Raw genomic sequence first — 124,436 nt, forward strand, 5'->3', positions numbered from 1 at the left:
GCTTAACGCATTGTAAGCCACCCTGAGTCTCCGGAGAAGGGCGGCATATAAATCAAATTTTTTTTAAAAAAGTGAATAGCTAGCTCTTCAGGTAAAATCATCCTTTGCTGAGAGAATAATAACCACAGACTTGGAGCTGATTTTATTTTTGGCAAGGTTTCCTAACTTCAAGACTAAGTAATAGTAAAATGAGAATTTCAGTAAAAATAATCTGGTTAATGAAAAAACCCACATTATATTCTAATTAAATTTAAAAACTAATTAGAAGATAATGTGAGCTTTTTCATTATACAGTTTTTAATATAGATCTCTTCCATGCCTATATTGTATTAACATTCAAGAAGCATCAGGGAGTATTTCCTTTATGAGGATAGAAGCATATCTGAAAAGTGGAATCATTGCTGGTCCCCAAGATGATCATTGTAGCATGGCTGCTATAGCCTCATTCACATGGAACCAATCAAATTCTGCAGAGTACCATTGTTTCAGACAGTAGCCAAAAAAACCACACAACACAATGTTCTTCTCTACAATAAACTAAAATGCCTTTTCCCCAAGAAAAAATAATTTCTTCATGAATTATGATTATTCACAGCACCTTTCAAGAGTTTACATGCATGATGAAACAATAGTAAATGAATATACAGTAAATTATATTGGGAATCAAAAAGCCCAAACATTTAGCATCCTTTCTACAAGGCCGGTTATGGCAATGATGCTGTATTTTGGTGTGTATGAAGGGAAGAGTCCAGCTGAGCAGGCTTCTGTCAGCTACTTTCTTCCATTTTGTTTCATAGAGCTTTCCACTTGGGGGAAAAACAAAACCACAAAGAAAATGATTTTGTCATGCAAAATTTAATCCGTATACTGCATAAAGTATACAGATTACATTCATAAAGACGAATGTAACATTAAGCTGCTGGGGCATGATCCATAGTCAATGGCGCGCTGTATGAATGCCATTCTCTCTGTTAGACTGCCTCTCTCATAAACAGGAAGAGGCGAGAATGTATGAGGCATTAAATTAATTAATATATATATGTAGGTCTTTGCATTGCTCCTGGAAGCACGAAGCCGAGAACACCAGCCTGAAGATGACGAATGAGACTTCGTCGAAACGTCGCCAAGACACTTCCAATTTTACGTGGGAGAAGACCCGAATAACCAAAGACCTACATACAAACACCCGCGAAAACCTGAGAAAACAAATATATATATATATATATATATATATATATATATATATATATATATATATATATATATATATATATATATATATATATATATATATATATATATATATATATATATATATATTTGTTTATATGTATATATATACACACACACACACACACACACACACACACTATGTATTTGCTTTCTTCTCTTATCGTAAGTTTTTGTATGTATTTTTCTTCAACCGGGTATTTTCCTACGTAAACCAAGTTTCTCAAATTGCAGGCTTAGCTCAGTGAAATCACATCCACTACTCTAGGCTTCTTCAGACAGCAAGCATGCATTTTGCTGCTTACTGGGAGACTAATATAGATCTATTTCGGACTGATCCTCTCCTATCCCCTTCTCTCCTTCAGGCTGGCCCCACAGAAATGTCTCCTATCCTATCCCCTCCTATCCTATCCCCTTCCCTCAGGCTTTCTAGCCCCTTCTCTCCATGAGGCTTGCCCCACAGAAGCCTGTCCTATGCTATCCCATTCTCTCCAGAGTTATTTTCAAGTTGGGAGGGGGAGTAGAATGTCTAACTAATTAGCATCAGAGCGTGTTATAATAATATAGGAAATACTAATGCTCTGATGGTCATTTCAAAAATTCCTTTCTCTATATTTACATATATATAAAAACACATAAAGGTAGTTCTTGATTTATGTGTACAATTGAGCCCAGAATTTATGTTGCCAAATCAGAGATTTGTTAAATGAGTTTTGCCCCATTTTACAACTATTCTTGTCCCATTTGTTAAGTGAATCACTGCAGTTGTTAAATTACCATATTTTTAGGATGCACCTTTTCCCCCAAAAAAAGAGGGTGAAAATCTGGGTGCGTCTTTTACTCCGAATGTAGCCACACCCAGCCTCTCAAATGGAGGTTTCAGAGGCTGAAAAAGCCTCAGAAACGTAGGTTCAGAAAAAAAGCCTCTGAAAGGAAGTTTCAGAAGCTTTTTTTTCCTGAAGCTCTCTTTTGGAGGCTTTCAGAGGCAGAAAAAAAAGTTTTTTCTGAAACAGAGTTTTAGAAGTTTCAGAGGCTGAAAAAAAAGCAAGGCACAGAGCTCACAACCAATGAACCTGTTGCTAAAATTAACCTCTGGGAACAGCTGATTGGGGGCATTCTGGGATAGTCACTAAATGAATTGTTGTAAGTCGAGGACTACCTGTACAAGTTTTGATTGATCACAGAAAGAAAGGTGCTATGTAAAGTGAGTGAATGCGCAACAGGAACCTGACAAAACAACACTACGGCAGTATTCTGAAGAGTTGATTTTCTGCAAAAGCAGTAATATCCATTTTTTTACTCCCTGTAAAATAATACATTGAGATGCTTATTCTACCTATAAACGTAAGAACACAGAAGAATTGTTACCCTAATCAAAACTATTTTCACAACAAGCAGTACCAAGGAAAAAAAAATAAGGCTGCGCTTAAGGACAAAGGTCACTCTTGTTTTGCAATCGCTCCACTTCTGAAATTACTTTGTATACAGGAGGGGAATTTAATCTGTTTTCTCCATTGGTGCTAATATTAGAGGTAACCACTAACAGTATGTTTCTAAAGATCACAATACTTCTTGTAATTAATAGAAAGAAGGTATTTTGGATTTAGAGCATGTATCCCCATAAAATACTTTCTTAACATCACTGAGTTCTCATATCCTGTTAGCTAAATCAACACCATTGTGCTTACCCTGTTTCCTCCAAAATAAGACATCTTCTGATAATAAGCCCAATCAGGCTTTTGAGCGCATGGCAATAAGGCCAAGTGCTTATTTCAGGGTTCAAAAAAATATAAGACAGGATCTTATTTTGGGGGAAACAGGGTATATGCATAAGTGATTTAGGTTGGTGATCTACACTGATTGATAAAGACTGCTCTCTGTATCTGGCTAGCCATCATGAGGGTCATTTTGCTGTTTGTATCTATTCCTATAGATTGCTGGACTGTCAAAAATAATTTAACTCAAAAGGTCCTAACCCAAAAGTTGATCGATTGTCTAGGTAACAGCTCTGAAAGGAGGTATTCTTGGTACATCCTGCTAGTTGAACGAAGTGTTCAAACATAGCAACCATAGCTGTATCTTTCACTTTTGAAATGTCAGTCAATGACAACTGATATGACAAACAATCTCCTTCCCTTAACTTCTCAATAAACTTTGTAATGACAATTGGATACCTATTCAAAAGCAGCCTCTGATAGCTAAAGCAAACAATTTAACTAAATTTACACGTTGCATTTGTACCTCTCTTGCTTCTAAAAGTCCAGGAGGTAAGAAACAAAGACTACTGTATTGTCTTGAAAGAAAGGATGCATAAAGGATGCATATGCTCAGGCTTATGTACCTGGTAGCACACAATGAACAGATTCATCCAGTCAAAGAAAAAATACTTTTGAGTGGCACAGGGCCAGAGGACTGGTGGAGGTCAAATGTTTTTTCTCTATTCAACAGTAAAAACAGGACAAAGGCAGACCCAAGTAACTATAGATTAGTCAGTTTGACATCAGTACTAAGTGAAACTCTGGAACAAATTATTTAACTCTGTTGTGTGTCTGGTAAGTCGTGTTCTAAGGTTACAGTATTTATTAGATTCAATACATCTATTTCATTGGCTACTGCTAATATGTATGGCCAAGCAGTAAATTGTTGTTGATATAAATTTCTTAAGAAGACATTTAAAAAGCTGGCTTGTCATTAAAGAAACCCCCAAATGATCATTTCTTGGTCTGGAACCCTCCTTGACAATCATACTGACAGTTTATGACAGTTATTTCCTTATAAAGGTAATCCTTGCCTTACAACCACAATTGAATCCAAAGTTTCTTTTGCTAAGCAAGACAGTTGTTAAGTGAGTTGTTCCATTTTACAGCCTTTCTTTCCACAGTTGTTAAGTGAACCATTGCAGTTGTTAAGTTAGTAACATGGTTGTTAAGTGAATCTGGCTTCCCCATTGACTTTGTTTATCGGAGGGTCACAAAAGGGGATCACATGATCCTGGGACACTGCAACTATTAAATATGAGTCAGTCGTCAAGTGCCTGAATTTTGATCATGTGATTACGGGGATGCTGCAATAGTCATAATTGTGAAAAACGGTCATAAGCCATTTTTTTCAGTGCTGTTGTAGCTTTCAACAGTCACTAAATGACCTATTGTAAGTCGAGGATTGCCTGAATATGATTTACTACTCTGGATGTAAAATTAAATGCTTTCATCTCTTACAGTCTATTTCTGCACATGTAAAATCAACCTGCTCTCCTTTTTAATAGAGTGACCAGCATAGCTGGCCTTGGGAATACTATGTTCATAATGTATTTTTGCTTCATCAAAGCATTCGACTAAATTGTTCATGAGATCACAGCACAGAATATGGCAAAATGTGGGCTACGGATTACACTGTGTTAGTGGAATATTGTGAGAGTTGGTTTTGTCTAACACCATTATGTAAACCATGCACAGCTTAGGCTTCTTGTTTATCAGAAAAGAAGACCTATGTCCTTTCTGGGGTATGTGTGTTTGTGTACCTACACATACACACCAGTGGTGGGTTGCCCCCGGTTCACACCAGTTCTATAGAACCGGTAGTAAAACCAGCGGGAGGCTCCGCCCACTGACCCTGACATCATCAAAATGCTTCTGCGCACAGCCCCGTTGCGAACCGGTAGTAAAGGTAAGTAGAATCCACCCCTGATACACACATATGTATATATCCATATATGTATCTATACATTTATGGATATATATATACATATATATCTATCTAGCAACCTAAAGCTAAGGAGAAATTTCCTGACAGTTAGAACAATTAACCAGTGGAATGACTTGCCTTCAGAAGTTGTGGGTGCTCCAACACTGAAAGTTTTTAAGAAGAGATTGGACAACCATTTGTCTGAAATGGTATAGGATCTCCTGCCTGACTAGGGGGTTGGATTAGAAGACCTCCAAGGTCCCTACCAATTCTCTTATTCTGTTATCTTAATAAAATGTTAACTTGGGAAGTTTTCTGCTTGGAAGAAAGCTCTTTCTCTTCAGGCAGCTATTAAATGTTTGACAATCAAAGAGGTAGTGGAACAATCATACCCAACAAATGCATGTCAATGGCTTCAAGTCAAGTGGGAGGGATAAATTGATTGACATGTCATGGGCTCCATTCTATCCCTGTGCTTTTCAAGATATTTATAAATGATTTCAGAAGCTTCAAAGACAGGAGAGCTACACTTTTGAAGACACAATCAAGATTCAGATCTTGATTTGAAGATCTCAACAATCTAGAACAACAGACAACCCCCCACCCCAGCAAGATCGATTTAGTCATGAACAAAAAGAAAATTCTCTATTTAGGATCTAGGTGGATTGATGGAATATAAACAGGACTCAAACAATATTATAATGCAGCTGCAAAAAAAAAAAGCAAATTGCATCCACAAATATATAGGGACATGATCAAGGAAAGCAATTGTTTATGTCTGTTCTGCATTGGTCAGACATTAACTAGAATATAGTGGCCGCACCTGGGTACCACATTTTAGGAAATGCACCGATAAATGCACTGGGTAGGTCATGTTCATTGTAAAGCATATAGAGCAGGGGTGTCAAGCTTGCAGCATCATGTTGTTGTCACGTGATGTATCACAACTTTTTCCCCCTTCGCTAAACTGGGGGTGGGCGTGGCCAGCGTATGACGCATCTGGCCCATGGGCCATGAGTTTGACACTCCTGATATAGAGGGACTGACTGACTACATGATATGACAGGCTAGGTCCGTGATGGCGAACCAATGGCACACGTGCCAGAAGTGGCACGCAGCGCTCTCACTGATGGGACGCGAGCTGTCGCCCCAGTTCAGCTCCACTGTGCATGCGAGCGAGCCTCCCGCCAGCCAGCTGGTCTTTGGGTCTCTGCCATGCATGCGTGTGGGGGTTGTGCATGCAGGGGGTGCGCGCCCATGCACAGGGTGTGTGTGGGGCGGGCGCGCATTGCATTTTTGGAGTTCGGGCGCATGCTTTGGGTACTCAGTCCGGAAAAGGTTAGCCATCACTGGGCTAGGAAGTGCAAGCTTCCAAAGTTTCATCTTCCTTTGTGTTTCTTAACATAATTCTCTGCCAGGCCTCTACGTGTAATTCCTTCTATATTCCTTGGAGGAGACCTTGTAGGCAGGGGTGGGTTCTAACCGGCTTTACTACCGGTTCTCTTTGTGCGCGTGCTTCATGTGCAATCGCCATGCGCATGCTCGGTTTGCTCGCCTGCGCGCCAAACTTGCGCTTTGCGCAAGCGCGTTGCTAATCTGCCCATCTGAGGTGCGGCAATCCTCTCTGCCACACCTCTCAGCTGGGCGAAAAAAAAAAGAAATATAAGGTCGGCATAATGCCGGGGCGGGCGGGAGGGCCCAGCTTCCGAAGACAGAGAACTAGTTCGGTGACATCATATCGTCACCACTACCGGCTCTCGCGAACCGGGCCGAACTGGGAGGAACCCACCACTGCTTGTAGGTCATCTAGTTCAAGCCCCCACCCAAGCAGGAGACCCTACACCATTTCTGACAGATAGAAGTCCAGTTTCTTCTTGAAAGCTTCCAGTGATGAAGCTCCCACAACTTCTGAAGGCAACTTCTGTTCCATTGATTGATTGCTGTCACTGTCAGAAAATTTCTCCTTATTTCCAGGTTGAATCGCTCCTTGTTCAGGTTCCATGAATTCCATGAATATTACAAAGAAAGGCTGGAGCACTGAGCAGAATGTTGTTTTTCATCTTCTAAGAGTGAATTGGGTTTGCTCCAACAATCTCACAAAGTCTGGTTATCTTGTATATTTACATACATACCAAGACCATCAAGTGCAAATGTTAAGAGGCTGCCACATTTTATTTTTATTTATTTTATTTTATTTGCTACTGTTTTACACATGATTGTCAACTTTCCTGGGCCTCCAACCTTCAACAACTCTATATCTTTTCTTCCCCACTCTGTTCTCATTTCTTGGAGAAAAGAAAGCATTTAAAAAAAAATTCAGGCCCAGGTTGTTCAACTGTAGAGGCAATAGGTACATGCTCTTTAAACTATATAGCCTCATCTCCTGTATCAAGCCTTGGTGGTGCAGCGGACTAAGTGCTGTTAAGTGCTAGCACTTAGCTGCCAGCTGCCTGCAATTAGTGCAAGTTCAAATCTCACCAGGCTCAAGGTTGACTCAGCCTTCCATCCTTTCGAGGTAGGTAAATTGAGGACCTGGATTATGGGGGCAATAAGCCAGTTTTGTATAGAACAACACCACTTCGGGGGGGCCTTGAAAGCCTTAATAAGCAGGTATATACATAAAAGTATGCAGGCTATTGCTATAATGCATTGTAAGCCGCCCTGAGTCTATGGAGAAGGGCGGCATATAAATTGGACTAATAAATAAATAAGTAAAAAGTAAATAAATAAATAAATAAATAAGCAAGCTGATACATAGTTTTGCACACTCAATTTCCATCACTTGTTTTTTCCCCTCTAACTAACCAGAAGATTCCTTGCCTTAATCTTCTTTTATATTAATTTTAAGCTCTTGGAAAGCTGGGGGAGGGAATATTGTGCTTGTACTTTGCAAAGTGTTGTGTATATAGATGGTATTTATAAAATAATTGTCAAACTTGATCATACTGGATTACTGTAATCTGCTGCATGGACTACTATAATGTGTTCGAATGGGGCTGACTCTGAAGAGTATCTGGAAGCTTCAACTGGTACAGAATTCAGTGGCACAGGCAGTTATTGTATGCCCCTGGAACAGCACATATTACATCTCTGCCCCATGAACTATATTGGTTACCAGTTTCCTTCTGGATGCAATCTAAGGTGCTGCTTTTGACCTTTAATACTCATCATGGCAAGGACAGTGTTATATTTCTTCCCAATTATATCTGCTCATCCCATCAGATCTGGGCAGAAGTGATATGTTACAAATTTCATTTGCTAAGGAGTTACATCTGGTTGGACCCAGGAGACAGGGTATTTCTATTATGGCACCTGTCCTTTATCCTTAGTTGAATGCTAACTTTCCTTAACTCCCCCTCAAAATGTGGTTTTGTCATCAGACTTGGGGGGGTCTCAAGGAAATAGTGAGGTAATGAGACGGCTCCATTGTCTGTAAGATCTGATACTCTCATCTTACCTTTTTAACTAAATATTATTGTTTTAATTGTTGATTGAATTTTATATTGCTGTTTTATAGGGATTTTTACTGTATGCTACCCAGAGACATATTCGGCAAGATGGGCAGCTATATACATATGATAGCTAGCTAGATGATGGCTAGTTTATCTAAATAGCTAGATAGCTGGATGGATAGCTGAATGGATGGATGGATGGATGGATGGATATAGACAGATAGATAGATAGATAGATAGATAGATAGATAGATAGATAGATAGATGATAGACAGATAATAAATTTTCCTATCAAGACAAGAAAACCCAGTTGTGCTGTTGCCAAGGAAACCAAATAATTATGTCTGTGTAGTCATCAGGACTTGAGTACAACACAATGGCATTCTTAGATATTATAATATGAATATTCCCCCCAGATACTCTGCCAGACTCAGCAAAAGATGTGTTAATTCTCTCATTAAAATATCAAATGTTATTATTCCTGACCTGACATCAGCTGAATAAGGTTCTCTAAATATTTCCACTTTTGACAGATCAATCTCTCATGCCTACTCTTTTTAAGTAGAATATCAATGTTGAAGGGAGTTAGTGTAAAAGTTCTGAGTGAATAAAAAATAATGAGTTGAATTGAACTAATAATTGAATTAATTCAATTCAATTGAGTTACCTTGTTCTGCAATTCTAAAATATGTTTTAAAAATATTTCTCCATAAAATAAAATATATTAAAAAGCTAAGCATTTCCTTTCTCCTATTTTCCATGTTTTTCTAGGTGTATTTATGTACACATGTCTGTTCTTTATAGATAAAATGCCCCAGGGACACCATACAAGCCAATTGTTAAAACAATATAGCCAATTGTTAAAAGTTATAATCTGATGCTTTCAAGAAATCCCCATGAGGCTTCTATTTACCACAGTGGCAAGGTGATGGTAGTGGCAAGGTGATGGTAGATCTGCAGTTCTTCATTAGGGCATCTTCTTCTCCTAACTGGGCCAAAGCTGTTGTTTCTTAAGCAGCATTTACAAGAAGAAAATATACTTCCTTGTTCAAGGATAAAAGAAAACACTGAAAAATGGATCCTTAGTGATGACACATGATGGGTTCATGCCATCTAAAAGCGGAGACGACACCTTGACTCAAAACACCTCTTATCAAACATGTAGAAATCCATTAAAAAGTGGCCTGGAATAGGAAGTGGGGAAAAAATTACTAGTGTTTTAAATAAATCTGCACCAGGCTACCATTTGAGATAATGCTTTGAAGTAATCTGCCAATGAGGTACAGGATTAATCCAAGGATTTACTAAGAAGGACAGAAAGAGAGAGGGGGGGGAGGGAGTGAGGGGGGGGAGGGAGAGGGAAAGGGAGAGGGAAGCAATCAAATAATAATTTCCCGCTTTCATTTGCCATGACTAAGCCCTTGAGAAGCATTGATTGGCAGTGAGAGTAATAATGTTATATATATATTAACAGAATTTCCATGGCAAGGAGACACCCCCCCCCATAGAAATGGTAGTGTTTACAAAACTAGGCAAAGATAATTATAACTGTTGTCCCTAGCATTTAGTATTGTAGTTAAAGCTTGTGCAAGAGGTAATGTCAATAAGGCAGTATTATACTTCTATGAGGAAGACAAAACTGTTCCTGTAATGCAATACGATACAGGAGAGTAGCAACTAGGTAAGAATGGGCAGTTGGCTGCCTTCTATCTGCTGACCTAGAGGATGTAATTTTTTTAAAAAAATACATTCAATAGTTGAATATATAACATACTTCCTTACAGGGTGTTGCAGGTTAAAGGAAAGATGGCAAAAGTTTCCTTGCCGTGAAGCTCAATTCCTGCCAATTCCATTAATCCCAGCTAGGGAATTCTGGAAATTGAAGACCATACATCTTCAAGCTTCCAAGGCTGAGAAACACTGCCATAGATACGTCCACATTCTGTAGCTTGCTTGGCAACAATATGTTTATCATTGTCTTCCTCCAAGATTGTTTTCTAACTTCCCAGTCTTGTTTACCACTCTGGTATTTTCTAAAGTTTCTCCCATCCAAGTAGTAAGCAGGCTTGATACTAATTAGCTTTCAGAGCCAGTTAGCATCTACCATCTGCTGAGAATTTAATACTTTTAAGTTAGATTGACATTTGGTTGTGGATTTTTTTTTAAAGTATTCATTTATTAAAGATAGTTTGTTACTGTTTCAGTCTATTGATTTAATATGAATACTGAGGAGGGAGCAGCCTCTTTTACACAATCCATTCAGTTGTGTCTGACTCTTGGCGATTTTATGGGCCCAGGTCTCTCCACATCTTCTGATCTTGCATTACTTCTTTGAATTTTTCTATGCTCCGACTGGTGTCAACTTTCATATAATATAGTTTTTATTAATTTATAATGTGACATACAAAGAGAATACAAAAGTAAATATTAGGGAAATTAGGGAAGGAAAAAGGGAAGTAGATAGTGAGGGAAAGTAAGGGGCGGGAAATGCAATGACTTCCAACTCCTTTGGTGCAGTAAAATAAGGCATTAACATCTACCCTCAACTTTTTACTTTTTCATAATATAAAGTAGCCATTTCTATAACAATTTATAACACTCTCCGTTTATAACACTTTCTTACAAATTCAAATCAAGTCTTTGTTTCATCAGTTACAGGAAGCACTACATTCATTGCATTACAAGAAAGGAATAAAATGTTTTTTTTCCAAAAAAAATATTTTATACACAAACAAACACACTATACATAATCAGTTGTTCAGTACGTCATCTAGGTGTTTCTTCAGTGACTTCTTCTTCTTATTGCTCCTCCTATCTTCATCCCTTCTTAATATTTTCCAGGAATAAAATGTTTACCGTATTTTTCGGAGTGTAAGACACATTTCCCACCCCCTAAAAGTGGGTGAAAATTTTGGTGCATCTTATAGAACAGTGGTCCCCAACCTTTTTATCGCCGCAGCCCGCTGAGCGTGTGCAGGGGTGGGGGCACGGCCCAGGAGCTTTTGCGCACGGCCCATTGCGCACGGCCCAGGAGCTTTTGCACACGGCCCAGGAGCCTTTGTGCTGCAGTGTTCATGTCCCCCGGCCGCTGCGCGGCCCGGTGCCAGGTACTCCACGGCCCGGCACCGGTCCGCGGACCGGGGGTTGGGGACCACTGTTATAGAATATAGGCCTGTTTTGGCATCCCGAACCCTCCGCATGTTGTGTTTTTGCCCTTCCCGGCCCCCAGAAGCACTCTACAGTGCTCCGCACGTCCCATTTTCACCAAAAAGGGCCCCTTTTTGCCAAAAATAGGCCCGTTTTTGGGCTCCCGAACCCTCTGTGAGTCACATTTTCACTGTCCCCAGCCCCAGAAGCACTCTGCAGGCCAAAAACAGGCCGATTTTTGGCAAAAAAGGGACATACGGAGCACTGCAGAATGCTTCTGGGGGCTGGGGAGGGTGAAAATGCGACACAAGGAGGCCAAAAACTTTTTTTTCTTGTTTTCTTCCTGTAAATCTAGGTGCGTCTAATAGTCCAGTGCGTCTTATAATCTGAAAAATACGGTAATCATTCTGTGTTCTAAATAAAAAATAAAGGGGAGGAGGAAAAATGTTTTCCCAGAGTGAAAAAGGTTTTGGAAGAACCTGGACTGCAAGGAAGCTAAATATGATAAATGGTAGAGGTAGTTCTTTTCATTTTCCAGCCTTCTGTAATTCAGAATGCACGGTGTATATATGCAGCTAGTAGTAATATTCCTAATCTGATGCTTTCCAGATGTGTTGGAACTACAATTCCCAGAAAACCCAGCCATGCCTTCCTGAAAGCATCCAGTTAATGAAGGCCATCTTTAACTATGGTATCTGTCCCAAGGTTTTGCAATGTGTTTCATGATTGTGACAAGCCACATCCAATACTATTGCATGTTTCAGCCAAATCCTAGAAAAGCTAATTTGAATGAACAGATGTGATAACTGCCTTCTCTTAGAAGTGTGCCTGTCCTTCTTTGCAATAGCAAGGGTTTTATACTGTTAAGAACAGAAAACGTGCCCTATTTTGCCATATAAGGGTAAGGATACAATGCTTAGTGTGATCTTCATGACTTGGGCTGTTATATAAATTGTTTAAATAATAAATTTGGTTTCAGTTAGAATACAAAGACAGAGTCTTTTCTAGACAAGTATGAATTGAGATTGGCATTATAGGTGAACAAACACAGCCTTATTTAAGTCATGGCATCCTGAAAATCCTGCTTGGTAAGGTTTTTCTTATAAAAAATACATCCAAACATCTAATCAATAAGGTGTCTCTAAATTGAATACAGCACTTAACAGTGAAATAAGGAAGTTCTGGCTAAAATTATTTTTCTAAAAATATAATTTTCTGGAATCAGAATTCTAATATCTATAGAGTGTGTGGTAGTTCAGCTTTTTAAAGTAAAATGAATTGCCTAACATTTGAAAATACAGTACGGTAAATCCTCATATTGTCAGGCTTTAATTCCTTAGATACGATCTTTCTCCAGTTAAGCTTCACAAATGTTATTTCTACCATATCTGCAACTACTGTGTAATCATTAAAAAAGAAGCACACGGAAGTACTATAAAATTTCTGCAGGTCATTTCCTGGAATTTCTAAAAGTTAGTGGAGCATAGAAATCCCCTTATCATAGAAATATAAAAATAGAAAACTGACAGCAGTAAAAGACCTAGTCACTGGTTCATCAAATCTGCCCCTGAGCAAGCATTCATGTTTAGTTTTGTGAGCAAACACTCTGAGTATCTTGAATGCTGATGGGGAAAAGTACAGCCAGGGACAGCTTATGAAAAGGAATATATAACTGCCAGTTTTATTTTTCCCAGTAAAACTTCTACTTTTACAAACTTCAGAGCAGCTGCTCAGATGTTCATTCTGATCACCATGGAATCATCATATTAACTGTAGGAAATTTTTGCTACTATAATTGGACTCAGCAGCATTATTTAAACGTAAAGTTGACCCATTTAGCTTTTGCCAAGAACATAGTCCCCATAATGGAGCAACTACTGAGGCTGACCAAAGCCAGTATAAAATGCTCTAGCATGAAAATTGAGTTCCCTACTTATCACAGCAGAAGTCATCCCAAAAGGATATTCCAGATCCATCTTCAGAAGATGGCAGTCTGCTGGGCTTCAATTGGCCTGCTTTAGGATTGCTCCTCCCATTGTCCCTGCATCTCCAGTACTGCCTCTCCATCGCTGGTCTTGCTATGGCTAAGTGCAACCTCTCCCCCTCCCCCCCTCATTGTAGTTTGGTAGGGGATGGAAGACCAGCCAGTGGTCTATCAGGGGGTTGATGTTTCCATCAATACTGAACTCATTTTTATCCCCCAGGACTCACCTGAATTTGCAAATAATATTCTCTGTAGGCTTCTCACTTATTTAGAATTTTGGGAGGTATAGCTAGATGTAATTTTTTTCAGTGAAATTCCAGCTGCTTGCTTGACCTTTGATTCCCAGAAAAGAAATTATCCTTACTGAATAGTAATGTACTGTTTGTATTTTTTTTAAAAAGTCAGGTAGCAGAGTTGGTTGGTATGGAGATCATTTTCCCTTCGAGGAATGCTTTTTGGAGAACTAGTTGCTTCCTGAAAATAACCTTAACTACTGATCTTGTTGCTAAGAGCAGTGGTATCTCTTTCAACATGCTTTCTTCCCATCCCAGGAACTGGAAGAAAGCACATTACCACAGACATGAGGTTGAGTTCACTGTAACACAGTTTCATTCACCCCACACAACTTTTTATAATGATTCACACATTGCACTAAGCTACAATATAATCTGGCTAACCTTTTTGCTGTCACGTGCCAAAAGTGGGGAGAATGCGGGGTTTCACATGCCACTTGAATTATGGGAGCAGGGCGCATACGTGCGCAACCCCCCCTTGTGCTCCCCCCACTTTTGGCAAGCGATGGCACGGTGGGCCCGGTAGGCCCATTTTTCATCCTCCCCAGGCTCCAGAGGCTTTCTTGGAGCCTGGGGAGGGCGAAAATGGTCTTCCCCCGCCGGAGATTCTCTAAAGGCCAGAAATGGCCCATTTCCTGACTTCCGGTGAGCCCAGAAGGCCCGAAAATCAACTGGCCAGCGCGTGCATGCATGCTGGAGCTGAGTTAGGGCAACGCTCACATACCCACTGATATGGCTCCACATGCCACCTGTGGCATGCATGCCATAGGTTCGCTATCATGAATCTAGGTGGTTTAGCAGTTCCCATAAACACAGCCAATAAACTTCTTAAACAAACAACGAGCTTGAATGTTGTGTGGATGAGACATTAGCAAGTAAAACTGGCCAGTCAAATGTACTGTAATAGATATATTCCTGTCAGGATGCATCAGATTGTTTATCTTCCTAAAACACCAGCTAGTGGCCAAATAGAGTTCACAAAAGACAGTAGGAGGAATTCCTGTTAAAGGGGGAATTCCAGATAAACAACATTGCCAGCTAGCAGTGTGACCAAACTATCTCCAAATATGAGATGATGAGTAGAAGTCATTACCTTAATTATAAGAATTTGCCTGCTGTAGGCAGACCATAAAAGCCTGGAGGACATAAAGAGAGCCACTTTCAGGATATCAGCTTGATTTTGTAACAGGAAGTGAATGAAAATACATCAACTGTTACTAAAATTAGTCAATTGGACTGAGTACGTCAGGTATTGTGAAATACAATTTATGTGTAGAGGGCAAAGTAATCAAAAGACATGTCAACCTCCTGGTTGGCTGTATCTACATATGCTTGCATTTTTAAAAAAGCTTTGTTTCTCCATGAACTGGAAGCCAGAAATTCTCAAGGCTAGATGAAGCAGAGTACAAGGCTATTGATGATTCACAAGTTGTCCTAGCAACAGATCTTGTGTGACCTCTCTATTTTACTCAGGTTTGCAAGCAACACTTTCCAAAAACTGAGATTCTTTTGGGAGCAATAGTCCTCATTGTCAGAGTTGTATTTTCCTACCATGCACACCATAGCAAGAATGATTACAAGTATGAAATCAAGATAGAAAATAATAAAAAGTTTTGAAGATAACTAATAACTTACTGTATCTAGATGTTACTGTAGGTCTGTGTATGTGTGTTTGTGTGAAAAAAGGTTACCAGATTCTGTTCTAAGTCATGGTCTCATTATGGCGTAGGTACAAGAGGATATGCATGATCAATTAATTCATAAAACATCTTTGGTATATGTTATAATCTGTTCTGAGAGAGACTTTTTGAAGACTTTATCACTGAACCCAGGATGAAATGAGCTTATCGCAATTTAATGAGAACAGTAAGTTCTCATCCCCACAGGGAAATACTATTTTAAAAGCCAAAATAAACATTTTAAAATGTTTGAAGATAATGTTTTTGTTCAATATTTCCCTGATAAGAGGTTTAGAACAGCTGAGGCATTATGGTCATGCATTTATATATGTTTTACTTCATGTTTCACAATGATTCAAAGTATACCAATGAGAATACCATAAAAATTTCCATATTCCATTGACTCACCTCAATTTCGCTGTAAGTGAAGATTATGATTAAGAAATCATATTTACAGTGTTCTCCACTGGCAATCTCTAGTTGAGTTAGACCATCATGCCCATCTCAGATGTCTGAAGGCAGTGGGGTCTTCTGGAGAGACAAGGATAATCAGGCTGAAGAAAATGGCATTGGGGTATTGTGATACAAGCCACAGCTTTTTTTTAATCATGATGTTGCACCAGGGGTGAAATGCTCCCGGTTTGGACCGGCTTGGGCGAGTAGGTAGCGATGGCGGCGGGCAGTTCAGAGAACCGGTAGCAAAAATCCATGCCCCTGCCCCCCATGCCCAGCTGAGCCACGTGATCATCAGAGGCTTTTTTTCTTTTAAATGCCTCTGACGATCCCAGCTGAGTTGCCTGATCATCAGAGGGTAACCCTCTGACGATCAGGCAACTCAGCTGGGATCATCAGAGCTTTTTGAAAGCATTTTTTACATGGTTTTACATGTAAAAAATGGTTTTAAAAGTAAAAAAAAAATTGGCCATGCCCACCCAGTCACATTAACCCCCCCCACCAAGCCACGCCCACAGAACCGGTAGTAACAAATTTTAGATTTCACCACTGTGTTGCACACATGCACCAAATGGAGACTGCTTTCCTTAAGCTGATGAAAGCAGGGGAGCCTGTAGATGGTGCTGTTTGGAGGGTACCAGACGGGTAGGTCTACTAAATCTGATCTGCAAAAATCTTGATGACCACAAGATGGCAGCAGGAAATAGGGAGAAATCAATATGCAGCTCCATCTTGTGGTCATCCAGATATTTCCTGACTTGATACAATAGGCCTACAAAATGTGCAGAACATCTTAAATCTTTGTTATTGCTTTCCTTCTTTAAATGCCAGGAGGGAAAAGTAGCTCTAGTGGATACTAATATCCATTGCACTAGTCCAAGGACAAACCACTCAGAAGTTTACCTCTGAAGTGTTACCTCTTGCTTCACTGATTCTGAAACAACAGAGAGTAAAAGGTCCTTTAAGAAAAAAAAATTGTCTTGTAAAGAAAGACATGGGTAAGTCATGGCACTTCCAGGTGTTCCTTTCTCTGACGGCACAGCCCTATTCCTGTTTATTCTAGCCCCTTTGGTTAATGAAGTTTATACAAAAAGCACCTTGAGAAAACTAAGGTAATTAATACACCCTAACACACCTGCTAGTTCAATTCCTTCTTTTTTCTTCACCTGAGTTCCTGGTTCGTCAAAGCCGCTAAACCAGAGCTTGCAACCTGTGAGTCAAGAGTCAAAAAAGAGGAGGGTTGGGCCAAAAATGCAAACACAACCTGCACAGTCATCTCTCGTCTTCTTCAACTACTTCCAAATATTATGCATTCAAGTCAAATGTTACTTTGGAAGCCCAGATACCTACTATACCTATGCAGCCATGGTGAGAAATTGAGAGTTGGCAATCTGTACAAGGGCCTCTAATAAGTGGAGCCTCTGAGGCGTGCTGGCAGGCCTATCTGCAACAGTCCATAAAGCTTGTGCATTGACATGAGTGCAGGCATGAGCTACAGCAAGCAGAAGTTTGGAAACAATAAATGATGTATGGTCAGATAATATATTTAAGTGCACCAATTGCTTCATTTTAATATTACTTCATTTGTAAAAAAAAAAAAAAAAAAAAGCTTTAAAAAGACCTATTATAACATTACAAAATTCAACACTTCTGTATGCTTGATACTTGCCCCTATTCTCGGTAAAGTAACTATGTTTATTTCATGTTATGAAAGTTAGTTCCAGTGTAACAATGTGCACGTGTAAGATTAAAAAGTCATATATTGTGTGAAGCCATAATAAAGGTTTCTCATGTATCATCCCAACCATGAAGGTTTGTGAATGATAGTTTACGGTTTAGTTAGTATATTATTCATGGCTTATTCAGCAGGCTATAGTTTAGCAAATCAGTACGACAGCTTTCTTATGCAAGCACACCATGAATAACTTTCCATTAAAGTGATTGCAGTGAAATGGGTTCATTTTGTCTTTGTCACAAAATGATCATTATTCATTTACTAAATTGTTAATTTCAGTTTACAGCCTTGTACTTTTTGGACTAACCTTTGGCAGATCACTCTGTTCTGTCTCAGTTATAATTCTGTAAAACAGCACTATTTGACATGTTTGCAGTTTGATTACTGATTTTATAACTTGTACACTACTGTTTTATTTGCTATTTTAACTGGAATAAGTTTTAAAGTCATTGATGAAGCTTTTGAGAGGTGCTTTGTTTTGCTGTTATAGGAACAAGTCAGTTAAGTTTTAACTATGTTCAGATTGAATACATAATTGAACTTTAATTAAGTTCGGATACAATATTAAAAAGATCTCAGAGGTTTTGAATGTGAATTATCTTTGGAATTTGATTTGCAAATTGCAGAAACCTCCACAAAATATTCCCATTAAATCTCTTGAAAGCCCTACTAAACTTTATTTATAAAAACAGAAAAACCATCTCACTTGTATTAAGAATCCACATAAGGCTTATTAGCTGCTTTGGGTTTATTATTAAATAAGAAAAAGTTACTAATTAAAAGAGCATGGTTGTAAATTGCAAGGACAACAGACGCAGTAGTACTTAAAAAAAAAAACCTCTCAGTCGATCCAGATGAATTCAGTTGATGCCCAGCAGTAAAGTTGTGATTCAGAGAATATGCATGGAGGATTTATATGAACAAAATCTAAACTTGGTAACTTGAATAAATTCTGCATCCTTTCAATTCTTGATTAGGAAGAACCGGATATTATTAGATCACTGAATTCTCCTTTCCTCTTGCTTAGGAAAGTCAGCTCCACTTCCTTAAGTGGCTGGGTTTCCCCCAGAGAGTGGTGTCCATGGCATGGAACCAGGAGGAGAGGTCAAAAGAGGCAAGATATGAAGGTGGGGTCAACATCTTTTTATTATTGGTTCGATTTATATGCCGCCCTTCTCCGGAGACTCAGGGCGGCTTACAATGCATTAAGCAATAGCCTTCATACTTTTGTATATACCTGCTTAGTAGGGCTTTCGCCCCCCCCCCAAGCGGTGTTCTTTTTTATACAAAGTCAGCTTATTGTCCCCACAATCCAGGTCCTCATTTTACCTACTTCGGAAGGATGGAAGGCTGAGTCAACCTTGAGCCTGGTGAGATTTGAACTCGCAGTAATTGCAGGCAGGTGGCAGCTAAGTGCTACTTAACAGCACTTAGTCTGCTGCGACACCAAGGCTCCTTTTGTATCTATGAATAGGGCAGTGTTTAAATCACGATGCTGTGTTCCACAGATGCCATAATAAATGAAAATGCTGATTGTTTATTTTGGAATATTTCTTCTGTTCAATCATATCTGATTCTTGAGACTACCTGGACAAGTCCATGCTGGTTTTTTTGAACAAATTTCTCAGTAGTAGTTTGCCATTGCCACCTTCCTAGGAAGAAGAGCGAATGACTGGCCCTGGCTTCATGCCCAAGACCTGACTAGAACTCATACACTCCCAGTTTCTAATCTAACCTTGCTATACCAAACAGGTTCTCATAGTTTGGATTTAGCATAGTACATTAATGCTTGTCACTGAACCTAGGCAACTATGGTTTATTTAACAAAATATGGTTAAGATGATGGCTTTATCTCTATGAGAACACAGTCATTATTTGACTATTGCCATATAATTTTTATTTCTTTATTGCCAATTAAGATTAGGGATGTCAGTTATGAATCAATACTTGTCAGTTTTTCTCAGTTCCTCATTTTATGTATACTTGCAAGTTATTTATTGAACTTAATAACTTCATATTAAAATGTATTTGTTCCACGTTTCTCCACACAGCTAATTTTTGGGGTTGAATAACATGGTTTTATCTAAATGTGACTATTCAGTTGCATTTTCACAATCAAAATCCTGCTCTTTTATACACATGTGAAAGGTCTGGAGCCGCTTTGACTTTTTCTAGTCCTGTCCTTGATTATGCCATTTTTACTGTAGTGAAAGAGGCCTATCCTCCTACTGTATTGTTCAGTTTAATCATCTCGGCCATCCCAGTCTTCATTTTTTTAATTAGTTCTATATGTCTTCATAACAATCTTGTCAATGATTAGGTTATATCAGGGGTCGGCACCCTTAAACACTCAAAGAGCCACAAAGGTCCAAACCAGAAGCCCCCATCAATTCTGGAGTCGACCGGAAGTCCAGCTCCCCCATCACAGTCTCTTCCTAGCACGGCATCTTTTTTCCTCTGCCAATTGGAAGTCCATTCTCCCACCATAGAGACTCCTCCTAGCACGGCATCCTTTTTCCTCTACCTGTCCTAACTGAAAGCCCTATCAAGTGTGGAACTGAGCAGCAACAGGGAGCCAGAGCAGAAGGATGAAAGAGGCACATACGGCTCCAGAGCCATGGGTTGCTGACCCCTGGGTTATATGAACATGATTATCCCAAACTGAATGTCTTATTGATCTATTGTCCCAGTCCTGAACCATTCTTCCAGCCCAGTGTTTCTTAATTTCAGAGCCTTTAAGATGTGCGGCCTTTGGCTCCCAGAATTCCCCAGTCAGCCATGCTGGCTGGGGAATCCTGGGAGTTGGTCCACACATTTTAAAGGCTCTGAGACTGAGAAACACTGCTTTAAGCACTTCAGCATGAATTGTAATGTAGCATTTCTACAAATGCAATAGAGATTAAATTATTTAATCAGATTAAAATTTCCCAGTAACAATTGGAAAAATGAAAAACTAGGAATTTGGTATAAGGATAGTGACAAAGGTTCTTACTTTATACAGTGTAAAATGTTTTTCCACTAAATAAGGATGGGAATGAAGCCCAAATATGTTAAGCATACTGTATTACACCTTATTTTATATTAAATAGGTTCCTTTAAAAACACTGATGAACTTCCTCACAAAATAAAGAATATAAATCTTAGTATTAATCAGACAATCTTTTCAACATGCATTGATATACAATACACAGGGCAACTATGGAGAAAAACAATATGGATATTTGCAATTTCACAATACCGAGGTTCCATTTTCACCAATGACTTGACCATATCTCACTTATGAAAGGTGAACATGACCCCATAGTCTTCTTCTGTAATCTATAACGTGATTCTAGCCATGGATAATGTATTTACACTGGCCCAAGGATTGAAGCAACACAACAATCTTGTATTTTGTGTACATTCCAGGCTTGGTTGCTTAGGTAGCTGCTATTCATTTCTCCAGCTTACTATCATATTTCTAAGCTAGAAGTGGTAGATATAAGAGTCTCAACCAGCTTTGAACGCTAACCTATTGTGCAATGTTTCTTTAAGCTATTCAGAAAAAATAACACACACACCACAGAAATCAACTATTTAGACCTTTGGATTATTCCAGCAGCATTTAAAAATATATGATTCTTTGAGTATGTATAAAAAAAAGTAATGCTATTAGTTATATCAGAGTGTGGGAGGTAAGAGGTTTTGGTATGGAAAGGCAAATATAATTTGAGAGACTTAATCGAAACCTGGTGGAATGATTTACATGACTGGAGTATATCACCTGAAAGCTATAATTTGTTCAAAAGGAACAGAAGCAGAAGAAAGGAAGGAGCAGTTGCACTATTTGTGAAAAATGTCCACTCGACCAGCTTAACAGAGCATCTGAATTAAAATAAGGAGAAACAAATAAACAAATTGTTAGTGGTTGTCTATTATTGCCTGCCCGTACAAGAAAAAATGTGGATGAATGCTTTCTGAAGCACAGAAGCATGAAAATTTAATGTCAGAAGACTTCAATTCCTCTTATATCTTTGGGGAGTTCAGCCAAGTATAGGACGTCAGAGTCAGGTGATAGAAAAAGGCACAAGTAGATCGGTTAGCCTTGACTCGATACTTATCAACAGGAAGATGCAATGTCATTATGAACTGTATGAGGAAGTGAACCTGAGAAAAAATAGCCACCTAACCCCAAAGCCCCAGATTTTACTATACTTAGAGCACTGATAACTGGCACCATGTGGCAGGGAAATAGAATAGAATAGAATTCTTTATTGGCCAAGTGTGATTGGACACACAAGGAATTTGTCTTGGTGCATTCGCTCTCGGAGTACATAAAAGAAAAGATACATTCATCAAGAATCATAAGGTACAACACTTAACGATAGTCATAGGCAAATAGTCAATATAAATCTTAAGGATACCAGCAACAAGGTTACAGTCATACAGTCATAAATGGGAGGAGATGGGTGATAGGAACGATGAGAAGATTAATAGCAATGCAGACTTAGTAACTAATTTGACAGTGTTGAGGGAATTATTTGTTTAGCAGAGTGGCATTCGGGAAAAAACTGTTCTTGTGTCTAGTTGTTCTGGTGTGCAGTGCTCTATAGCGTCGTTTTGAAGTAGGAATTGAAACAGTTTACGTCCAGGATGCGAGGGGTCTGTAAATATTTTCACAGCCCTCTAATAGGAAAAAGAGCTATGGATAAGTGGAAATTCCTAAAGGAGGAGATTTTAAAAGGACACTTGCAAATCACCCCAATAAGGCAGGGATGGGAAACCATTGCCCCTTTACAACCTACGGACTTCAAATCCGTAGGTTGTAAAGAGGCTGGCTCAGGATTTCTGGGAGTTGAAGTCCATAGTCATAAAGGGACCATAGTTGCCCAGCCCTGCAATAAGGGAAGGGAATAAAGGACAGCAGAAGTTTTTTGGACACACAAAAAAACGTAGTGATAAGGAAATATAAAAGAATGTGCACAATGCAGGAAATGGAAAGAGGCTGCAGTTCAAGGGTTGTCAAAGAGTGTCAAGATGATGGTTGTAATGGTACAATTGAACTTCTATTTTTTTTTAATGTGCAGTACACAGCAGGCAGAGCTTCCATCACACTGTTATACAACCACCATCTTGGCTGTTTTGACTACGCCCCTGCCACACTACAAAGGAAGAGTAGCACCAGCCTAGAACTGTAGAGCTACTATCAAAGGAGGGAAACCTAACTCTAACAACTGGGTCTTCTTTAGTTTTGTTTAAAAGAAGAAGAATCAATACACCAACTGCTCAATTAAGACTGTAAAATGATAACAAATAAAGCATAGTTATGCAAGATGAAAGGCAGGAAAGAGGACAGAAAGACGTGCAGGAAATACCTCTTTGATTTAAATGAATTGAACTCTTCAGATTCAGATGAATTGTATTTCAAGGTACTGGAGGAACTAACTGATGGTCGGGCAAACTGAGTTATGGCCTAGCAGTATGCAATTGTTGCAAAAAAAGGGGGGGGCATGTGCACCAACAGAAATCTAGAAAGTCAGTGAAAAGCCAGATTTGGAAAATAGCAAATTTTGTCCCTATCTTCAACAGAGAGAAAAAGGAAGATCCTACAAGCCAATCAGTCTAACCTCGCATTTACTATTTAGAGTAGGGTGAGGCACTATGGCCTTTTTATGACCTGTGGACTTCAGCTCCCAGAATTCCTGAGCCAGCATGGGATGGGAAACCATTGCCCTTTACAACCTACGGACTTCAAATCTGTAGGTTGTAAAGGGGCTGGCTCAGGAATTCTGGGAGTTGAAGTCCACAGGTCATAAAGGGGCCATATTTCCCCACCTCTGATCTAGAGAGAAAATGGGATCCCTTTAATTGGGAATGTTCACAAGGAGGCCACGCCCCTTCAGTCTGACTTGCTTTAATTTAGATTCCTAAACTCAGCAGGAACTGGACTCGAGAGCCTTAAAAGAATCCTGCCAACTTTCTGATTATATGATTCATGGTTGTACAACAATGCTATCTTTTACAGAAAAATGTACTTTGCTGCCTATCAGAGTCCAGGAAAGGTAGTGCAATTAGTCACTATTTACACTGGAAAAAGAAAAGAACCTTTCTTTTAAAAAAAATAATCAGGCCTGGTAAAATGATTTGCATTTAATCTATTTATTATTCCATCATGACCTTGTGGATAAAGCTTCCAAAACACACTGAACTCAGCAATATTTCAGTTCAAATAATTTAAATAAGATATTTCAATTGCAAATAGAACCTACTTTTTATAACACTAGAGTCACTGGAAACTAAACTTGTTCATATGGCAAGCAGATCCTTTAGAAACATTGCATTATGGTAAATGATGTTGAAGAAACATGTTCAAAAAGGCCTTTTTCAAATAAAATCTTAACACTATCATGTGGTCATTAAAATTTCCCAATGTAAGAGCCAATATCTATTTAGTGATAAACCTCACAGTAAAATCTGGATACCCCTGCTAAAATACTTATTTGCAATTGGTAATTATCAAAGTTAAATATATTATTATGAGTTCCCCTTTAGCCTCAGAAATAGGGTCTGTGGCCCTTTCAAAACCTTAGATCCCCTACAGGCTTGCTGTCCAATTTCATGGATAATCTTTCTGAAGATGAGGATTACCTAATATGTGGTACGTATCCTATTACCTACATTAAGTTGAATCAAATTTAGCTTTATACTTTGTTTTAACATTCTTAACAGTCATTCTGTCTTTTCTGAGAATCCTCTCCCCATATCCCATCTTTTTTCTACAAACAAATCTTAAAGTTTCACCAACCAGTAAAAGTATATTAAGAGTTACCAAAGCTAACATGTTTTAACCTTGATCTTGTAGTTCATTAGTCTGTAGTTTCTGACTGTTGCATTTAAGTAAATTCCGCATTTATGTTAACACCAAACACAAACCATCTGAGTCATTTCCATCAAATATTCCAGATGGCAACTAATAGATTAGATTACACTGCTGTGTTCCACCGGGGGAGAATTAAGGATTACAGAACACTCCTCATTCACTCTGCAAAAAAAAGTCAACTAATAGGAATTACAAGCATTGTACCTTTATCGTATTTAATATGGTAACAACCATCTTATCCAGACATCAACTGTGCCCTTGCCTGTTCTGACATAATGCCATTAATTTACAAGCTGTTGTATTCCTACTTATCTCTTTCACCTGCTAGTGCTATTGACTTTTCATATCCATTTGCATAGGTTACAGTTTAATGCTACAGTGCTGGGAATGAATATGTAATAGGAAAATATTAGTAAAAGGATATCCTTTTCCTACTGCTACTACTACCGTATGAAGCTGAGGGATGTACAGAGTGAGTTGCCTAATCTAACTAAATTGCCTTAGATTAGGCAACACAGAATGAAATTTATTGAATTTCAGTGAAACCAATAAGGACAGATCAAAGGAAGCACTTTTTTACACGGAGGGTATTTAACATGCAAAATATGTTGTCGTGGCTCTACAGATAACCATCAGTTTCAGCTTTCAAAGGAAAGTAACAAATTCATGGAGGTTATAAGGCATAACGGTTCATGGACAATGGCTATAAGGCATGATGATTTCATATTACCTCCCTTATTACAGACAGACTGCTTCTCTGACTCAATTGCTTATGGATAGAAGTGGGAAGTATGCTTATGCCCAATGAATTATTTTAATATGGACAAATGCTTTCATGTTGTGCATTCATTTCACTATGCAGTTCTATGACTCTTCGAGGATCATGGTTACTTTTGGTCTATAGTAGCTTACAACTGACCAAGAGTCAAAGGAACATTTAAATGTTTCTTTGAAAGGTACATAAAAGCACCTGGGTTTGCATCATGTCTCAACTAAGATTTTGTTTTTCTGCCAAATCAGATAATCTGCTAGATTGTTGTGCCCTTTATGGTGGAAAAGTCCAGAATATTGCTTGAAACCACAAAGACTGAAGTGTTATTTAAAATATTCAGAACCCTATGAAGATCTAATCTTTATTCCCTCCATTTTAATACAATTTTGTTTTTTAATATTTTCTGCCATGTAGAATGGGAGGAAGCTTTGGAACTGCATTAGAAGGGAGTATGTATATATTTTAAGAGATATGAAATATCATAGGTCAGTCAATGCTATAAGAAAGCATCCACTTTGACAAATACGCCAAATCAACTCATGCACAAATGGACATATACTGTTCATTACTTTAATACAATAAAACATGTAATGCATTTTCTCTTCAGACTTTTATTTAATGGAAATGGACTTTTCAACAATATGTGGCATGCAAAGCCGCTAATGACATTATTTGTTCAGTGTTGCTGGCAATTCTATGCTGCCAATTCAAACTAGGCTTTTTTTTTTTAAATTTGATTTATATGCTGCCCTTCTGTGGAGACTCAGGGAGCTTACAATGCTTCTATCTTTCAGGTTTTAAAGGATATCCGTGTTTGAAACAGAACAGAACAGAATAGAATAGAATAGAATTTTTATTGGCCAAGTGTGATTGGACACACAAGGAATCTGTCTTGGTGCATATGCTCTCAGTGTACATAAAAGATACGTTCATCAAGAATCATAAGGTACAACACTTAATGATAGTCATAGGTACAAATAAGCAATCAGGAAACAATATCAATATAAATCGTAAGGATACCAGCAACAAGGTTATAGTCATACAGTCATAAGTGGGAGGAGATGGGTGATGGGAACGATGAGAAAATTAATAATAGTGCAGACTTAGTGAATAGTTTGACAGTGTTGAGGGAATTATTTGTTTAGCAGAGTGATGGCGTTTGGGAAAAAACTGTTCTTGTGTCTAGTTATTCTGGTGTGCAGTGCTCTATAGTGTCATTTTGAGGGTAGGAGTTGAAACAGTTTACGTCCAGGATGTGAGGGGTCTGTAAATATTTTCACAACCCTCTTTTTGATTTGTGCAGTATACAGGTCCTCAATGGAAGGCAGGTTGGTAGCAATTGTTTTTTCTGCAGCTCTAATTATCCTCTGAAGTCTGTTTCTGCCTTGATGTGTTGCAGAACCAAACCAGACAGTTACAGAGGTGCAGATGACAGACTCAATAATTCCACTGTAGAACTGTATCAGCAGCTCCTTGGGCAGTTTGAGTTTTCTGAGTTGGCGCAGAAAGAATATTCTTTGTTGTGCTTTTTTGATGAACTTTTTGATGTTAGCTGTCCATTTTAGATCTTCCGATATGGTAGAACCTAGAAATTTGAAGGTCTCTACTATTGATACTGTGTTGTCTAGTATTGTGAGAGGTGGAAGTATGGAAGGGTTTCTCCTAAAGTCTACTACCATTTCTACAGTTTTGAGTGTGTTCAGTTCCAGATTGTTCCGGTCGCACCACGAGGCTAGTTGTTCAACCTCCCGTCTGTATGCGGATTCATCATTGTCTCAAATGAGACCGACCACTGTTGTGTCATGCAAACTTCAGTAGTTTTAACAGATGGATCATTAGGGTTGCAGTCATTGGTATACAGAGAGAAGTGGGGAGAGCACACAGCCTTGGGGGGGGGGACTGTGCTAATTGTACAGGTATTTAAAGTGTTTGAAATAGCTTGTTTTAATGTACCTGATTGGGCAACAGGGTTTTGAATGGAACAATATGCTTTTGCCAAGTTACTATAGTAGATGCATGTGTGGAGTTTAGTGGAATAAATTTATACAACACTAAAAGGAACACACCTTTTCAGTTATTAATGTTCATCATGCCCCTTTCTAGGAGTTGCCCTTCAACTGAGCAGGCACATAGCACTTTATTTGTTCTTTGTCTCTTACCTGGAAGAAGTGATAGGGAGTGAGATCATTCACCTTATGTGTCCACAGCCTGATATATTTTTGATTCAGCTCAGCTCATTTATATTTCCAAGGGGCTAAAATGCATTAGTGCTTAAAAGCAGCTTGCTCCTTTGAAGCTTATGAAGAGCTGGGGACCTCTAGTGGTTCTATATAATAGTTCTTTTATTTGGCACTACAAAGCAAGGTGAAATGTCTGGCAGGGGGAAAGATGAAAAAACATAGGGGCAGGCAAGCCCACCTTGAATAAAGTTATTGATGTTATGTACCTGATTGGACTAAGTGTAGGCAGCCCTTGGCTTATGATCTCAATTGCGCCCCAAATTTCTGTGGCTAATGGAGATAGTTAAGTAAATTTGCTGCATTTTACGATCTTTCTTGCCACAGCTGTTAAATGAATCACTGCAGTTTTAGTAACATGGTTGCTAAGTGAATCTAGCTTTCCCATTTGACTTTGCTTGTCAGGTTGCAAAAGGTGATCCCATGACCCCTGCAATCATCATAAATGTGAGTCCGTTGCCAAGCATTTGAATTTTGATCACATGACAATGGGGCTGCTGCAACGGTCATTAAGTGTGAGAAACTATTTAAAAAAATAAGTCATTTTTTTTCAGTGCTGTTCTAACTTTATGGTCACTAAAAGAACTGCTGTAAGTCGAGGACTACCTGTACAAGTTTTGATTGATCACAGAAAGAACGGTGCTATGTAGAGTGAGCCAACGCACAACAGGAATCTGACAAAATAACACTACAGCAGTATTCTGAAGAGTTGGTTTCCTGCAAAAGCAGTAATATCCATTTTTTTTTACTCTCTGTAAAATAATATGATGAGATGCTTATTCTACCTGTACTGTTTGCAGATGATCAATTTTGAAAACTCCTGTAAATCTAGGACAGAATTTGTTATTTGTGTCTTTTAAGGACCTGAGAAGATAAGTGGAGAACACAACACTTTCGTCAAAGTTGCTCAGGATGAAATGATAATCTATGCCACACCTTCTAAAAAAGGACAGCCTTTATTTGCAGGAAAAGACATCACCATGCATAGAGATGTAAAAGACAGGAGATGCAACAATTCTTTTTTGCATCTTTATTTTTGGAAAACACAGGCACATGAGATACCAAAAAGCAGCCAGCCCAGTTTCTCTCAACCTCTCTTCCCTCCCTGACTGCATGCAAGACGAGATGCCTGCCCACAAACCAGAAGCACTCAGGCTACAAATACTTTGCTTAAGTTGGACAACAGAAAGGGGGAAATAAAGGAGAGAGGGAGAGAGAAACAGAAAGGGAGAGGGGGAAGGAGGTAGAGAGAGAGAGAGAAATTAACAATAGAAAAAAGGGTAGCAAGAGTAAATCTAGCCCAGATGGAATCTATTCAGAGGACTATAACACCAGTTTTGATGTTGCAAGTATGGAGTGAAGCATAATTGTATGCAGAATGGGGGAAGATTGGACCTGATAAGCAGCTTAGGCCACAAGATCTTATACAAAATGACAGACAATCCAGCAATATCTGAATATATCCCATTGTTTCAGGCATGCCTGAAAACTGCTAGGTGTTTTGCAATAGTTCAAATTTAAACAAAATCTCAAAAAGGACAATCATTTGGTTATTTCACTCTCTCCATACACACCTCAATTGTTTTAAGGAGCTAATAGTTATTGCCTTGTAGACTACAAGTAATTTCATTTACTTTTATATTATTCCGTCTTTAAGAGTGGCTAGCCAGAATGAGTGTATAAGCACAAGGAAATAGGAGAGAAAATTCAATTGCCATTTTCTGCATAGTGTAGTCTGTAAAGAATGGCACTAGACATATCAGATCCCCTAGATTTATTTGTTGTTTGATGAGGACAAAAATCTCATTTTAACCAAGGAGATGAATACTGCTCTTTTTTCTCCAAACCCTACGTTGATATAACAGAAGCATCAGATGTAAACATCTTCAGGGAATTTTATATTTTTGGTAAGAAAAAGAACAATTCTAAGATTTTTTAAAAACGATTAGATGAAAGGAAAATAAAATCAGTATAAACATTCATGCCATTTTCTTCCCCTGCTGTCAACTGTTTCTTCTTGGCTATACATTACTTAGAAGGGGCAAATATTTTTCTTTAATACAAGTAGATCTTCTAGATCTAATCACTCTAGTCAACTGCCTTTTGATGAATGAAGTGCAAGGCATTTATGGATCTCTAGACTTTTGCCTTTACCTTCATGGCTGAACTGGCCTTGAGAAGAATTATCATCTCTAGCATTTTATTGCCCCCCCAAAAAACATATCAAAAACTATTTAATAAAGTTCTCATAAATGTTGCATCAAAGTAACCTTCCTTTCCATAGCATTTCATCACTGTCAGGTATTCCTACACTTGGCTAGACAGGGCAAAAGTTGGACCTGATAAAACAATATGGTTGTGTCTTAACAAAGTAACCTTGAATCACTGTATAGAAAATGCAGTTCTGAAAGAGATGGACCTTGGAAGTGTAAGGGCCTCCACCACTCCAGTTGAAGTATTATATAAAGTGAGCAGGGTTTCCAGATTTGCAAGAATGGCCTTTCTACTATGAAATTGCAATAGAAGGAAGTGGCATGTGCTCTTCTCTACCAAGGATTTAAGGGATTTAAGGGACAACGGAAATTAGAGCTGTGAAGGTAGGGAGAACACAACACATTAAGGATTAGCACAGACCAGAAGTCTGTTCCTGAATCTCACCTCCCCCAAATGTAGCCTAGTCCTTCTTTCAAAATCAAGTATTTTGAAGACCCTAATAATAAATCCGAATTTACATCTACAAATAGAAGAGGGCCATGCATTGATTGACATTCACTTGGTAACAAATTTATTAAATCTCTTTCTGCTCCTGCCCCCCGAAAATAGCCTTTAGGACTGTTCCTGATATGGAGTCTCTATCCCCAGTATTAAGGGTTGAACCACCATATAAATCAAGGAACTGATTGTTTTTATCAGTCCCAGTGGCCAAATAAATAAGGGGGAAAAAATCACAGCATACTTCCTAAAAGGTGTAAATTCAAGTTGTTGACTCCTCAGCCCCAAATGTAGAAGTTACTCCCCATTAACAGAACCAGCTTTGAGAGACTACACGAGCCCAAAAAGGAAGTTATATGCCAAGTTCCACAGAATGATCTAAGTGCTTGTGGCTCCAGAATGAGAGCTATTTCATACCCCTGCATTTGCACAGAACATTTTGTTTTTCTGATGCACATTTGCATACTTAAAACACACCAAGCAACATCCTTGTCAGGAATCTTAGTAAGTTATGTCTCTTCTGTGTTTCTTTAGAAAAAGCCATTTCTCCTTCACATAACAGGGCAGGAAATGAAGTCAAGGCAGAGCAAAAGCAGCACTGTTGTACTCTCACACTGGAGTTCACATTCATCTTACAAATGGAAAACCATCATCCACCAAGAATGATAGGGCAAAGAGGACCACAATTTTTGTCAGCAGAAATCCTCGCATGAACTATTCCTTTGCCAATGAAAACTGTAGGGATGCAGCAGACAATGACCTTTGCAAATATATTTAGGACAGTGTTAGGTCATATGTTCCATTTGAGGTCTCATTCAAGCACAGAAACCCTTGGGCTCTAGAATAAGTAGGAGCCTGAGTTTCAAGGATAACCATGCATTGGTTAACTAATCAAAACAAGAAGTTTTCAAGCTGCCTTATGGATAGGAAAAGGTATTTGCTGTTTAACTCATACTGGTATTGCACAGGTTTGAGGACAGTGAGGAAAAAGAGAAAAACAGAGGTAACTCAACAAAATGAAGGAAAGGTGGCCTCAAACTAGAATCTACTTGTTCTCTTGAGGGGAATGCTCATTTCCTTTTCCCTTAATCTATTCATAGTGTGAATATACTGAAAGTCACATTTGAGACCTAAAACCTTCCCTCTTCTCCATAAGGCACAGGTGTCATGTCAGCGCTGGAAAAGAGCCTAATTTGGAACGCTGACATCAGGATATCCAAGAGGAAACCATGATTTGCTTTATCCCTGAATTGCTTCTTCCTCTGTCTCCCCACACCCTTTCACCTCTGATTATCTACCTAGCAGAGTCCTGAGTTGCCCTTTCTTAGGACTTAGTCTCAAAACCTTCCTCGGTGCATACAAGTCCCTTTGGGTTTTTCTTTGGGGGCAAAATACTTCAGTACCTGCACCTCACATTTAACAGGAAGGGACATGGGTTATATCGCAGGAGAGAGAGTAAGTGGAGTTGTCATTAGTGGTAGAAAGACCTATGATGGCTGGCTACTTCTGGGTTTGGTTTTCAGAAACCTACAGACCAGCCTCACTCGGAAGTAAGATTTAATTTGACTCATTTACTACTTCTGTACCCTGATATACTGGTAAACACTAAAGCTTCCCAGGCCAGCACGTGCTCGCTCAAGGCACTTTTCTTCTTTACTGATGCTTAGCTCTTCCTGCAGGCATTTTATGGAAGTGACCAAACCATCTAGCCTGTATCTTTTCAGATATTTCAACCAAGACCAACTGCCTTAGCTGAATCCAAGCATATCCCCTGGGAACTTAGAACCCATTGCTTTGAAAGGGACCACCTTTCAATGCCATCTCTGCCCAATGGGAGGAGAGGATGAGAGAGGAAAAAAGGGAATTCTGAGCCCGAGTGACCAGGACATTCAGTACACAGTAAATACATGCAGTTCTTTTGCAGCTTGCATCCTTTGATCACAAAGCCAAGGCCACAAACCTCTTCTTTGTGCACATGTGAACCACTGGCCATAAAGTCACTAGCCAGGCAGTGGTATGTGGGTTTAAGGTATGGCCCATAAGCTTTCCAGGAACAATTCCCGTCATTATTACTCACCTCAAAAACCAGCAAAAATATAAAGCAAGAAAACAGCCTTCAGAAGGTGGCTGACCACTGCAGCAAACTAATAAATTAAAAAAAAATTATATATCCTCAGGTAACAATGTAGAAAGAGCTTCTAAAGGGATTCAATCCCTTTCAAACAGCTCCCTCAGGCCCAACCCCAATTTGGGGAAATAGTGGCCCACAATTAGTAAAGCATCAATATTAAAAATGAGACAACTGCATTGTTTCAGTGGCTTAGAAAAATATTAAAGACGCCTGTTCTTCCAAGGCAATTTATCCACTCTCAGCAGCAGCCTGAGGATGAGGGATGGAGAGAGCTCCCTTTGGCTTGTCCTACTTCTCAAAACTTCCAGAGAAAAGCCAGTTCCAGAGAGCTCTAACTGTTCCTCTTCCCTCCTATTCTGCAGGCTATGAAGGCAATATGGTCAACTTTCCATGATCTGCTTCATGTTTGCTCTGCTCCTGCTGCCTCATCCTTGGCTGGGGGTTCCATGTAGATTGGGGTCACTGAAGAAGGTTTTTTGAATCTAGGGGGGAAAAAAATTGGTCTCGAATTACCAGTACAGAAAAGGAGATGGAAAATATTCAACAGGATGAATAACAAAATATATAAAACTGTCTTGAGGGGCAAAGTATTACAGAGTTTTCTAATCTGGTGCTTTCTAGAAGCACCAAGTCTCAACTTTAGAATTCTAAGGTATCAGTCAATGACTGAGGTCAGGGAAAATGCAAGCTGAATAAAGTGGACTGCAATATATCCATCTAACCTAGTGCTGTCTGATTTGTACCAGTCTTCCATAATATCCAACTAAAGTATCCAGTGTTTTTACATGAAAACTGAATTTGGAATATTTTGTATGTCCAAAATGTAGGGCATCTTTAGCTTTTGCCTCATCCCGCTTATCTTTTTATAGTTGCTCTATTCTATTCTCTATTACGATCCACTGAAAAGCAAGAGTGCAAAATTTATGTTGGCCCAAGGTTCACATCTGGCTTTTAAACAATATAGCACTTAGACTTATGTTCCACTTCATAGTGCTTTACAGCCCTCTCTAAGTGGTTTACAGAGTCAGCATATTGCCCCCAACAATCTGGATCCTTGTTTTACCAACCTTGGAAGGATGGAAAGCTGAGTCAACCTTGAGCCGTTGAAGACTGGGCACTGCTTTCCAAAAACTAACTTGGACAACAGTTGATTTTATGAAATGTACATGTAAATGTAATTAAAAATTATTTTAATATGATTGCTGTCCAGTTGTGAATTTAACAGTTTCTTCCTTCCGCATGTTAAAAACTGCAATTTAAGAATAACTTCTGAAAGCCTCTGGAACTACACCCAAGGATTACAAGGGGGTAGTCCCATTAGTGCTTCTTGCTCTAAAGTTCTACACAATGTCCATTTCATTAAAGAATTAAATAAGGACCAACTTGCAGCAGAGCTAAGCAATGGATAGAAGCTAATTACCCATAACAGGAGATGTCTCCATGACTCCCTTTGGGAAAAAAAATCATTTGATCTGACATTTTGCTTAAGAACATCATGTATAAAAGAGAAAGTGCCTAGCCAAATAATCTGGCGATAAGAGTCGGAGGGGAAAAAGAAAAGTTTCATACAACAATTAAGTCTAAGTTGACCCACAAGATGACTTACGAATATGGAGAGGCAGGGACTCCTACAACCAAGAAGTGATTTTTTTTCCTAAAGAGCCGCCATAGTCCTTTATGATTCCCCCGGACATCCAGATCCCAAATGTGGAGGCACTAAAAGAACAAGTTATAAGTGTCTGACAGCAAGACTGAATGAATCATGTGACTAAAGATTCAAAATCTAAACCAGTTGAGTGTTTCTAAGCAGCTTTCAGTGCTGGCTTATAATATGGTACGGCCTAAATTTGAGCAGGAATTCCTTTTCAACTTTATCATAGGCTAGGCAAGAAGTAAAGGTGGAAATTAAACAGGCTTTAATGGTGGGTTTTCTTTTTTTTTATCCTGTTATCTTTTTACCAGTTATTAAACCAAGTATTCCTACAAAATGAATTGGATTTGTACATGGCAACAGCTACTAGAATATTCTATACTTTTTAATGGAAAGTACAAATAATTCCTTCTGTAAAAGAATGGTAAATTAAGTTATGGGTGTATGAATCAATGTTAAAACTAATTTTTTTTTTTAAATAGATCTGATAGAGAATATAACTGAATGCAGGAGCTATTATTAGATTATAACTTTGTAAACAGATTTGTACAACATCTCAAGTTTATTTGCTCCTAACATAAACTTTTAACATTTACGGTAGCTTTTTTCCCTTTTTTTATGGTTTTCTAAAGTCATTAAAATTTCCAAGGCAGACAGAAGTTATTGCTTTTTAATTAGCTTATAATGTATAAGTTAAATCATGCTGTCTAAAGCGGGTAATGACTATATAACAATATGACATATTGATTTATTTTAACACTTTTTTCAACTTTCACATCGATATAAGATATTTTAATAAGTAGGTTGTCTGTCTGTCTGAAAAATACCTTGGCAAGCTGAGTCCAAGTTGTGAAATCTGCCTCCTGCTCCATCTTTATGTACATCACGTAGGTTTTTCCTTCAGTGTCTGGGACAAAAGAATCCTCACAAGGATTTTTGCTATGATCCAGAACTTCAGCCTCACTGAAGAAATGGGTGAAAATAAGATCAGAGAGGGCAAGCAGACAGGAAAGTCCATAATATGAAGCAAATGCCACATTAAAGATACAAAACAGGAACATGCAATCCAAAAAATATTAATTGGCTTTGAGAGATAATAAAATTCCTTTCTTATTTCAAAATCAAAATATTTTTAATGGGTATGCTAGTTGCCAAATTAGCCATAATGCTCTTCTGAATTCACCTTTCAGGCATTTGCCAGCATTTCATAATTCCAGTCCCAACATTTTGCACACTAGATCAGGCCATATAAAACATCCACCTCTCTATCAGTTTCAGTGATCCATTGTTTAACACATAAGGTACCTGAGCAGACGATGAACTTCAATTTCATATGCATCTTTCTTTAAACTATACAATAGAAAGAGAAATAAAAAGTCAGAACTGAAATAGAATTGCTTTACACTCTATAAAGCAGGGGTGTCAAACTCAATTTCATTGAGGGCCGCATCAGGGTTGTGTTTGACCTCGGGTGGGGGGAGGCATGGCCAGCCCAACATCACTCTTTTGGGGGGCACTTGTGCTCTGCCAGCGAAAATAGGCTCTCAAGCTCTATTTTCTGATGCGACGGCTTCCTGCAACCCTCTGTCAGCAAAAATAGAGCTCAGGAGGCTCACCCATGACTCTTGCGAGCTCTGTTTTCGGCTGCAATGGTCTCCTGCAATCCTCTGCCAGCGAAAATGCAGCTCTGTTTTCGCTGGCAGAGGCACCATGGGCTGGTTCTTTGCTGTTTCCAGGGCGGCCCTGTGGGCCGGAACTAAGCACATCAGGAAGTTTGACACCCCTGCTTTAAAGGGGTAGGATATTTTGCATACTGTAAGTCTGTCACTAAAAATGGTGGCAAAAATGGCTGATTTGCAGCAGTGCATTTTCTTCTCCCATTTCCACATACCTTCCTCTGAAAATAAGCAGTGAAATCTTAGTGGGGGGTGGGGAAGAGGAGGACTGCTCTTATTTCCATCCTTAACTTCCTGCCGATCCTCAAAACATGGTCTAAAAATATGTTGGCAAACATCAGCCATTTTGCTGCTGAAGTTCTACCAAATGATTTGTTGCCCAGAGGCCTCAACATTTGCTCCCACTTTCAAAAAAAACCCTCAGAAACAAAAGGAAATGCCAGAATCTTCTGGCGTTGGTATGTGTATGTTTGTGCTTACACAGAGCTCAAATAATAATAATCGAGGGAATGGCAGATAATGACTGCAGAGATAAACAAGCCCAGTAAATGCTGCAGCTACTAAGGCAGGCACTGTTAATCGCAAATCTTCCACCCCATTCTTTTTTGTAAAGGCATTTTATAGTCATGCAGCTATTGCTCAAATATGATATACAATTTGAAGTGCTATTTATTTATTTCTTTGTTTGTTTGTTTGTTTTAATGTACACTCAAGTTTTCCATGACAAAATGTTTTCCCCCCTGCAAATAATACACACGGAAGTCTCTATTAAACCATTAACCAGCTGCACCAAACTAATTATTCTTATATTTCTGCTCTTCTATTTTTATTCCATTCTTTCTTCTTGTTCCTTGTGCTCATGAAGTGATATGAAACATTTATAGATGCATATTTGTTTGAACCAAACGAGAAGCTGCCAAGAGTCAATCACTGAATTATAATTTTTACAAGTCTACTTTGGTTGGACATTAGTAAATAGTCCCAGTCCCTCCATTAGTCCAAATCCTTGCTCTCTGAAAATGGTAAGGGAATTTAATTTCTGTCCTGACAGGGTTTCCTGTCAAGAGTATTATATTAGGGTTGATCTTTACTTGCTCATGTTCCTCAAGTTCTCTAGTATGGCTACATTCATATTATTATTTATTTATTTATTTGTTTGTTTGTTTGTTTGTTTGTTTGTTTATTTATTGTTTTTCATATTTCTATGCTGCCCACTCTGAGGACTCTGGGAGGCTTACACCAAAGACAGTATACTAAATAGCATATTGCCCCCAACAATCTGGGTCCTCATTTTACCCACCTCGGAAGGATGGAAGGCTGAGTCAACCTTGAGCCGGTGAGATTTGATCCGCTGATCTGCTGAACTAGCAGTCAGCAGAAGTAGCTGCAGTACTGCACTCTAACCACTGCACCACCTCGGCTCAGGCAACTCATATTAGTGAGTTGCCTACACAAGAAAGCTTATGGTTAAGTCAGAAGGTGTCCATGTTAGCTTGTTCTCCATATTCTCTACGTACTGAACTTACCTCTCCACATTCTTAAGCTGTACATTGGGGACTGTGTTGAACTTGTGCTTTTTGAAATAGGCTTCCTGGGAAAATATGAATGAAAAAAAAAAGGTGGTTTCAAGTATCATTTACCCTAGCCTTCCACTTTTTCCTCCAAAGTACAGCAGGGAGAGCACCATGGATACTGCTGCTGCATACAAAGATTTGCAAGGAAAATATTTTCCATCATATCCGAAGAAGAACAACTGCAGCTAAACCATCTCATTTGTTTCATAGATAAGGCAGCAATCACTGGGGAGAGCTGTACTTAGTGAACAAATTGCTGAGTTTTGCTTATCAATGTTTGAATAAAAGGACAAATTGCAAACATTGGGATTAGGGAATAAAGCAACTGAAGATGATATTGATTGCTTTCTTGGGTCAGTTAGTCTAGTCTTCTATTCTATTACCTAAAACAGTTACTCGATTTTTTCTGAGTGCTCACAAGCAAGCGGGCTTCTTCCATCCCACAAGATGAAATCTACTTTGCCCATCCAGAGAAATTTCATTTACTTATAATGGCCTTTGAATACTAATATGGGAGACTAGCGTAGACTATTTAAAAAAAACCACCTTCTCCTCCTTCCAAAATTATGCTGCCATTAGTAGACATTGTCTGAAAGGCAAGGAAGCACTTGAAACTGAACAATCTAACTGTGCTTCTTCTCCAATTGAATCCGCTCAACACCTACACAGGCTATTTTGTGAATAAATAAGGGTATGAGGAGGAGCTACTATTTCTGTATTTGAGTTTAGCAGGGTCACTCACATGGAAGTAGCCATTCATGTTGAGGCCAACAATGCCAAAGTGATACGAACGGGACACGTCTGGGATGAGGCATTCACGGCCTTTCCGCTGTTCTGGCATGCGCATCCACATGTCCCAGTCCCAAAGCTGAGAGAAGAAAGCAGGCAAAATACAACACGGAGAAGAAGCTTTTCTCGGAGAGCAACTTATTTTGCTGCAGCCACCATAAGCATTTTGTACTGCATTAAAACCCCCTTGAAGATAACTCAACCCAAGTTTCAGATGTAGGCTCTTATTTCTCAATTTTGAAAATGGAATGTATCCTGGCACTAATGCTCAAGAGATTTCCGTTCCAACGCATACTTTATATGTAAGCATAAAATCTGGACGAAATGGGAATACTTTTTGTTGTGTTTGATTTCAGTTATTTTCTTTGGCATTAAAAGTCGGGCCATTTTAGAATCCCTGACTAATGTAATTATATAGCATTAGTTTAGGCATTTGCTGGTCATATAATGGTCCTTGATTTTAAAAAAAATAGTCTGGATATTATAGAGTTGGAAAATGGCAAGTCAATGCCTTTTCTTTCTTTTCCCCCTTTTCTTTCCCTCACTTTTCTCTTTCTCTTTCCCTTCCCTATTTTTCCTATTATTTACTTTTGCATTTTTTTGTATGCTACATTATAAACTAATAAAAACTAATAAATGGGAGAAAATGGCAAGTCGCTGAGCTTATTGAAAAAAACCTAAATGCTTCAAAAATGCATTTCCCCTTTTTTCTAATGCTTTCGTTGTTCTTGTATGTTCCACATTTTTTTTAAACACCTGCATGTGATATTTAGATTGCATGAACAGTTGGGAATGATGTGAAGTTGTTAGAAAATACATAAGCATGCATGACCAAATGTTATTTAAGTATGTTAATTGTTAGATCTGTATTAAGCATTCTCAATTGCTTTGCCAAGGCCAATAAGGAAAATGACTTCTAAGCAGATGGTAGATAGAGGCACAGCAACAGCTTGCCAATGCTTGCCTTTATGAAGAGTTTCTTTAGAAGAAGAAACTAAATCTGCCTTTCTCAGCCTAGGTCCTTCAAATCTGTTCCCTCTGAGCATAGTGGTTGGAAATGATTAGAAGTGGAATTCAATGTATTTGAAAGACATCAGATTAGAAGAGGCCAGTACATTAGTTCACTATTATTATTAAAGCAGCAGGTCTTTTAAATAGCTATCATGAAGTCAGTTACTTTAATAGCAATAGCAATAGTACTTAGACTGATATACCACTTCACAATGCTTTTACAGCCCTCTCTAAGCAGTTTACAGAATCAGCATATTGCCCCCCAACAATCTAGGTCCTCATTTTATCCACCTCGGAAGGATGGAAGGCTTCCTTTTATTCTGTTCTACTGAAACCTTGATGCACCAACTTCTGAAATTTTTCTGATGATTTGAGGGACAATTCATGATTGCTTAAATCTTAAAGCTACATTTATGTGTATAAGCATAAAAAAATAAAAATAAAGCCTTTCCAAATAATAAGTTTCCCCAATTATGGAAGCTTTTCAACTGCAGTGTTGGAGCAGGTTTCCTGAACCTGGGTTGCACTTTAGATACAGTATATGGATTTCATCTTCTAGAATTTCTCAGCCAACATGGTCTTTAGTAATAATGCTGAGTTTACAGAGATATTTCTGTTGGGCATTCTACAGAAAAATATGATAAAAAGACTGCATATTTGATTCTGCATATATTAACGGCAACTAGAATCGTATTTTTGCAACAACGGAAAAGTGATGAGATCCTGTCTGAGGAGAATGTAATTAAAAAAATATTAGATTGTGCAGAAATGGATAGATTAACACTTGCTATTAAGGATAAAGAAGAAACTGAATATTTTTTGATAAGGGACACATTTTATCAATGGCTAGATAACAGAAACAGAAGTTGGAAAGGAGGAGATATAAAGGGAGGTAATGGTATAGAGGAGAGTCATTAAAGATGATGTTAAATGTTAAGCATTAAGATTAGTATATTATAATTTTATTATATTATTAATATGATGGTGATGACTAAATATAATGAAGATGTATAAATATGACTATTTAAACATAATTGTACCCAGAATACACACTGTTGGATGAAAATTGAGTGTTATAGAAATAAAACAAATAAAACTAATTCTGAGTTTACTTATTTGGAAATTGCAAAGGTCAGAAAGAGTATGCTAGAGGGCCCCATAATCCCAATTATGAAAGAAAAGCTACCATTAACTCATTATGAATACCAGAGGATAGTAATGCAAAACTGGCCATCAACCTAACACACACACACACACACACACACACACACACACACACACACACAGTCTTATTCAGTAAGGAAAAACAACCTGTGAAAACAGACTGACCTTCTCTGGTGTTGGCCACTTGGGCTCCAATTCATCCTTATAGAGAGTCTTTCTTAGCACCCAGCCCAGGCCTGGCATGGTCTCTACACGATACAGAAGTGAAGGGTCCTCAGCAGTATGTTCGTATCCCTAATTAACAAAAGAGAAAGATTTAGGAAATCTTCCCCAGCAGCAAACTTATCACACAGTCCTTCATCCAAGTTTGGGGGAATGATGTGAAATGTGATAAGAGGGAGCACCAGGGTAACAGATAACTAACCTGATCATTCCAAGCAGAGATGCAATACAAGCTGTCATCTTCTTCCAGCAAATAGATAGACTGGCTTAGAAAGCTAAGAAAATGAAGAAGAATTTCAAAGAACAAGCCGACACTGATTTGATTTATGAAAGCAATGCTGTGAATTGCTTAAGATTGAAGCATTCTTTTAAAAAGGAGATTGCTTGGAACAAAGGCACTAGTGAAGCACTAGCGAAACTAATGACATGAATGAGTTACATGAGCTAAATATGTTCTCACTTTGAGTATAAGAATTGGAAAATGGGATACTGAACAAGCTTCAAACATATGCAGATATTTTGTATAAGCTCTAAAGACTCATTTTGTGTTAAAATGCTAATTCATACTTCTCAGTGAAAATACTTTTTCTGAGTCAGCTTACATACTGTGATCTAAGTTATCTTTCCTGACCATCAGAATTTCTTCTGATGGACTTGATGGAGGAACTCTCATCCTACAGTATCTCCCTTGCAATGGAGTTATACTTTCATTGTCAATGAATGGCAATATATTCATCTAAAACTTGCCAGCCACACTGACAGAAGAAGTATCAGGACCCAGCCGCAATTCTTTGCTGGCAAAACAAAATAAGACCAAGGTAGAAAATGAATTCAATTAATACCTGAAGAAATCAATGGAAATGTCCAAGTCTTCTTCCAATACCACAGCAAACTTTGCATCCTACAAAACAATCAGGATATAAGGGAACCTACAGTGTTTCAAATTTATATACACATTTTCACTCAGTGTAAGAATTTCTGGAAAGCTGACAACTTAGCAATGTATTATCTTCACCAGAATATAAGAACATTCCTTTTTCAGTAACAACCAAATCATCAAAACCTGTATTTCTAAAAACCATGGCATTATGAATATTTGCCCATCATGTTATGTTTACGTAAAACAGCAACTGCAACTTCCAGGTTTGCGTTAGGTACTTATTACTATAACTCCTTTAATTAATTAAAACTAACTCTCAGTAGTTACATAGAAGAGCATATTCCAAAGCAGAATTTTCCTAAATGAATAGTCCTCTCTAGACTGGCAAAAATAGAAGAGCTGACATACCGGGTGCAAGTTGAATGTTGCAGTCAAACTGGCCTTGTAGTGCTATATGGGGACAAAAGAAGGAGTAAGAATGGGGGCATTTCTCGAAATCTGTTTATTCTTATAAATGTGGTAATACTAATAGAGTCATTACTGAAAAGCTACTTTTTAAAACATTCAGACCAACCATCTTCAACTCTTGGCTTCGTTTGTGCCTCAAAGCAAGATTGACACATACCCTGCATTTCTAACCATACAAAGCTGACAAATTCAAGCCCAGAATGCCAATGGAGAGCCAAGGCTTGTGCTTGAGCTCATCCACCACAAATCAGTCTGGAGGATAACAAGTACAGAATAGTATTTCTAATGGAGTTAATGGTTTAATGGAAGCAGCAGTCTAGGCAATGAAATGAAATGAGCCACTCACCTGAGCGACTCTTGCATTTTTAATGCTGATGGGCGTGTGCTGGATTCCCTTCAGGCCAAATAATTCAACTACATCCATTGGCTCCTGGAAAAGAAGGAAATGTGTGTGGTAAATAAGGTTTTCTGAACTGTGCTCATTCATTTTCATCTTCCAGGTTGGATACAAATCATCTTCTATTTTGGAGATTTCTGGGATTGAACCGATTTTTTCTAGAATAGGGGTAAACAACCTGTGTCCTCTAGCTTTTTCATTATAGTCCTCAGTGGGTTCTGAAACTATTAATGATTAATAATTTATCACTATTTTGAGGCAGGAGATACCTGAAGTAAAAGCTGTACACAGTTCTTAATTTTGTATTAGTATTCTGCCCACTGTGATCCCCAGATTTTCAAAATGTATTGCATTCTGTTTCTGACCTACAGGTGACACATATCTTAGAACTTCACCTTTCAGATCCTCAAACCAAGATGCATAACTTCATGTAACTAATGAAAATTACTGTCTGCTTCTACAAAAATAAGAATTACCATTCCTATAATGTTCCTTATCTTTTTTAAATGGTACATTAGCATTTTTATTATAGACATAATATGTTTTTATAATATGCTTCTTCAATGCCAAACACTGAAGGCTCTTTATTTGCCCACGGAATACAAGTTGTTCATTTTGTTCAGAGAAAAACAGAAGTAGATCAGAATATATATATAGTCTATTTGCATTTTATTAAGTAGTTACATCCCAGTTTCAAAGAGGGTAGATTATGTTATAGGGATAGCCAATGGCAGATATTGGTCTAAACGAAGTGCCTGAAATAGTCTTTGAAAAAAGGGTATGACTCATAACTTTGTTTCACTGTAAATACAATTTACAATTAAATATCTCAGTAGTTAGATGGTGTCAACCTTATTATAGATCTGATCAATTGCTGAGGGATCTAGTTAAGAATGATTTCTGAAGTCTACAAGGATCCCAAGGCTTCGTATCTAGAAGTTTCTCATCTATAAAAAAATAATCCATTTATTTTCTCATACATGCATAAGCATAAAACCGAATGATTCAGTGCCTTAAAGACTTGCTTTCATCCTGCCCTTCTGTAGCCAGGTGACACAGTTGCTATGGCAACAAAACAACTCTGTAAAGGAGTATCTACCATGTGAATAGAGGTATTCCTTTTCAGGAAGGAAAACAGCTCTGCTGTAGGGACCAACAAACCTAAGTCTGAGTTGAACCATACCACTTAGTAAATACTACTACTGCCCCCAGAACAAATTTCATGACAGAACACAAAAAAAAGTAGTAGTATTAGTAATACAACACACAGAAGAAACAAAATCTCCTCAGTGTTTTTAGCCAAAATATATTTGCAACGCTCAGATAAAGATGCCTCTCCTAAAGTTCCCATATTACACAGTGCTAGTCACCTACAGGCTCTACGTTCATCTTGAGAGCCTTTTCAAAAGTTCTCAGTGAAGTGCATTCTTTCATAAAGAGAATATAGTAGGGGAACAACTTTAATTTGAATTTGTTCTGGCCTAATTCTTTGATGTAAAGAACATCACCCAAAAGGCCACCCCAAGTGCTGTAACTTGACCCCCCCCCAAAGTTACACACTTCCAAAGTAGAAGTAGATCCACTCTTCCTGATGACTTACCTCATAATATCCATCAATAAAAACTGTTATCATTTGAGGATTGACCCCTTGTGCTGATAGAAGAGACCGCAGCATCCTAAACAGAAAAGGGTTAATATATTTGCTGTGATTCCCAGAAAGCTTTTTAATATATTCCTAGAATATATATCTAATACTAGATTAACACTTTAGTATTAGTGATATAAACTTGACTAACCTTTGTTCATGTTAATCTCAAATTATGTATTGTATGCCACTCAAGAGTTGACTGTTTAGAATATAAATTGTTGACAAATAAACAAAGGATGAGATTTGCAGGATCTCAGATTTACACTTTTGTTCTATTATAGATGAACTCTTCCAGCTGATTCTGGATTGTGACAACTTTTCCCTTCCTTGCAGGATAGAAGACTTTGTTTGTTTAGAGCATGGGTGTCAAACTTGAAGCATCATGTTGCCGTCATGTGACGTATCGTGACGGTTCCCCACTTCGCGGAGCAGGGGTGGGCGTGGCCTGCACGTGACGCATCCGGCCCTCAGCCTGCCAGTTTGACACCCGTGGTTTAGAGGGACAAAATCAAGAAAACTTGACCACATCATTTGGGAACTGGAGATTATATTTCAACAGACACTAGGCAGGCAAAAAATATGAATTCTCCACTTGATGTTGCATAGAAGTTACTTTGTCCCTACTAACTGTCTCTCACCTGTACAGGTAGTTCGGTCTGTTCCCTGCAATGACAGCAACAGGTACATCAAAAACTTTGTTGTCTCTTAGCTAAAAAAAGGAACACCAGAAACAGACATTTAAAATAGACTGTCAACACCTCTTTCCCCCCATTTCACCCTTTATTTTTGTCTGTTCTATACTTGAACATTTAAGGCTGTGTTTCTCAACATTGGCAACCTGAGGATCTGTGGTCTTCAACTCCCAGAATGGATGGCTGGGGAAATCAGGGAAATGAGATCTATGCATCTTTAAGTTACCAAGATTGAGACTACAGGCAATTTTTCCTTGCCTGTAGTCTCAAGACTTAGATTATGAACTCAAACCAATACTGTCTGACCACTACCAGAATTAGGATGGTATAAATAGATTTAAAGTGTACTACTTATATGTTGCAGAATTCAGAAAAGATTCCCAGTAGTATTTATATTTGTCTGATGTATCTCACATGAAATAGGCAGTTGGCAAAGAAAGAAGGAGATTGGAAATAAAGTAAAAGTCAGAAAAGGTTAAAAAAAAAAAAGGTAAGGCATGAAGGACAAATACAACAATCATATGAACATAAAAGATCATTTAAAAAAAATCTGACTCCCAACTACACAGTCTGGTAAACTTTATTGCCAGATAGAACATCCTTCCTATCTATCTATCTATCTATCTATCTATCTATCTATCTATCTATCTATCTATCTATCTATCTATCTATCATCGTCTGTCTGTCTGTCTGTCTGTCTGTCTGTCTGTCTGTCTATCTCACATTAATCATTTGATAGGTCAGTAAAATCTATGTAATTAGATAGAAATTTTGTTTCTAGAACGAGTTGGTGAAGAAGGGCCATTATTGTACTTACTGGATCAGGATTGAACTCTATAGGTGTAGGATCTTTACAGCTGCAGACACTTCCATAACCTTCCACTTTGCTGCAAAAACGCTTTCGCCGCCGATTCAACTCAGTATCTGGCCAATGGCATTCTGCCTCTGTGGAATACATCATCATGAGATATAAGAGAGTTTTGAAATAGAAAACCGTTTATCAATTTATGTTCTGCTACAGGCAGCTCAGAACATTGTTAGGATGTTTCAATCTATGATACCCATAAGCAACAAAACATCACTAATGATCAAAATTCTGAGAGTGAAAATTCAAAACATTTCTATGACAAATAATGCCTGGCTGCCAAGCAGAAAATGATTTTTTTTAAAAAAAAAATCCTCTCTTTTGAATATGGAATAAAAAAATAAGATCTTGTCTTCACGGATGCTTTTAATTTCATTGGATTTGCTTCAAGAGAAACCAGAGAGAACAGCACTGTAAATCAGAATATTAGAGCTGCCAATTTCTGAACCTATCCCTAATCCAGCCTATCATTTTGGGTTTCAGAAGAAAATCAGGATGAGAAAAGCTAAAACAACATACAGATAGTCCTTGACTTACAACCATATTTGGGATCAAGACAACTGTCACTAAGTCAGATGATTGTTAAATGAATCATGCCTGATTTATTTATTTATTTATTTTGCTGCAGTTGTTAAGCAAATCCATCTCCCCCCCATGGACTTTGCTTGTCAGAAGCTGGCTGAGAAGTTGGTGTATGGTGACCTTGGAAGGTTCTAACCATTATAAATAGGTATCTGTTGCCAAGCTCCCAAGGGTCAGGACTGATCCCAAGTCTCTTTTTTAGGGCCATTGTAATTTTGAAATGGTTGCTAAGCAAATGTTTGTAAATTGAGGATCACTTGTATTACACTGAGTAGGAAGTCAATCTATCCTTGGCTCAGATCTCCTATACTTGTGTCACACAAAATACTTGACAATTTTTATCCCACTTCAGTAGAAACTTTACTAGTTTTAGTCTTCTTCCTCAATTCTTTATCTCAGCCAGGTTCTCGATTGCCTAGCTTTAAAGCTGTTTCAAGAGTAGTCTCTACTACTCCTTCTTGGGAATGAATATCATACCTTCCACAGAGGTTAATTGGACTTCTGTTTTCAGTAAGACTGGCTCTCCCCATGAGGAGAGCAGTGCAGACTTGGCATGCTTCTCGCCATAGACTTCACCTACAGAGAACACAACACATTATGGGCAATAGGCAGCCAATAACCATTCACTACTTTGGCTTGTCCACTATTAGATCCCTGATGCAGCAATCAATCTTACTTTTTCACTAGGCTCCTTTGGATATTTTTTATAGTGCAAAAGAAAGATTAACAAAATATCCCTCTATGGCACTCAGAGTAGGAGGAGATAAAGACACCCTCCACTGTTGTAGAAGAGAGAAAATTGGTTTGGATATGAAACATTGCAGCTGCCTATGCCCACTCCCCCATACTATTAACAGAAAAAGTCCTCAGTTTCTCATGCTCCGATTTAATGGGGCTGAGAAGTTCCAATATCATGAATATACGAAAAACAAGAAGCTAGAGCAGCACCAAATATTTGGCTTGGTTAATATTATACTTCTCCTTGAAAAAGTTACAACCCATCAGGAGCCCTCTCCTGCGTCCCTTTCTCCCCTGGAGATTTTTGCCCCTGCTCAGTTCTGACCTCCTTTTTTCCCCACAAATGTCCACATGTCTCGCCAGCTGAGGGAAGCTGCAATCTGGCTCCCTAAACTCTTCAGAAGATTCTTGGCTGTGTCTTTAAGGTGGAAGGAGCCCTCATCCTGAAAAGGAAGAAATCCCACAATATTAATACAGATACATGGTTTATATCTCCTTTAAGCATAAAGAAACATTTGATGCTGCCTCGGTTCTTTTAAGCTAAAGCTCCATTAAAAAAAACAACAAAAAAACCTGGTAATAATAATAATAATAATAATAATAATAATAATAATAATAATAATAATAATAATTTTATTTCTATACCGCCCTTCTCCCGAAGGACTCAGGGCAGTGTACAGCCTATTTAAAAACACAGACAAAACAACAATGTAAAATTTAAAATAATTAAATAAATTGGCTCAGATTTAAAACCCCAAAAAATTTAAATACCCCAATTTAAAACTATTGTATTGATAGTCCGGCCTGGCGGAACAACAGGGTCTTCAGTGCACAGCGAAACACCCAGAGGTCGGAGATCTTACGAATTTCCGGGGGCAGTTCGTTCCACAGGGCTGGGGCTCCCACAGATAAGTAAGTGTCAAAGTAAGTGTCAGACCTGGAAGCCATCTTTTCACCTTTGAGCCTTCAGGCCTGCCACAAATTCTACCATGGGAAAATGGGAGCGGGGATTGTATGGAGTGAAAATGATATGTAGTCAAAATAACATTCTATCTAGAAAGTCAAGGTGGTTGTGCCTGCAGCTGTGCTGAGAAGAATGAGGAGGTATCTTCTGTTCTGGAGGGTACCCGATTGGTTCGTGTGATGGACATGTGGGTGAAGGGCAAGGACTTGAACTTTCTTTTGGGTGAGGAAAACCCAGAAGCTCTCAGATTCGGGTTTTCCCAGATGTGCCAATATGACATCTCTAATAAAAATTAGCTTTGAGGAAATTCAAGCCTCAAAGTTTGATTTCATTAGGGGTGTTACTTGGAAAACTGACAGTAAGTCTTGGGTTTTTTTTTTTGCTTTTCTAGTGTGTCGTCAGTGGTGGGTTGCTCCCGGTTCGGTCTGGTTCTTGCGAACCAGTAGTAATGCCGGTAGGAGGCTCCGCCCACCCGGCCGGACATCATCACTGACAATCTGCACACGTGCAGAAGCGTGTGCTCCGGTTGCAAACCGGTAGCGGAGGTAAGTAGGACCCACCCGTGTGTCATATAATTTAAAATTAAATACATACAAAATTACAAGATTAAATTTTCAAATACAATCCATAAAATTAATGTTTAACAGTAGCGCAATCCCCTTTTCTTCTCTATCGAAGTATTTCTAGTTTCATTAGATTATCTTCAAGTGAAACTAGAAGTTTAATTTCTGTTAAATGTCAGTTATTTGAAAGAAAGAAAAAAACATTTACAACACCAATTTCAACTTACCTTAATTGTGAAAATAAGGATGCGACCCTTGGCCACCATGTTGAGGAACAGAACCATGGCCTCATCTTCATGGGGAGAATATGTGTCAAAAACTCGCTTTGCCATCACATGGCCCTACAAAACAATCCAAAATTGTGTTAGATCACTTCTTCTCAAATTGTGACCTTCCAAATAGGTTGGGACCGCAACTCTTTTTTTGGGAACTGCAGTTGAGACATTGATGTACAACAGATTTTGTTTAAATACAAGGACAAACTTCCTGATTTGCACAACAATGTAATAGTCTACTTACAGAAGTTGTGGACTTTCTATTGATGGAGATTTTTAAGAAGAGACTGAGCAGCCACCTGTCATGGATGGTTTAATCGGCTTTCCTGATAATTGCAAAGGTTAGGACTAGATGATCCTTATCAGAGGTGGGTTTCAGCAGGTTCTGACCAGTTCTGGAGAACCGGTAGCAGAAATTTTGAGTAGTTCGGAAAACCAGTAGTAAAAATTCTGACTGGCCCCGCCCCCATCTATTCTCTGCCTCCCAAGTCCCAGCTAATCAGGAGGAAATGGGGATTTTGCAGTAACCTTCCCCTGGAGTGGGGTGGGGATGGAGATTGTACAGTATCCTTCCCCTGCCATGCCCACCAAGCCATGCCAAGCCCACCAAGCCACACCCACAGAACCGGTAGTAAAAAATTTTGAAACCCATCACTAATCCTTATGGCCCCCTCCAACTTTTTAAAAATTCTATGTCTGAACAGAGGAAATATTTTAAAAACGTCTGGCAGTTTTTTCCAGATTAATCCCATTAAGGAATACTTAATCCCATTAAGGAATACTGTAACTCCCCATTACAACATTGTATCCTATCATATATTATTCCAATTCATTTTCTTAAAGAAAAGTGATAGGAACATCTGTCACATTCAGGGAGCTGTGGAGAGCTCAATGCCAGGTGAGATCACTGGCTGTAAAAGCAACACTTCCCAGCCACACATTTTACAGGCTTATGGAGAAAGAGGGGAAGTTGGCATATAGAAATTCCTTCCCCAGTAAAGGAGCTTACTGGAAATACAGAATGGTGAGCACCTTTTTACCATAGCCAGTTGGGGAGTGCAGTCATCCATGGTAAGCTCACTGAATTGGGTGAAGTCTTGTGTAATTCAGGGAAGATAGCATACAGGTAGTCCTTGACTTATGACCATAACAGACCCTGCAATTACAGTCTTACGTCATGCCAGTCATTAAGTGGGTCAAATCTGATTTTATGACTTTTACAGTGGTTGTTAAATGAACCAATGTCCTAAATCATGGTCATGTGAATGCAGGCCACTGTAAAAAGCCATAAATGCAGGCCAGTTGCCAAATGTCCAAAATGTGGTCACAGGATGGCAGGGAGGCAGAATCCAAATCATAAGTACCTTTTTTTTTGGGGGGGGGGTTCCCATTATAACTTCAAATGGTTTCTAAATAAATGGTTGTAAGTCAAGGATTACCTTTATTACCAAGTGTTCCTTTTACACTTAGCTTTAGTTTTGGGGAACATAGGCTGGGCATAATTCTAGAGGTCTAGAAACTTGCTGAAATCTTCAGTGGAGTTTAAAAGACTTTTCTACAACTCTGACCAAAAAAATCTACTCCAAAATACAGCTTTTGGGGACTTCAGTGATAGGTGAAGAATAGTTTTGTGGAAATATAAGAAACTCCACATTGTCTTTTTGTCAGGAAAAAGAAGCATATTGAACATATTTATGTTCTTCATCACTTACTGTGGCCTGATTTAACACAATGACATGGATGCCTCTGCCTTGTTCCCGGGCTTCGTCTTCTAAAACCTGTACAGTCACAAAAGCAATTGTCATCAAACTATCCTTTTCACACCTCTTACCCTTATCAGTCCTCCCCCGTTTCTTGTACATCATTTTCTTCCAGAAATTTTCTACAGTGATGTTTTGTAACCCAGAATCCCTCTGAACTAGCTTTTGCAACTTAGTTGTGCTCTTTATTCAGAACATAATCCAGCATGTTGGAAAGAGTTATAGTCAGTTTTATACTAATAATTTGGAAGGTGAGATGTAAAAGCATTATAAGGTGAAAGCAACTCATGAAATTGTTTCATGATATGCATATGTATATAAGTGGGTATGCAGACACATAGGGAAAATACACTATACCTTTCCCGTATTCCTTGCAAAACCACTATTCTTGTAAATTGTAAATAGAAAATGTGCTCAATTTCTATTAATGAGCAGACTGCTCTTTAAAAAAAATAATTGTTTTGTTCTTTCACCATGAATACATCCACTTAGAAATTTTATTAAAAAATAAAAGGCCATTCAGAGACACACAAAATGAGTATCGTATATTCATATTTTAAAATTACTAAATATACTTGCTGGCCTAATAGGACACAATAAAACTGAAAGCCAGAATACACACACACACACGGTCAAATAATGCAGGAAGAGACTGTCCAATTCAAGAAGCACTGTGCTCTCCTTCATAGTAAACCATGTGAGAATTTATTACTGTCATGATTCTTGCATTTACAGCTGCAGTGCAGATTCTCACCGTGGTCCCATCAACTGCAACATAAACCTTGGATCGACTGGAATAGACCTCAATGTCCAGAACTTTTCTGCTATTGATAGGCCGCCGAGGGATCTCTAGCTTCTGCAAACTTTCATCTAGGAAATGAGACAGCACCATATTTCAGATTCTTATGGACATACGTTTAATGCTTTTATCCTGTAGTAATCTCTCCATAAATTATGATCATTCTGAAAGGCCTTCTGTATGCAGATGGCCCTCAGTTAGCAACTACCTCTGACAGTGACCATTCACTGTTATGACAGTAATGAAAAAATAACTTTGTGACCATTTCTCACATTTACGACCTTCTCGGGTTTATAAAACAAAGGAAAGCTGAAATAAGATTGTAAGCATAGTTGGGATGTCACTTAGTGACTGCTTTGCTTAAAAACCAAACTGCCAGTCCCAAATGTGATTGCCAAATGAGGACTAGCTTTTATACCAAGAGGTATGGTGAGGTTAATTCATGAAAGCACAGATAGAACATTTGATGTGGAAGCATGTAGAATTATCTCCCAAAGGACATCATGTTATCTATATAAAAAACAAACTAACATTTTCCTTCCATTTAGCTTTTAACAGCCTGCAGCATTAAAGACTTCAACTGAGTATTACTTGATTTTAAAATTCTAGTTGTAATGATTACCTAGTTAAACTACTTTTAGTTTTAGACTAGTCAGTTTTCATTTGTAAATACAAGAAATCCAGTTCTTCCAGTTCTCTTTCCCTTTGACACAATTTTTTTGACAGAAGTCAGAATATAAACCATGGCCTACTTGCTTAATTTTACCTGAAAATGTTTAAGATCTGGAAGGTATCACCAGTCCATTGTTACATATATTTCCTGAAGAAATAGTGTCTTTCTCTTTCTAAACTATCAAAAACTATTTTGTGAGCAAAACTATCAAAAATTTAGACCATGTTCAACGCTGCTATAACTAGGAATATGGGATGGGATTCACTGGTCAGTAATGTTGCGTGGAAAATTCCATTCTCCAATCACAGAACAGTCTACATTTCCTAGAACATTCCATTTCTCCCAGAAAGTGACTATAAATCACCCAGTGCATTCTAATACCACCATCTAATCACATTTCCTGCTCACCATAATCCTGAGCTGATTCTTCTTCTTCACTAGCTGCTCTTCTAGTGTCCAAGATCAACTTTATGTTCACAATAACAGTTACCAGCAAGAAAAGGACTGCCCCCATCTGTAAGACAAAAGTCTCCTTTATTAGATTAGGAAAAAATAGATTTGGAAAACCTGATGCTTAAAATGCCTACATGATGAAAACATAGATTTTTATGCTAGACATAACAGGAAGGACACTGCACTGGAAAAGTGAATGACAAGAGTTTTTGGACTTCTTTGTCGAACTCTCCCATTGTTCTTTTGGGATGAAATTTAGTTCCTGCTTCCACTTACCCCTATTTTCTTCTTTTTAAAAAATGTCTCATTTTGTGTATTGGCAGACTTTTTTATCCTTGTGTATCATGTACTTCCCTTATTGGTGGTAGACTTTAGGAGAAACCCTCCCGTACTGCCACCTCTTACAATACTAGACAACACAGTATCAACAGTAGAGACCTTCAAATTTCTAGGTTCTATCATATTGCAAGACCAAAAATGGATACCTAACATCAAAAACGCCATCAAAAAGAACAGCAAAGAATGTTCTTTCTGTGCCAACTCAGGAAGCTCAAAGGAGCTGCTGATCCAGTTCTACAGAGGAATTATTGAGTCTGTCATCTGCACCTCCAAAACTGCCTGGTTTGGCTCTGCAACCAAACCAGACAGACACAGACTTCAAAGGATAATTAGAACTGCAGAAAAAACAATTACTACCAACCTGCCTTCCATTGAGGACCTGTATACTACACGAGTCAAAAAGGGCTGTGAAAATATTTACAGATGCATTCTGGACATAAATTGTTTCAACTCCTTCCCTCAAAACGACACTATAGAGCACTGCATACCAAGACAACTAGACACAAGAACAGCTTTTTCCCAAACGCCATCACTCTGCTAAACAAATAATTCCCTCAAGCTGTCAAAGTATTCACTAAGGCTGCATTACTATTACTATTCGTCTTCTCACCGTTCCTATCACCCATCTTCTCCCACTTATGATGGCATGACTATAACTTTGTTGCTTGTATCCTTACGATTTATATTGATATTGTTTCCTGAGTGCTTATTTGTACCCTATGACTATCATTAAGTGTTGCACCTTATGATTCTTGACAAATGTATCTTGTCTTTTTATATTCACTGAGAGCATATGCACCAAAGACAAATTCCTTGTGTGTCCAATCACACTTGGCCAATAAAGAATGCTATGCTATGCTATTCTATGCTATTCTATGCTATTCTATGCTATTCTATGCTATTCTATGCTATTCTATGCTATTCTATTCTATTCTATTCTATTCTAGGATGAAATAGTGGAAAATATTCAGTGTCCTGCACGTTATATCCAGATTTCTACAGTAAGTAGCCAGTTGTTTATTCCTTAAAACCAAATGTTGACTTTTGGTGATAGAAATAAATTTTTGGATTAAGCGTCACATGACATAAATATGGAATGTTTTCGGTCATTTATTAATGGAAATAAATAACTGACACACGGCTCTAAGTGGACTGTCACAATAATAGTTGTGACAATGGCAGGTCATGTCATACATTCATCTGTGTTTAGTATCACCCTTAAAATACAACAATTAAAATATAAACCTGACCTCCCCCACCATGCTTTTAGATGACCCTGAGACCTTGGCATCTGAATGCTTATAGAACAGCTCCCAGTATTGCCATCCCACATGGTCTTTGCTGTCTGAAGAACTCTATAATTTATACCACGACAGGTTCAAAAAGGCTGCCTTCCCTGACAAACTATGAACAGATTTTAGGGTAGTGAAAAAAAGCTACTTGATAGGAATATGGAGTCGCAGCATAGGTGCAAAGTGCAGTAAGATTTTCTTAGGGGAGAATCCACAATATACTATCCATGAAACAAAAGGCTGTGTAATATGAAGGCACAGTCTCAGAGAAGAGTGCTGTCTGTACAAAATGAGTATCATTTATACTACTTTCTATCTCAGAGAAAACCCCAAATTAAAGCTCACTGAATTTTATCTATAAAATCAGAATGCCTTTTATTGTTCAGTCTATTCTCATGCTTGTTCTCTTTCATGACAACAGCCCTAAAAGTAGAGCAACGGTCCTTAGCTTTCGTGGACCGACTTTAAATCTTGAGAATGTAACATGTGGTTGCCAGGATGACAAACTGACAAGTCTAGAAGAAAAGTATCTTGCTGAAGAGCATAAACACAAATAAAGGCAGAGTCTGAGCATCAAACATAATTTTTATTTTATGTTATAGCACTGATGGCTCTTATACAGTAATTGTGCACTACTTGCCAAATGACCAGCATTAGAAAGTCTCTATAATTGCAGCAAAATTTTGTCCCATCACTATGACAATTAGAAGCTTTTGTTTTCCCCAAGTGGCTGTACTGAACAGATTTTCATTGGATGCTATGTCATATATTTTTTAACTTCCCTGTGTTTCTGTCTGTACCCTTGGATTCCACATCAATAATCTTAGGATTTAATCATTAATATTTATCTGTGGGTCAGGATTCACATTACATCTAAAATATATTATAGCTGGAAATCAGAAAGATTTAGAGACATCTGGCGTATTTCAAATATTATCTTCGAGACCGCCTTCTACCACATAGCTCCCAGCGACCAGAAAGATCCCGCAGACTTGGTCTCCTCCGGGTCCCGTCAGCTAAACAATGCCGGCTGGCGGGCCCACGGGGGAGGGCCTTCTCTGTGGCTGTCCCAGCTCTCTGGAACCAGTTACCTCCTGAGGTCCGGACCACCCCCACCCTATTGGCCTTCCGAAAAGTGGTGAAGACCTGGCTTTTCCGGCAGGCCTGGGGCCATTGATCTCACTGTTGCGATCTCGCGAGATCTGGCCATGAATGATGTGAATGAGTTTTAATGTTTTAATTTTTTAAATGTTTTTATAATGGTTTTTCTTTTAAATGCATTGTAAGCCATCCTGTGTCTTCAGAGAGGGGCAGCATATAAATTGAATTGATAATAATGAATTAATAATAATAAATAGTTTAATAAATGGGGATTAAAGTCAGCTTGGACATCTCTAAAGGAACGAGAACATTGAAGCTGAGAATCCAACCAGAGGGCAGACACCTGCTAGTGAAATCTCTTCAGATCAAAAAGCGATTGTGAGATAAACCCATCTGTACTCCAGACAGTGCTCCTCAGGAGTGAACTGCATGAACAAAAGTTTTTGAAATCAGTTCCTGAGTCGAGCAGCTAGGAGTTGCGGTATTCCATCTTCACTCACAACTGCACTGCAGTCTATATGGACATTAAATCCAGCCACGCTCAATTCTTAGCTGCTTTTGAATGTAATTAATCTATAGGTAGAGTTTTCCTTTGCAGCAACAACACCCCCCCACAAAGTTAGTGTAACTTTTTTTTCTATATTACAAAAATAAAAAAGACTAAGATTCAGAGATTCAGGAAATGTTGGCACAAAATTTAACCAACAAATGATTTAAGAAATTTTTAAAAAAATGGACAAAGGGGACAGAAACTTTTATTTTTACTATGCTTATTTTTGATGAAAAAATGCTTTTGTATAAACTTGAATTAAGGTAGCCAAACGCATTAGATCTTCATGGGAATGCTTTCCATTTTAAGGTTAAAAATAAGACAAAGATGTTAATAAAAATATGAAGATACAAGATCAAATAAAATTTACAAATAAAATTGGCTTCAAAACTGAGAAATAAAGCATTTGGGCATTACATTGAAAAAATATGAATTTTTTCTTCATTCTATTACAATATTTTTCCCAACAAGATATTCTAAAATCATTTAACTATATATCCTACAATTCATATGCTTACATATGTTCAAATTTTCTTAATTTCCTACTGTACACAAAATCTCTCCACAAGAAACCAATTTCTCCTGTACTTAATTTATCTCAATAGGAAAAGAATGTCACTCTTACTCTCATTATATGGTAACAAAGTCCTATGTGCAGAATATGTCACATTTGTACAACATATTGTATGGTACTATAATGATTAAGCCTCTGGTGATGAAGGTACAAAGAGTATATAGGTTTCTATGGGAACCTGAACTTGAAGAGTCCTGTCTACATGTAGCTAAGGTGTCAGGATCTCCCACAGCACTGACAGCTCTGTATTAAATTTGCTATTTTAAGACACTGAGATCCAGACAAGATATTGCAATACATTTGTCATACCTTCCTGATAGCTGCACTGTCAGTCTCTAGAATGTAGTAGGATAAATTTATCCCCTTTTTGTAGGAAGATAAAATGTCTAAGAAATCCATTATTAGTCACAAATCATCAGCGGTAAATCCAAAACAGAATTGCGAACTGTGTTTCAGAAAGCCATTTTCTATCCCGTGTTCTCCTACAAATGTTTAATGACTTGGACTTTGAAGGCCCAGAGCGGTCTACGTAAGGAAAAATTGATTTGGTTATATAATAGGTGAAGGTGTAAGAGTTTTATAGATGGCACTTAGATCCCAAAAAGTTAGCCAGTATGTATCCCAGTTTACAGTCCACATGCTGGAGATGTAAATGTGATGACGCAACGTATTATCATATATGGTGGACTTGTAAAAAAATTAAGGCATTTCAGATCATTTTTGGGGTCCTCAGGTGAATACATTTGTTTCATCTGGAATTACTGGCATGGAACTACTGCAACCTACTTAGCATCACAGGAAAAATGGCTATTAGTCCAGTGGCTTTTGATCATGGCAATCACAACTACCACGGAGCTGGAAGTTTGCCAACTTCATGTGTGCATTTATCTCGAAGTATCAACATATGAATCACATGCACATTAGAATGTATTTTTGGACGGAAGGAGGGAAGGAAGGAAGGAAGGAAGGAAAGGAATATTTTTTTTACTTTATAAAACCTTAGCCTTTCCTTGAAAAATCATAGCCCTTCCTGATAAATCTGCTCACTAAGATAACCAATGGTTTATGCACATTACTTTAAAAAACAACAACAAACCCAAACCAGACAGTAGCAGAAATAGCTCCAATGATTTACTGTATGTCAATGAAGGTCCACCACCAGGATTTCAACTGGATAAATCAATTAATGAAGGCTTTAATTGTTCTTAGTGGTTAAATTATGAACTGCTGCTATTCCCGCAGCCAGTACTACAACTCTGAAGTACTTGTATATAACCTGACAAAAATGAGATAATCAAGTTATATGGTCGCCTGCTTGAGGAGGGGATTGGACCATAACAGTGCCCTCCCCCCCAACCTTTTGGGCACCAGGGACCAGTTCCATGGAGAAAGGTTTTCCACAGACCGGAAGTGGGTGTGGATTTGCATACTGCCCAGGGATGGGTTCTAAATTTTTTTTACTACAGGTTTTGTGGGTGTGGCTTATTTTGTGGGCGTGGCTTGATGGTCATGTGACAATTATTTAAGATTTAGCAGAGGTACTGGTCTACCAGGCTTTTAACTGCTTGCAGAGCTGTACCGATCTACCCATTTATTTTTTGCAGGCACTGGTCTTGTTGCAGCAAACTTCTAACCAATTCAGGACACAAGACCACGAAGGGTTGGAGAACAGAGGTTTATTTGCGCAAAGGTTCAGAGCATTAGCATGTCAAATTCTGAACCCCGGGCTACGCCCAAGGTGTGTCTTTTATACATTTTGCAACCCCAGCCTTTCCTGAGGCGTTACTCTTATTTTAGCTTTAACACAGCAAAACACAAAAAGGAGACGTGTATATAATTGGTTATCTTGCTATATTTCCATATACTGGTATTATCTTACACCATCTGTTACTTTCGGTGGACACTTCTTGTAATATGTTCCATTACCGTAACTATCTAGTATATAGGTCATTAAGCACATCATTGCAGTTAGCAAGTTCCTTGTACTTTCCTAAAGCTTGCAACATATAAGCAACATAACTTCTGCTAATTCAGTTAATATTTTTATGGTATTTTTCCACCCTGCCTCAGTCTACCTATTTATTTTTGCAGGCACTGATCTACTCATGTATTTTTGCAGGCACTGGTCTACTCATTTGTTTTCTTTTAACACTGATCAGTTGTAGCGCGGCCCTTTGAAGCCCTGCAGCAAGAGTTTAAACAGTTTTTTTCCCTCTAGCCATCAGCTGGGACTCAGGAGGCAGCAATAGATTGGGGGTGGGGCCAAATAAAAGGTAAGAATAACGTGGGGGGTGGGGGGGCGCGGGGGTGGGAGGCACGGGGGGGGCCAGAACCGGTTCAGTGACGTCATATCGTCACCGCTACTGGCTCGGGAGAACCTGTTGTGACCCTGACTCCCGAGCCTGTCCTAACAGAGGAAGAGGACTCAGAAGGCGATGGGGAGGAACTGACAAGGCCTCCCTCTCCAGGACCCTCCTTTCTGGCAATGCCTCAGGTTCCATCCGAAGGCCAGGAGGAACAGCCTGGAATGTGCCAGGAGAAAGGCATATCGGAGCACCAATTGATAGGGAGCGAGGATGATGAATCCTGGCTTGATCCCAGGCAACGTCGGAGGGACAAGCATGCGCAGCAACGGAAGAGGCGTGGGAGGACCAGAGATTGAGCTGAGTCACGGAGCCATACCCACCAGGAATAAAAGTGGGTGGGATTGCTCTTCAGGCTTTGTGATGGACAAAGTTAAACCCTGGTGGCTCAGCAGACTGATAGCATTGTGATTAACACCAGCTGTCTGCAATTACTGTAAATTCGAATCTTATCAGGCTCAAGGTTGACTCAGCCTTCCATCCTTTCTAAGGTAGGTAAATTGAGGACCCAGTTTGTGGGGGCAATAAGCTGACTTTGTATAAATATACAAAAGTATGAAGGCTATTGCTTAACGCATTGTAAGCCGCCCTGAGTCTCCGGAGAAGGGCGGCATATAAATCAAATAAAAGGAAAAAAAGTCACATCGTGATCTCTGAAATTCGGCTTGGATATATTTTGTACTGAACATTGACTAAATTCTTGTCTCGTGGATAATTTGTTGCTCCTTGAACGGACTGAAGATAAGTCCTCTTTACGGGACTCCCGCTTTATGGGAGTGAAAACGGTCTTGGCAGGCATTCGGCAGTTTGCTGCCAAAACCTTGGTCTGCCAAGAATTCTAATCTGTTTACCTAATAAAATATTGGCAGGCATGCTTGGTATTACGTTTGCCTGTGTGAGGAAGGGGGACAGAACAGAACCGGGCCGAACCGGGAGGAACCCACCACTGATACTGCCTGCATCCCATGGATGAGGTTTGCTTATTTGCGCAGACCACCAGCCACGGACCAGTGTCAGACCATGGACCAGGGGTTGGGGACCCCAGGACTAGAAGAATTCCAAGGTCCCTTCCAACTCTGTTACTCCATTATATGAATCTGCTTAAATGAACTAATTATCGTCCATATCCAATGGCATGGAACTTTCTGCAAGCATTAATAGGGTCCTCAGCAGGAACTTTTGCTCATCCTATTCCTTGCCAGCAAAAGTACCTGGGTACCAAGTTGCTTTGCAAAAAGGAAAAAAACAAAAAACACCTTAGGTTATGCCTGGCTTCCAATCTCCTTTCATATAATTAACAGAGTTGGAAGGGACCTTGGAGGTCATCTAATCCAATCCCCTGCTCATGCAGAAGACCTATACTAGGGATTTGAACCGCTGATCGACAAGTCAGTATCTTAGCCACTGAGCCACCTAGCCAGGATAACCTGGCATATGCAGCACAACCTTAATCATCATTTCTGAATAAGGCATAATTGGCTTGATTACACATACTACAATACAATGTTTGCATTACAATCTGTAAGAGACCCATTCAACTGTTTGGTTAAAACCAGAAAAGCAATGCACATGAGTTTTAGATCTATCAATATACACAGATAAATAGCATGTGAAAGTGAAGGCAAAGAAAACTCTATGTTCAAACAGACAATAGACTGGATACATTGTAGTATCAGTGAGTTTCAATGAATCTACAAAAATGTTCAGCTTAGCTGCTGCTAGGAAGCTTCTGTGAAGCACAGATATCCTCTTAAGGCAACCTTACTTGTTCTGGATTTAAAATACTAGCCCATCGTCCCTAATATAGGACTACTATTCTGAAAATGCTGGTGGAGAATTTACAGTCCAGAGCATTTAGAAATCATCATTACTAAAACAGGATTTGTAGCAAGTGGGATACAAATTAATATGTTACAAAAGGACCTGCATTTCCCCTGAAGTGAGGTTGGCCCTAATCCTTTTGGTCTTCTGGAAAGGCCTCAAAACATGGTTGTTGTTTTTTCATCAGGCTGGGAATTTTCTGGTACCAGGGAGCCCATGTGTAAACTGAACCATGCAGAACATTCTGATTCTAACCTTCTTGTGATCTTCTTCTTGCGTTTAATTATATAAGTATTTTGAGTGGTTTTATTATATGTTCTAATTCTTGATTTTTATTGTACTCTGCCCAGTCATCTTGTATAGATTTCTGTTCCTGTGTAAGGTCTGACCCACTCCTTCCTTTTTAAAACATGCAGTCCATACTATCAAAAAAAGGATACAATTTATGAATTGTAATTATCAGATGTATCAGTCTGGAAATGGTTTAAAAACCCTTCATTACATATTTTTTTAAATATTTAATGGAAAGTGCATGCAATTTTTCTTTAGGCAGAAAAATAAACTAAACAGAAAAAAAGTAGGCAAATGTCCAAAAGAAACATGTTCAGATTATATGACCTTGTCTGATACATTAAAAAGATACAAATGTTTTAATGTTCCATGCTGAGTAATTCTTACTGAAACTTGAGCTTTCATAGCCTGTACTCTTGCCTGAAGAACAGCTTGAATTATAATAGATCTGCTAGCTTGCAAAATCCTACACCATCCTGTCTTTCCAAAGTGGTGTGTCCATTTGTGTAAATATGCTCTTGAGGCTATATAAAGAATATCATCTCCACGTGATTCCATTTCAAGGATTACTGTTCCTTAAACACTATAATCCAGAAGTATACAAAGCCAAGATCTTTGCTAATCGTCTTATCAGATATAATGTTCCCCATTACCAAAGTATCTAAACAGAAGGGCGATGAGTAGGGCTTCTTCTCACCTGACACACTCTTCTGAGTGCCCTCTGATTTGTCAACTTGTACTTCCAGGCCAGGTACCAGCTGCGTTTCTTCCACGGCTTGGGTTGTGCGTTAGGCTTCCATTCATCCATCACAGCAGGGCAAAAGGGACAGCAGTAGATAACATGAGGTAACTCTCACCATCTGCTCTTCTCTAGTTGAATTCTTCAAGTTAAACCTGGCAGGACAAAGTAAAGAAATAAAATGAAAGGAAGAGCTGGTCATATTTAGGTTCAAATGTCTGAGAGAATGTCACTATGTTTTGCTGTTTTTTTTTAAACCCCAAGTTTGCACAAATATTTCATTAACATAATTTATTCTGGGCAGTACACTTGAAAGTTTGCAGAATGTAACGGTGTGACAAGGACAGACCGGAAGAAATGACAATGACTTCTCTGTCAGGGAAAACTAAAAGAAGAATGAGGACTGTTGAACATGGAGTCAAGCAAAGAACCTTGAGTTTTATGCCACATTTCCCCCCAAAAAACATAGTTACTATATTCATATTGTGTAATCCCCGCCCAGAAAACGTATTTTTCAGGTTAACAGAACCTTCTGTAGATGTTGGCGACAATCAGAAAACGGGAGGGGGTGGCAAGATCTTAGCGGCATCCAGAAAATTTTGTAGTAATAATAATAATAATAATAATAATAATAATAATAATAATTATTATTATTATTATTATTATTATTATTTTATTTCTATACTGCCCTTCTCCCGAAGGACTCAGGGCGGTGTACAGCCAATTTAAAAACACAAGACACAACAATAATTAAAAATTAAAATAATTAAATAGATTTGGCCGATTTAAAACCCCAAAAATTAAAATACCCCAATTTAAAATTATTATATTGACAGCCCTGCCTGGCGGAACAACAGGGTCTTCAGTGCGCAGCGGAACACCCAGAGGTCGGAGATCTTACGTATTTCCGGGGGCAGTTCATTCCACAGGGTTGGGGCTCCCACAGAGAAGGCCCTCCCCCTGGGTGTCGCCAGCCGACATAACTTGGCTGATGGCACCCTGAGGAGACCCTCTCTGTGGGAACGGACTGGTCGGTGGGAGGCTATTGGTGGCAGAAGACGGTCTCGAAGGTATCCGGGTCCTGTGCCATGGAGCGCTTTAAAGGTCCCATTTCCACTCTCAGAAAGATTAAAAGAAAAATCTGAACATGCTAGAAATGGCATGGGGGCTGATCTAAGTTTGCAATGCTTGTTAAAGAACCAGATCTGTCTGGTTCTGAATTTCCCATATAGAAGCATCCTGCCAACACTGCTAAGAAAGAGAGTTCTTCTATGAATTGCCTTCTGATCCAGAGCTCTATAGAGCTCTACAGATCTCTAGATCACACAGCAAAGTGATAAATATTATAGATTTTTTTTTCATCTTTTAGAATCAGCATCTGTGATAAGGCTTCATCGCCCTAAGGAGATTTTCTAGAGGTTTTTTTTTTTAAAAAAAATAAAAAAATAGCTTCTTCCTCAATCTGCCATCGTCTACCATATTCTGGACTTCAAATCCCATGGAGCTCTTTCGTGACTGGTCCCATTCATCGACATGCCAGCCAAACATTCTACGAATTTATAGGGGCAACACATGTACAAACCATCCGTTTTTATAACATTTTTCAACCCTTCCCACAAATTACCCCAACCCCAAAGGAACTCTTATATCAAGAGTTACATTCATCAAGGAAACGGGGATGCCGCCTGGAGCTTTCGAATAAAAGGCGGAGGAGGAGCGTTCAGCAAAACAAAAAACAAGCAGAAATCCCCACGCCGAAGAGGAGGGAGAGAGAGAGAAGAAAGACAGCCTTGGCTACCAAAGAAAGGAGCCGGCCATCCTACAATTGTCTCAAAACAAACCCCACACGTGGGCCGGACGATCTCTTTTCTCCTATCACCCCGCCCGTTTAATAAACGAGACGGATTTGGAAGCGCCTTAAAATTAACAAGACGGAGGAACCGGTTCCCCCCAGAAAACAAACGGAAGGGAGTGGATGATGGTGATGATGCAAAATGAATCGTCAGTGTCTGGGAAAGGACAACCCCCCCCCCCATTCCCGCTTTCTCCAAGCGAAACCCTTTGATTTTTACACCCCACTCACCGGCGCTGAGCCCCGCCAGGCCAGCCGCGGAGCTTTCTCCATAGCCCGGCGCCGCGCACTCTAGAACTCCAGCCGCCCCCTGCAAGAGCGCGGGTGGAAACACACCTTTTCACACTGAAAAGCTGAAATGAAGGCGCCGCTCCGCTTCCGGCGCGGGATATAAGGTTAGAAGCTCGGGTCTTAAAAGGAGACGGCTCAAAAGCAAGGCTACTGGCCAGGTTGGGGTAGACGGGGGCGGAAAGGCGGAGCGGCCGGAGAGGAGGCGAGGCCTCTCTTGCTTTTCAATTCAGGTCGGGCGGCGGCAGCGGCAGCAGCAAAAACCAGCCGCAAGAAAAAGAGCGCAACCTGTGATTGGGTATCTCGGTTGTCAATTCAAGTTGGGGCCCCGCCTTTTGAAAGAGGGCGCGGGGGGGAGGGAAGACTCCATCCAGCAGTCTCGCTCTATGTCTGTCTGTGAGGTGGCAGCTCGTTCCTGGGTTCCCCTTCCCCGGCGTTGTGGAGAGCAGACCCGCATTGGGCTTGAAGGAGACGAGGGGGTGAGAAGAACTGCCTCTCTCCCCCCCCCGGACTTGGCTTGCATTGAAGTCGAAATTTCCCCCAGTGTAGATTTGTGTAGATTTCCCTCCAGTTTGGAGGGAAAGGTTGGCAGGTGCAGGTACACGCGCGGTCTCTCGCTCGCTTACGCAGGAATTTTCTCCTAGACACCGCCGTCTGGAATCCCCTGGGTTTGAAGAGGATTTGAAGCAGGCGGATTTCGGGGACTTCCGTCCGTCAGGCTTATACTTCGTGTGAAGCTTTCATGTGGCTGGATCGGGGTCTGGGACGGAATGCTAAGTGTGAGGTTTATAGATCAGGGGTCTCCAACCTTGGTAACTTTAAGCCTGGAGGACTTCAACTCCCAGAATTGAACTCCCAGCAAAGCTGGCTGGGGAATTCTGGGAGTTGAAGTCCTCCAGGCTTAAAGTCCTCCAGGCTTAAAGTGGCCAAGGTTCGAGACCCCTGTTTTAGATCATCTTTTATGCCTTGGTGTTATAAAGGATCCCAAGCAGGGGTGGGTTCTACTTACCTTTACTGATCGCGCATGCGCAGATAGACGATGACGACATCCAGGGTGGTGGGCGGGGCCTCCCACCGGTTTTACAACTGGTTCTTGCGAACCAGTCCGAACCAGGGTCAACCCACCATTGGTCCCAAGCTGGTATTGCTTGTACAACGAACATGATTCTGCCAAGACACTTAGTATTGTACAGGTAGTCCTCGACCTACGACCACAAATGAGTCCACAATTTCTGTCGTTAAGTGAGACATTGGTTAAGCGAGTTTTTGCCCATTTTAACAACCTTTCTTGCCACAGTTGTTAAGTGAATCACTGCAGTTGTTAAGTTAGCAACCTGGCTTTGCCAGAAGGTCACAAAAGGAGATCATGTGACCTTGAGACACTGCAACCATCACAAATGTGAACCAGTTGCCAAATGTCTGAATTTTGATCACATGACCATGAGGATGCTGCAAAGGTCATAACTGCGAAAAACGGTCAAGTCACATTTTTCAGTGCCATTGTAACTTTGATCAGTCACTAAATGAACGTTTGTAAGTCAAGGTCCACCTGTAGATGAAGCCATGCATTAATTCCTTGATTTTAAATTATTAAAACTATAAAAGGGTGTCCTCCTTTGCCTCCATCTCAGATTAATATGACCTGACCCAAATCCTCCCTACAATGGTGTGAGCCCTTAAAGCAGTGGTTCTCAACCTTCCTAATGCCACGACCCTTTAATACAGTTCCTCATGTTGTGGTGACCCCCAACCAGGGGTGGGTTCTAAATTTTTTTATTACCGGTTCTGTGGGCGTGGCTTATTTTGTGGGCATGGCTTGGAGGTCATGTGACTGGGTGGGCGTGGCTAGCTGGTCATGTGACCGGGTAGCCATGGCTATGTGTATAGGGACTACTCAGAGGGCTGAAAAAAGTCATTTCTGACAGGTCCTCGCACTTTTGACTGGTCCTCACACTTATGACCATCCTCACGTTTATGCCCATGCAGCATTCTTAACAACCATGTCACTCATTTCACAACTGCTTCTCTTCACCATGGTGACAAGATAGGGCAAAAACGTAAAATGTGAGGACAGTCGTAAGTTCAAGGACTGGTCAAAAGTGCGAGGACCAGTCAAAAATAACTTCTTCAGCCCTCTGAGTAGTCCATATGCACAAAAGGACTACCCAGAGGGCTGAAAAAAGTGATTTCTGACAGGTCCTCGCACTTTTGACCGGTCTTCGCACTTATGACTGGTCATTATTTATGCCCATTGTAGCATTCTTAACAATGTGTCACTCATTTCACAACTGCTTCTCTTCACCATGGTGACAAGATAGGGCAAAAACATAAAATGTGAGGACAGTCGTAAGTTCGAAGACTGGTCAAAAGTGCGAGGACCAGTCAGAAATAACTTTTTCAGCCCTCTGAGTAGTCCATATGCATAAAAGGATACAGCAATAGAGAGGGATGAAGGAAGGGAAGGGAAATTAGAGTAGGAGTGAGGGTAAGAGAGGGAGGAAGAGAGGAGGAGAAGGAGAAAGGAAGAGGAAGTAGGGAGGAGAAGAAGAGGGGGAGGAAGAGAAAGTAAGAAGGAAAGAAAAGAAAGAGGTGGTAGGTTTGAGGAGAAAGATTGCTGTACCATAAAAAAGATGAAAGGGAAGAAAGCCAACCCCAAACAAATATAAAGATATTAAGATAAAGAATGAATTGTTACACTTTAAAGAATAAAAAAGAACAAATATGAATAAATAACAATAATTAAAAACACACATACAAACATACAATGTATTTTCTTTGAACAGAGTGTTTGGCCGGTTCACAAATTTAAACAGTGTTTAGTCATTTCAATTAAATTTACAATTTCTTTATTTCCTTTTTGCCATATTTATTTCTCATCTATTTTTGTAAAAAACCAATATTACCCTTCATCCTCATCTCTAATCTTAATCAAATTCAATTTTTCCCTTCTATTCTATATTATACCCCTTCCCATTGTCATCTATTTTTATATCCATCCTCACATTGGTTAATTATGTAATATTACAGTTGTTTAATATAAATTCAACATTTTAATATAAATCAATTAGTTATATAACTACCTTTTTTGTATATTAATCAATATGAACATGAATATTCCAATTATTTCCATGCAATCCAATTTCTTACAAATCAATTAATTATATTTACCAATAATAATAAACCAAATAATTTCCCCCATATATTCCTCCAAACCACAACTTAACCATTTCTGCTTTCAACACAATATACAATTAATAGTATCTCAATTATTACAACTCCCTAGTTAAATAGAGCTTTTTTTCTTTTGTGTTTTAAAATCTCCTCTTTTTCCCTAAATTTCCCGTTGTTTGCACCTACCTTTTTTGGTGAGGAAAAAGAAAAGAAATCTGCCTGCCTAATTTTCCAAGTTGCAGCAACAGCAAAGCAGTTTCAGTTTCGTTTTTAAGCATAGATAGGGGGGAAAAAATCAGCACTCTTTCCAAGCAAGCAGCAGAGCCCTGAGCAAAACAGCTGAGAGCAAATCAGCTGGGAGTCGGGAGCCGATTTAAGCAAGGGCTAATTAGCCTATGCTGAAGCTCCACGGGCCAATAAAATTACAAAAAAACACCGAACCATTTGTTAAATTGCTGGCTCCCCCGCCCCTCGCCCACCACTATTTATTGGCAATAAATAGTGGTGCGGAGGGGCGGGGCAAGCCAGCAATTTAACAAACGGTTCGGCTGCACCACTGGCTATAGGGCAGCCCTTTGAAGCCCCACGGCAAAAATTTAAACAGTTTTTTTTCCTCTAGCCATCGGAGGCAGCAATAGATTGGGAGTGGGTGGGATAAACGAATGGCCGGCGATCCAACAGAGCAGAGAGTGAGGGTGAGTGAAGGCGGGGGGGGAGAGGGCTTTGGCGACCCCTGTGAAATGGCCGTTCGACCCCCAAAGGGGTCATGGCCCCCAGGTTGAGAACCACTGCCTTAAAGAAATGTGAGAACTGAGCCAATGGTGAAATCTAAAATTTGTTACCGGTTCTGTGGGCATGGCTTGGTGGGGTGGGGGGTGGGGGAGTAATGTGACTGGGTGGGCGTGGCTAATTTTTTTTTTTTACTTTTAAAACCATTTTTTCTACAACCTCTTTAGCGAAGAGGTTGTAAAAAAATGCTTTCAAAAGGCTCTGACCATCCCAGCTGAGTTGCCCGATCGGCAGAGGCTTTTTAAAAAAACCTCTGCAGATCAGGCAACTCAGCTTGGATCGTCAGAGGCATTTAAAAGAAAAAAAGGTTTTTTTTCTTTTAAAAGCCTTTGACGATCCCTGCTGAGCCGTGCGATCAGAGGCTTTTTTTTTTTTTACTTTTAAAAGCATTTTTTGGCTGAAGAGGTTGTAGAAAAAATGCTTTTAAAAGTAAAAAAAAAAAGCCTCTGATGATTGTGCGACTCAGCTGGGCATGAGGGGGGGCAGGGATTTTTGCTACCGGTTCTCCGAACCACCCGCCTCCATCGCTACCGGATCGGGTGATCCGGTTTGAACCGGGAGCATTTCACCTCTGAACTTACCAGTAGAATAATTTGTAGGGGAATATTTGTAGCTCAGGGTTCAACTATGGGGTCCTTGGTGCTCTCTAAGCTTGATTGTTTTCTTGCAGACTTTTCATTACCAAACTAGGTAATATTGGTACATTAATCACACCTAGTTTGGTAATGGAACATCTGCAAGAAAACATCCAAGCTCAGAGAACATGAAGGACCCCACATTGAGCTAAATCATGGATAAGCCAACAGGCACACAAAGGAGGATGTCTTATATTACATCATCACTAGTTCCAGGGTATATCACCTGCTATCACCGACAGCAGATTTCTGCACCAGTTTATTGCTTATTCTTTTAAGCAAGGACCAAAATCTTCAACCAGCCTAACCAATAGCTACAGGTTGGGAAACAGTTTGATAAATAAATAAATGCTGGCTGCTACATGTCACATAATGTTAAATAATTGACTGCTGCTGTATATTAGCAATCAGATAGTGTCAAATTTTGACAGCTATATGTCAGATAGGATCAGGGTTCTATAGCCTCCCAGTTGTCAGGGACTTTCAAAAGTTGACTGATAGTGGCAGGGCTGAATACAATATTTTAGCTGGAGTGCACATAAATATCGTTGCATTCAACAATTATTTGGACAATATTTATGATCATTGATGTTGATTTACTTTGCTCTCTAATTCTGTACGATAAAGGAGATAAATTCTGAATAGTTAACATGAAACCTGGTAATTTCTTGTTCTTTAGATACAGATTAATAGAGTTGGAAGGGACCTTGTACCCCCCGCTCAAGCAGGAGACCCTACACCATTTCTGACAAATGGCAGTCCAGTCTCTTGAAAGCTTCTGAAACTCCCACAACTTCTGAAGGCAAGCTGTTCCATTTGGTTGATTGTTCTCACTGTCAGAAAATTTCTCCTTACTTCTACCCTGTTTCCCCCAAAATAAGACATCCCCTGAATATAAGCCCAATCAAGCTTTTGAATGCATGGCAATAAGGCCAAGCGCTTATTTCAGGTTTCAAAAAAATATAAGACAGGGTCTTATTTTCGGGGAAACAAGGTAGGTTGAATCAGCTCCTTGATCAGCTTCCATCCATTATTCCTTGTTTGGCCTTCGGGTGTCTTGGATAGCTTGACCCCATCCTCTCTGTGGCAGCCCCTCAAATACTGGAACACTGCTATCATGTCTCCCCTGGTCCTTCTCTTCACTAGCCTAGCCATACTATTCATCGTATGTTTTAGCCTCCAGTCCCCTAATCATCTTGGTTGCTCTTTATTCCTTGTTATTTTTTGAAACTTCTCAGATATATTGCATGGACATATACTACTCACCTTTAGCTAACTGATCACTACTGGTAGATGTGCCCTTAATGAATCTGTGTAATTTTTTAAACAAATACTTTATTTCTCCTGAACTTGGGCTAATAGACCTAGTCCTAGGCTGAAGATGTTACATACAGCTAACCTAGGATGCAAAAATCTAGATGATCAGGAGATGACAGCAAAGACATGTGGAAAACTCTGTTTCCTGCCATTAAGTTGTCATCCAGATGCTTGCAATCCAGTTTTGATAACCCTGCCTGAACTCAGGATATGTTTAATTAGGTAGATCACTGTAGTTGCTTACTTTAATATTACGGGGAAATGGGGAAAATATTTAGTTCATAAATTTTTATAGGGCCTCTTTGGTGTTGCAGGCAGGTAAACCAAAAGTATATTTAAGCATTTTCCCAATGGCCTCGGGAGACAAGGAATTGCATACAGGAGAGAGTGAACAGGCTGCTGCAAGAGAGATAAATTACTCCATTTGCCCTTTTGCCTGGTTCAAGTCAAGAAAATTGCTAGTGGAAATTCCTCTCCTTTGTTTCCAGCATAGAAGTGTACCCCAAGTGCTGCTGGAAGAGTTCACTCATTCTTGCCCACTGTAGCAACTAATGTGCTTTTGAAGGCTGGTAGCACACCCATAGTCAATTCATTTACAAGGCTGTAGCACTTGTAGAGCAGGGGTTTCCAACCTTGGCAAATTTAAGCCTGGAGGACTTCAACTTCCAGAATTCACCAGCCAAGGTTGGAGACCCCTGTTGTAGAGAGTCTGCACCTAAAAACAGAGATGGGCAAAAGTGGTGCTTTGGAGCAGTGGCCACAACTCTGCCTCTGTTCCATAGGTTGAATCATTTTGTAATAAAAGTAGATTGGCTATTTGATGCAGAAGAAATTTTGCACCACTAAGTGGCAGCATAATGGCACAGCTAAACAGAATCAGGGTGATTTAGTTCATGGGAAAATATTTTACTAAACACAGTCTCACCCACACAGTTCTGTGCTTCCTTAGGATTTCTTTTAGATGTGGAGATTGAATTTTTTTAACTCCTTAAGTTTGTGTTTAGACACAGTCCCAGTCAACATAAGTAGTATTTCAAATTGAATAAGTTGATGTGATGTTAAGGTATGATGGAAGGCTGAGCATCCTGAAGATTATTTACATAATTTAAATGTCATATTTAGAAACAGCCAGGGCATTTTTCCAGAGAAGGTTGATTGCTAATCAGAGATGGTGATGGGTGAAATTTTCCCAGAGAGTCTGATTTGATATCACTTCATTATCAGGCAGAGACCTTTTCATGGGCTCTCAAATTCTCTGTTTATGTTTTGTTTAAAACTGTTGGATGATTTGTACTTCTCTTAATATTGATGTTTTCGCTTTAATCTGCTTTATTGTAATTGCCATACATTGCAAGCCATTCTGGGAACTTTAAAGGGCAGGAAGGATATTCAAATAAATCAGTAAAATAAATCCATTTATTTGATTATTTAAATAATTAATTTTAATTAATTAGCTTTGACTTCACAATGTTGACATCAGTGTTCAAATTAATCATTCCATTAAGATGTTGTGATTAGCTACTGGATAATTTTACTGCTTGCTCTTTTATTGCTCTTGGTGGATTTTCTGTAAGGTTCTTAAAAATGCAGCTTTCTAGCTAACAGACTACTCAAAATGAATTTTGATCTAATTAATACAATAATATTGTATTAAGATCAGTTGGTTCTTTCTTTTCAATCGGACATATTGTTGCAATGGAGTTATATATAGTAAATGTCTATTTAGAGGTGAGTTTCATTTGGTTTTGTTCTGAATGACCATAAGTCAGTGAATGCAGGACTATAACCATAGACCAAATGCTAAATACCCCGTTCCAGTGGTGGGTTGCCCCCAGTTCAGACCAGTTCGCAAGAACTGGTAGTAAAACTGGCAGGAGGCCCCGCCTCCGTCCCGGATGTTGTCATCAGCGATCTGCGCACCAGTAGAAAGGTAAATAGAACCCACCCCTGCCCCATTCCATTTTCATATTGTTTCACAGATGGGCCATTTCACTATTTGTTGGTGATGACTACAATATACTTCATCTCTTAAGAGCAGCAAGACTCATCCAGAGTAGGCATTTTGGACTTCAACACTATTCTTATAGACAGAATCATCTGAGGACTATAAGAAGAAACTCCTACCAATTTGGTCAGTCTAGCTCAGTATCGCTATCAGTTCTTCCAAGTTTCCAGAGAAGCTTTCTCAGATAATAAACTGCCTTCTTGTGAGTTGGCCAAAATAATGTTTAAAAGTTCCTTTTTTCCCTAGATATCTAGTAGTATTGAAGGAATAACGGATTTCTGCATTTTTCTATCTCTGATTTAGTCCATTATAGTCTACACATATTACATGTTTCCAGTCTTACTAGGAGATGTTGAGGAAAATCCTGCCTATTCTTTGTCTACAAATAAAATCTACCTTACTGAGCTATGCTGATTAGCGGTATCAGGATTTTTTCTACGTTAGGCTTATTGTATCTAGGCTGCAAAACCTCATCTAGTGCTGGTCAGGATTTTTGCAGCATCTTACATTTGATAAAATAAGATTATTCTAAGGGCAAAGCATGGACACTTTTTCAGTTGCCTATGTGTGTCTCAGATAATTTGAATTGCAGAGGATAGTAGCCGTTACTCATTACCTTCCTTAGGGAATCCTCCAGATTTCCTCCTCTAAATTACTTTTCGGGACAGGAGACAGCTTGTCATCTTTCATCTGATGCACCTTCCATTCTTAGTTGAGTAAATGCCAAGTAGGGTCAAAACGCAGCTGCAGCTGTCTAGGCTGAAGTTCTTTCTTCTACGCCAGTAAGAAACTTAACAGGGCAGTCTGGATCTCCTCTGTCATTGATCATGGATGGTGTTTTACGTGTTGCTTTGTTGTTGCTGCTGCTGTTGTTCTGAAGGGATGGATTGGAACTTCATTGGGAGTAGACTGACAATTAAATGGCTGATTGCGTGCATTTCCTTGTAAGTTCTGGCTAAATTCATTGTCCACGCAGGCAGGCGGGTAGCTCTGTGGTTCAGGAACTACTAATTCCTAGCCATTCAGATTTGCATGACTGTCAGCTACAAAGTGGGAGAAACAAAGAAAAGACCTCACTTTTTTAAAAGTATAAACCAGAATGGCCAGATTATTATAAATTAATAATCTCATTCTGCATTTTATTTTTATAGGTTGGATATATTATATTGGATATGTTACATCATCCTTTTTCAATTGGTACTTTCCAGATATGTTTTTAAACTCTTTGAATGTTTATTTCTTATTCCCTTCTGTTCTTTGCATAACATCACTTATTCTGAGAGGAAATCTCATGCTGGATGCACATCAGTGGTGGGTTCCTCCCGGTTTGGTCCGGTTCGGCCGAGCCGGTAGCGGTGACGATATGACATCACCGAACCGGTTCTCCCCCCCGCCCTCCCACCCACTCCCACCCACGTTATTCTTACCTTTTATTTGGTCCCACCCCCAATCTATTGCTGCCTCCTGAGTCCCAGCTGATGACTAGAGGGAAAAAAACTGTTTAAATTCTTGCCGCAGGGCTTCAAAGGGCCGTCCTACAGCTGATCAGTGTTAAAAGCAAACAAATGAGTCGGGTCGTAAGTGCGAGGACTGGTTGTAAGTGCGAGGACCTTCCAGAAATGACTCTGACCAGCTAGCCATGCCCATCTAGTCACATGACCCCCAAGCCACACCCACAAAATAAGCCACACCCACAGAACCGGTAGTAAAAAAAATTAGAACCCACCCCTGGTGCACATGTATAAGTATGTATGATAAGATATGATTACACAGGCAGCTTCTGTGCTATTATGTTCTACTCCAATTAAGCATTTGGAAAAACTGAAGACTGCCCATCCTGTGTTTCCTGCCCTTGTCCCTTTAAGAATTCCAAAGGGCAGGAGTATTTCAGGCTATGCAAAATCACAAGGTCACCTTGTAGTAGGCTCATGTGCTGCGAACAGTTTTTTTTCTTTTTTTGACAAATCTCCAAATGAAAGCCAGTTTGGTATTATGGTTAAGGCACCACACTAGAAACAGGAGACCATGAGTTCCAGTTTCACTTTAGGCACAAAGCCTAAGGATGACCTTGAGCCAGTCGTTCTCTGTCAGCCCTAGTAAGCAGGCAATGCAAGCCACTTCTGAAAATTCTTGCCAAAAAATCCTGCAGGGTTCAGTCCAGACAGTTGCCACTGATTGAAAGGTATGTGTGTGGGTGTGTGCATGCACACACACACACAGTGTTTCCAAAGATATGGTGCATAAATACCATGAAAGAAAGTAATTTACTGCAACACCACAAAACTTGCAACCCAAGAGGAACTTTGGTATGATAAGAGCCAGTGTGGTATTGTGGGTAAACTGTTGAACTTCTAATCTGCCCCTGGACATGGAAGTTCATTGGGATTCTGGACTAGTCATTCTCTAGTCAACCCAATGTTCCACACAGATTTGCTGTTGTGTGGAAGAATAGGAGGAGGAAACACTAGCATATTGCCTTGAGCTCCTGTACAAATAAAATAACAGTTGATATTATTTTCCCTTTCCACCATTGCTTCTTGACCTTCACTGTATACTTATTGCTCTCAAATGGAAGTGGATATAGCCACTGACAGAAATTTTTCTTCACTCAGATCTTCAGAATAGTATCTCTGTCATGACTGGATCCTAATAATAATAATCCTATGCCCCTTTGATCCCATAAATCACCTTCTTTTGTAGTTAGACTACTGTGTCTAGAGTGGGAACTGTTGGTGTTCCTTATTTTTCACACTTTCAGATTGCAGCAACTCCAGAGAATATGGTCTATCTGGTCTGTAGCAAAAGTATTTGATTACTATTTGACCAGTTTAAGACAGTCTGTCTGGTAAACATCCACTTCTTATGTTTCTAGAGTTACACATTTGAACAGTAATTATATTATACTACAAGGCTTTACATATCTTCCCCAGAATAAACTCCAATTGGACTTACTAAATATTGATTTCTTTAATTGATTTATATGGTTTCACATCTTGTAAATGTGTCTTTAGGCAGCTAACAATACCTTGAAATCAATTTTAAAATATTAACAAAGGTAAGCACCTACAGTGGTCCTGAGGGTAAAAGCCAAACAAAACTATTTACAAAACTTTCTCAAGGGGTCATCTAATCTCCCAATCCCTGGGCCCCGGAGCATAGCCATGTTTTAAATGCTTTACAAAAAAGCTGGCAGAGTTGGGGGCCAATCCAATTTCATGGGGGGGGGTGTTCCAGATATGTTCCAAATATGCAACTTAATACAATTTACCTATTCCTTAAATTATTCACCTGCCTACCTACCATTGGAATTCTGGTAGATGAACAAACAAATGAAAAATACAAAAATCAATTAAAAGCAGCAGGTAAAGGCACTATTAGAAATACCTTACCCAAACTCTGTAAATTTAATAGAACTTAAGGCAAAATACATACTGGTACATCCTCTAAAAAATCCTGATGACCCATTGCAGAGTGTTTCCTTGATAACATTTTGCTGAAAGTTCTTTCATTTCCAAATATGAAATGGATCTTCCAGCTCCCTATATGATGAAATTATCTTTTATTTGATTCTAAATTGGCTTGTTCACCAGTTTTCTCAGTAGTAGCTTTCCCTGTAGTTAACTTGCCTATGTTAATCATTGAACCACAATTTTCTGCATCTCCATAAATTAACTACACTGTCTAGGAGTACACAGAAAAGTAATCTGATGAGTGACAGGCCAATTTACTTCAGTGTGTTGTGGGAAAGCATGTACTGAGAGTTCAGCAAAATATATGTATTTTTAAGTAGAAATAAATATGTATTATCATATGTACTTACAAATTGCAGTTCTGCTTGCATCTGTTTCAAAATGCTAGCCATCGTGAATAACTCTTAGAGTTCTATTTCTTTCTCCTGGTTCAAATAAATGTATTTTCTTACTTTCTCCCTGCAATTGGAGGTGTATTTATTTTTACTACGTTCACATTTGTGTCTTTCACACATGTTGGGATTGTAACTGCCAGCCTTCCAAGCTGACATGCTGACCTGTATTCTGTGTATGTCAGGAAAATACCAAATTGGGAGAGGTGAATTAGGAAGTGTGCAAGGTATATACGGTAGATCAGAGAGCTAAGGATCAGAACTGTGGAGAGCTCCTGTGGAAGCAAGATTTGGGGTTAGGTGGGATGCTAGGAAGAACTATTGTTGCCTCAATCATTTGAAATTGAAATTCTTCAGAGATGATGGATGAATCCCATATTCCTAGACTGGAGCTATTTGGTATGTAAAACTGTACTACATAGTAATTCAGTTCTCAACCTCAGCAACTTTAATAGAATTCCCCAGGCAGCATGCTGGCTAGGGAATTCTATGAGTTTCAGTTCACATCACTTAAAGTTGCTGAGGTTGAGAAACAGTGTAGTAATGAGTTTTGACATGGTTGAAATGTCTTCTGCAGCATTATGGGAATGCAGGCCAAGCAAGAGGGAGGATGGTCTCTATGACCAGAGGTAGTTCAGAGGAAGAATATTTTGAGCCCGAGGACTCAGAACAGGAAGACATCCTTGGCTGGGTTAGTAAATTGTGCTTAGTCCTGAACTATTTAACTGTGACATACTGAGTAATCGTCAGTTATTGGATTCATACAATACCTTGGTCCAGAAATCATAAAATGTCTAGTGTAATTATCTCATATTTACAAATAGGAAAATTGTAGTCTAGTGATAGTCACAGAAACATCTGCAAAGAAGCATTTTGAGTTGTGAGCCCACTTCACCTCTTGTGATGTAATTTTATTTTTAGCTAGTCTCTTAATGATGTGAATGATATGCTTGGAATCAATAAGCACAATTCTTCTTAGCTTTTAAATCCAACAATGAAAGAAGAGCTTTATCTATTGAACTTCAGTCAGCTATAGTTCAAACATAAGAACTTCTCCAAACAGTGTTGTGATCTAGGCTTCCTAAGTCATTAAAACACACGAGTAGTCCCAAAAACCTCTTTTATTGCAACAGCTGTGAATTACGTTCCAATTAGTTGCAAAAAGTCCTTCGGGAGAAGTCCTTCCGGATAATCATCAACCTTTATCTCCCTTGACACGCTGCCAAAGACCTACTTGGCAAAGCCATGCGGAGTCCAGAATCAAACAGAGATGCTGACTGGGAACAGAATTAACAACATTGCTTTCCTGCAAAGGGCCCACTTGCCTTTGCTTCTCTTTTAAGGCTTATGGGAGGGGCCAATCATCTCCAAGCCTTACTTCCGAGTCATCTCTTTAGTTTTAACTGTTCTTGCCTTCTGGCAGCTCTGTGCATGCGTGCATGAGGAACAGGCTCCTCCTATTCCTCTGCCTCTCTGATGTCCAACTCTGGAGGCTCTGGAGTCTGCACATAACTCCCAGATGGCCCTGACCTCATCTCTACCTCTGATGCAGAGCCCTCGTCCGAGCCTTCCCCAGACTCCAGGACTGGCCCATGTTCCTCCCCAGCCTCCTCACTGTCCAATTCCACTGCCAGCTCCGCAGGCTGCTGGCGGACTGCAACAAACAGTGGATAAAGGGATATTGTAATAATAAGGACCGTGAATCCTCAATTAGTTTGATATCTTTGCTTAGTGATCATAATTGGGATTGGAAACTCCATCGCTAAGCAAAGTCGGTAAGCAAAGCATCACATAATGATGACCAATTTATAACCTCACTGTAGACTGTAGGTCATTAAAATCAACTTGCAATTTTACTGCAGTCTTCTTCATTGACTCTACTTGACAGAAGCTGGTTCTGAAGTGTGGGAATCACATGGCCACAGGATGCTACAACATCATAAATGGCCACCATTTGAGAAGTGCCTGAAGATGATCACATGAGCCCAGGGATTCTGTGATTGTCATAAATATGAGGACTGGTTGTGAAGTTACTTTTTAAGCACCATCATGACTTCAGTCACTAAACAGGGCAATCATTAAACAACATCCACCTGTATCTAAAATGCTTATATGCATAGGATGATACTAACTGCAGCTAAGGAAAGTTTATTCCAAGGCCACCTAAGGCATTAAGTAAATTTGATTTTTAGAAAAGAACACATTTACATGTCCATACCAAGGTCACTTAAAAACTTCTGGATTAACACAGAGACTTTCCATTGCTGTAACTAAATGCCTTATTTATTCTAGAGTCATCAGAAAGATTCCTTATGCCTGGTCAAATTCTTTGCATGCTAATATAAATTTATATTTCACTCTTCATCCATGGATTCAAACTGATACATATACAATTTTCTTCAGATCACCCTGCCCCAGCCATGGTAGGAACAAGCTCGGCTAATACAATGATGGTTATGTGTGTGTATATGTTTTGAATAGAAGTGCAGTCTTAGCCATAGTCCTTTAGGGCAATACATCTACTGCATCTTATTCACCTATTTTGTAAATAAAAGCAATATTTAAGATATTTTATATAGTTTTAAAAACATTTTATAAACTAGATATTTCACATACAGATAGTCCTTGACTTATGACCCAATCGAGCCCAAAATTTATGTTGCTAAGTGAGACATTTGTTAAGTGAGTTTTGCCCCATTTTATGACCTTCCTAGTCACAATTGTTAAGTGGATCACGGCAGTTAAGTTAGTAACACGGTTGTTCGGTGAATCTGGCTTCCCCATTGACTTTGCTTCTTAGAAGTTCGCAAAAGCTGTTCACATGACCCCAGGACACTGCAACTGTCATAAATATGAACAAGAATTTCGATCACATGACCATGGGGGGGATGCTGCAAAAGTCGTTAGTATGAAAAATGGTCATAAGCCACTTTTTTCAGTGCCCCTGTAACTTTGAACGGTCATGAAATGAACTGTTGTAAGTCAAGGACTATCTGTGTATTTGTTGCAGGTCAACCTGAACAACTTGACGTGCTCCTTTCTTGGCTGCTGACCGTATGGTATATATTCCCTTTCATACACTGTATGTTGAATGTCATGAAAATCATTAGGTTTTATTCACGGTGATGGTCATTTTATATACAAATACCTGAGTGGTGAAATCCAATTTTTTTTACTACCGGTTCTGTGGGCGTGGCTTGGTGGGCATGGCAGGGGAAAGATACTGCAAAATTCTCATTCCCTCCCCACTCTGGGGCCAGCCAGAGGTGGTGTTTGCTGGTTCTCTGAACTACTCAAAATTTCCACTATCAGTTCTCCAGAACCTGTTGGATTTTATCCCTGAAATGCCTTGAGTTCCAAAAAGTGGCATAAAATACAATAATAAAAGATAAGGCAGATGTAGGTCAAAGGAGGAAAGAGACATGGGAAGGTAAAGCCTGTAAAATTAAACTAATGAATCTAGTGGTGAATTCCAAATTTTTTTACTACCGGTTCTGTGGGCATGGCTTGGTGGGCATGGCTTGGTGGGCATGGCAGGGGAAGGATACTGCAAAATCTCCATTCCCACCCCACTTCAGGGGAAGGATACTGCAAAATCTCCATTCCCATCCCACTTCAGGAGAAGGATACTGCAAAATCCCCATTCCCTCCCCACTCGGGGGCCAGCCAGAAGTGGTATTTGCCAGTTCTCTGAACTACTCAAAATTTCCGCTACCGGTTTTCCAGAACCTGCTGGATTTCACCCCTGAATGAGTCTAAACTTCGAAATCTGGCAAGGCTGGATTCCATTTGCGGGTGTTTGTTGATTGCGCCTGCTCTCCATTCAGGAAATAAGGTAAGGCGGAATGTGCTTCTCCGAGGGGCATTACGGTAGCTGAGCTCCCGTCTCGGCGGCTAGCTCCTCCGCATTGTGTTTCCTATCCCGGGCAGGTAGGGGAGGCTGGGAAGAGGAGCCGCGTCGTTGGGGGCCTTGGGGGGGTGGGAGGCAGCCCCTCTAGGGAAGAAGAAGAAGAAGAAGGCAGGCGGACTTTGCTGTTTGCTGCTGCAATCCCGGGACGGGGCAGATCTCGCCTGGCGACCTGGCGCTGCTCCCTCAGCTCCCTGGAACTTTTGCCAGGCATTGGCGCTGCCTGCTCGGATGACGCGGCCAACTCATCCCGGGTTGAATCCCGGCCGCTTCCAGCACCCCTAGAAGGAAGGAGGAACCCAAGGACGGCGACGGGGAGGAAGGAAAGGTCCGGGTTACACCCGGCAAAAAGCACCGCTGGAAGGGGAGAAGCCCCGCTTGTGATGAGGAGCCCGCAGGGAGACTTCGGAGCCGAGAGATCGGCCGAGGCCCTCGGAGAGGCTCCGATTTATAAGGGTGCTGCCTGCGGAACTCCCGCCCACACGCCCCGAGCTTCTGGGAGGGACTCTCTGCCAGGCCGAGCCTTCAGCTCAAAAGCCCAGCTGGAAGGTTGGGGAAAGGAGCGCCCGCTTCCAGCTGCCGAGACAGATCCAGCCTCTCGCTTTACCGCCCCTTTCCCGGGAGATGGAGGTTCCGGGCAGCGGCGCTGAGCTCCCCCTGCCTCCGGACCTGAAGGATTTGGAGATGAAACTCGGGCAGAAACCTCCGGACGGGCTGATCCGATGGCTGCGGGGGGACCCCACGGCTCACCTGCTTCGGAACAGCCCGAACCGGGGGCCGCGCCACGGGCTGGGGGAGAAGATCAAGGCTCTGAAGCTGGAACTGGTGAGTCACGAGAAAAAACCCCTCCACACTCTTTCCGCGCGGAAATATAGGATGCCCCCTTTGCACCCCCCTTTCCCCCCCCCCTTTTTTTTGTTGCTTCTGGAAGGGAGAAAAGGCAAAGATCTCCCTCCTCATTCATTCCCCTTTGCTTTCCATTCCAAACAGCGCCGTGGCCTTCCTGTGCTAGGAACAGCTGATTTGGCATAAAGAATCCCTCACTATGAATGGGTGGATTTTGGCTTCTGTTAGACAAGTAGGTCCTTTGAGTTTTCTTTCCCAATCTACCACAAATGCCTTGCTTTTTAGATGAAGCAAACTGAGCCCCATTGGCTGGGCGACAGATTTTTGTTGTTGAGTGAATTTGGGATTTTCCTCCAGACACCTTCCCCTGATGGGCCCTGCTGAACCTGATCATTAATGCCCAGCCTGGAGCCTTTAGCTCTGCTCTCTTGTCTTTTACTTGTCGGTTCCCAGAACAAACTTCTCAGTCCAGTTTGCCTACCTTTCTATAGGCTAGCAATTTATTGGATGCCTCCCTATTTCCCAGTTCCTAATCCCAAACACTGCCTCTCCATCCCCATCTGATGGTGGGCAACTCTAACAAACATTTGTCCCATTTGTTTCAGCTCAGCTTCCTTTCCAGCATTCAAAATCAAATTAATCATCAGATTTTGGATATGACAGGCACTTCCACTCTTGGCTGGAAATGAAGAATTCTTCAGTGCTAGATGCTTGCTCTATGATGTTATTGATTACTTATGTTAGTATAGCTTTAAAAGTTCACTCTGTTCTCTAGTCTCAATCTATACTGTTTAATGCTTAATCCATTATATATCTGATTGTGAGGCTACCATTTCCCAGCCCAGCCCACTTCAAATACCAGATTGAAATTGAAATATGTGGTGCCCAATTTCAGATGCTAGAGACATTTGACCAAGTCTGGTTTCAAAGTTAAGAAGGTGTGTCTCTGAAAATCTGCACAGTTCTAGTGATGCAGTTGGCTTTTCAATGGGATTCTGCAAAATATCCCATTGAAGTAATAAGGGATCAGATCTTCTCTTCAGTTTAATGGGCACCTACGCGTGCACAGACATATGCACATGCAAATACACACAAACAAAGTATTACATACTTGGTGTTCTTGATTAGCCCAATTCAAATAAAAGCATGAAAATGGATCGACTGGACCTAAGGAACATTCAGTTTGCTTGAAGTAATTATAAAATGATTTTAGCATGTCCAGCTTGAATTTATTTGGCACCTGGAACTAAACGGGCACTAGGTAAGATCCAATCCAGTTCAATTCTAGGTAGCTTCATGCCTGCATCCATATCTTGTCCTTTAAGATTTTTTCCTCAGTTGTAAAACAACTCTGAATATGGAAATAGTTTGTTATTCTGTTTGAGATTTTTTAAACTTCTCAGGTTAGTCTATTGCCCTGATTGCCTTTCATCTGAGTACTAATCAAGTCCAAACCTGCTTAACTGTTTTGAGGATCAGCTAAGCAGGGTAGCAGCTCAAGTTATTATGATGATGATTGTTTTTAATCATGCAAATTGCATCATGGCAGATTTATTATAATTGAACCTTAGGGCAAGGGAGATTCAAATAGGAGAATGTATACATTTCTTAGAGCCAGTTTGGTGTAGTGGTTGAGGCATCAAGTTAGAAATCTTGAGGTTATGAGTTCTAGTCCATCATTAGGCAGACAATGGCAAACCACTTCTGGTAATCCTTGGCAAGAAAACTTCAAGGACTTGTCCAGGGTGGCTCCAAGAATTGGTCATGGAAAGGGAAAAAAAATACATTTATTAATTTGTTTTATTACCAGCCACAGTCAAATGATTCTCAGAGGCTTACAGGTTCATCTATTACATACAAATATCCATAATATAACATTATTAGCAAACATTAACTTTGAAAAAATGCATCTGTAGTAAAATAATTTTTAAAAATAATAGCCACAAAACAGTTATACACGTTTCTCTTTTTTATTTTCATTTCACTGCTTCTACTTTTAACATGTAAGCCATCCAGAGGTGTTTGGAAGTTGAGCAAGCTCTAAATCCAATGAAATCAATAATTTAAATAACTTTGCAGTGTGTCATCCAAGTGTGATTTACATTGCAGCCCATTTATATGAGAGTAAATCCCTCTGAACTTGGATTTATTTATTTCTGAGTCAATATATACAGGATCGTGTTGTTAATCTATTGAGATATCCATAAAAATGGAAAATATTAATTTAGGAACCAAATATCCCAATCAGCATTGTAATAAGCAGCTGGGCCTCAACACTAATCGAATCCCCATTTTTAAAACGATCTTTCATATGAAACTTGGCATTTAAGTATTACTTTTCCATCTCAACACAAAATAGAGAATGAGAGAAAATGATTTTGTCCCAAGATTGTTTCTCCAGGCAGAAAACAGAATGCAATGTAACAGGCCTCCCTTCTCCACATACAAGGCTGGCTGTTTGCCTGAGGGAGACATCTGCTCCCCAGCATGAAAATACTCATAAGTTTTCTTAGCAAGAGAGTGTTGTTTTGATTTTTCAAACTGAGGGTATTTTCATCCATCATACAATTTGTTTCCATCACGAACTTCTTCATTTACGAGGATGCTGAGAAACGTGGAAGGAAAACAGTTGGGATGGATTAAGTTACAGGCTGCACTGCCATAAATGGCTGATTTAGGAGATTGATTTTCACGTGGTGAATCAGACTGTTTTCACTGTTTGCATGTACATGCAAAAACAGAACCACATGTCCTAGGATTGCCAGCAGAGCAAGTCTAACTTGATTGCCTCCAATTACTTGATCTGGCGCAAAGTTCTATGTCCATCTTGGAGCCAAGCAGGTAGTCCTCAACTTACAACAGTTCATTTAGCAACCGTTTAAAGTTACAACATCACTGAAAAAAGAGACATGGCCGTTTTTCAACTTAAAACCGTTGCAGCATCCCTGTGGTCACATGATCAAAATTTGGATGCTTGCCAACGGACTCATATTTATGACGGTTGTGGTATCCAGGGGTGATGGGATCACCTTTTGCGACCTTCTGACAAGCAAAGTCAATGGGGAAACCAGTTTCACTTAACAACCGTGTTACTAATTTACCAACTGCAGTGATTTACTTAACAACTGTGGCAAGAAAAGTCATAAAATGAGTCAAAGTTCACTTAACAAATATTTTCACTTAGCAACACTTATTGGGCTTTCACTTATTGGGCTCAGTTGAGATTTGGGCTCAATTATAATTGAGAATTATAATTCTCAATCTGAGAATTATATCTTAATTATAAATCCAGGAAAGGTAGTTTTATTACTGGATATTGTCGTCAAAATGATTTAGGCAAAAGTAGCATTGAACTGCTCCTTCCTGGGAAGGCCTTTATTTCCTGGGAGGTCGCTTTCCTACTGAGGCTGGTACAGTTAATTCTCCCTGACCCTCTGGCTTTCAAAAGGTGCCTTCTTAACCAAGATGTAAAGGAGAAGAATTAAGAAAAACTCCTACTTCCCGCTCCAGCCAGTGTGAGCTGGCCATGCATGCTTTTTCCAAAGTTTGTGCCCCTGATGTGCTAGAATAGAGTGTGAGCTCTCTAAATGCCAGCCAGCATGGCCAACAGATAAAATGTCAAAATGTAACTTGAGGTGAGGGTAATTCATCCTGTTGGATATCACTTTGCAGCAACTGATACAGAGAAGTATGTGTAATGTGTTTTGAAGTTCTTCTTATCTGGTTTGGGACACTTGCTCCATGCCTCAGCACGTAGTTGTTCCTGCTAATCTGGTCTGTACTTGGAAGTCCAGTTATTATTTGGGAAATATCAGAGCTTCAGGCTAGACTGGGAAGCTGAAAAACACCCTTGAAGGAAACATTGGCACACCATTTCCATATTGTTTCCAAGACAATTTCATGGATGAACATTACTCAAAGATTGTATCTTTTTTCTGAGTAAAAATGTCCTAGAAAATATATTCAGTGAAATACACGAGGAAGCTTTTCTGAGGGTGGCATCTAGATTTCAAAATCCCTTTCTGAAAGCTTTTTGAAAGTTCGTGAAACAGATCTTTATCTTTGGTGGGAATACATTTGATCTGGATTGAAAATTGTTGCATCGTTTCATTTAATGTTTAACTTTCTCTATGCTTTTAATTGGCATTTTCTTTTGGTTGTATTCTGTAATTTTCTGCTGCTCTTCTGAATCGTTTATTATCAAAGTAAATTTAATTCACTGGTTTGGTGTTTTGTTTGTTAGCTACCTACTGGTTTACATGCTTTAAATGCAATGTTATGTGATGAAACTAAATAAACACAGAGTAAAGTACTAGGATTATAATTCTTAAGTGACTAAAAGAACTATTTGTAACTTAAGCAAGCCTGGGCTAGAAGAAAATAAAATCATAGGATCATTTTCATGAACTTTGTTGTGGGAATGGGATTCTTTGTAGGGTCTATAATTTAAATTTTCTGGGTCAGATGTGTAGAAAACAAAATGTAAAGATCCATGGCCCATTTTATTAACTGCATTCAGTCAAGCTTTCTTTATCATCCCTCTTTTCATTGGAGAGTGCTGTAATTCAGTATGGATATTCTTTTGATTGATGTCTGGGCAGCCTTGGCACATAAATCTCAAATAATCACTATACTATTGGAATTCTTTAGCATCGTTTTAGTTCAAAAGTATGACTGCAATGTGCACAATATGCCCATCAAGGTAGAGATTATTTACTATATTCTGAGGAAGTAATTAAATTATAATGAAAACTTTTGAGAGTCTAATCAGGAAGGTCCTGAGGGACTTTAAAAGAATCATGTAATGCACTGTAATACAGTGCACTCTATCTATAGCTGCAATATTAGCTCCAACATAGAGTTAAAATGTTAGACCGGTATTTCTCAACCTCAGCAAATTAAGGTACATGGAATTCTGGGAATTGAAGTCCATGCATCTTAAAGTTGCTGAGGTTGAGAAACCATGTATTAGATAAAGACCAGAGATTTGGGCTAATTTTTACGGCTTTCCCCTCTACTTTTCTCCTGTTTTGGAGAAAATGGGAGGAGAAAATGTAATTGTGATCACAAAGTACAAAGGATTTGTAATTGAATTTTAACATTCATATGCCATCCTTTACAGTAAAACCAAGTTTTTCCAGAAGGATTGTTGTGATACATAATAACCACAAGATTAAAAGAGAAACCCTCAGAGTAATAATTCAAATGCACAAAAAGTGACACATTAATTAATGTAGAATAAAAGCATCAGCCAGAAGATTTAAAAATGTCTATGCGGTAGATATATTTATAAATTACAAAGGCCTGGGAGAATAAAAATCATTTTGCCTGAGACTGAACAGACAATACAATCAGTGTGTAAGGCATCTTTCACTGGAGGGAGTCAAGGGTCCATCTATCTATTTTAACACTTATTTATTAATAGATTTATAGGTAGTCCTCAACCTACCACCACAGTTGAGCCCAAAATTTCTGATGCTAAGCAAGACACTGGTTAATGAGTTGACAACTTTTCTTGCCACAGTTGTTAAGTGAATCACTGGTGGGTTAAAAATACAGTTGTTAAATGAACCTCGCTTTCCCATTGACTTTGCCTGTTTTAAAAAAAAAATCACGAAAGATGATCACATGACCCCATGCAACCGTCAAAAATACATACCAGTTGCCAAGTTTCTGAATTTTGATCACATAACCACGGGAGTGCTGCAATACTCATAAGCGTGAAAAATGGTCATAAGTCACTTTTTTCAGTACTGTTCCCACTCTGAACAGTCACTAAATGAATGGATTTGTAGGTCGAGGATTATCTGTATATCTGACCTTTATTTTGTGCAGTTTATATAATGCTCTGCTTCCTGTTTTCCTCTCAGCAACAAGGCAAGTTGCAGGCTGTGAGACAGGGACTAGTCCAAAATCATCCAACTGGCTTTCATGCCTTGATAGGACTAAAACTTTGTTTTCTAGGCCAGCACTTTAACTATTAGCTCTATTACTGAAGAGACCCATTTCAAATCAGTAGCTGCATCTCCCATTGGAAAGATCCTTATTATTGTAGCAAATCTTCTTCATCTGGGATGCGTAGGCTGTGGATAAGGCACCTATTCTTTATAAGGCTGCTTAATATCGATGGATGGCTGCTTAATATGGATAAGCATTAATAAGTAATGGATGGAAACTAATCAAAGAGAGAAGCAACCTAGAAATAAGGAGAAATTTCCTGACAGAACAATTAATCAGTGGAACAACTTGCCTCCAGAAGTTGTGAATGCTCCAACACTGGACATTTTTAGGAAGAGATTGGACAACCATTTGTCTGCAATGGTATAGAGTTTCCTGCCTGAGTAGTGGGTTGGACTAGAAGACCTCCAAGGTCCCTTCCAACTTTCCTATTCCTATTCCTATTCCTATTCCTATTCCTATTCCTATTCCTATTCCTATTCCTATTCCTATTCCTCTCTACTCTACTCTATTCTACTCTACTCTACTCTACTCTACTCATACGTTCCTTGTCGTATGAGTACCCTTCCATAAATTCTTGATATTTAAGGCTGAAATAATACATATTTAAAAATAAAGCCTTTTTGCTTTGAAAACAAATTTAACCCTATAAAAAGGAACCATTGAAAAAGTCAGCAGCTGTCCAATGAAATGAATCCTGTGATTCATTCTTGAAGCATTCTATAGAGTTAATCTCATTTCCAAAGTGGGAGTATTTTCAGAGGAATTTGCGTTCCTCATTAACCTGAGGTGGATTTATGAGCATGGTTAATCAACCACACCTCACTCTTAATGAGTCATCTTCCTACTTTGCCTTTCCAGATGTTTTGCACTATAATTCACAGGAACCTCAGGTAATATGACCTACAGTTGGATATATTGGATGTGTTTTTGACTGGGTATCTGTTCTAGCTGATGTACCATTAAAATATATTGCTAAGTTTATAAGGTTTAGATAGGCATATTGACATTACCAACAAATGTAGGTGCTGTTGGCACTGTATTTTCTTTGAATTTTTTATCAATAAAGAGCTTGTTTTGAAAGCTACAAATAACAATTAAAATGGAATTCAGAGTCTTTCCTCTTCCCTTCCCTCCAAGTTATCCATCCAGTTTCAGATAAAACAATTCATTCCATTCTTTGGGAATTGCTGCAACATGTTAGTCACAGCTCTTGAACAAACACCAGGTGTTTGCTTTTGTTCAAAAATAGGACTATAGCATATAGCCTTGTGCAACTGGATTCATGTCCTATTTGTTCTCAAGTCTTTTCCTGATGTTTTGAAAGGGCTTTTGGACAAATATTTCCGTAGATACAATTCCTCCATTTGTTCATTCTACTTTCTAAGGTCAAATTGCCCAACTAAAATGTAGAGATTATTAATTGTGAATACTAATCTGCTACTTTGAAATATTCAATTCAAAGACAACTATGGAGAATTATCAAAGGAAAATAAGTGTAAATCAGTTCCTTTAAAAACACAGCGAGGACCATTCCACTTCAATAAAACCAGGTCAAGATCCTGGATAGAATCTGATTCTTCCCATTCCTTCCTTTATATTAACAAATGGTGTTGAATTAGTTGCTTTGGTTTCAAGATAAAGAAGTGGCAAATGCAGAATATATCAAGCTGGAATTATTTTCACATTACAATCACTATCCCAAAGATTGTTTCTCAAGTGGCAACTGGACTTTCTTGTTTTTCTCTTCTCATCCAAGAAACTTGAAGCAAAATGTCTTCAAAGAAAAAACCAGAAAATCCAGTTGCCTCTTGAAAAAGCACTCTTTGAGACAACGGATAACTGAGAATCTCCATAGACAATTACAATCATTATTGGAAATACTAATGTGAGATGATTGTAAACAGCCATATTTTGCATGTGATAAATTGTCATTTAGGTCAAAAATTCTATAAACATAATGTTTATAGGTAAAGATCCCTCTATATCATGCTTTGCTGGAATAATCTATGAAGCCACCCTCAACCTGTGTCTTCTAGTGTTCCCGCTTTCCATGGGTTGCTCTTCACCTGTAGGCAAAGACATTCCTTTTGGTTAATTTTTAAGCATGTATTTTTGGAACTGTTCCCCTCTGTCCATGGTGCTCACATCTGTCATCTGCTAGTTCAACATTATCTAGTCCAGCTGGAATCATTTACCAATACTGTTTTCTTTGAATCATGGCTAATAAATCAAGCTTCTCTAAACAAGTTTTGTGCTAGCTTTTCAAGAACTTTGCCTCTCTTCTGCCCTTTGTGACTGCATCTCCTATTCTTGCAGGGCAACATTCAAGAGTAAACAGACCGAACACTTTGGCAGCTCCAATTTGCTTGACGTTGATTCATATAGCCAAGCAGCTGTTTCACAATCAAATAATGTTGGATTATTCTCTTTGTTAGGGAGCTGTTTGCCATTGCTACTCGGTACATACAAACTTTAAATCTTTACCATGTCACTGCTCAGCACAGAAGCTTGTAGTAATTGGGGGAAATGCCAGATTCTGAAAAATAAACCGGTAGAGACAGATGGTGTCTTTCATAGGGTTTTATATCCTAGGGCCTTATATGGCTAGTTGTATTAATGAATTTGCCTGTGGAGGTAAAATTGCAAGAAGACCTAATGGCAAATCCAGTAGTAAAAAAGATTAAAACATAACATTTTTAATGCCTTCTCCTTGTTGATTCATTGATTCAGCCTTTCCCAGCTTGGTGCCTCTACAAGTGTTGGTGCTTCCAAAATTTGTCCTTAGTTTACATTTTTTTACTGTACTAGAGTGGATAGAAGCAGGGGTGAAATGCTCCCAGTTCAGACTGGATCGCCCGATCCGGTAGCGATAGTGGCAGGTGGTTTGGAGAACCAATAGCAAAAATCCCTGCCCCCCCCCACATGCCCAGCTGAGCCGCGCAATCATCAGAGGCTTTTTTTTTTACTTTTAAAAGCATTTTTTTCTACAACCTCTTCGGCCAAAAAAATGCTTTTAAAAGTAAAAAAAAAGCCTCTGATGATCGCGCAGCTCAGCTGGGATTGTCAGAGGCTTTTAAAAGCATTTTTTCTAAAACCTCTTCGGCCAAAGAGATTGTAGAAAAAAAAATGCCTTGAGTTGCCTGATCGTCAAAGGTTTTTAAAAGCGTTTTTATCTGCAACCTCTTAAGGTTGTAGAAAAAATGCTTTTAAAAGTAAAAAAGAAAAAAAAGTTGGCCACGCCCACCCAGTCACATTACACCCCCCCATCAAGCCACGCCCCCAGAACCGGTAGTAACAAATTTTACATTTCACCACTGGATAGAAGTCTGGAATTCCTTCTATTTTGCCACATGTGATAGACATTTCCAAACTAGTGTTGGATTTTAATTGGGCATCAATTAAAACACAGCATATCTGGTAGCATCTAATGGGAAAATTGGAGTTTTCATCCTAAATTTCCCAGAAGATTACAAAACCCAAGTGCAATGGTCCAAACATATTACATTATAAATCATACAAGAACATTTACATTAGAATAGGATGTACATTATCCCAGTGCCAATTACTAGGTGGTAGTAGAAAATCTGCTGATTTCATGTCCCTACTGGACAATTTATCATGAGGATGGAATTTTCCATATCATCAGTGAGTATACTTTTGATTTTGAAGATAATGTATTTTCATGGCTTATGGCTTGACCACACATACTGTAGTTTTTAAATATTTCAAAGTTCAAAATATTTATGCATAATTTAGTAGTTGTGCAATTCCATAATGGTAAATGTTTAGGGCTTTTTTTTTTCAGGGAATGAGGAAATAAATTCTAGTTTTGCTCAAGAGAAGACCTATTAGTCTTCTATATAGTTTCGCATTTATGCACATGACAGCCACTATCAATTTATTCTATTATTCTTTCTCCCATTATTCAACATTTTGTGGAAATATATATCACTGACATCAGGATTGGGGAACTTTTTCAATCCTTGGGAATACAGGTAGTCCTGACTTATGATCATAATTGAGCCCAAAATTTATGTTGCCAAGTGAGAAATTTGTTAAGTGAGTTTTGCCCCATTTTATGACTTTTCTTGCCACAGTTGTTAAGTGAATAACTGCAGTTGTTAAGTTAGGAACACATTTGTTAAGTGAATCTGGTTTCCCCATTGACTTTGCTTGTCAGGTCACAAAAGGGGATCACATTACTGTGGGATACTGCAAGCGCCATAACTATGAACCAATTGTCAAGCATCTGTATGTAAATCACATGACCATGGAAATGCTATAATGGTCATATGTGTGAAAAAGGTAATAAGTCACTTTTTTTCAGTGCTGTTGTAGCTTTGAATGATCACTAAATGAACTGTTATAAATTTAAGTCAAGGATTACCTGTATTAAGCAGTTTATTTTAGCAATGGCCAAGACTACCAACAGATTCTTCCTTTTTCTCTCATTGACACACAATCCTTTCCATTTCAACTCAGTGGGAGTATTCATGTGTATTGGCGAAGTATCATTAATATGTTGCCTTAGAATGGGTGTGATATTGTTTGGCATATGAAAACATCCTGAGCCCACTTAGATGTGAAAAATTGTTCCTTAGATACATTTGTAGTTGGTGTGCTTTGCATTGAGAAATATTGAGAAATATTGGGCCTTTAACTATTATAATAGTCTACAGAATGGGTGCCAAATTTGCCACGTCACATTACCGTCACATGACGTTTCGTGACTTTTTCCCATTCGTGGAACTGGGATGGGCGTGGCCTGCATGTAATGTATCTGGCCCGTGGGCCGCCAGTTTGATACCCCTGATCTACAGTAATTCCAATTTACCTTGAAGATCTTCCATCCAGCATATGATCTGATTATATCTTCTTCTTTCATCCACAGGCCTATCTAAGAGCAATAGATATCAAGATCCTCCATCAACTGGTAGCTGTGAATGATGGAATAGAAGCTGTCAAGTGGTTTCTTGAGGAAAAAGGGATGCTGACCAGCCACTGTAGCAGCCTTACCAGCAGTCAGTACAGCTTGGTAGAAAGTCAAGATACATCCCGACGAGGCAGCTGGAATAGTCTTCAGGATCCCAATGACAAACTGGATAGTATATCTATTGGTAGTTATTTGGACACACTAGCTGATGATATGGATGAATATGGACAAAGTTCTTCTGTGGAACCCATAATGTCACCTACCTTAGGTAGACCTCTGGGCAGAAGTGAATTAGAAAGATCGAAGGCAGATCTAGAGAGAGTCTTTCTTGCAAAGATGGACAAAGAGCAAGACAAAAGCAAAACGTATCCTGAATGGGCCTCTAGTTTAGTTAAGAGCCAAAGTTTTAACAAGCCAAGTGCACCGGTCCAACTGTCACCACCAATGGCTAATGGAATCTTGGGTAGACAAGTCCCTAAACTAGTACAGAGCCTTGAGGAGAAATTTACCTCTGCAGCTGCTGAGCAACCAAGCAAAGAGAGTGTAGCAGTAAAGGCCTCCAGGAAGAGCAAAATTGATTCAGAAAATTGCAAGCTCGATAACAGGAAGCACCTGGAATATGATGGCCAATGGCAGTGGGCTGAGTCTCAAGAAGATGTGACATTTTTGTAGCATCCATGACTGGCTGTTTGGATTAACATAAAGAGATTCCAGACTATATGCACTAGTCTTTTTGCACCTTGGACTGCAAGCTGTGCTCTCATTGTCTGAATGTCTTTTGGTTAGACCAGACATATTTGCTGATGGACAGAACATAAGTACATTAGCCATATGGCATTCGTCTTCTAAGATCTTAAGCCTTTCCCAAGAACGAGGGCATATAAAAATACTGTACACCTTTATTTGAAAGCCTTTGGCCTACCAATGCTGCACTTTTGTGCCACAGTTCTAGTTTCTATGTGAGTGGAGGTGGGTGTAGACTCATAAGCTGGACTTTCAGCTTTTGGCAAAGCTGTTCACTTGAGTAACACTCAATCCTACTGCATGTAACTAATACTCCCCTAGGAATAACTGATTTTTTTTTTTAATGAAAGAAGCCAGAGAAAATCTTTGATACTATAATCCTTTTAATCCATGTTCTTATTGTTATTATTATTATTAATGTCATAGGAAATACTGCTTCTTCATTTGCTTGATATTTGAGTTACCTCTTAGGTTTAGGAAAGGAATGTAGAAATTCTGCAGAGAAGCCCTCACATCCATTTACTACACTCAACCAAACTGAATATGTCCTTCATTCTGGTAACCATGAGAACCAGCCTTCCACCTGAACCTGAAGCTGAGCAAAATAGTGGGGGAGTCTGTTGGCTTAATGAATCTTGAAAATCCTTGAAGGGCCGAGGCTTAAGCATTGTGCTGCACTTTTAAATGACTGCAAGTAACACAAAAGTGCAGCAAATATATGGGGATAAGGGATAACCTCTCACACACTTTTCCGTTAGGCTTGAGAAATAACTGAGATTTTTGTGGTATACTTTGGAGGCAAATTAGGTGCTTTGGGTAAGCCTTTGCCTCTTAAATTGGAAGCCGGGATGGAAAAAGGAATCACTGGTGACCTTGCATTAGACTATAAAAGTGCCCTGACTGGTTGTTTCCATAATATCGGCAAACCAACATTCATGGGACCCAAGCCAAAACAGCTGTATGTGCATTCAAATTTTGAGTTTCAATGTCATAGTTTTAAATGGCAGCTCTAGACTGGCTTTAAATATATATATATAAATAAATTTATAACGAACTGAGGTATAATAATCTCATTTTGCTCAATATATCTCTCCCCAGGTTAAAGTCATAGCTCCGGAAAAAGGTAATAGAATTGCTGGGTGAAATTCCCTCATTGGAAGCTCATATTATTTTGCTCTGTTTCTCAGTCAGACTTTCTGCCCCATAAAAAAGATACCAGAGGGAGTAGGAAAACATGGAAGGTTTATGCATAACTTTCCTTTCTTAATAAATTCCAGTGAATTTGTTGTGATTTTGTAATAAAATATTCATCTGGAAGCAATCTTTGTTAGGATTACAAGGTAATTCTAATTTTGATGGAGATAATATTGCTTGCGTGTGATGGATTAACAAGATTATACAGACCATGTTTCATCTCTTTTCTTATGTGTCCATGTGTGTATGTTGAGGGGGGGGAGGGGAAATCAAGTTTTTTTTATTTATTTACTTAGAATTAAGACTCGGTCCAGGAGAATACTGAAAAAGTCTTAAAATGTGTGCCTTTTATATCAGTTTATCGCAGATCAGAAGAAGGTAAATGAGGAAAATACAATACAAAGAATATTGTGGCTCAAGAAACAGTTGCTCCACTTTCTTTTAATTGGCCCATAAAATACAATGAATTTATGATACACTAAGTGACTAACGGCCATGCTATAAACTTTGTTCACAATTAAAGTTGCAATTAAAGTGTTTAGGGAAGGGAAGATCAGGAAAGAAAGCAATGCTCACTAGAACAGTAATGAGGAGTCACATGCTGTGGTTTTAAATACTTCCAGTTCCACCCAAAGATGCTTTTTCAGGAGACAACTGGATTTTCTTGTTTTTTCTTTTGAAGACGTTTTGATTCTCACCCAAAAAGCTTCTTCCGCTCTGACTGAATGGTGGAATGGAAGGATTTATATTCCTGACAGACAGCTGGTCATTTGTATTTTTTTATAGAGTCCTTGAGGCCACTTGGAGATTTATCTGTGTCCTCAGCAGAGGTGAAATGCTCCCGGTTCGGACTGGATCGCCTGATCTGGTAGCGATGGTGGCGGGTGGTTCAGAGAACCGGTAGCAAAAATCCCTGCCCTCCCTATGCCCAGCTGAGCTGCACAATCATCAGAAGCTTTTTTTTTTTACTTTTAAAAGCATTTTTTCTTCAGCCGAAAAAATGCTTTTAAAAGTAAAAAAAACCCAAAGCCTCTGATGATTGTGCGGCTCAGCTGGGATCGTCAGAGCCTTTTGAAAGCATTTTTTCTATAACCTCTGAAGAGGTTGTAAAAAAATGCTTTTAAAAGGCTCTGACGATCCCAGCTGAATTGCCTGATCGCCAGACGCTTTTTTTTCTTTTAAAAGCAAAAAAAAAAAATTGCTTTTAAAAGAAAAAAGTCTCTGACAATCAGGCAACTCAGCTGGGATCGTCAGAGCCTTTGAAAAGCATTTTTTTTACAACCTCTTCGGCCGAAGAGGTTGTAGAAAAAATGCTTTTAAAAGAAAAAAGAAAGTTGCCCATGCCCACCCAGTCACATTACCCCCCACCCCACCAAGCCACACCCACAGAACCGGTAGCAACAAATTTTACATTTCACCACTGGTCCTCAGGGTCACTTGAGTGTTGCAAATGGGTGTGGAGCCTTCTTGGCTGCAGGATGCTTTCTGCCCTGTGCCCCTTCACTGTTGAAGATGGGCACAGGCTGTTGTGGATGAGTCTGTGCTGATTACATCTCAAACTGAGATTCCACCTCACCCAAAGCTATTACAGGATTTAGGTTGTTTAAAAATTATTCAACCTTTTTTCAAGCTAGAAACATCCTTTGTGAATGTGCAGTTTACATCTAATCTGATCCTGTTCTCTGCCTTTTCTATACATTCCTTTTCTGAGTTGTTCTACACAGCAATGGCTTGATGTCAGCTAAGTAACTTCGTTGGAAATTTGTGTCATGAGCAGTGCAAAAATGGCTGCCATAGGATGCCATACCGCTAAATGGAGCACAAATATCTCCAGAGCAGAAGAAAATAAAAACCTCAATGATTTAAGCAAGAGAATGATAAACATGATGAAGGGAAAGACAAAAGAATTTACATTTTCAAGGTAGTATATTAAGAAGAAAGAACTGAAGGAAAAGAATATAACCATGTTATATGGGAACAGAACATCAGTTGTGCTGAACTGTCTCAAATCATAGCATGCAGCTTTCTGGGAACAGTGCATGTTTTGTGTTTTGGAAGCATAACAATGCTGATCTATTTTCCCTTTTTTAGAAAAAAATGTCCACATGATAGCATTAAATGCAGAATATTTCACTATTTTAGCCCAGGGAAAATTCTCCATTTGCATCGAACATGAAACAATAAAATTTGTAATTGATGTAGCTCTTTCTTAGGTGTGTAAAAAAATTACTTTCCCTTTGTTGCTGCAGAAATAATCTTTTTTGAGATTTATCCTTTAAAAATCACATATGAAAGAGAGAGGGGGGGGGGGTGAGTGTTTGGGCATAATGAAAATAATATCAGACAAAAACTTCCAATCTTAATGTCTGCTATTTTATACATACATGATCAGTGGCAGCCTGAAAACACTTTAGTCTGAAAATACTAATGGAATTATATGGCATTTCTTTTTCCTTTTGGTGCAAAATGTCATAAAAGGTAAATTGATGCTGTGTTGAATTTTCATGAACTTCCATTTTCATTGCAAACGTTCTTGCCATGTGGGATACAAAATATTTATTAATAAAGGCTGAACTTTAAATCTTGTGCACTTTGAAATCTTGGTTTACAATTGTCGTTTCCCAATCTGCTTTCGTGTCTGTAAGAAGGAGTTTTTCTGAGCAATGAGTTACTTCCCTTCATTTACATTTTGCCTGCTAGCTCCTTTCCGTCCCAATCCAGTTGTCAGTTATCTTTGCAAAAGACCAGATTTAGCAGATAGGATTGAAATGCTCAAACCTAGACCTTGCCTTGCCTTGACATTGCATAGCTTTCAGTGTGATACTTCTTCAGATTTGCATCTATTACAAATTTTCAGCTATATATTACGCTCCACGATTTACAATGCTATCACTTTTATGGGTTTGTTTGGCCACTTTTATTATTCTGAGAAGTTTTGACCATTTATGGGACCAATATAGGAACTGCTATTTCTGGAATGGCTGTTACAAGGTTTGAAGAACATTTAAGTGATTTCACATGGAGAGGGATCAGATACACCCAACTGGTCAGTCTCCACCCATGTGTTGAGTGCTAAAATATAGCTTCAGTTCCCAAGAAGTTATTATTCATGGCTAAATAACTATCTTACACCTACATTTAAAGGCTTTCCATGTGAATCCTATGGGGAAAGTAAGTGTGAAAATTTTAGAAAAACTACCGTATTTTTCGGAGTATAAGACGCACCTTTTCCCCCCAAAAAAGAGGGTGAAAATCTGGGTGCATCTTATACTCCAAATATAGCCCCGCCCGGCTTCTCAAACGGAGGTTTCAGAGGCTGAAAAAAGCATCAGAAATGAAGTTTCAGAAAAGAAGCCTCCAAACAGAGCTTCAGAGGCTTTTTTTTTCTGAAGCTCTGTTTCAGAGGCTTTCAGAGGCAGGAAAAAAAGTTTTTTTCTGAAACAGAGTTTCAGAAGTTTCAGAGGCAGATTTTTTTTTTTTTAAAGCAAGGCACAGAGCTGACAACCAAGGAACCTGTTGCTAAAATTCACCTCTGGGAACAGCTGATAGGGGGTATTCTGGGAGGCTGATCCACCTGCCAATCAGCTTTTTTCTTATTTTCCTACCCCAAATCTAAGGTACGTCTTATACTCTGGTCCATCTTATACTCCGAAAAATACAGTAATTGTAAATTCATTCTGGGAATGAACTCTCTCTGATGTTTTTCACTCCTGTTTTTTATCAGTACCGTGTGGGCATATCTGATGAACTATCTAGCAAGCAGAAGGAACAATATGCTAATAGTGGTTAAGTTCACACATGGAACTAAATTATAATTAATTTGAGTTACTGTTTTCTAACAAAGTCCTGGTTCACAAGAACTTCTAAATCCCAAATGAAATAAACCAATTATGGCTTAACTAGGGGTGAAATGCTACCAGTTCGGGCCGGTTCACTCAAACCGGTAGTAAAAAAAAAAGTTCCAATGATCAGCTGAGCAACGCGCGATCGTCGGAACTTCTTTTTTACTTTTTAAGCATTTTTTAAACTAATGATTCGGGCAAATAGGTAGTAAAAAAATGCTTTAAAAAAGTAAAAAAAAAAGGCTTGGATGATTGAGCAGCACAGCTGTGATTGTCCGAGCCTCTTTTGTTTACTTTTTAAAAGCATTTTTTTAATTACCTATTCACTCAAACCGGTAGTAAAAAAATGCTTTAAAAAGGTTAAAAAAAGGTTCCCAAGATCACAGCTGTGGCGCGCAATCTTGGGAACTTTTTAAAAAACTTTTTAAAAGCAGTTTTTACTACCGGTTTGGGCGAATAGGTAGTAAAAAAATGCTTTAAAAAAGTTTTTAAAAAGGTTCTGATGATCGCGTGGGCACAGCTATGATTGTCGGAACCTTTTTTTGACTTTTTAAAAGCATTTTTTACTACCTATTTTCCTGAACCAGTAGTAAAAAAATTCTGTATTCAGAATTACAGAATAAAAGAGTTGGAAGGGACTTTGGAAGTCTTCTAGTCCAACCCCCTGCTTAAGCAGGAGACCCTATACCTGTGATGGCAAACCTATGGCATGCGTGCCACAGGTGACACGCGGAGCCATATCAGTGGGCACATGAGCTCAGCTCTGGCGTGCCAGCTGATTTTCAGGCCCCGTGAATGTTGTCAAACAGGCCGTTTCCGGCCTCCAAAGGGCCTCTGGGGGGGGGGAGACCATTTTTGCCCTTTCCAGGTTCCTAGAAAGGCTCTGGAGCCTGAGGAGGGTGAAAAACAGGCCTACCGGGCCCACCGTGCCATCGTGTGTGAAAAGTGGGGGAAGCGCGGGGGAAGCGCACACATGCGTTGGACGGGGCACATAGAAATGGGTGTGGGCACGTGCGTGCACGACCCCCCTGCGCTCCCCCCACTTTTGGCACGCGATGGCAAAAAGGTTAACCATCACTGCCCTATACGATTCCAGACAAATGGCTGTCCAATCTCTTCTTAAAAACCTCCAGTGATGAAGCACCCACAATGTCTAGAGCAGTGATGGCGAACCTTTTTGGTACCAAGTGCCCAAACTGGAACATGCGTGTGCCGGAGCCCTGGAAACTCAAAGACCAGCTGGCTGGTGCATGCATGTGCAACTGGCCAACTGGTCTTCAGGTTTCCGGGGCTCCGGCACGCGCGAAGATCAGCTGGCCGGCATGCATGTGCGCACCGGAAACCAGAAGACCAGATGGTGATGGCACACGTGCCCACATAGAGGGCTCTGCGTGCCACCTCTGACACACGTGCCATAGGTTTGCCATCACAGGTGTAGAGACAAGCTGTTTCATTGATCAATTGTTCTCACTGACAGGAAATTCCTCCTTAATTGTAGATTGGATCTCTCTTTGATAAGCTCTATTACTCCTTGTCCTGCCCTCAGGTGCTTTGGAGAATAGGCTGACTCCAGTGGTGGGATTCAAGTAATTTAACAACCGGTTCTCTGCCCTAATGATTTCTTCCAACAACCAGTTTGCCAAATTGCTCAGAAAGTTAACAACCGGTTCTCCCGAAGTGGTGCGAACTGGCTGAATCCCATCACTGGTTGACTCCTGCTTCTCTGTGACAGCCCTTCAAATATTGGAAGACTGCTATCATGTCACTCCCTAGACCTTCTCTTTGTTACGTTAGACAGACCCAGTTCTGGCAACCTTTGTACATTTTAGCTTCCAGTACCATAATCATTTCTGTTGCTCTTCTGTGTACTTTGTCTAGAGCACGGGTGTCAAACTTGTGGCTTCATGTTGCCATCACATGATGTTTCACAACGTTTTCCTTTCGTAAAGCTGGGGTGGGTGTGGCCTGCGCGTGACACATCCGGCCCGTGGGCCGCCAGTTTGACACCACTGGTCTAAAGTCTCAACATCGGTTTTGTATCCTGGTGACCAAAATGGAGTATTCCCAGTGTGGTTTTATTGGTGCAGTATAAAGTAGTATGAATACTTCATGTGATCTTGTTATTATCCCTCTTTTGATGCAACCTAGGACGGCACTGGCTTTTTTGACAGCTGCAGCACACAGCTGGCTCTTACTTAAGTGGCTGTCCACTAGGACTCCCTCTCACAGTTACTGCTGTTGAGACTTCACTAAACAAGTTCAGCTCAAGGAAGTCCTTACCTTTACTTTTGAAAGGAAGGGCCCAACCCATACTTGTTAATTTCTTTGAGTCTTTTTTTTACAATCAGTTTAAAAGATAAAGAAAAAAATGATTTGAAAAAAAGACAATCTTGAATACTACCTATTATCAAGGATCTTCCCATTGGTGTGTTGCAGACTACAGAAAATAGACATGTTTTTGAATTACAATAAACAGAAGACAAGATGCATCATTATAAAGCTAGTCCTCGACTTACAACAACAGTATAATTGTGATTTATTCAGTCAACGATGCTTAAATGAGCTGTGGCTCAGCATTATATGTGAATATATTTCCTAAATAAGGCAAAGGTAGGCTTGCATATGACAGAATATAACATTCCAAAACCCTAACTTTCAGGAACACAATGGAAAAAAACCTGCATTTTTCATCCATTGACAAAAAAACATAAAGACAAAGGACAATGGAAAGAACATATGAATTGATCCAGAAGGCCTAAGCAAACAAGAGGGGCACAAAGACAAATAAACCTCAGAATCTTTCTGACATGGGAAAAGTACCTTCCTTGCAATGATCCCTGACACACATGCGCAAGCTCAACCATCTCCAGCAATCCGTTCTTCAAAGGAAAAGTAAGAACTCTTATTATTCAGCTCTAAAGAAATGGAAGAGGGAAGATCCAGCCAGATTGGGCAATTCCACACTGAACACCCAATCTCTCCCTCTATTCCACAAGACAAGTCCTGTTTGTATGATTGGGCCCAAGGGTTCACTCAAAAAAAAAAGAACAAGTGTCTGGGTTACCGGGGGAGGGGGCAAATTTGGAAACCAGATTGAGTGGGCAGAGCATTATTCTATCTAGCTGCTGCACAGAAGCCCCTTGTCTCTGGCTAATTGGAGGAAAAGGAATTGAAAGAACTTCTTTGAGCAAAAGAAAAGCAGAAGCTGGCATATTAAACACATCCATACTGTCCTTCTCCCCCAATATTTGATGCTTTTCATTCCTCCCCACTCAAACAATTTACATTTCTTGTCCTCTGTGTTTTTGCTTAGGATTGCAACAGCCAGTATTCAAAAGAAGCATACCATGGCATACATTTTACATGCTCTCTGCACATACTCTGAATTTTGCCACTCGTTCTCCTCACTTCTCTCCCCAGTTTTCCACCAGCAATGGAAATAAGACGCTATGAAGTGTTCCAATGAGATTGATTAAGTTTAAACCAATGAGTTATTCACCTGAGCTTTAAAGACCATTGGAATTAATCTGGAAGCATTCTATAATAGCCCTTCAAATGCTTTTACTCAGTGGTGAAATCCCAATTGTTTTACTACCAGTTCTGTGGGCATGGCTTGGTGGGTGTGGTGTGGCTTGATGAGTGTGGTTGAGTGGGCATGGCAGGGGAAGGATATTGCAAAAACTCCATTCCCTCCCCACTCCAGGGGAAGGATACTACAAAATCTCCATTCCCTCCCCACTCCAGGGGAAGGATACTGCAAAATCCCCATTCCCTCCCCACTCCTGGGCGAAGGATATTGCAAAATCTCCATTTGCACCTCACTCTGGGGCCAGCCAGCGGTGGTATTTGCTGGTTCTCTGAACTACTCAAAATTTTCACTACCGGTTCTCCAGAACCTGCTGGATTTCACCCCTGGTTTTGCTCCACCAAAGTGAAGAATAGGAGTATAAAAATTCTGTGCCTTGAAGATCACCATCCACACTGGAATGAAAATGTTCACTTCTCATCACTCCAAATAACATAACTCTGAACCCCTCTGCCACCATCTAATATATGCTTGTTTTTTGGGATGCAAGAGCTTGTCTTTCAAATTTCAGATGTTGATATTTTAAATATTGATCTACAAATGGATGGGAATGCCAATGTACTCTTCCTTTTTGGCAGCGATCCAAACTTTGCAATTGATTTAGGAAAATAAAATAGATGTATTACACCCTTAGTAAACTAATAACTGCTCAGAACTCTTAGTTCTCCCAAGTCTGAAAAATACTGGATCAAAATTCTTCCTTCTGTCACTCTCCCACTTTCCCAACTACTAGAGCATTTTGCTGGCCAAAGGAAAAAAATTGCAGTCCCTAGATACCAAAATGTTACTTGCTCTTCATTTAAAGGCAGAAAGAGAACATAATGTTTGACTTAGTGTCTTATTATTATTTTAGGCAAACAGCAGATATTAATCATTTGCAGACTATCTTCAATCTCCTAATTACTCCTGGAAAATTTTTTTAAACACAGTTCCTTGCTCTCATCACATTTTCCTCTTGTAAAAAAATTGGGGCAATTAAGGTTATAGTCCAGGAAGTAGCTATCTTTAGGGGTCATTCACAATCACGGAAATGTCCAGAAATAGGGATTTAGGACAATTGCCCAATGCCTGGCCAGTATCACAGGTATTCAAACATCCTTATAGGAAAAGTCCATGTGGATTTTGCAGATAGATCATCCATTAGGAAATCAGTGCTCCCAAGGCTTCCCTTTTACTGAAGGGAGAATAATTTGCAATTGTCAATTCATATGATAGAAACCACTAAATATGCTCCAGAGTCCACTGAAAGCAGAAGAGGGTGAAGAATATCCATCCATATCTTTGCTACTTCCAAAGTTTGGCTGTAATAATAAACATGATCTGTCTCAAACTACCGTTTAGAGGGTTATGTAAGAGCGTAAAAATATAAGAAGGGGCTTATGGAGCATGCTAAGGACTAAGCATTTGGTGGTTGATGGGATTATTTGGGAAGGCCACTGGTCACAAGTCTGGAGAAGACACAATACATTCTGCTTTCAATTCCCAGCAATCAGTATTTAAGGCATACTGCCTATGATTCAGGAGATAGAAAACCTCATGAATATCTATTATCATTGGTAGACATTGGGAGCATGATCCTACATGAAGTCCGATAGTTTAGTAGATGATATCTGAATTAACTCAGTCTCAGTCTACTGAGTTAAAACCAGTGGTGAAATCCATTTTTTTTTACTACCACTTCTGTGGGCATGGCTTGGTGGGTGTGGCTTGGTGGGCTTGGCAGGGGAAGGATACTGCAAAATCCCCATTCCCTCCCCACTCCTAGGGGAAGGATATTGCAAAATCTTCATTCCCACCCCACTTTGGGGCCAGCCAGAGGTGGTATTTGCCAGTTCTCCAAACTACTCAAAATTTCCACTACTGGTTCTCCAGAACCTGTCAGAACCTGCTGGATTTCACCCCTGGTTAAAACCCCATGTTGGCTAGAGAATTCTGGGATTTGAAGTTCACATATCTGGACAGTACAGTATCATAGCTGGGAAACGGATTTAAGTTTGAATGAAACATATTCAAGAAAATTTTTTAAAAAGTCTAGTTGCCATTTGAAAAAAAAAGCACCTTTTGGAACAACTATGACCTGGATGACTGAGAACCTCCAGAGATATGGGTTTAAAGTATGAATCAGGACACACCCACACATACATTCCAAACTCATGTCGGCCACAAGCTTATTGATAAATTACTATCCAGGATCACCACATATACTACTTATGTTTAGAAGGATTATCTGTGGAAATGCTAAGTATTAGCAGGTAGATAATTTCTATAGCATTTTAAAATATTTAACCAGCTATATCATTTGTTTGCTGTATCATTCACCTCTGCTATGAATCTGCATTTGAATTTTGTCAGCCGAAAGGAAAGAAAATATTTTTAAAACACAAGAGCTGAATTTGCTATCAGTGGGTTTACAACTGTCTGCTCCATTTAATCTCTGACCCAGATAGAGAGAATCCCTTCTAGTTTTGTCAGGTTGATATAAGGCTTTGCCGCAACACTGAAGAATGCAGTGACTTCCCAAAACAAACAGACTGGTGGATTTTTACATGGAATGAATCAGACTGCAGATGATAATGAAGGAATTAAAAATCCATAGAAAATTATTCACACAAAACTAAGAAATATTATATATTTTGGCAATTCAAATGACTTCTGGAATTCTATTTCCAGGGAATTCATCCTTACATGAATATTTCTCATATCTATGTTCTGTTTTATCACTGGGAAAAGTCTGGCTTTCTGGATGCTATAGAATTATAACAGTCTCCTTCCTGATTTACAAGGCCAGCTAGAAGTGATGGGAGAGGAGTCAACAGTGTTCAACTTTGTCCAGCCCAGGGATAAAATCCAGCAGGTTCTGGAGAACCGGTAGTGGAAATTTTGAGTAGTTTGGAGAACCGGCGAATACCACCTCTGGCTGGCCCCAGAGTGGGGAGGGAATGGGGATTTTGCACTATCCTTCCCCTGGAGTGGGGAGGGAATGGGGATTTTGCAGTATCCTTCCCCAGGAGTGGGGAGGGAATGGAGATTTTGCAGTATCCTTCCCCTGCCACGCCCACCAAGCCACGCCCATCAAGCTACATAATGCCCATCAAGCCACGCCCACAGAACTGGTAGTAAAAAAATTTGGATTTCACCACTGGTCCATCCCCCATTAAACATGGATCAAATGAACATTTCCCACTGATGAGCACTGAAACTGAGTTTTTGTTGAAAGGCAAGACATTACAGTATTCTCAACGCAAGAAAAGTTCAATTTTTTGAAGGAAGGAAGAACTTCATAAAGCATTATTAATACTTATTATTAAACATTTTTAACTACAGTAATTTCCTGAAGTAGTATTGCTAGCCCAACTCTGGACTTGGATCTGCTCTGTCTGCCATTTTATAGATTTTGACACTTCTTAGAATTATCCTTTGCATATTCTCTTTCCTTACACTTTATTTCCATCCATTCTTTTGAGAGATTAATCTGTCTTCTAGTGGTTTTTCCTAAAGAAGTCATATTTTCTCTTCCTGTAGTGAATCTGTTTTCTCTCAAGTTTCTTTCACTCCCCCCCCCCTTTTCTTCCATGGCTGCTTTTTTCCTCAAGATTTATTCTTAGCATAATGAAAAAATAGTCTATCCCACATTCAGAATTTCTTACAAGCTTTGTTTTCTTCACTAATTCTCTCAAGATTGTTAGAATTAACAGGAATTATAAACAATGAAATCAATTATATTTTTAATCACTACTTTTCCTTCAGCAGATTTATGCTTATACCACAGATTTGGAACAAAATAGATCTTTCCATCTAAGCAAATATTCACTAGTTATATTCGCATTCATTCTTGTGTCTCCAAATAGTCAAAGCATTTTTATACCCTCTCTCATCTTGTTCCCATTGATTAATTTATGTCACCTCATGGAATAATTTGGATCAGATTAATTCATAACATTGCACAGTTCCCCCCTCCCCAATTATTCCTGGTTCTTCCATCTTTCCTCTTTTTCTTAGCTTCACAGAAACATGACATATGCATTGTTCTTCTCATTTTTCATTTAATTCATTAATTTGTGCTTTTTACTACTTATTTTTTTACATTTCAAGTCACAACCTTCACTATTGTCATTGTCATCATCTGATAGGCCCATTGATATTGATCTCCTCCACCAATCATGGCTTTGGTTAATTAAAAGATTCATATGATCTTTCTTTAGTAAGATAGTGAAGATATAGACTAGAGTGACAGCCTTTGATATATCCACACACACACTCCCCCCTCCCCCCGTAGCATTTCCTGTGAATACTAAAGACAATATGGTCATTTTGCCCAGCATGCTAAAAATACACCCATAATTATATAAACCATGCTTTATGGTTATATGTGATACTTGAAATGACTTTATAGTTTATTAAGTAAGCCATGGTTAGAGCATTGGTTAATGTAAGGTGCAAGTCCAATCAGTATGAAACCATGGAAAGTGCATTGACTCTCCCCTTCATTTGTCTAATTGTGAGATCACTTTGGGATTATAATTATTATGCAAGGTTGGCATGCAGCTTGATTGGATATGATTGCAAAGCATTTTGCAACATAAAACATGTTGCAAAATAAATAGATGCTAAACAATATTAGAGATTGCCAGGTGAATATCATAGAAGCAAATCAAGAGAATAAAGCAGCTGATGTTTAACGTACATAATTTTACAGTGGTGCCGGTGCTAATGTACAATTCACTTTGGTGCAATTTCTTGGTCCAGAATTCATGATGAACTGATCCATCTTCACCAACAATGTTGCCTGCAAGTTGAATTAAGAATGGTGTCTTTAACTTTTAATGGATGAATTTCCTATTACTAGCGTAGGAATCCATTTTAACTGTTTCATCTACAAGCAATAAAATAAACATCCTGGCGAACAATGCTTATTTTCTTTCAAAATCAGGATTTCAATTGCATCAGCCTCACAAGAGTACACCTTGTGAGTACAGAAGTACACCTTTCCCAGCATAATTTCTCTGGTATTAAGATTGGGTCTGCTTCAGTGGTGGGTTGCCCCCGGTTTGGACCAGTTCGCAAGAACCGGTAGTAAAACCGGTGGGAGTCTCCGCCCACTGACCAGGAAGTCATCATAGGTGATCTGCGCATGCGGGGGTGATGCGAATTGGTACTAAAAGTAAGTAGAACCCACTCCTGGTCTGCTTCTCTTGCACTTATGGAATAAAATTGCTTATCAATCCCTGGAAGGCTTTGTAAATGGACAAACAAAATTTTGGCTTGAACAACAAGTGCTCTGCAATAGCCAGGCCAATGTAGGAAGTCCTAACATAATATCTCTAGAGCATTCTCTTCCCTGATTAATTGTTTTTGCTTATGATTCAGAGTAAATAGACCAATTGCATAAACTATACTTTCTGCTGCCACTAAAATGTTTCTGACCAATAAGAGCTTTATCTAGGTAGAAATCTTATCTTGAAAGAAGCTGAAATGGTGATTTTATACAGCTGGTTCCAGGAAAAGCATATTTTTTCCCCTGCATGAGCCATTATTATGGTTGGTTGCACAATTAGTCAGATATGCAGAATAGATATGACATTTTTGTTCACCTATTGAGTCTTTCCCAAAGACCTTGTATAAGCAGATGCTATTTAATAATCAAAGTATTATCTCAGAATGTAAGTTGTTCTAAGTATAATTGCTTTTTGCAATTGACTGTTAAGTGATTTTTGTTGTTGTTGTTGTTAATGCTGAAGGTATTAAAATTTGTATGCTGCCTGACTTCCAACAATTTTGGAAAGTTCACAAGAGAAAACATTTAAAACAAGAGGAAAAATACAAAAATAGGTAAAAATAAAAGGATAAGTGATGGCAAGGGCAACAAAAAGTGATCAGGATGAAAGTGTTCTATCTCAGGTTGAACAAACACATGTGCAAACACAGTTGCTAAGGAGCGGAGTTATTTACTGCAATTAAGTGGATAACAATAGACAAGATCATAAATCACGCTCTATGCAAAGAGAGCTTGCTTGAATATATTCGTTAAAACAGCTATACAATGGTCCAAAATTGTTCCAGGACTCAAAAGAGCCTAGACAAGTGCTCAGCAGTCCGATAGTCAAGAGTTCAAGAGTAGAGAAACACAGAAACAAGTCATTCCAAATGGCTGTTTCCAACAAAGGCTAAAGGCAATGCTGTTACATCAACCTGTCTGCAGGCAGTGGGTTGCAGTTACTTAGGCCTCACTCTTCGCCTCATGAGGAACCTCATTGAATGGTATTGCATTGCTCATTGCTGCATGCATAAAGACCTGGGGTTTGGAGTTCAGGCCTTGTCATTCAAGTGCACCAGCAGATCAGGAGGTGATGGAGCTGAACAGCCTCATCAGATGAAACATGACTTGCAAATTCCTGAGACTGACAACCCATAGATTCAACTGGAGCAATATTGTTGGAGTCAAAGTCTGAATCCTAGCCCATAACAGAAAGAGAAACAATACGCACAGTTCAAAGGGGACTTCATTCTCCCTCACCAAAGGCCCAGGTGAAGAGCCAGATCTTCAGGGCACTTCAAGCACCCTGATGATGGGTATCATTCAAATCTCAGGGAGAACCTCATTTCAGAGGGCAATTGCTGCTACAGAGAAGTCATGCTTCCAGGGTCCAGAGAGATGGCAGTGTTTAATCAAAGGAACCCAAAAATACATAAACCCTGCCAGACTCAATCAACTGAGCAGATACAATGGGAGACAAGCAGTTTTTTCAAGTAACTAGGCCCTGTGTCATCCAGAACTTTATAGGTATTGATCAGCACCTCAATTGAGGACCCAGTTTATGGGGGCAATAAGCTGACTTTGTATAAATATACAAAAGTATGAAGGCTATTGTTTAACGCATTGTAAGCCGTCCTGAGTCTCCGGAGAAGGGCGGCATATAAATCAAATTAAAAAATAAAAAAAAAATAAAAAAAAAATTATACCCTGAAGCAAACTGACAATCAGTTCAGCTTGTGAAGCATGTGTGTTACTAGGGCGTTGTAAAGCATTGAGCTAATAGACTTCCAAAAGACATAAAACCAACTATACAAATCACTTCATGTGCAGGGCGAGCATAAAACTACAGACAATAAGCACAAATACTAGATCTCCCTGAGACATGTAAGCACTTAACTTGCATTACACTTTCAAAGAAACCGTAAGTAGTTATACTACTACATAAATTTCTAGATAAACCTACAATGATTTCTTGAATTAGAAGCTTCTTCCTGTTTCTTCCTTGCCTTGTTTTTAATTTTGTCTGGAAGGTCCAAGCGGATCCATTGAAGTTCTAGGGAGCTGGTGTAGCCCTTCTCCTTTCAGCCTCCTCTTCTGAACTATCTTGCTGTTCTAGCCACTGAATTCTTCCTTTCTGTCTTCAATGCTTTGAAACTTGACCGCTTTTTAAAATCTTTCGAGAGGAAGGCATTTCTTCCCTTTTGTCTTCCCTAGCTTACCTATTTGAAAGTAGCAACATTATCTTTACAAATTATGCAGGTCTTAATTCATTTTGTGTAATTGGTTCATCAGAGGTATCTCATTAACTACGGTCGTAAAAAATAAAAGAGCTTATTGTTTGGCATTTTGCATTTATCTCTATTTTCACAGTGGGGCTATTTTATTGAAAAATGTTTACCTGTAACTGCAAGAGCTCTTAATTTATATGCTTATTATGTAACCAAAGCAACATGAACAGCACACTAATGGCAAGATCAACAATTGGAATGGATACCCAATTTTTGCAACAGAAAAGAAAAAAATAGAATCTCAGCATACACACACAGCAGCTCATTGATGAGTAAGGATGCTCAAACATCATGGAATGTTGGCTGTTTGTTGAGAAAGTGGGGAAAAAAATCTCAAAACAGAGATGGAATGGAATGAAGTGGTTGAGTCAGGGATCTCTGTGGTGGCACCTACCCTCTGGGACAATCTACCCCCAGAGATACGAATGATCCCAGACCTCCGGACTTTTCGTCGGGCCCTTAAAACCTACCTCTTTCAGTTAGCCAGGCTGTCCTGATTTTATGATGGGTTTTTAAAATTTGAAATTGGTTTTAAATTGAAATGTTTTAAATTATGGGCCAAATTATTTAATTATTTTAAATCTATTTTAACTTTTGTATATAAAGTGTTTTACTTGGCTGTTCACCACCCTGAGTCCGAAAGGAGAAGGGCGGTATAGAAATTTGAAAATAAATAAATAAATAAATAAATAAATAAATAAATAAATAAATAAATAAATAAATAAATAGCAATAGCACTTAGACTTATATACCACTTCATAGAGCTTTTATAGCCCTCTCTAAGCGGTTTACAGAGTCAGCATATTTCCCCAACAATGTGGGTCCTCATTTTACTAACCTTGGAAGGGTGGGATAGCCACCAATTTACCAATGGAATTTCACAAGTACTTCTTCCTATCCTTAATTATATGCAAGTAGCTAGAAGTATAACTCGTATTTGGGTAATTTGGCACTAGGGTTGCCATGGAGAGGAGCTCTTCAACTTTAACAGCTCAATTATAGGTAGAAGTCAACCAATGAAACCCTTTCTTTCCTTTTTCACTTTTTGTTTTTCAATTCCTGACAAACTTGTTTTCTTTCATTTACCTGCTTTGAGGTTGTATAGGATACATTTGATGGCCTTTTAGCATTAATAATCAAACACCACTGAATAGTTATTTCAGACCTTAGTGCTGTAGTCAAATTTATTGTGATTTCTTTTCTAAAAAATGGTGGGAAGAGAAAGGGATGGTCGTCTAGATTTTATAGCTGAAGCAACATGATAAGGAAAATAAGTAAAAATTGATAAATTTTCCTCTGTCTATAATGTGGTTCACTTTTCCTATTACCTGGCTTTTTCGACACAGAGTGACACTGGGTAGTTTGGTTTATCTTTGCTTTCCTGCAGTGGTGGGTTCTACTTACCTTTACTACTGGTTCGCAGCAGGGCCGCACGCTCTTCTGGGCAAGCGCAGAAGCGTTTTGATGACATTGGGGTCGGTGGGCGGAGCCTTCCGCCGGTTTTACTACGGGTTCTATAGAACCAGTGGGAACCGGGGGCAACCCACCACTGGTTCTCTGGCCTACACAAACAAACAAACACACACACACACACACACACACATCCTTCAGACTTATTGATAAAAACCAGGAGTTTTGTAGCAATTTAGCATTTACAGTACATCTGTGTTTTGGAATACATGTTCCCGGACTTTCATACTGAAGTCTCCACATCATTGTGCTAACATGTTGCTCAAGATTCTGATATTATCTGTGGAACAAATTATCTAAATTAGCTTTCTGGAAGGTTTTTTTTTTTCTTCCAGAGCTGATATTCTCCTAGAATAATCAAGAGCAAGGATTTGCTGTTACGTCAGATAGTATTTCTTTGTATTTATTTATCAGTAGGTCCTGAACTTCATTTTGAGCTGTGCTAGGCTCACTAGGAAAAAACAAACACATCAGTGTGGGAAATAGAAATGGATGTGATCTCTGGGTTAATCTGATGGGTTTTCTCTTTCTTTTTTTTTTTTTATTCCATTATTGGCAAAGTGTCCACATGCCCAATCTGGCACAGTCACCCAAACCTTTGGCAAAGCAACAGGCAGCTAATGAATGAGACAGCAGGGTTGGTTCAAAATCACCTAATTATGAGTTTGCTTTTGTTTATAACATTTCCTGACCTTTTAAGTACTTCGAAGCTTGCTTTGCCAGAATTTGTATAGGGGTTTGTACAGGGGATTTGTATAGAAAAGGAAGTTTGATTTAAAAAAAAAAAACCAAAACAAAAAGGAAGGATGTTACTGAAAAGACACTCCATAAGGGCAAAACTCAAGATTTTTCATGTGGACCACTTTTCATTAGAGCTGAATGTCTATGGAGATTCTCAGTCATCCAGGTCGTGGTTGTTTTTTTCAAAAGCATCTTTTTTTTTTTTTGCTTGAAGACATTTCATTTCTCATCCAAGAAGGTCTGAAGAAGCTTCTGGGTGAGAAGTGAAATGTCTTCAAGCAAAAAACAAAGTTCAGTTGCCCTTTGAAAAAAAGCATCTTTGGGTTTCACTAGAGCTGTTGCTTTGTTTTTATATATCTGAGCTTATGTCGTTCCTTCTTTCAGTGCCCATCTCTTCCTCTTAAACTTACATTCTGATACAAGGTCAGACATAGCTGAGTTTCTGAGAAATGAACTAGGCAAAGAAGCAAAACTTAACAGTTCCCCTATTTGGGAACCATCACTTTACCAAAAAAAAAGTATTTCAAACTCAAGCAGATTTTAGAAATTTACATACCAAGTGATATCAGTTTACAGGGGAAATGATGTATTTTAACTTTTGATCTTTTTTTTTTCTTGAACTCCTTAAGAATCAATTGAGATAGCATTTGAGTCCAAATTTGAGATGCAGCTGAATATTTTAGGGTTCAAGACAAATATTACATGACACCACCAAGAGTGGAGCATCACAAGAAGCCATCTTGATTTTTGAAGACTGGGGAGACATTTCACTTTCTTGGAATTAAAAGTTACAGTGGAGTGGAGCTGGGTTTCATCAGCATAATAATGACCCTTTCCCCCAAAAGCTCCAAATCACCATGTCATGTCAGTGGTTTTATGCATATAGTGAATGGCCTAGGACAGGGGTCTGCAACCTTAAACACTCAAAGAGCCATTTGGACCAGTTTCCCACAGAGAAAAGAAAACACCGGGAGCCACAAAACCCTTCCCGTGCCTGACTATTTCTTGACCGGCCACAAAACTAGCATATGTAGTTGAATTAAACATTCTGTTTTCTTCTGAAACTTTTCTTTTCTTGGATTTATCCATGGTGGCCTACCGGGGGTTGAAAAGCTCAATAATCACATAGCGGGTGTCGCACATTGGTGGTTGTGATGCATATTTTGAGTGACAGGGAACCGCAGCAGAGGGGTGAAAGAGCCACATGCGGCTCCAGAGCCGCAGGTTGCTCCAGAGATGCAGGTTGCTGACCCCTGGCCTAGGAGACAAAATAGAGCCTATAGATCAAAGACTTAGATCTATAGATCTGGTCCCTATTCTTATTTTATTTTATTTATTTAGTTTGTCGATCATGTTCTAGATAACAGGTATAAGTATAAACATGGACATGAACAAAGAATAATACAAATAAATGGGGACAGTAAGACAGGGACGGTAGGCACAACGGTGCGCTTATGCACGCCCTCTTTACGGACATTTTAGGAATGGGGTGAGGTCCATGGTAGACAGTTTAAGATTGAAGCTGCGAGGGGCTAGAGGATGTAACAACAGGTAGAGCCTTCCAGGCATTGACCACTCTGTTGCTGAAGTCGTATTTTCTGCAATTGAGTTTGGAGCGGTTTACTTTGAGTTTGTATCTATTGTTTGTTGAGATTCAAGCTGAAGAAGTCTTTGACAAGTAGGACGTTGTAGCAGACAATTTTGTGTACTATTCTTAGGTCAGACCATAGGCAGCGTAGTTCTAGATTATCCAAGCCCAAAATTTCGAGCCCAGTGACATAAGGGATTCTTTTGTGAGCAGAGGAGTGGAGTACTCTTCTCGTAAAATACCTCTGGACTTGCTCAATTGTATTAATGTCAGATATACAGTGTGAATTCCAGGCAGATGAGCTGTATTCAAATATTGGTCTGGCAAAGGTTTTGTATGCCCTAGTCAGCAGTACAATGTTACTGGAGAAGAAGCTTCGCAAGATTAGGTTAATAACTCTTAATGCCTTTTTGGCAATGCTGTTACAGTGAGCTTAGAAGAGTACTCCTAGGTCCTTGACAGAGTGAGGGTTGTCTAAAATAAATACATGCTGGTTGCCAAGTGCCTGAATTTTGATGCTGAAACAGTCATAAGTGTGAGAAACAGTTATAAGTCACTTTTTTCAGTGCCATTGTAACCTTGCTCACTAAATAAATTGTTGTAAATCAATAGTTGTACATTTCTTTGTGTTATTATGTTTGATCTTGTTGTTTTTGACAGTTCTATTTCGATGTTTTTGTGTACATAATGGCACATATTAAAATGAATTTCCACTCATTCATATGTGTGTGTGTGAGTGTGTGTATGTGTATAAAACCATCATGTTAGCCATTGTCTATCCACTGCAGGATGAAGGCCTCTTCCGCATGTTTCCGCATGTTTCCCACCAATATGGTTCTGAGCTTTCTTTTGCCAATGGGGCCCCCAATATTGCTGATGTCATAAATCCATCTTGTTTTAGATTTCTTTCATGGACGCTTTTTATCAAGAGGGATCCATTCGATGACTGCCTTGGTCCACCCGCCATCACAATCCGTTTCGAATACATAGTGGAAAAAAGAATCTTAAGAATTAACAAGGTTCATACTCTATGGTACAAAGCTATTACAGAATCCAGTTGTTCTGCTTCGGATACCACGAAGTAGATGAGAAATGAGGAGATATCAATTTCCTGGGAAAGTTTACATCAATGGGGATAATGAGAGAAAAGCACATAAAAGCAAATGCTGTTTTCCTCTAGATATTTTTTTTTAAAAAAATGCAAACTAATGCAGAAACAAGACAAACTTAGGATCTAATCAGAAACCAGGAAAACAAAGTTGATAGGTATATAACCTACATACTTCCTATCTATGAGAAAGGATCAGGGTAAAAATCTGGTCATATGGCACAGGCAGGAAATGAAAGTGCTAATTCAGGATTGTTTGTTTGTTTGTGTGTGGGAAAGCAGGAACTAGCTTTCCCAGGCAATGGATATCTCCTCATTTCCCCTCTGTCCCACACCAATCAAAAGGAGTATGGTGAGGCAGCTTTAGTTTTTTTCAGCACATTTTCCTTGGCTCAGATTGTACAGAGAAAGAATCTTATTAGGTGGTGGTTTTGTGATATGTTTCAATTTGGAAATTTCATTGAAGACGACAATCGACAAAGAATTGTTTGCAAGAGCCTTGCTAGTACAGTGGTTTAATGCACCCTGTTATTAACACAGCTGCCTGCAATTTCTGCTGGTTCGAATCTCTCCAAGGCTCAGGGTTGACTCAGCCTTCCATCCTTTCTAAGGTAGGTGAAATGAGGACCCAGTTTGTGGGGGCAATAAGCTGACTTTGTATAAAATATACAAAAGAATGAAGGCTATTGCTTAACGCATTGTAAGCCGCCCTGAGTCTCCGGAGAAGGGCGGCATATAAATCAAATTTAAAAAAAAAAAAAGTGTTCAGAGGTTTCAAATCTTTCTGAAACTTTCTGAGCATGTGCAGATCCTGCCAGTCAATTTCAAATTGTAAAGTATCTGGGCATTTTCAGGCAGGCGGAAAAGAAAATTGGTCCATTTGACCACAGGATAGCAATAGGTAGTAAACTCTGTGTTTTAATAGTGGCCTTCTTGTTTTTGAAATTATTGGTGGATTTTCTTAGCCCTGCAAATCTATCCTCTTCACATATCAAAGCCATGCCAAAGCCATTTCTCTAAGTTCATATGAGCTAATGCTTGGTAAAAATCTTATTTTATAATCTTCTGTATTACATACCCAAATTTATAAAATTTATAATATATAATATATAATTTATAAAATTATAAAATAAGGGACGCGGTGGCTCAGTGGCTAAGATGCTGAGCTTGACAATCGAAAGGTCGGCAGTTCAACGGTTCGAATCCCTAGTGCTGTGTAACAGGGTGAGCTTCCGTTACTTGTCCCAGCTTCTGCCAATCTAGCAGTTCGAAAACACATAAAAAATGCAAGTAGAAAAATAGGGACCACCTTTGGTGGGAAGGTAACAGTGTTCCATGCGCCTTTGGCGTTTAGTCATGCCAGCCATATGACCACAGAGACGTGTTCGGACAGCGCTGGCTCTTTGGCTTTGAAATGGAGATGAACACCGCCCCTTCGGGAACGACTAGCACATATGTGCGAAGGGAACCTTTACCTTTACCTTAATACAGAAGATAACTGTCAGGATAGTGCAATAGGGCCTCTGGATGGCAGAGTCTGGCGGGAGGGATGATGTGTGTGCTCGCATGAGATTGCTTGCCTGCATGCGTGCACATAGCCAGTTGTGAGAGAAGGATTATGTGAAAAGAACAACTGATTCCAGATTTTTGGAACATCAGTTTGAAAACTTGGAACGTTTCAATGAAAGTCTCACACGATTGTCTCTTCTCTGTGCTTCTCTGAATAAAATGTGGCTGGTTATAGCTAGAAGCAGGAAATGTTTATATTAATAAATTGCCTCCAGCAGGGAGGCTGACTCCTATGGCATCTTTCCAGACTGATATTGTAGAAGATACTTAGCTCATATGGAAGCCATTTCCATTTTTGCCAGATGTCCCAGCTTTGAAATTCAAAGGTTCTCAAAATCTTTATGTTGCTCCCTGTCTCTCTACAGGAAAAGAAAATGCTTGTTTACAAGAGGTGTCCTCACCCGGAACTGACACCTTTATATTTAAACAGGGGTGGACAACAGATTCTCATCTCTGTACTCTGGCTCCTATTAGGCCAGCACAAGCAGCCAGTGATGAGCAATGTTGGGAACTGAAACATCTGGCATTCTAAAATTTGCTGATCCTTGTGTTTTTTTTTTTTTTTAATTAGACATGATTGGATAAAGGTTTGATAATTCATGAAACAAAAGAGATGTGGATCATGTTTTACTGTAGCCGTGTCAACATATGTTCAGAATTATAGGATGGCTGCATAAATAAGCAAATATAACAGGTGTAATTTATCATGCAACCTATACCTCCTAAAACCTTATGGTGGTTTATTAAAAGTACAAATTTCTGTCCCAATCAAACAATTTTTCTTCAGATGGCCAAGAATGATAGTCCAGCTACTTATTTAGTTAGTTAGGCACCGCGCAGCTCCAGAGAGATGCTGGGTGGCTCACAATATACAACAAAATGCAAACAAAATAATCTAAATAAAAATATAAAGTAAGAAAAATAACATAGTAACAATATAGACAACATCATTATACACACATAACACAGAGAGTTCATCCACTCCATCCAAGGTCCAGGAGAACAAGTCCTTGACTTATGATTTATGAAGTTTAACAATTGTTTGAAGTTACAACAGCCTTGGAAAAATGACTTACAAGCCATCCTCAATGTTATGACCATCACACCATCCCCATTCCTGAGCTTAGCCTGACATTGGGGAAGCCATCAGAGAAAATTGCAAATGGCACTCACATGATCACAGGGCATGTGAAAACTGGTTGTAAATGCAAACAGATGGCTAAAGTACCCAAAATATGTTCATGTGACCAGGAGGGGTGCTGCAATGTTTTACAATGGCCAGAAATCCTTTACGGCCTATAAAGCACCTGTTCTGAGGCCATTGTGACTGCCAACAGTCATTAAAAAACCAGTTGTAACTCAAGGATTACCCTGTATTACACTTTAGTTGGCAGCCAAGACCAGTAGAAAGCAGAAATTATATACAGCGTGATCTTCAAAACTCTTTAAAGAATTTTCATGGTGCTTTTTTTTTTTTTTTTTTTGAAGAAAATGTATAACCTGCCATCCATCTGCCTGTCCATCAGAACAGGGAATATATCACCATTTTAAGGGATTTTCAAATAGTAATGTGCCTGAACATGCTGAAACAATCTTAAATGGTTAATTTGGCAGAGAAATAGTCATTTGTATACTCTTTCCCATCAGCCTAGGATCTCAGATCTGGGAAGAGAAAGACTTGTTATGATTACCTTACTGGATTTGCTGGATAATAATAGTATATATACTATACTATATAACCGTGATGGTGAACCACAAGTGGCACGTGGAGCCATATCTGTGGGCACACGAGTGTTGCCATAGCTCAGCTCCAGTGCGCATGTGTGCACTGGCCAGCTGATTTTGGGGTCTTCCGGTCCCATTGAAAGTCAGGAAATGGGCCATTTCTGGCCTCCGGAGGCCCTCTGGGGGGGTAGGGAAGGTCATTTTCACCCTCCCCAGGCTCCAAGAAAGCCTCTAGAGCCTGGGGAGAGCAAAAAACGGGCCTACTGGGCCCACCATACCATCGTGTGCCAAAAGCAGGGTCGTGCAGTGGGGTCGTGCACATATGCGCCGGGTGCATTGAATTATGGGTGTGGGCATGCATGTGCGCAACCCCCCGGCGCTCCCCCCACTTTTGGCACACGGCGGCAAAAAGGTTAGCCATCACTGCTATATAATAATAAGATAATTTAACAACCCACATCTATTGGCAATATCCCGACCCCACCCCAGTCAATGAGTTCTGCATGAAGACAAGGTATAGATTGGAAAAAGAGAAGACAGAAGAACAAAACCAAATAATGGGGCACATCTATGCAAATAAAGTTGCCACAATCATGCATTTATCTGAGGCTTTCTAGTGGGGAAAAAGAAACTGCTGAAATAAATCCAAAGTTCCCAAACATGAACTTGAGAAAGGAAAGAACTTTTGCTCCCTCTCCCACCTCAGTAAAAATCTCCCTCTTTTTTCTATGACAGGAACTCAGCCCCAGTGGAATTTGAAAGCAAGCAGTGAATCCGGATTACACTGTAAAAATAACCTTGCAACACTTTCCCCACATTCCTTTAAGATGCCTTAGATTGTAAAGTTGGACGTAGAAACCAGTTCTTCTGTTTAACAGCCACTGCTTGGAGCAGGAGGAGGAGGAGGAGGAGGAGGAAGTACCAACAGATGATTTGTAGCTGGGAACTGGGCCAGCCATATTCCCTCCTGACCTTGGTTCTCATGAATCTTTGTGACTCTTGCTTCTTGATGTTTCTGGCCTCAGTTAGATGGTGGAAAAGATGTTACAAGGGCATGAGACAGGCAATGAGAGGAGGCTTGTAAGTTAATTTCACATGAGATCATGCTAGAGCAGTGTTTCTCGACTTCAGCCACTGAAAGATGTATGGACTTCAACTCCCAGAGTTCCTGGGTTCTTGTGATACAGTCTAGCACAGTCTAATCGTATCCTTCTATCATTTCTCTGAAATGACAGTCGATCTAAAGATCAGAAAACATTCAGTTCATCGTTTGTCTGCATGAAGATAAATAACAAAACGAATAATCGTTCGTAGTTACTTTTGCAGTTAAAAATACCTGCAGGAGCATCATTAACTTAGACATCTTTATTTATATGGATCTACTTTAGCTTTAAAACAAAATCACTTCCTAGAATTGTCCTCTTGAAACAGTCAACTTTGGTTAGATGGATACCAGATAACAAATGAGCCAGTATTACATTTGTCAGCAAAATAAGCAAGCCATCCCAGAAATGATGCATATACTGTAGATCAGGTGTGTCCAACCAAAAGCATATGAAGCAATAAGAAGACTCTCCATGGTTCAAGCCATAGTGTATCTGTTATTCACATGACCAACTAATGTCCATAAATAGATTAAATGGAAGTGATAAGGACAAAAGCTTTGTTATTGTTATGGTGCCTTCCCAAGCAAATTATGCTGCCTCTGTTCCTAAATGTACTATTAAGTCTAATGATTGGTACCCATCAGCAGAATTATCCTCCATCCATGTTGCTTGTGCCTGCGGCCACCACAAATTCCTACTGCAGATAATGCCATTGTTTAATTATTTACTATATTATTTGAAGGGATCTGGTGTTTGTAAATTCGAGTACAAACTCACCCCATCTGCACTTCCTAAATCCACATTATGATGTATCGTTAAGAGAAAATTCACTTAGCAAAATGTATTAAGAAAAAAACATTTCTGGAAATCTGCATTCATGCTTTTTAGAAAATTCTTAGCTGAATACCGAAAGAGGATCGAAACTTCCCTGAGCTGAGTAAATTATGGTTTGTCTGTATTTAGCTGGAAGAAAGAAAGTCTTAACGGATATGTGTATTTGTAGGGGTGCTCTTGCAGCTTCTCAGCTCCATTTAATTGCAACAAATTGCAATGACATTTAATTAAATACAGAAGGTTTCTTAGAAAATGACTCTTTCAAGCACAGCTCTGCCCTCTCCTGGAAAATGTTAAGCAATTCAGCAGGACAATCTTTTCCCAGGTCTTATGACATGGACATTTTTACAGGCAAAATATTGGTCAGGCTGTTCTTTGAAAACAATTTTGCCATTATCCTTAATGCAGTCCTGAAAACAATACAGGTGACTTCCTCTTTTCCATCTCATTGGATCTTGTTAAAATGCAGATCCCCGACTCCTTCCAAGTGTGCGAAGGTTGACTGAAGGTTGGGATATAAGACCTTTCAGCACAAGGGAGTAAAGTTTGTTTCCTGAGGGCTGGAAAGTGGGTTTTTTCCCCCATTCGGATGAAAGTGCACTTCTTTCCCACACAGGAAGTAGAGGCACACTCCTTAGAAAGCAGTGTGTTTTCTGTATTCTGGATGTTCACATTGTGTGACAAATTCAGTTCCAGTTCTGCAACTGGTGGCTTTTCTACAAACACTGTAATTTATTCTGTTTTGTTTATGTTGCATCTCTTTGCTATGGGAAGATAGAAACAACCCTTCCCCCCATCCCCCGGCTCTTATTTTCCTATGCTCTGTCTTCTAACATCCCACTAACTATTGCCCCCATACCAGGAGTGAAATCCAACAGGTTCCGACAGGTTCTGGAGAACTGGTAGTGGAAATTTTGAGCAGTTCAGAGAACCGGCAAATACCACCTCTGGCTGGCCCCAGAGTGGGGGTTGGGAATGGGGATTTTGCAATATCCTTCCCCCAGGAGTGGGGTGGGAATGGAAATTTTGCAGTATCCTTTCCCCAGGAGTGGGGTAGGAATGAAGATTTTGTAGTATCCTTCCCCTGCCACACCCATCAAGCCACACCCACAGAACCGGTAGTAAAAAAAATTAGATTTCACCACTGCCCCATACATTGAAGCTATTTTCACATACTGAAAGGTTAGATATTTGACTCTTAGGTTGTAGGATTTTGGAGCCAGTATCAGAGACTCTCTGCTTCGTGCTGTGTGATCAACACATTAATATTAGATGGGATTTTTTCCCCTCCTTCTCTTAATAGTAAAATAATATAACTTTCTCCATCCACAAATAATCCATACATCCAATATATACATACTTTATGTCAATAGCTTCACACGATCCCAATACATTTACTGGGTATATGAAATATATGGGTAATTGTTTAGTGACCATTTGAAGTTATAGCAGCCCTGAAAAAAGTGACTTATGACCGTTTTTCACACTTACGATGTTGCAGCATCCCAATGATCACGTGATCAAAATTCAGATCCTTGGCAACTAGGTCATATTTATGATCACTCCAATGTTTCGGGATCAAGTGATTCATACATTTTGTTTTATATTGTGAGCCACCCATCATCTCTCTCTAACTAACTAAATAAGTAGCTGGACTACCATTCTTGGCCATCTGAAGAAAAGTTGTTTGACTGGGACAAAAAGTTTGTACTTTTAATAGTCTGCCATAGGTTTTAGCTGATATAGGTTGCATGATAAATAATGCCTGTTATATTTGCTTATTTATGCAGCTATCCTATAATTCTGAACATATGTTGACACAGCTACAGTAAAACATGATATACATCTCTTTTGTTTCATGAATTATCAAACCTTTATCCAATCATAATGTCTAATTTTTTTTAAAAAAAACACAAAGATCAGCAAATTTTAGAATGCCAGATGTTTCAGTTCCCAACATTGCCCATCACTGGCTGTTTGTACTGGCCTAATAGGAGCCAGAGTGCAAAGATATATGCGTATTTTCTTTCTTTCATTCATTTCTTGGATGAACAATTCATAAATTCTGTTAGAAAAGGGTTTTGTTGCATATGTTTTAAACCTGGTATAAACACCCTGTGTTCCAGGCCCTGCAGCCTTTTGCATATCCCATGGTGAAGAGCATTGTGGGTTGCATTTCAAATCATTTGGAGGGCCATACTTTGCCGACCATACTTTATATCTACAAAGTAGGTGTAATAAACAGTACTCCGAAGGATCAAAAAAGAGAAGCAATCTCAGGAGATTCAGAATCTAGTACTGAAGTGGATGACATGGTTGCAAGTCTCAGAATAGCACTTGTTTTTGCTTAGTCAGTTTATTAGGGCAAATACAGAGTTAGATAGGGTGAAATAAATTACACTCTTGGCATATGGTTTTAATGCTATGAAATGGGAATTTTACCAAGGGGTTCAAAGAATCGTAACACTATTGATATGAAAGAAGTCTATTTCAACTCCAACCCTCCCCACCTGCCACTGTTTCTTTGTTCTGAACAGTCAAAGGTCTTCATATATTGACCTAATGTTGTGGTTGACCTCAGAGGGACTGGGGGGAGGGGCCAACTGGATGGGTGTGGCCAGCTTGATGCCACTCACTGGGCATGGCCAACTGGGTAGGCATGGCCAGCTTGATGCCACTCCCTAAACTGCTGGCATGTTTCCTCTTTGCACTGGATAGACCGGGCCGAAGCCATGCTGGCCTGATGTTTCCTCTTCTCATTGGGTAGACCGGGCGAGAGCCATGCTGGCCCAATTTTTCCTCTTTGCATTGGGTAGACCAGGCTGGAAGCAATGCGGACCAGCCCCTTACATTTTCCAGGATGGTCCAAAGGGCCGGATGAGACCACATTGTGGGCCAGATCCGGCCTTGTGTTTGACACCCCTGGTCTAGCAGAATCAATGCTATGCGGCGTTCTAATTAACGTGTCATGGTAAGCATCAACGGGAGAATTTCACAGCTGTGATTCAAAGTAATCCCAAGACTGAACCTTGTTTTTGCTGTGGTGGGTTAACCTGATTTGCATAATATTACCTGGTATCTGCAGGGTTTTGCATCTCATCTTGCAATAATTATGAGAGGATCATTTTACGGACTGTCTCACTTCAACTTGTAGCAGCTGTGATCAAGTAGCTCATGAATGCCTTTGAGATTTATTCATATAGTACGCTAAGCAGGTCCTCCCGCTTATTGTAACTTTATATTATTGGTGGAAAGGCTTCTTACAGACTCTGGACAGCAAATATTAAAAGATTTTTCTCCCAGATCTTCAGAAACTTTCAAAATTTGAGTGTAAAGAGTGGAGAGGAAGTACTATACCAGTGGTGAAATCCAATTTTTTTTTTGCTACCGGTTCTGTGGGCATGGCTTGGTGGGCATGGCTTGGTGAGCATAGCAGGGGAAGGATATGCAAAATTTCCATTCCCACCCACTCCTGGGGGAAGGATATTGCAAAATCTCCATTCCCACCCCACTCTGGGGCCAGCCAGAGGTGGTATTTGCCAGTTCTCCGAACTACTCAAAATATCCGCTACCGGTTCTCCAGAACCTGTCAGAACCTGCTGGATTTCACCCCTGTACTATACCAATGTAATAGGTAAGTCTGGTGGTGATTCTCCACCTGACTGCTCTTGTGATAACTCTCTCTGAAGTCGGATGAATGATATTCCCGTGACTGAGGAACATTCCTGGGATTAGTTAATTTACCAGGCACATTCCTTTCTCTATTTGTCATCATAGCACGGAAGCAGTTTACTACATAATACAACATTTCAACATTTGGAAGGTCACTTCAAATTCTTGTTTCTTGTCTCCTCAGCTTTGAAGTTCCAATCAGGGGTGCTGTTTTTTGTTGTTGTTCCCATCCTATAAAAATGATTGAGGTTTTCAGAGAAAAATGCATTGCATTCATAATCTATGCAGATGGTAAATAGGGAGTAAATTGTAAAATGTTCCATTTGCTGAATGAGTTTGAAAATACGTGAGAGTGATTTTTTTTTAAAAAAAAAATATTTTACAAGGTTCTGTAAAATGGATTAAATCCACCCACAGAATAAAAATAACTTGGAAGTTCTTGAATGCCTCCCAAGTTTCTTAAACGGTGGGAGACACTTTGAGATTTTGGGGTAGATGCAGAAGAAATCCTCTTTTTAAAAATAGAAATGTGCTGATCCAATTATATATGCAATCTTCTGTATGTTTTCATCTATGAATCAGTAATTATGTAATTTTTACTAATGATATAGAACTGTCAAGCAAAATGCCAAGGGAAAATTCAGACTAGAAATCAATGTTAAAAAATAGATTGTAAATTTTTTTAAAAAATCTTTTATTGCCTAGCCATGCCTAAAAAGATTATTTTTATGGTCTTAAGTTAGGTTCTCTATTCATACAAACACAGTTCTTTGATAACTTGACCAAAAATAGCAAAATCAACCTATCAGGAAATGAGTATTGAAAATGAATGCAAACAAAGAAAGCTTTTAACAGAAGACAAAGAAGCTTTAATTGGTGTAATAAGCTACTGAATCTGAAAGAGAATGTTGGCTGAGGATAATGGAGCAAAATTAGTTATTATAGAACATGTGTTCTTGTTTTTTATGATCAAATTCACAGGCCATCAAGTCTCTAATAACAATCACAGATGGATAAATGAAATCTCAGTTTATCTCCATTCCTTAAAATTGCATTCACAGGATCCAATCACTGATCACAAAAGCCACATATCTACTGTGAATGTCTTTTATGGATGCACAGAATGGAGACTGGAATTCTACTGATTTGCATTAAATTGGTGATGATTTATGATGCTTTAGTGTTTACCAGTAGCAACAATGACCTGTCTCCATTTTCCATTCTACAATTAAAATAAGAAAAGTTTGGCATCAACCTCAATACATTTTTATATGGATTAGTTGTGAGTTCTGTACTTAAAACAATTCCTGGCCTTAATATTATTTAATGTTAAGCTTGTTTTGCACCAAACTACAGTTCTTAAGTCTAGATTTCTAATTATAATAAAAGCAAATCTTACAAAACCTTTTTATCTATGGGTAAAATTTTCCTTTTAACACCAAAACTGTCCAACATCTCAGAAAAAGCTTATCCCTAGACTAGAGCCAACATTCCAGAAATCTCATTAATGCTAAGACAGACAAAACCAGAGAGGGCTTTATGGTTGCCAGTATCTACCCTGGTCCATTACTGATTCTGGCTTAGTCCTCCTGAATATCCTGCTGCTAGATAGTTGTAGCACCTGTGCTTGGACATGCCAGGTTGGTATTTAGGTGCTGCACCTCTAACCTCTGCAAGAACACCATGTATTTTCCCCAAGCAGAGAAGATAATCTTTTTAAATGTTTGTTTCCCACCCCACTGTCTCCTAGATATTCTAGATACACAGATGTGAGCTTCAAAAATTTTAGCTAGGGGTTCTCTGCCTGGTTGCTGGGTGGGCGTTGCCTAGTCGGCCCCCTGCACCAGTGGTGGGATTCAAATAATTTAACAACTGGTTCTCTGCCCTAATGATTTCTTCCAACAACCAGTTCACCAAACTGCTCAGAAAGTTAACCACCGGTTCTCCCAAAGTGGTGCGAACTGGCTGAATCCCACCACTGCCCTGCACCATGGCGGGGTGGGGCATTTTTGCCCTCCCCAGGCTCTGGAGGTTTTCCTCGAGCCTCCGGGAGGGCGAAAACAGCCTCCCCAGGCTCCGGAGGCCCTTCCTGAACTTCTGGTAGACCCATTTTTTGCCCTCCCCGAGCCTCCGCGCATGCCCTGCACTTACCTGCATCCAAAACGGGCCACATGGGGATTCCTGGGAGGGGTGAGGCAGGGTGGGTGTGGCCAGCCAGAAGTGGGATTTGTGGATTCTCCGAACTGCACAGAATCTTAGCTAGAGGTTCTCCCGAACCTCTGCAAACCCCCAGTAACCTACCCTTGTAGATACAATAGGATAACAGATACGATCTTCCTTTTGACGAAGAGTTGGTTTTGTCTACTTCTTATTCTATGCAAGGTGGCACTTTACAAGCTCTGGTAGTATGTTCTCTCCAAGTCACAATAGTTTCAGCCCATGTCAGCCATGACCCCATCGTACAAGATGTATTTTTGCATTCTGGCAATTGTAGAACTTCCATCATATCTTTTGGTTCCCTCAGCTAGTAAAACAAGGACAGCTGGTTTTTGCTTTAGCTGGAACTAATTAGAGCAAAACTAAATGTAACTTGAAAGATCTTCAAGCAGAACTTCTAAAAACTGGCTCTCAATCTGCTGACTCAGTGACGGCTTCATTGTATACTCTGCATTTTTAAATCAGAGTTCTGAACGTAAGTTCTATTTTAATTTCAGTTTTTAATTATCATATTAGCCTCTTCAAGTGCCCTTTAAGTAGAAAAATGGGACAGAAATAAGCAAAATAATATATGAAAAGATCTCTCACGCTTTACTTTCATTAAAAAGCTGTTAGAGAGTCAATCTGGGTCAGAATCATGATATCAGGAG

At 39.4% G+C, this 124,436-nt stretch overlaps 2 protein-coding genes across 4 annotated transcripts; one reads left to right on the top strand and one right to left on the bottom strand.

Moving 5' to 3' along the window:
* Nucleotides 1-28,462: 28,462 nt before the first annotated feature.
* On the bottom strand, nt 28,463-63,903 carry POMGNT1 (protein O-linked mannose N-acetylglucosaminyltransferase 1 (beta 1,2-)). Of its 2 annotated transcripts, none has more exons than XM_034414995.3 (22): nt 63,366-63,903; nt 61,241-61,437; nt 52,168-52,273; nt 51,042-51,157; nt 50,240-50,305; nt 48,480-48,593; nt 47,051-47,168; nt 46,465-46,563; nt 45,358-45,485; nt 44,487-44,557; nt 43,801-43,876; nt 42,150-42,233; nt 41,744-41,785; nt 41,298-41,356; nt 40,658-40,730; nt 40,399-40,527; nt 38,012-38,137; nt 37,222-37,286; nt 35,325-35,369; nt 34,847-34,982; nt 33,975-34,084; nt 28,463-32,850 (listed from the first exon to the last, which is right to left on the bottom strand). In XM_034414995.3, the coding sequence occupies exons 2-22, from the start codon at nt 61,349-61,351 to the stop codon at nt 32,769-32,771; spliced, it is 1,956 nt and encodes a 651-aa protein (XP_034270886.2). In that variant the 5' UTR covers nt 61,352-61,437; nt 63,366-63,903; the 3' UTR covers nt 28,463-32,768. The 2 variants fall into 2 exon arrangements, with proteins under 2 accessions (XP_034270886.2, XP_034270887.2); XM_034414996.3 differs by having other exon boundaries at nt 63,471-63,665.
* Nucleotides 63,904-78,927: 15,024 nt separating this feature from the next.
* Nucleotides 78,928-95,367, top strand: LURAP1 (leucine rich adaptor protein 1). 2 transcript variants are annotated; one of them, XM_034414998.3, is made up of 3 exons: nt 79,109-79,933; nt 80,099-80,186; nt 90,807-95,367. In XM_034414998.3, the coding sequence occupies exons 2-3, from the start codon at nt 80,154-80,156 to the stop codon at nt 91,518-91,520; spliced, it is 747 nt and encodes a 248-aa protein (XP_034270889.2). In that variant the 5' UTR covers nt 79,109-79,933; nt 80,099-80,153; the 3' UTR covers nt 91,521-95,367. The 2 variants fall into 2 exon arrangements, with proteins under 2 accessions (XP_034270888.1, XP_034270889.2); XM_034414997.3 differs by lacking the exon at nt 80,099-80,186 and having other exon boundaries at nt 78,928-79,933.
* Nucleotides 95,368-124,436: the final 29,069 nt, after the last annotated feature.

Source organism: Pantherophis guttatus, chromosome 3, assembly GCF_059756535.1.
Source record: "Pantherophis guttatus breed Tessera chromosome 3, ASM5975653v1, whole genome shotgun sequence".
Classification (NCBI taxonomy): Eukaryota; Metazoa; Chordata; class Lepidosauria; order Squamata; family Colubridae; genus Pantherophis; species Pantherophis guttatus.

Coding starts and splice junctions, on each gene's coding strand:
- POMGNT1 (XM_034414995.3), bottom strand. CDS start 61,351: ATGGATGAATGGAAGCCTAACGCACAACCCAAGCCGTGGAAGAAACGC. Junction 44,558..45,357: donor TAGAGTTCAATCCTGATCCA/GTAAGTACAATA, acceptor TCCTTTTTTTAG/CTAAGAGACAACAAAGTTTT. Junction 38,138..40,398: donor AGTGGCCAACACCAGAGAAG/GTCAGTCTGTTT, acceptor TTCTTCTCTCAG/CTTTGGGACTGGGACATGTG.
- LURAP1 (XM_034414997.3), top strand. CDS start 79,733: ATGGAGGTTCCGGGCAGCGGCGCTGAGCTCCCCCTGCCTCCGGACCTG. Junction 79,934..90,806: donor AGGCTCTGAAGCTGGAACTG/GTGAGTCACGAG, acceptor TTTCATCCACAG/GCCTATCTAAGAGCAATAGA.